This window comes from Hyperolius riggenbachi, chromosome 10 (assembly GCF_040937935.1).
Source record: "Hyperolius riggenbachi isolate aHypRig1 chromosome 10, aHypRig1.pri, whole genome shotgun sequence".
NCBI classification, from domain to species: domain Eukaryota; kingdom Metazoa; phylum Chordata; class Amphibia; order Anura; family Hyperoliidae; genus Hyperolius; species Hyperolius riggenbachi.
The window spans coordinates 69,235,813-69,350,681 of NC_090655.1; the positions used below are offsets into that span (position 1 = coordinate 69,235,813).

Consider the following 114,869-nt stretch of genomic DNA (forward strand, 5'->3'; position numbering starts at 1 on the left):
CCACAGGCACTCAGGGCAGGACGAGTGCCATTGCCAATTAGCAGGCATAAGTTTGTAGCGCTCGCTATACTACTCTGATAAGGCATGTAAACATTGATAAGGCGTGCTATCTCTGATAAGGCATGCTATTTGTCATAGCACTTAGCATGGTTTAGTGAATCAACACCATTGTATTTTTGCAATATGGCAAAAATGGGCAAAACCGCTAAAAAACTGTATTTTTTACCATGAAAAATGCAAAAATGTACAAACTTATGGCAAAATAATTGTTGATGGCATTTTCGCGCGAAAGTTGAATTTACCACTATTTTTGCAAAATGTAATGCACTGAGGTGCGGTGGACCTCTGGCTCTAACAAGAAGAAGGCCAAAGAGAGTGTAATAACCATCTATTGCTGTCCTGATAGAAAACTGAAGTTCTTCTTGTGGAGCCCCTACTCTTCTTTACAGAACGGTACTGCTGTGGAGTGTCTTGCAGTCTTCTTGAATTTTGAAGAACCATGAGATCCTGACGTCCTTGCTTTAAATGCCGATGCCAAACTGTCAGAATCCTGCTTTCCAGGGGTGTAACTATGAATCATAGAGCCCCCAGCAAAACTGTGATGGGGCCCCCAATGTTCATACTCTTTATCTTGCCTCCCCTTGGTGACCCTTACAAACCTGGTGCCCCTCGTTTAAGGATCGTAAAACAAGTCTGGCCAGCATATTCCTCACACCCATAACAAGTGTAGCTGTGCTTAAAAACTGGGTTCCATGGCTCCCCTAAGGTTAATTTTCTTTCAGTTACTGTATTGTAACATTTAATACAGATTTCATGGCATGTTTCTAGAGTAAGGTATAGTCCTATATTAGCGAAGTCTAATTTTAATATGGAGTCGCAAGCAACTAGAAAGCACACTTGCGAGGCATCAGCTGTTCCCCCCGTTAGTGCTGGATAACGAAGACTCTACAGTATGCATACACAGTATTCAATAAAAATGCTTAAACAGTAACTGCAGTGAAAATAATGTAATAAAAAAGTGCTTAATTTTTACAATTATTTATCTATAAATGATTTAGTCAGTGTTTGCCCATTGTAAAATCTTTCCTCTCCCTGATTTATATCCTGACATTTATCACATGGTGACATTTTTGCTGCTGGCAGGTGATGTCAGTGGAAGGAGATGCTGCTTGCTTTTTTGGCAGTTGGAAACAGCTGTAAACAGCTATTTCCCACAATGCAATGAGGTTCACAGACAGGAAACTGTCAGGGCCATGGTCTTGACATGACACTGTGGGAGGGGTTTCACCACAGTATTAGCCATACAGACCCCCTGATGATCCGTTTGAGAAAAATAAAAGATTTCTCATGGGAAAGGGGGTATCAGCTACTGATTGGGATTGCACACTATTTTGGTAGTGGGACAGAGCAACTGTCATCCACTAAGTGCTTTTAAAAATAAGAGAAAACCCTGAGAACGCCCCTATGAGAAGGTGGGTTAGTCCAAAATCTGTCGGTAATGTCAGATTTCTACTACTTATTGTAAGCGACAGCAATGTAGGAGAAAAATCATTTATGGCTCATTTTACTCTGGGAGAAATGTACTTCTTATTTGTATGTGTTTTAAATTTTAAGATTTTCATGACAGTTCCTCTTTAACCACTTGAGGACCTAGGGCTTTCTACCCCTTAAGGACCGGCCACTTTTTTTCCATTCAGACCACTGCAGCTTTCACGGTTTGTTGCTCGCTCATACAACCTACCACCTAAATGAATTTTGGCTCCTTTTCTTGTCACTAATAAAGCTTTCTTTTGGTGCTATTTGATTGCTCCTGCGATTTTTACTTTTTATTATATTCATCAAAAAAGACATGAATTTTGGCAAAAAAATGATTTTTTTAACTTTCTGTGCTGACATTTTTCAAATAAAGTAAAATTTCTGTATACATGCAGCGCGAAAAATGTGGACAAACATGTTTTTGATTAAAAAAACCCCATTCAGTGTATATTTATTGGTTTGGGTAAAAGTTATAGCGTTTACAAACTATGGTGCAAAAAGTGAATTTTCTCATTTTCAAGCATCTATGACTTTTCTGACCCCCTGTCATGTTTCATGAGGGGCTAGAATTCCAGGATAGTATAAATACCCCCCAAATTACCCCATTTTGGAAAGAAGACATCCCAAAGTATTCACTGAGAGGCATAGTGAGTTCATAGAAGATATTATTTTTTGTCACAAGTAAGCGGAAAATGACACTTTGTGAGAAAAAAAAAAAAAAAAAAAGTTTCCATTTCTTCTAACTTGCGACAAAAAAAAAAAAAAGAAATCTGCCACGGACTCACCATGCCCCTCTCTGAATACCTTGAAGGGTCTACTTTCCAAAATGGGGTCATTTGTGGGGTGTGTTTACTGTCCTGACATTTTGGGGGGTGCTAAATTGTAAGCACCCCTGTAAAGCCTAAAGGTGCTCATTGGACTTTGGACCCCTTAGCGCAGTTAGGCTGCAAAAAAGTGCCACACGTGGTATTGCCGTACTCAGGAGAAGTAGTATAATGTGTTTTGGGGTGTATTTTTACACATACCCATGCTGGGTGGGAGAAATATCTCTGTAAATGACAATTTGTTAATTTTTTTTACACACAATTGTCCATTTACAGAGATCTTTCTCCCACTCAGCATGGGTATGTGTAAAAATACACCACAAAACACATTATACTACTTCTCCTGAGTACGGCGATACCACATGTGTGGCACTTTTTTGCACCCTAACTGCGCTAAAGGGCCCAAAGTCCAATGAGTACCTTTAGGATTTCACAGGTCATTTTGAGAAATTTCGTTTCAAGACTACTCCTCACGGTTTAGGGCCCCTAAAATGCCAGGGCAGTATAGGAACCCCACAAATGACCCCATTTTAGAAAGAAGACACCCCAAGGTATTCCGTACGGAGTATGGTGAGTTCATAGAAGATTTTATTTTTTGTCAAAAGTTAGCGGAAAATGACACTTTGTGAAAAAACACAATTAAAATCAATTTCCGCTAACTTGTGACAAGAAAATAAAATCTTCTATGAACTCGCCATACTACTAACGGAATACCTTGGGGTGTCTTCTTTCTAAAATGGGGTCATTTGTGGGGTTCCTATACTGCCCTGGCATTTTAGGGGCCCTAAACCGTGAGGAGTAGTCTTGAAACGAAATTTCTCAAAATGACCTGTGAAATCCTAAAGGTACTCATTGGACTTTGGGCCCTTTAGCGCAGTTAGGGTGCAAAAAAGTGCCACACATGTGGTATCGCCATACTCGGGAGAAGTAGTACAATGTGTTTTGGGGTGTATTTTTACACATACCCATGCTGGGGGGGGAGAAATACCTCTGTAAATGGACAATTGTGTGTAAAAAAATCAAAAGATTGTCATTTACAGAAGTATTTCTCCCACCCAGCATGGGTATGTGTAAAAATACACCCCAAAACACATTATACTACTTCTCCCGAGTACGGCGATACCACATGTGTGGCACTTTTTTGCACCCTAACTGCACTAAGGGGCCCAAAGTCCAATGAGTACCTTTAGGATTTCACAGGTCATTTTTGTTTCAAGACTACTCCTCACGGTTTAGGGCCCCTAAAATGCCAGGGCAGTATAGGAACCCCACTAATGACCCCATTTTAGAAAGAAGACACCCCAAGGTATTCCGTTAGGAGTATGGTGAGTTCATAGAAGTTTTTATTTTTTTGTCACAAGTTAGCGGAAATTGATTTTAATTGTTTTTTTTCACAAAGTGTCATTTTCCGCTAACTTGTGACAAAAAATAAAATCTTCTATGAACTCACCATACTCCGTACGGAATACCTTTGGGTGTCTTCTTTCTAGAATGGGGTCATTTGTGGGGTTCCTATACTGCCCTGGCATTTTAGGGGCCCTAAACCGTGAGGAGTAGTCTTGAAACCAAATGTAGCAAAATGACCTGCGAAATCCTAAAGGTACTCATTGGACTTTGGGCCCCTTAGCGTACTTAGGGTGTAAAAAAAGTGCCACACATGTGGTACCGCCGTACTCAGGAGAAGTAGTATAATGCGTTTTGGGGTGTATTTTTACACATACCCATGCTAAGTGGGAGAAATATTTCTGTAGATGACAATTGTTTGATTTGTTTACACACAGTTGTCCATTTACATAGAAATTTCTCCCACCCAGCATGGGTATGTGTAAAAATACACCCCAAAACACATTATACTACTTTTCCTGAGTACGGCGGTACCACATGTGTGACACTTTTTTGCAGCCTAGGTGCGCTAAGGGGCCCAACGTCCTATTCACAGGTCATTTTGAGGCATTTGTTTTCTAGACTACTCCTCGCGGTTTAGGGCCCCTAAAATGCAAGGGCAGTATAGGAACCCCACAAGTGACCCCATTTTAGAAAGAAGACACCCCAAGGTATACCGTTAGGTGTATGGCGAGTTCATAGAAGATTTTATTTTTTGTCACAAGTTAGTGAAAAATGACACTTTGTGAAAAAAACCAATAAAAATCAATTTCCGCTAACTTTTGACAAAAAATAAAATCTTCTATGAACTCGTCATACACCTAACAGAATACCTTGGGGTGTCTTTTTTTCTAAAATGGGGTCACTTGTGGGGTTCCTATACCGCCCTGGCATTTTACAGGCCCAAAACCGTGAGTAGTCTGGAAACCAAATGTCTCAAAATGACTGTTCAGGGGTATAAGCATCTGCAAATTTTGATGACAGGTGGTCGATGAGGGGGCGAATTTTGTGGAACCGGTCATAAGCAGGGTGGCCTTTTAGATGACAGGTTGTATTGGGCCTGATCTGATGGATAGGAGTGCTAGGGGGGTGACAGGAGGTGATTGATGGGTGTCTCAGGGGGTGGTTAGAGGGGAAAATAGATGCAATCAATGCACTGGGGAGGTGATCGGAAGGGGGTCTGAGGGGGATCTGAGGGTTTGGCCGAGTGATCAGGAGCCCACACGGGGCAAATTGGGGCCTGATCTGATGGGTAGGTGTGCTAGGGGGTGACAGGAGGTGATTGATGGGTGTCTCAAGGTGTGATTAGAGGGGGGAATAGATGCAAGCAATGCACTGGCGAGGTGATCAGGGCTGGGGTCTGAGGGCATTCTGAGGGTGTGGGCGGGTGATTGAGTGCCCTAGGGGCAGATAGGGGTCTAATCTGATAGGTAGCAGTGACAGGGGGTGATTGATGGGTAATTAGTGGGTGTTTAGGGTAGAGAACAGATGTAAACACTGCACTTGGGAGGTGATCGGACGTCGGATCTGCGGGCGATCTATTGGTATGGGTGGGTGATCAGATTGCCCGCAAGGGGCAGGTTAGGGGCTGATTGATGGGTGGCAGTGACAGGGGGTGATTGATGGGTGGCAGTGACAGGGGGTGATTGATGGGTGATTGATAGGTGATTGACAGGTAATCAGTGGGTTATTACAGGGGAGAACAGATGTAAATATTGCACTGGCGAATTGATAAGGGGGGGTCTGAGGGCAATCTGAGCGTGTAGGCGGGCGATTGGGTGCCCGCAAGGGGCAGATTAGGGTCTGATCTGATGGGTAACAGTGACAGGTGGTGATAGGGGGTGATTGATGGGTGATTGATGGGTAATTAGTGGGTGTTTAGAGGAGAGAATAGATGGAAACACTGCGCTTGGGTGGTGATCTGATGTCGGATCTGCGGGCGATCTATTGGTGTGGGTGGGTGATCAGATTGCCCGCAAGGGGCAGGTTAGGGGCTGATTGATGGGTGGCAGTGACAGGGGGTGACAGGGGGTGATTGATGGGTGATAGGTGATTGGCAGGTGATTGACAGGTGATCAGTGGGTTATTACAGGGAAGAACAGATGTAATTAATGCACTGGTGAATTGATAATGGGGGGTCAGAGGGCAATCTGAGCGTGTGGGCGGGTGATTGGGTGCCTGCAAGGGGCAGATTAGGGTCTGATCTGATAGGTAAAAGTGACAGGTGGTGATAGGGGGTGATTGATGGGTGATTGAATTAGTGGGTGTTTAGAGGAGAGAATAGATGTAAACAATGGATTTGGGAGGTGATCTGATGTCGGATCTGCGGGCGATCTATTGGTGTGGGGGGGGGGGGGGTGATCAGATTGCCCGCAAGGGGCAGGTTAGGGGCTGATTGATGGGTGGCAGTGACAGGGGGTGATTGACGGGTGATTGACGGGTGATTGACAGGTGATTGACAGGTGATCAGGGGGGATAGATGCATACAGTACATGGGGGGGTCGGGGGGGGGGGGTCTGGGGAGAATCTGAGGGGTGGGGGGGGGGGGTGATCAGGAGGGAGCGGGGGGCAGGGGGTGGATAAAAAAAATAGCATTGACAGATAGTGACAGGGAGTGATTGATGGGTGATTAGGGGGATGATTGGGTGCAAACAGGGGTCTGGGGGGTGGGCAGGGGGGGGTCTGATGGGTGCTGTGGGCGATCTGGGGCAGGGGGGGGGAAATCAGTGTGCTTGGTGCAGATTAAGGTGGCTGCAGCCTGCCCTGGTGGTCCCTCCTCGGACATTGGGGCCACCAGGGCAGGAGGCAGCCTGTATAATACACTTTGTAAACATTACAAAGTGTATTATACACTTTGTATGCGGCGATCGTTGGGTTAACATCCCGCCGGCGCTTCTGTATGGCCGGCGGGATGTTGCGGCGGGTGAGCGGCGCCAGGCGGAGGCGGAGGATCGCGTCACGGATGACGCGATCGCTCCACCCATGCCCATACAAGGACCGCCGCATTTTGGCAATACGGCGGTCCTTGCGGCGTCCACTTCCCGGCCGCCAATTGTATATACGGCGGTCGGGAAGTGGTTAAGCGCTCCTTCCATTCAATTGGCCATAACTTTATCATTGCTTATCACACCTAAATGTTTTGTTTTTTGGCCACAAATGAGGCTTTTTGTGGGTGATACTTGTTTTCAGTAATTCATTTATTTTCTATGCTTTGTAAAGTGGAAAAAAATGAAAAAAAATTACACCATTTCTCCATTCTCTTCCCCTATAGTTTTAAAATAATGGTACTGTAGATAAAACCCACACATTTTATTTGCCCATCTGTCCTGGCTATCAGGGTATAAATTATGTTCCTAGTACAAGGTATGGCGACAATATATTATTTAGAAATAAAGGTGTATTTTTTCTGTATTGTGTTTTTCGTTATCTCACTGAACCCTATCTATAATTAGATGCCTTTATTTGCTAAAACAACAGTAATATACCCTCATAATATAACCTGAAGAGGATTGTGAAGGACCATATACAAAGTCTGAAATCATCTTTAACTGATGACCCCACAGGAGCATGGGAACAGCTACAGACCTTTTATAGGAAATTGCAGAGGATCTTAATTAAAAACAAGAAGAAAAAACTTCAGAGACTCAAAATAAAGAGTGGACACTTGGATACCGCAGCAGCAGAGAAAGAGCAACCTACAGGTGTCATTAACCTTTCCTCTTATCAGGCCACTGAAGCTGAAATGGCAGTACTGTCCAAGGGCCTGTCATTTTGCCCTGCAAAGCCCATAGACAAGATTGCACTCTGTGGTGATATGGAACAATTCTTCAGGAAGCTACGTCTCAAGGACCACTACTATGACAAGGAATCTTGCAACACTACTGATAATGAGCCAACACACACCAGATCCACAAAAAAACGCGGATGGACCCCTGCAGCTGGAAAAAATCCTACCCTGGACAAATACATCAACAAATTTAGACGCCAAATCTCTGACAGGGTTCTGAATAAAAGAAAAACACTGGCTCATAACATAACATTGCAAGAGCAACAAGCTATCACATCCCTTAAGGAGAATAAGGACATTATTATTAAGCCAGCGGATAAAGGGGGTGCCATAGTCCTCATCAACACCGGTGACTATATCCAGGAGGCACAAAGACAGTTGTCTAACACCATGCACTATGCCAAATTACAGGAGGACCCAACAAAAAGGTACAGGATGGCACTCAATAGGATGGTAAAGAAATTGCCCGTAAACACCAGGCTTCATGTACAGACTCTTATCCCGGAAAAGCCGAGAACCGCCTGCTTTTACATGCTTCCCAAAGTCCACAAAGAGGGGAACCCAGGCAGGCCCATAATCTCAGGGAATGGAACTCTCACAGAGAATATCTCAGGGTGGTTGGAAAACATTTTGAAGCCTCTAGTCTGTAAAAGACCCAGCTACATACAGGATACTACACACCTCCTGAACCAACTGGCAGCCATTGGCCCAGTGCCTGAAGGCACCATTCTTGCCACTATGGATGTAGAGTCTCTGTACACCAACATTCCCCACAATGATGGAATTGCGGCCTGTCGCAAATATCTTCAAGGTTTGGGCACACCTATAAACTCAATTGCTGGACTAATGAGATTCGTTCTCACACACAATTATTTCACTTTTGGGGAGGACCTCTATTTGCAGCAAATGGGAGTGGCAATGGGCTCACGGTTTGCACCGCAGTACGCAAATCTCTTCATGGCAAAGATTGAAGAAGAATACCTGAATACTTGTCGTATAAAACCCATGGCCTACTTCCGTTTTATCGACGACATCTTGATCATCTGGTCTGCAAGTGAGGAGGATCTTGTCCAATTTCACAGGAACTTCAATGCTTTCCATCCCACAATCAAACTGAAATTGAGCTACTCTCACAAGGAGATTAACTTTCTTGACACCACCATATACATCAGAGAGAACAGCTTACAAACGTCCATGTACCGCAAACCGACGGATCGTCCCACATACCTCAGGTATGACAGTTTCCACCCCAAACATATAAAGAATTCCATAATTTACAGCCAGGCAATAAGATGCAATCGGATCTGTTCTGACAAGGATGACAAAGACAAACACCTGGGTTACCTGAAGAAGAATTTCATAAAACAGGGATACAATCCTCTAATGGCTGAGACCCAAATCAGGAAAGCTAACAACATCCCTAGGACTCAGCTCCTGGAGTACAAGCAGAGCCAGGAAGAGAGCCGTGTCCCACTGGTAGTAACCTACAACCCACGCTTGGAAATCTTAAGAAAGATTGCAAAAGAACTTCATCCTGTTCTACACAAGGATCAGAGACTGAAAAAGATATTCCCTGAACCTCCCCTCCTTGCGTTCCGACAGCCACCCAATCTTAAGCAGATGATAGTGAGGAGTGCCTTAAATAGGCAAGAACAGAATGGAACATTCCCCTGCCGAGGGAAAACATGTGGGACCTGTGAATACATCCATTCCACTGACAGGATACTAATACCGGGTACACAACAGGAATACAAAGTACAAGGCACCTTTTCCTGCGACTCATCTAATGTGGTATACCTGATCATGTGTGCAAAATGCCCCAAAGGAATTTATGTGGGAGAAACAAGTCAACCACTGCGGGATCGCATGACACACCACAGATCCACTATTAACAGCAGGAAAAAGGATATTACAAATTATACTGATCTCCCAATACCAACACACTTTTGTTTACCTGGACACAGTTTAAGCGATTTTCGCGTCACTGTATTAATGGGTGGCTTCAAATCGGGAAACATGAGACTAACACAAGAAACTAAGTTTATACATTGGTTCAAAACTGTACAAGATGGTTTAAACAAGGACTCCAACTTCTTGTGCTGGTACGATGGGTTTTAAATGCCACAGTTCTTTTAATTTTAATTTTTCTATCTTTTCATTCATTTTTGTGCCATATGCTGTGTAAGATGGAATTCACTGTCACTATTCATTTTATTTGCTTTCAGGTGCTGGCTTTAAATGCCACAATTTTCTTAAGCTTAGAATTAATGGTGCATGTAACCAGGCCAGTTACTATTTGAATTCTGAATTTACGATGTCTCTTCATCACCAGAGTCTGCTTTATGTCATGTTGAGGATTCTATTGATCTTATCAATTTAGATAGGATGCCTGGGAAAGCCTCCTCAGTAACAGTTAAGGCATCTAATTACATTTATGTTTGCTAAAGAATGTTTCTCCTCTGTATGTCAGTGTATATAAGCTGTGCTTTTCAGTTCTGGTCAGGAACCAGTCCGACGAAGGCTTTTTATAAGTCGAAAGCTCACTGTTTATCCATCTCTAAGTTAGCCAATAAATGGTATCATCCTGATTCAAAACTTCTTGCATATACCCTCATGACATACATATTAAAAAAAGGTAACTATTTAAATATTTTCTTCTAAATGCTTTTAAAGTGTTTTAATTTGGTAATTATGGGGAAAGGGAGGAAATGGAAGGGGTTAATGCCTTTCTAATGTAATTTTTGTAGTGTATATAGTGTATTTTTAATTAATTTATTTTTTTACCACTAGATGTCCCCACACACTTTATTCTATGAGCTTTGAACAATAAACTATTTTATTCATTATGTTATTTTTGTTACAGTTCATCTTTAATATCCATTTTTATTTGCCGTTTTTATAATTGACATGTCTTAACCATTTACTGACATCCTAACATATTAAAACGTCATGCTTACCGCTATTAACAGCAACATGACGTTTTAATACGTCCCACGTTCCCGCCGATGCTACCGCCGTGTGTGCGCCGCTACCGCCACTCTTTCCGTCGGGCTTCCGTGCTGGGTGATTGGGGAAGAGGACAGAACGGTCCTCTACCCAATCGCAGTGCCTGGAGTGAATGGACGTCACCGCGAACAGCGGCTACGTCCATTCACAATAACAGGAAATGTAACAATTAAATAAAGTGAAGAAAAAAAAAATGAACATTTCCTATGAGTGTTCACTAGCGCCATCTTGTGGCCAAAAAGTATATTACACCTACAAAATACATTCATTTTCAAGTACATACAGATCTTAATAAAATTACACTTCCAACCCTCCACCCCCCCCCCCCCCCAAAAAAAAAACACTTGTAAAAAAAAAAATCAGCTAAAAATAAATAAATACATAGTTGTCTTAGGGACTCAGCTTTGTTAATTTATATTTTATGGGGGGAAATTAATTTTAATTTATTACATAGGGGCTTGTAATTATGGCCAGAATAAAAAAAACAACAACAGAAAAATAACACTTATATTTAAAAATAATATACTGTCGCCATACATTGTGATAGGGACATCATTTAAACTGTTTAATAATCGGAAGAACTTGGCAAATAAAACTTGTTTGTTTTATCCACAGGAGAATGTTTAATTTTAAAACTATAATGGTTGAAAACTGAGAAATAATGATTTTTTTTCTTTTTTTTTCTGTTTTTCTCATTAAAACGCATTTAGAATAAAAAAATTCTTAGCAAAATGTACTATCCACAGAAAGCCTAATTGGTGGCGAAAAAAACGAGGTATAGATCATTTACTTGTGATAAGTAGTAATAAAGTTATTAGGGAATAAAAGGGAGGAGCACTGACAACTGAAAATTGCTCTGGTCCGTTAGGATAAAAACCCTTGGGGGTGAACTGCTTAAAGTGTACCAGAGATGACATGTGACATGATGAAATAGACATGTGTATATACAGTGGCAAGCATACAGACACTTATGCTGTGCTCCTTTTCTTGTTTCTCTGCCTGAAAGACTTTATAATTAGCTATAGCGCTGACAGTTTTTTTTACCAGTCAGGACCCAGTCGGCTCACTGATAACAAATTACAGCTATAAAACACTTTCCTAAGCAGATGCCTGGGCTTTTTACTGTGAGGGGAAAAGATAAAAAGGACAATAGTTCATGTATTTTCACTCTGGGACTCTTGAGACACTGCAATTGAGCGGAGACTATGAAACATTAAATGAGCTTTGTAAATGTTTATACATAAAATAAATCCTTGATATATCTAAAAGAGTAGGACAGATCTAATTGTTTATCTCATTAGTTTATATTAAATCTCTGGTTCACTTTAAGTGCAAGGAAACAGGTTATGAAATGGTTAAAGCTGTGACAGGAGATTTGGATACAGAGAGGTAACTCCTGTCAGATTTGGATAACTTTCTAGTTAAAATCAATTTCAGCTCCACCCATGCATGGACTGCTTAAATAGAAATCACCCTATACTATTTCTTATCAGACTCAGTCCTCGGGCAAAGTGAGTAATGTCAGACTGGTATAAGCTTAGCTTTTCTGCTTCTCTTCCTAGTGCTTTCTGTTACTTCTTCTGCCTCTCCTCTAAATCTCCTCTCAGTTATGTCTCTCTTCCCTCCATTCTCTTCTGTCTCTCCTCTCTTCCTCTATCTTCACTCCCTTCTGTCTTTTCCCCTCACTTATGTCTCTTTTTTCTAGTCCGCACCTATTCAGTAGGAGACCTTGGGCAAGACACCCTCCTAGTGGCTGCAGCTCTGGCACTTTAAGTCCGCAAAGAGAAAAGCACAATATAAATGTTATTTGTCTTTTCTTTGTCCACTCTCTTATGTCTCTCCTCTCTTCCTCTATCTCCATTCTCTTCTCTCTCTTCTACCTTCACCTTCTTCTGTCTCTCCTCTGATCACTTTCATCTGTCTGTTTTGTCTGTTCACTCTCGCATTTCTTTTCACTCACTCCCGCCTTTCCTCTTTTCTTCTATCTTCTATTTGTTCTCTCTTCCTCTTTCTTCTCTGTTTACTGTTTATTATTTCTTCTTGTTCTCACGTTTCCTCTCTTTTTTCTCTAAGGCTGTTCAGAATTGCCAATTTTTGAATCTGACAGAATTCCAAATTCCACCTGGTAATTCTGATGAACATGCAATAAGAAAATTGTACATACTTTAGTACATAATGATATGGGCACATGTTACACTTTGGGGCAAACACACTCTACACATTAAGGATTGCAAATTTAAAGGGGGGGGGGGGGGGTGCTGAGTTCATGGTCAGGACCGCTTGGGGGAGGGGGGGGGGGAAGAGTTCCTGTGGCTGGAAGTCCTGTTGGAGAATTTCCTGAATCCGAAACTAGATAGTAGTAGGTTGAGGTAGCAATTGCCAGTATGGAAGGGAATGTGTGTGATCCTGTCGGCCCTGGATTGCAATCTGGTGTAGTGATGAAGGTCTATAGGGGGTTCTATATGGCCTTGATAACTGTGGCTTCTGCTTGTCACTCACGGAGGCGCCCACTTACCATACAATGCTAGGGGGGCATAAAATCAACTCAATGGTGGCGGAGTAGAAGCAGGTCAGAACGGTGCAAGACTTTGCAAACTTTTTCAGTTAGTGCAGGAAGAATAGCCATTCTAGATCTTTTTCTGTGTTCTGGAGATGTTCTCTCTTTTCCTTGGGTCACCAGAGATGGTAGTACCCAGGAGGTGAGCACTAGGGACTCTGGCAACCTCGGAACCCTCAATGAGAATCAGAGGGAGTTGGGGTGGGGTGGGGGGGGGGGGGGTGGCATTCCTGAAGTTGATGGTCAGTTCAACAGTTTTTGCTGAAGTGAGGACAAGCTTTTTATTGTCCGTACACCAGTTGCAGATCTCCTCAAATGCCGCAGACTTGGTGCTGTTTCTTGCAGGCCCCATTCTGCATTGATATGCATATCAATACTGGTAGAGACAAGAGAACACATGGACAGCGGGAGCCCGTTTTGGTGTAATAACGCCAGAAAATGGGCAAAAGGTGCTCGCCCGCACAACCTATCAGGAGCAAGGCAGTCACTACTTAAGGGACCAGGTAACAACACCCAGGCACTTTGGCGCCAGGTGTGTTGCTGACAGATTGCTGGTAAGCTCTTTTCCTTTTTATTCAATTTTACCCTCACATCTATTGCTTTTATGCGACGAAGTTTTGGATTTAAAACCCCATCCCTCCTTTATGGACAGACTATTTAAACTTTCTTTGATGTTTGTTGTTTGAAAATTATCAAGTTTATCTACCGGAGCAGCTTATCTCCCCTCCTTTTAAACTGCAGGCATATTCATTTCTTCATATACTCTTCCCTGCTACCCAAACCCACACTATCCCGGCCTTTCCTTTCCCACTTCCAAAGTCCACTTCCTCCCATTCCTTCCCCACATTCCTTATCCATCTATACGCACATTAAAACCCAAAAATAATCCCCCACAGCATGTCAACCACTTCAATACTCCCCCATAGCCTTCTGTAGCAAATAACGCATGTTTAAGAACAAACAGATTAACGATCATTTGAGCAGTTTTTTCTTACCACACACCAATACGTGCCTTTGTTTCTTTGTTTTTCCCCCCAATAGTGTACTCCTACTTCTACTACCTGAGGAAGCGGGCTCATACCCGCGAAACGCGTTGTATATCTATACCCTGGAGTGTACCAATAAATTTATTCTGTTTATATTACACAGTTTTTTGTGTCTGCTTGGAGGGGGCGGAGCCACCCTAGCCTCCTCAGCGAACTTTTAATTTTTTAATTACTGTTTTTATCCTGTTGGCGCCTCTGTTCAGCTTACATTGCACTTTACATCCACCCTTGGTGGAGGGGGATACCCTTTTTCTCATCTACAGAGAGCGACTTTTTAATCCTGAGTGGGGACAGGTCAAACTCCTCACCTGCTTTTACAGTGGTTACCTGGAGGTAACCCTGGTTTGTGAGTATAATTTTACTCTTTTATATTATACTAATTGCCAAAACTTACTACACCATATTGGGCTCTCGGTTCTCTCTCCTTTCGCATACATTCCTACTTGGCCTCCAAAAAGGTTTTGCGTCACAGCCAAGGGTGAGTACCTTACCAGTATAGGGTAGTAGAGATAAAATACACACAAAAGCAGGAAGCGCCTAAAAACAGAAAATACTGTAACTCACAGTAGAATTTTTACAAAAAAAGGTTCAACTTTTATTTAGTACTTTGGACTGCATAAATCAACCTTCACCAAACTTTCCAGATATCTTGCTAGAATTCTGCGGCAGAATGTCATTTTGCTAACTTTAAAAAAAAAAAAACTTTTTTCTTTGTAGTATTCAAAATCGATTTTCCCAAAAACTACAAGGTCTTTTTGGATTTTTTTCACTTGTTCCCACTATTCTCTTAAAGATACAGTGCGATGCGAAAGTTTGGGCAACCTTGTTAATTTTCATGATTTTGCTGTATAAATCGTCGGTTATTACGATGAACAATGTCAGTTAAATATATCATATAGGAGACACACACAGTGATATTTGAGAAGTGAAATGAAGTTTATTGGATTTACAGAAAGTGTGGAATAATTGTTTAAACAAAATTAGGTATGTGCATAAATTTGGGCACTACAAAAAAGAAATGAAATCAATATTTAGTAGTAGATCCTCCTTTTGTAGAAATTACAGCCTCTAAACACTTACTGTAGGTTCCAATGAGAGTCTGGATTCTGGTTGAAGGTATTTTGGACCATTCTGCTTTACAAAACATCTCTAGTTCGTTCAGGTTTGATGGCTTCCGAGCACAGACAGCTCTCTAACTCACGCTACAGATTTCCAATTATATTCAGGTCTAGGGAATGAGATGGCCATTCCAGAATGTTGTACTTGTTAATCTGCCTGAATGCCTTAGTGGATTTTGAGCAGTGTTTAGGGTCATTGTCTTGTTGAAAGATCCAGCCCTGGGGCAGCTTTAGCTTTGTCACTGATTCCTGGACATTGGTCTCCAGAATCTGCTGATGCTGAGTGGAATCCATGCATCCCTCAACTTTGACAAGATTCCCAGTCCCCTGCACTGGCCACACAGCCTCACAGCATAATGGAACCACCACCATATTTTACTGTAGGTAGCAGATGTTTTTCTTGGAATGCTGTGTTGTTTTTCCTCCATACATAACGCCCCTTGCTATGCCCAAATAACTTAATCTTAGTTTCATCAGTGAACAGCACCTTATTCCAAACTGAAGCTGGCTTGTCCAAATGTGCTTTAGCATAAAACGGCTCTGTTTGTGCTGTGGGTGGAGAAAATACTTTTTTTGCATCACTTTCGCGTACAGCATCTCCTTGTGTAAAGTGCACCGAATGGTTGAATGATGCACAGTGACTCCCTCTGCAGCAAGATGATGTTGTAGGTCTTTGGTGCTGGTCTGTGGGTTGACTGACTGTTCTCACCATTCCTTGCTTCTGTTTATTCGAGATTTTTCTTGGTCTGCTTTGAGCTTTAACTTGAACTGAGCCTGTGGTCTTCCATTTTCTCAATATGTTCCTAACTGTGGAAACGGACAGCTGAAATCTCTGAGACAGCTTTCTGTATCCTTCCCCTAAACCATGACGATGAACAATCTTTATCTTCAGGTCATTTGAGAGTTGTTTTGAGACCCCCATGTTGCTACTTTTCAGAGAAATTTAAAAGGAAGGAAACTTCCATTTAACCCCACTTAAATACTTTTTCTCATAATTGGATTTACCTGTGTATGTAGGTCAGGGGTCACTGAGCTTACCAAGCCAAGTTGAGTTCCAATAACTAGTTCTAAAGGTTTTGGAATCAATAAAATGACATGCCCAAATGTATGCACCTGCCTAATTTTATTAAAACAATTATTGCTTACTTTCTGTAAATCCAATAAACTTCATGTAACTTCTCAAATATCACTGTGTGTGTCTCCTATATGATATATTTAACTGACATTTTTTATCGAAACAACCAACGCTTTATACAGGAAAATAATAAAAATTAACAAGGTTGCCCAAACTTTCGCATCCCACTGTACATGGCAAATTTGGTGAAGATGGCATCTATGACAGTGTTGCTTGTGAATTTTCGCCAAAGTCATTTTCGCATCGAAAATCCCATTTTCGATTTCGCCGAATTTTCGCGAAAATAATGACTATTTTCGCTTCAAAGCTAATAATGACTATTTTCGCCTAAAGTCCGTTTTTTCGCGTTAAATATCTAAGCCCCCTTACAAGCTAGAATCACCAAATTTTAAGGATATATTAGGGAGATATGTGGGTACAAGAAGAAAATTTTTTTGCAAAAAGACCTTATAGTTTTTGAGAAAATCGATTTTAAAGTTTCAAAGGAAAAAAGTTTACATTTAAATGTAGTAAATGACAGTTACTGTAGCAAACCTAGCGGTAGTGTAAATTTAGTAATATCAAAAGAAAGGGCCAAGTGCAAAGGGCCAAGTGCAAGTGCCATGGGCCAAGTGCAAACGTGCAAAGGGCCAAGGGCCAGCGCAAAAGGGCCAAGTGCCAGCGCAAAGGGCCAAGTGCCAGCTGCCAGCGCAAAGGGCCAAGTGCCAAGTGCCAGCACAAAGGGCCAAGTGCAAGCGCAAAGGGCCAAGTGCCAAGAGCAAGCGCAAAGGGCCAAGTGCCAAGTGCAACCGCCAAGGGCCAAGTGCCAGCACAAAGGGCCAAGGGCCAAGTGCAAGCACAAAGGGCCAAGTGCCAAGTGCAAGCACAAAGGGCCAAGTGCCAAGTGCAAGCACAAAGGGCCAAGTACCAAGCACAAGCACAAAGGGCCAAGTGCAAGCGCCAAGGTCAAAGTGCAAAGGGCCAAGTGCAAAGGGCTAAGTGCAAAGGCCCGTGCAAAGGGCCATGCAAAGTGCAAAGGGCTATAACTATAAAGTGCAAGACCTTATAGTTTTTGAGAAAAACGATTTAAAGTTTCAAAGGAAAAAAGTTTACATTTAAATGCAGTAAATGACAGTTACTGTAGCAAACCTAGCGGTAGTGTAAATTTAGTAATATCAAAAGAAAGGGCCAAGTGCAAGTGCCATGGGCCAAGTGCCAAGTGCAATCTGCCAGCGCAAAGGGCCAAGTGCCAGCGCAAAGGGCCAAGTGCCAGCGCAAAGGGCCAAGTGCCAGCTGCAAAGGGCCATGCAAAGTGCAAAATGCCAAGTGCAAGAGCAAAGGGCCAAGTGCAAGCGCAAAGGGCCAAGCGCAAAGGGCCAAGTGCAAAGGGCCAAGTGCAAGCGCAAAGGGCTAAGTGCAAAGGGCTAAGTGCAAAGGGCCATGCAAAGTGCAAAGGGCCATGCAAAGTGCAAAGGGCCATGCAAAGTGCCAAGTGCACTTTGCATTTAACACTTTGCACTTGGCACTTGGCACTTTGCATTTAACACTTTGCACTTGGCACTTGGCACTTTGCATTTGACACTTTGCATTTGACACTTTGCACTTGGCACTTTGCATTTGACACTTTGCATTTGACATTTTGCACTTGGCACTTTGCATTTGACACTTTGCATTTGACACTTTGCACTTTGCATTTGACACTTTGCACTTGACACTTTGCATTTGACACTTTGCACTTTGCATTTGACACTTTGCACTTGGCACTTTGCATTTGACACTTGGCCCTTTGCACTTGGCCCTTTCATTTGATATTAGTAAATTTACACTACCGCTAGGTTTGCTACAGTAACTGTCATTTACTGCATTTAAATGTAAACTTTTTTACTTTGAAACTTTAAAATCGATTTTCTCAAAAACTATAAGGTCTTTTTGCAGAATTTTTTTTCCTCTTGTACCCACATATCTCCTTAATATACCCTGAAAATTTGGTGATTCTAGCTTGTAAGGGGGCTTAGATATTTAACGCAAAAAAAACAGACTTTAGGCGATTTTTCGCCTTCCGAAACGAAAATAGTCATTATTTTCGCGAAAATTCGGTGAAAAGAATATTTGCATTTTCGCTCATCACTGAGGGCTTTGCAATCAACCCTGGAAGTTGGCGGTATTAACTCTAATGTATTGGCGGAATTCTGTTGAATTTCACCCCGCATTCCGAATTCCACATTGAGAGTTGGAATACCGGTTTCTGATGCAGAAATTGGAAATCAGAATTCCATAGAATTCTGAAACTCATCCCTAATTTTCTTTACTGGCTCTCCTGTATTCACAATCTCTCTATTTCACTATCTCATTCCTCTTTCATTAAAGAGAATCTGTATTGTTAAAATCACACAAAAGTAAACATACCAGTGCGTTAGGAGACATCTCCTATTACCCTCTGTCACAATTTCGCCGCTTCTCGACGCATTAAAAGTGGTTAAAAACAGTTTTTAAAAGTTTGTTTATAAACAAACAAAATGGCCACCAAAACAGGAAGTAGGTTGATGTACAGTATGTCCACACATAGAAAATACATTCATACACAAGCAGGCTGTATACATCCTTCCTTTTGTATCTCAAGAGATCATTTGTGTGTTTCTTTCCCCCTGCAGCTATCTTCCACTGAAGTGTCAGGCTGTTTCTTCCTGCAGAGTGCAGACAGCTCTGCCTGTATGTAATTCCTCAGTATGTGAAAGCCCAGCCAGCTCAGAGGAGGATTTATCCAGCTTGTAAAAGATAAGAGAGAAGAGAGAAGCTGCCCTAATCTAAATAGTGCAGAGAGGGTTCTGGAGGGGGGAGATGCATCACAGAACCACAACACTGAAGAACTTGGCAGCCTTCCAGACACAGGCTGACAAGTCTGACAAGAGAGAGATAAGTTGATTTATTACAGAGATGGTGATAGTAGAACGTGCTGCAGTAAGCCAGAACACATTAGAATAGCTTTTGGAACTTGTAGGATGATAAAAAACAGGATGCAATTTTTATTACGGAGTCTCTTTAACTCTCATATCTGCTTTCTCTCCTTTCTTCCCGACCTTCCAGTTGTCCTCTCTGCTCTCTCTTCTGTTTCTACTCTCCCATCTTCGATCTCCTTCAGTTATTTCTGCGTTTCTCTTAATACTTTGCCTAAGGACTTGTACATGCTTGCAGCCTTGGTTACCTGAAAAGATTTTTAGTCATTGTTTTGAGTGCCTTTGCAAAGTGTTTATAATTGTGTCCCCTGATGCCTGCTAACTTCTCGCTAGCAATCAGTCATGCTTGAAGAATATTCCTAATCACAGCTGCTATACCCTCCACAGATGCTGGCAGTTTACTCCCGATTACCCCCCACCCCCACACCTCTATAGAACATTAGAACCCCAACTTTTCCCCCCAAATGTAAATGTTTCCACCTGTCTATCAGAGCTGGGACAAGGTCCACCAGCACCCAAGGCTGAGAAACAAAGTGCGTCCCTCTATCCCTCCCACCCCAGCCGTCACACACTGATTGCTATTAGACTAATAGGTGCCCCAGGGTCCCCAACACCTTAATCTCTAGTTATCTGGCTTGCAGTCACTGCCATGTATCTCTGCTTCCACACAATAGGGGAATGATAGCTGAGTGAGTTGTGCGCCCCCTCCTACACTGCACCCTGAGGCTGAAGCCTCTCTAGCCTCTGGCTCAGCCCGGCCCTGTCTATGCATTTATACTTAACCTGCTCACTATCACCCGCTGTGGTGCCCATCCATCTTCTGGTTCCTTTGTTAGCACCTCATGCGCTGCCCTAGTATAGCACATAGGGCACATGTGTGACAAGGAGCAGCAATGGAGGTGGCAGATGCGGCGTTACAAGGCTCTCCCTGCTGCCACTAAACACTGAGGCGGCGTTAAATACTATTCTCCCCCGAGTTGTCACAACTTGGAAGGAGATGTAATTCGGGTCTGGCAGCAGCTGCTATGATGACGCCCAGCTTCAGCGCCGAACCTGCTTTCCTATATTTAACCCACAGGAGCCTACAGGCACAGATGTCCTGGCACCTTAGACTTCACCCTCCATGACCCTACAAACCCCCACCGAACCGCACCACAAGTGTGCTGGCTGACCCAGCTGTCACTTTCTCCTTATTTTCTCTTCCGGTTACAAGTGCCCCTTAATATTGAGGAAACTTCTGGCTACCTAATACTAAGCATCTACAGGTGCACCCAAGTTTTAGGTAGCGAGAGGAACCTCAGTATTAAGCATCTAGAGGTACCCCCAAGTTTTAGGTAGAACATAGGAACCTAAGTATTGAGAAGCTAGAGGTGCCCCCAAATGAAGGGAGATCTCTTCAGTGGAATGCCGAGAGCAGGGTGAGTAACCTCTCATTTACACTCTGCTAGCGACTCTGCACAGGGAAGGAGGGAGGCACTCGGGAAGAGGATTGTGTCCCCTTTACATCATCAGGCGCCTGTAGGCACTATGGTAAATCCGGCCCTAGATATGGATGGAGTTTATTAAACTGAATCAGTTGGGCGGGTTTCTTGTATCTCTAAATACCACTGGAGTTATCTCTTTAAGATATTCAACCTCTCTGTTCCACCCCAGCTATAAAATGTTTCTCCAGTCTAATAGTAGTTAAATTCTGTAAAGTGTGTGTCTTTTCCCCCCTCTTAGATGATTGGCAAGCTGCTTCTTGTGCTTTCCTTAGCTGTCACTCTAGGAGGGTGTAAGTATTCTTTAATTTTTTATTTTAATTTATAAATGATTTATATATATATTTATTTCAATATGCCTCCCATTCCTAGTGTGTCCCTACCCACTCCCTTTAGATTGTAAGCCTCTGGCAGGTAGAGATGGCCTGAACTGTTTGCTGGCTAGGCTAGCAGCAGGGGCAAACCCAGAATTTTCAAGGGGGGGGGGATTCCTGAAAGGTCTGCTTCAGCCACGCACAATACAGTATAATAATATGGTAGGACATCATGCTGGGTACACATAAAGGAATTTCCCATCCGAAGGACAGGATCTGACAATTATTTCCTAAATGTCCGACCTGCTCCCGATCGACAACGGGATCGATCAGGAGCAGTTTGGATACAGATAATAATGAGGACAGCCGACATTGGTAATGAAGGGGAAAGTGAAGCATTCACACAGCAGGGCACAGGGCTGTGCTCATACCTGACTCTGTTACGTTCCCCAGAGCTGCTCCATGCTCTGTACATACACTGCTGCTACATCCAAAGTCAACTGTAGCAGGGAAAGAAAGGGAGCAGTGCTGTGAGCTGCAGGATATCTGCATATATTCTGGTGTCTCAACTTTTGCTTCTCCCCATGAGCAGTATTCTGCGAACATCGGCTGTTTGCATTTACAGCAAACAGCGCGCATTTGGCGTGTTCAACCCACCCCCTATACATCATCATTGAGCTAAAGTTTGACCCTTACCTCACAGTCAGCAGACACATGCCAGCCAATCAACTACTAGCACCCCTTCCTGGACCCACCATCCCCTATCAAAAAGCAGTTGCAGTGGCCATATTGGATTCATTCTCTGCTGGCTGCTGACTGTTAGTGAGAGCAGGGTCAGACTAGCTGCAGATAGGTAGGGAAAGCATTAGCTAGGCCTGTGTTCTTATTCCTCACTTGCTGTGAAAGCACCTCAAACAGCCCTTTTTAGGGCTAGCACATCTGTCTCCTGTGTTTTTTTTTGTGCGACACCCCACAGCCCACTGACTCCCAGAGATGTGTGCACACTACTGCTGTTGCTACATTAAGTTGCACGCACAGAACCACTCCAGTGCATTATTATTTCACTGTATTCTGATAGTACTATTTCATTTCTCTGTGTGTGACAATCCACAGCCCACTGACACCCAGAGCTGTGCACAATCGGATTTCTGCACTTTAGGGATTAAAACCCAACTTTTTGGTGGGACTTTTGGCATGGATCCCCCTCTGGCATGCCACAGTCCAAGTGTTAGACCCCAGGAAAAAAGTTTTTCATCACTTTGATGGCCAGAAACAGTCCTTGTAGGTTTTAAAATTCGCCTGCCCATTGAAGTCTATGGCGGTTCGCTGAGTTCGCGAACATTTGCAGAAGTTCCCATTCACCATTCATGAATGGAAAATGTGATGTTCACTACATCTCTACTGGCAGGGTTCTCCCTCCTATTATATCCCTTTCTGCAGACTTGACCTATGTGGTCTCTAAGGTGACAATACATCTGTCGACTTGGAGGCTGATCGACCATCCGACTCGATCATTACTACTTAAAAACGGATGAAAATCAGTGCTGCCAAGAGCAGGCCCAATCGACCAATGTATCAATTGGAGATTCTGGGAAATCTCATGCCGATGTGCTCGTTAGGGTGCGCAATGCTAGCTACATATGTCGTGTTCGACTGTCATGTAAACCAGTGTTTGTGGGTTTAAATTTCTTTTTTGCAGCTTCCAAGATGCGGTTGATGAGGTGAGTGGTTAGGGAGGGGACCTACGATTACGTCCGACCGAGGCTTCCCACCTGAGTGCTAGAGATGGCTCAAACCTCATATTTTGGGTCCGCGCACCGCGGACGCGCACTTCCGCAAGAGTCTGCAAACTGGTGAACTCGGCAAACTGCAATAGCTTAGCTAAGCTTATATTGGACCCCAGGCTGTGTTGTACTCCTGCTGTTTATTGCCTGAAGAAGTGGGGTTGTTCCTGCGAAATGTGTTGCAAATTGTTTCTAGGAGTATGTGAATAAATCTGTCATTTCCATAATCGACAGCATCGTGTATGTTTTGGGTTGGCTGGTCCACCACCGCCTCCCGAACATTTTAACAATTTTAGCGAATTTTATGCTTTTGGTGGAGAGGTGTTACACCCTCCTTTTCTCCTCCCCACAGAGAGCGACATGTTAGGCCTGAGTGGGGACAGGCCAAAACTCCTCACCTGACTCTACAGTGGTTGCCTTAGCGGTAACCCTGGTTTGTAAGTATAAATACTTACGTTTCATTTTTTTTTCTCCTCTTTTCCAATACATACTGCACTATATCGAGCTCTCGGTTTTCTGTTTTTTGCCCAAATTCAAAGCCGAAATGAGATTGCTGCTGAGGTAACACACCACGTTGCCGATCTCCAGTTGGTGCGGGGTCAGCCACTGATCCACCTGTTTGTTCATAGTGGCCAGGAGTGCTGATCCGGTGTGACTCTCAGATTTGAGGCTGCAGTATTGATTAGGTAGGTAGGTAGGTGCTGCAGTATAGATTAGGTAGGTAGGTAGGTGCTGCGGTATAGGTTAGGTAGGTAGGTAGGTGCTGCATTGTAGATTAGGTAGGTAGGTGCTGCAGTATAGATTAGGTAGGTAGGTAGGGGCTGCAGTATAGGTTATGTAGGTAGGTGCTGCAGTATAGATTAGGAAGGTAGGTAGGTAGGTGCTGCAGTATTGGTTAGGTAGGTGCTGCAGTATAGGTTAGGTAGGTAGGTGCTGCAGTATAGATTAGGTAGGTAGGTAGGTGCTGCAGTATAGGTTAGGTAGGTAGGTAGGTGCTGCAGTATAGGTTAGGTAGGTAGGTGCTGCAGTATAGGTTAGGTAGGTAGGTAGGTAGGTGCTGCAGTATAGATTAGGTAGGTAGGTGCCTGCAGTATAGGTTAGGTAGGTAGGTGCTGCAGTATAGATTAGGTAGGTGCTGCAGTATAGATTAGGTAGGTAGGTAGGTAGGTGCTGCAGTATAGGTTAGGTAGGTAGGTAGGTGCTGCAGTATAGATTAGGTAGGTAGGTGTTGCAATGTAGGTTAGGTAGGTAGGTGCTGCAGTATAGGTTAGGTAGGTAGGTGCTGCAGTATAGATTAGGTAGGTAGGTATGTGCTGCAGTATAGGTTAGGTAGGTAGGTGCTGAAGTATAGGTTAGGTAGGTAAGTGCTGCAGTATAGATTAGGTAGGTAGGTAGGTGCTGCAGTATAGGGTAGGTAGGTAGGTGCTGCAGTATAGGGTAGGTAGGTAGGTGCTGCAGTAAAGGGTACGTAGGTAGGTGCTGCAGTATAGATTAGGTAGGTAGGTGCTGCAGTATAGATTAGGTAGGTAGGTGCTGCAGTATAGATTTGGTAGGTAGGTAGGTGCTGGAGTATAGATTAGGTAAGTAGGTAGGTGCTGCAGTATAGATTAGGTAGGTAGGTGCTGCAGTATAGATTAGGTAGGTGCTGCAGTATAGATTAGGTAGGTAGGTGCTGTAGTATAGATTAGGTAGGTAGGTAGCCGGGTGCTGCAGCGTGGTGGGAGCAGGCATAGTAATAACTCACCTTTTTTCAGCAGAATAGCCGATCTCACACTGCTTCAATGTACTTCCTTTCCCGGCATCTGTCTCAGTAACAGCGCCCCCTGTGTTGACATGCGGAACATCATCACAGGGGGCACTGTTACTGAGTCAGATGCCGGGAAAGGAAGTACATTGAAGCAGCGTGGGATCGGCTGAACGAAGATGAGTTATTATTATACCCGCTCCTACCACCTCTGCGCCCAGCTCCTGCCGCAACAATCCAGCGCCCCGGGCGATTGCACGTATCGCACGCCCATAGAAACGGGGCTGGTGGTGGGGGTGGGGGGGTGGGGGTATGCAGTAGTAATCACAGTGTGTGTAATCACAAAGAGGCACACAATCGGTGTCAAATACACAGCAGCTGTTTGTGTGTGTGTATCCCTGGGCTGTGTACTTTATTAACGCACTCAGAGAGATATCCAATATAGTACTTTCAATCACAAATACAGTTGCAAGCTAAGCACTGCTTATGATAGACAGTTTGCTGGCTTGTAATAGATAGAAGACGATAGCAGAACTGCAAGGCCGAGCAATGACTGTGGCCTGCCCTGTATGCAGTGTCTGACACACACACACACACACACACACACACACACACACACACACACACACACACACACACACACACACACACACACACACACACACACACACACACACACACACACACACACACACACACACACACACACACACACACACACACACACACACACACACACACACACACACACACACACACACATTTTTGTTTTGGGGGGGTTTCAGCAATGAAGAAAAGCCTAGCTAACTGTCCCTGTCTCTCTGTGGGCTGTATGCAGTGTCACCCACAAAAGGGAGCTGTGGTATAGTATGTTCAATCACAGGTAGAGTGTGCTGTCACACAGGTACAGTGGAAAGGTATGCACTGGTATAACAGAGTGTGCTGCCAGTGGTGGGACTACAAATCCCAGCTGGCCTGGCTGGCAACTGTCTGTGCGTTCTATGTATGCAGTGTTACCCACAAAGACAGCTATGCTTTAGTAAGTTACATCACAACTACAGTGAAAAGATATGCAATGGTATGGTAATATGGTGTGGGACTACAAATCCCAGCTGGCCTGACTGGCGACTGTCTGTGGGCTTTATGTACACAGTGTCACCCATAAAGACAGCTATGCTTTAGTAAGTTAAATCACAAATATCAGTGAAAAGATATGCAATGGTAATACAGAGTGTGGGCCTGGCACAGTACAGCAACTAGGCCCAGCTGTGACAGGGCTGTATGTATGCAGTGTCTGTGGTCACACACACACACACAAAAAAAAAACAGATCAGAAGAATATTAGCTCTCAAAAGAGCTTTTTGTGGAGTGCTTTCAGCAACAAGATTGATCGAGGAGCAAGCTAACAACAGCCTAACTAACGCTTTCCCTAGCTCTCCAGCAAGCTCTCCCTCCTCTCACTATAGAAAGATCAGCAGACTGAGAACATGACGGACGCTGTGGTGTTTTTATAGGGGGGGGGGGGGGGGGGGGGGGCGGGGGTCCGTGGGTTAGTGCAGCCTAATTGGCTGCCATGTGTCTGCTGATTGTGATGTAGAGGGTCAAAGTTTAGCCCAATGACGAGGTATAGGAGGTGGGTTTGAACGTGCTATGTATTCGCTACCCGCCGCAGGTAGCTTATATCTGTGCGAACTACCCGCCGGGCGTATCGTACGGGCCATCTCTACTGAGTGCTGCCTAATTTATACAATGTACACACAGAGAACGCTGTGCACCTTCCTTCAGTATGTTTATTATTTCCGTTTCACAGCCAACAGCCAGCATGGATGACATTTGGAAAAAAGGAATTGCCAAACCTGGATCGATGAGGGTGCCGGGGTGAGCAGGGAAGAGGTGACCGGGGGATGTGTGGACACATCCCCCGGTCACCTCTTCCCTGCTCACCCCGGCACCCTCATCGATCCAGGTTTGGCAATTCCTTTTTTCCAAATGTCATCCATGCTGGCTGTTGGCTGTGAAACGGAAATAATAAACATACTGAAGGAAGGTGCACAGCGTTCTCTGTGTGTACTTTGCATTTGAATTTGTGCTCTGCACTACCCCAAAGCTTGCTGCACTTCCCAATGTTTGGACTGTGAGCTAACTGTTGGGTGCTGCTGAATGGGTGATGCTTAATGCAGGTATATTGGAGCTAGCTGTACCCCCCACGTAACCAGCTGTGTGCCAAGTGTCGTTTCTTCACTGGAGTGTACTAATTTATACAATTCCTGCTAGAGCCCCCCTGCCCATACATTTATACTTTATCTGTCTTGCTGCCCACTGACTGTCCGTGCTGTATTTCTGCACTGTACTTCCTCATTGGCGCCCCATGTGACTAACAGAGGCTGATTTCTTTTTGATAAAATCTGATCAGAGAGGGATTTGTTGCCTGCCCATATACTGCAGAGTGATTCCTGATGGAATCAGCCTAACGACCCCACCTCTGCCACTTCACTGCCCCCCCCCCCCCCCCGGAGTAATGTGTAAATTCTCACTGGCGCAACTTCTGGCATCCTTCACGCCTGGTGCTTGGTATAGGCACTCGGTAATTGGGATGACAGCGGAGGATGCCAGGAGTCACGTCAGTGGGACAGTTGAGGATTTATACAGCACAGTTACCAGGGGCAGGGGCAAAACAATACACCCTGGAAGGGGGGCGGCAGGGGGTCCAGAAACCACAGGGGGAGCCCGTGGGGAAGAAGTTTCTTTTCCCTGTCTTGAGAGACTGACAAAGGGGACGTAGAGTTAAAAAAACAAAAACTATCTGCTCTCTGCACAATTGTTCTAATGACTACATCTGCTCATCCACTGATTAGGAATCATACAAACTTTTGCAAAGATTTGTAGACAGTTCCTATTCAAAGTGTAGAAGGCTTTTGTATACAGCGTCCTGCCCCCAACCTCTCTACCCCTCCCCAAGTGTTCTGTACTGTAGTGATGCTGGAGGAGTCTGCAGAGCCAGTTCTGCTCCATCAGAGATGGAGAAAGTGAGTATAATAAGCTGCGGCTGTCAGCACACTTGTGTGTCGATTTCTGTATGTGTTTTCTGCACACCACGTGTGTCTGTATGTGTGAAAACATGCACGTTTTATCACAGAAGCGAATGTAATTGAGAAAATGTGTGCAGTGCTTCACTGCTGTCCGTTTTTATCTGCATGGGGTAAACACATCCAAGTGTGTACCCTCCAACTGAATAACATTGGTTCTCAGTTTACCTGTGCAGAAAGCAGGGAGAGGGGGCCCCATCCAAAGTTTTACAGGGGGGCCCAGTGATTTCTAGTTATGCCCCTGACCAGGGGGGACATTTTACACTTGGGGGGACAGCGGGGGATTGTCATGTGCATTGGTCATCGTGACATACCACCAAGCATCTGATCAAGCACTTTTGACTGAGCATGTTGGAATATATCGGTCGAATCATTGATCGGACCGACATGTTGCGGCACCAATTTGCATCCGGTTTGATAAAATTATTGAATCGGGAGGTCGATCGGCTCACAGCATCACTAAATGTTTGGCCACCTTTACTGTACAGAAATAAATTAAGGCAAAAACTTTTTTCCTCCATGCGTAGATCATGTTCCCTATTACTTTGCACAGCCTTCTGGCTGATGACACGTCTGTTGCTATGTGAAGGGGACAGAGAGAGCAGGGCCAGGCCGAGGCAGAGGCGAGAGAGGCTCCAGCCATGGGACGCTGTGTAAGAGGGACGCACAACTCAGCCTGCTATTATTCCCCTATTGTGTTTGAAGCAGAGATAAACAAGAAAAGATAGCTAGAGATTGAGGTCTTGTGGGCCCTGGGGCGCCTTTTAGTCTATTAGCAGTCAGTGTGTGACGGCTGGGGTGGGAGGGATGGAGGGGCGCAATTTGGTATCTCAGCCTTGGGAGCTGGAGGACCTTGTCCCGGCTCTGAGAGACACAATGAGGAGTGTGCGATGGAGCAGCTTCCAGTGGGCGAGGGAGCGATGAGAACACTTCTGTCATGCGGTGCTTGGCCATCGGCATCGTTAAAGATCTTTAGCGATCATCATATGGCCATTGTACACATGCTGGTCTGACATCCTATACTCTGCAATGGTGGCCATTATCATCCGCCACGCCCAAGTTCAGACCAGCATGTAAAGGTAGCTTTAGGTGTCTTTTCTCCAGACCAGTGGTGTAGCAATAGGGGTTGCAGAAGTAGCGACCGCATCGGGGCCCTTGGCCCAGAGGGGCCCCGTGGGGCTCTTTCTCAACCAAAGTATTAGCTGTTTATTGGTCATGTGGTGGTAATAATTACTTCTATAGATGCTTTGAATAGTAGTAATCATTAACAAACTGTTCCCCATCCCCTTCTTACACCTCTGACACTGTGGATGACCTTGGCAGGTTTTGGTGCGCCGTATCAATTGTTATATAACGAGTGGTTGGGGGGCCTCAATGTAAAGCTTGCACTGGGACCCACTGCTCCTTAGCTACGCCACTGCTCCAGACTAAATAAACCAACATTTATCTAACCTTTTCTGGTGGGGTGATATGTGTTTTTATTGGAGAAGATGGGCAAATCTGCAAGTTCATATATTTTTTGCATCAAGCTGAGATTGTTTATTCTATGTACAGCTTTGAAACTTTGCACTGAGATGTGCTATGGGGAGCTGGGATGTTTCTCCAACTGTCCTCCTTATGGATTCACCCCAGAGAGGCCCATCGGTCTGTTTCCATGGCCACCAGAGATGGTCAGGACCCGCTTTCTGCTTTTCACCAGAGAGAATCTTAATCGCTTTCAGGTAAGTTTTCTCCTAATTTGAATGCTTGGCTTAGAAGGAGGTATGTAACATGGTAAAGTTGGTTATTTTATATCTGGCTTTCCTTAGTCCTCAGGGCTCTCTGGTTTCCTTCCGCATTCCAAAAACATAGCTGGTTCCCCCAAAACTCTAAAAACTCTAGACTGGGATTAGAGGCATTTGGTTTCACAGTTAGTAATGGGCAGAGGTAGCTCCAGGGGGCTTTCCAGTGCTATACTGTAAGGTACTTGCCGTTATGTAGACATTAGATTTGATATAAACATCAGATCTATGATTGGGAAAGGTCGTCCTGAGGAAAGTCAGATGATCTGGACTCCTGGAATGGGTGGGGAGGAAGATACATGCAGTGGTGAGGCTCCATAGTTTCGCAATGTTGCTATGATGTTATTTAAAAAAGTTATATACCGTAACTGAAAATAAAAATGTGAGACTATTTTCTTTGCTACTAATAATCTATTAATAATTAGAGATGTGGCGAACGGTTCCCGAACCGTTCGCCGGCGAACATCTCTAAATTCATGGGCCTCTTACTACTTCCGGGTCGCAATGACCCGGAGTAGTACGCCTGCGCTGCCCGGCGGAGCGCGTCCTAGATCGCGCTCCCGTTGCCGGGCACTCTCTGCGCATGTGCGTGACGTCATGAGTGACGTCACGCTCATGCGCAGAGCGCCCGGCAACAGGAGCGCGATCTAGGACGCGCTCCGCCGGGCAGCGCAGGCGTACTACTCTGGGTCATTGCGACCCGGAAGTAGTAAGAGGCCCAGAGAGGTTCGCCAGGCGAACTGTTCGGCCCAACACTATTAATAATTCACACTACACATACAATTCATTATATCATTTTTTATTTGTTTTGCTTCAGTGTCATTTTAAGAGATAAGCAGAGACCACAAGGATCCATTTTTTTTACTGTATCAGTGAAGAATATCTATGAAATCCTGTGCAAATATGCATTCGCAGCATGACCATGTTAGGACTCCTGAATAGTGATGAGTGCCAAATGTTGCATATTTGGCAAATTTTTCATCATAATTTACAATTACAATTTCAGGGGAAAAAAATCATAATTATGTTACCATAATTAGGAACCATAATTTTGCAATTTCACATAATTTTGCGTAATTTCAATTTTAAAATGACATTTTGCTGAGTTTAAAAATAATTTTTCTCTTACATTTTTTAATTCAATTTTCTCAAAAACTACAAGGTGTTTTTGAAAAAAAAATGGTGTCCATTTAATATATTTTAATATTATATTTAAATATTTAATATATTCTATTGTTGACAATAGCAAAATTCACAAAACTACGAATAATTTACGTGAAATCAATTGATTTTCCAAATCCTAATTACATATGGCTGTAATTGCGAAATTGTAAGGGATAGCGGAGATGCCGCCTCAACAGAGGCTATCTCCACGTCTCAGCCGGCGGTTGCCGCCGCGCAGGTACATGAAGGAATTGTGCCTGGGACTGTGGTGAATGAGGGGGAGGCCGCCGCAGCGCTGAGCGGCATGGCGGCTGTCCCCGCGTCTCAGTCAGCGGCCTTCGCCGCATTGTTACATGATGGAACTTTGCCTGGTCCCTCAGTCGCACATAGACTGAGGTCAGACAGGATCTTTATGCAAGCAGAAGGGGAGTCAGCTGAACAGCAGGTCAGCTGACTTCAACACTGATCCTGATTGGCTGAGTGACTGGGGCGGTGCTAAGGAGCGCTCCCAGTATATATAGAACATGCCTGTCAGTTGTTCCTCGTCTGCTGTTGCATATTCTACGTGTTAGCACTCAGACCCATAGTCAGATCCGAAAGTCCTGGTGAGGGACTCTCAGTTTAGTAATCACCTGCTCCTCAGGTTGATAGCTGCAGTATAGTCTGAATCACCTGCTCCTCAGGTTGATAGCTGCAGTATAGTCTGAATCACCTGCTCCTCAGGTAGATAGCTGCAGTACAGTCTTAATCACCTGCTCCTCAGGTTGATAGCTGCAGTACAGTCTTAATCACCTGCTCCTCAGGTTGATAGCTGCAGTACAGTCTTAATCACCGGCTCCTCAGGTGACTAGCTATTACAGTACTGTCTGAATCTCTTGCCCCTCAGGGGATCACCTGCTGCAGTGCAGTCTGAATCACTTGCTCCTCGAGTGATCACTCTACATTGTCTTACTGTGCATCACCCGCTCCTCGGGTGAACCTATCACTACTCCTCTGTGTCTCCAGCCTGCTGGAGTACTGATTATGGTGTTCTTTAGCGATACCCCCTTTTACCAGCTCCTCTGGGATAGTGGGTATCTCTATCAATATTTACTGTTGCACCAAACACTATCTTACACCTGTGTGTCCTGTGTGTCTTGCTATACTTGTATTATTGGTGATTCTGCAGATCACCACATAATCAGGTATAACATCTGTATTATTGGCGATACTGCAAATCACCAATAATCAGAAAATCTGTTCTTGCTGACACCAATCGTTACAGAACAGCAGACCAAACAATATGGACGCACTACGTAGTCAAGTTGAAGTCCTGACCACTGCGGTAAATGATCTTACCGGAGTTATCGGTACCCATCAGACTCAGAATACCCAACTGTCTGGGACGGTTTAGGTACTTCAAACGACTATTGATGCAGTGCGATCCCCTCCAGTAACGGACTTTCGTATGCCCGTACCAGAGAAGTTTTTTGGACATAGATCTGACTTTCAGAATTTTAGAAATCGTGTGTTATCCTATTTTGAGTTAAGGCCTAATCTGTCAGGATCTGAGAACCAGAGGGTAACATTTATAAAGACGCTTTTGACAGGAGATTCACAAATATGGGCATATGGTCTGCATGCAGAGCATGAGGCCTTATCCTCAGTTCAGGAGTTCTTTAAGGCCATGGCCGTTATCTACGATGGCTATTACGGCTGAGAGGAAGCTAAAGACTCTCAGGCAAGGTCTTAATCCGGTGGAGAATTATGCCGCAGAGTTTAGGAGGTGGGCTGTGTCAGCTAGATGGGGAACGTATGCCTTATTAGATTGTTTCCTGTCAGGGTTGTCCGATGCAGTTTCTGATTTGATGCTAGGGCATCCTGAGCCTAAATCCCTGGACGAGGCAATTTTATTGGCCGGGCGGAATGATCGCCGCATTCGTTATCAAAAGCTAACCCGTGGGGAAAAACGCTTTAAAGTGGACCCAAAGTAAAAAATGTTTTAATTAAAAATATTTAGTTGCACCACTCTGACACATACAAAGATAAATAAACACTCCTTCAAACCTATGATCATTTCAGTGCATGCTTTTCACCCTTCTCTTTTCATAGCTAGGGTTATACTGGGGGCAGCCATTAGCAATTCCTCCATTGCCGGACACCATCTACTCCACCAGTTTGCCGGAAAAATCCCGGCAATTTGAAAGGAAGGGAGGGGTTCCTCCAATAAATGTAAAATATTTTATATTTGTCATCATGCAGCTGAAAAAAGGCTGCTATTTATTATTATAATTTAGAAAATAGATTTTATTTCTGAAATCTTGTATTTTTAATTTGGGTCCACTTTAAGATCTATTTCCTACGCCTCTTTTCCACCTCTGTCATCACAAGATGAGCCGATGCAAATCGGTCATTCTAGGTTAACCCAAGTGGAAAAGAATCGCAGAAGGTCAGAGAGACTATGTCTATATTGTGCTGAGGAGGGTCACATTGTCCAGAATTGTCCTAAAAAGTCGGGAAACGCTGCCGCCTAGGTGTAGTCAGAGGTAATACCTTAGGCGAGCCATCTGTACCTCTAAACAATAATCGCTTGCTCCTTCCCTGCTCCATTACCTGGGAGGGTCGGGCCACGCCCACAGAAGCATTTGTAGACTCAGGTTCTGCAGCCAATTTTATAGATTATGACTTTGTCAAAAAATTGGGGATTCCCTTACTCCCGTTAGACCGTCAGATTCTGATCACGGCAGTAGATGACTCTCCGTTACAATGTAGACAGCCTCTTTCCCAGACGCCCTTGTTATTGTGTGAAATAGGGGTTCTACATAAGGAGAAACTACAGTTCTTTGTCTTGAAAATGGCAACTTCTACCATAATCCTCGGTATGCCTTGGTTGCAACTTCACTCCCCTCAGATTGACTGGGCCTCAGGTCAGCTACAGAGCTGGTCAGCCCATTGTCATCATCATTGTTTTGAGAAAGTTGCTGTTTGTGCCACCAAGGTTCAGGTGAAAGGAGTGCCAGTGCAGTACGCAGAATTTTCTGACGTGTTTTGCCCCAAATCAGCAGATAAACTCCCGCCACACCGGAATTTTGACTGTCCCATAGAGCTGAGATCAGGTTGTATGCCCCCTAGAGGTCATCTTTATAATCTGTCGGGGCCAGAGAAGCTGGCAATGCAGGAATACATTAAGGAAAACTTGGCCAAGGGCTTTATCCGTCCTTCCTGGTCACCTGCTGGGGCTGGGTTCTTTTTTGTACAGAAAAAGGACGGTGGGCTTCGACCCTGTATTGACTATCGGGGGTTGAATAAGATCACAATGAAGAATCGTTATCCACTGCCGTTGATCGACGATTTGTTTGCCCAAGTTACCAATGCCAGTATTTTTTCTAGGTTGGACTTACGAGGGGCATACAACCTTGTAAGCATTAGGGATGGTGATGAATGGAAGACGGCATTCAACACGCCTGACGGGCACTACGAGTATCTGGTCATGCCCTTCGGGTTGTGTAATGCCCCTGCCGTCTTCCAAGAGTTAATCAACGAGGTTTTCAGAGAAGTTCTGGGAAAATTTGTGTTAGTGTATCTGGACGATATACTGATTTTCTCACCCAATCTGACAGAACATCGGAAGCACGTGAAGTTTGTGTTAAGAAAATTGAGGCAGAACTCCTTGTATGCAAAATTAGAGAAGTGCCTCTTCGAAGTCACTAAAGTCCCTTTTTTGGGATATATTATTTCCACTTCGGGTTTCTCCATGGACCCTGAAAAAGTTTCTGCTGTATTGGAGTGGCCTCAACCCGTAGGATTGACGGCACTCCTAAGGTTTCTGGGCTTCGCCAATTACTACAGGAAGTTTATCAAAGGATTTTCTTCTGTGGTGTCACCCCTTACCAACCTCACCAAAAAACGGGCTGACACTTACCATTGGTCAGCAGAGGCACAGTCTGCCTTTGCTACATTGAAAAGGTTATTTTGTTCTGCTCCCATTTTGAGACACGTAGATGTCACCTTCCCCTTCATCGTTGAGGTGGATGCATCTGAGATTGGGGTTGGGGATGTGCTGTCTCAGCGCTGTGGCCTTCAAGGTAAACTGCATCCCTGTGCCTTCTTTTCTCGTAGGTTCTCTCCAGCCGAGAGGAACTACGATATCGGCAATCGGGAGCTCTTGGCCATTAAGTTAGCCTTTGAGGAATGGCGTCACTGGCTTGAAGGGGCAGAACAACCCCTGAGACCATTTTGCCTCAAAGATTGGTGGTGGCCGCCACGGAAACCTGGCAGGATTGGGCGCTGACCTTAGGGCCCTACCAGCAGGATATCCCAGAAGGGAAGCCCGAGGGGGTACTGTTTGTGCTACTTCCCTTTCGCTTACAACTCCTACAGTTGTTTCACGCCCATAAGAATGCAGGGCATCCCGGGGCTGCTCGAAATCAGGATCTACTGGCCAGATGTGTATATTGGCCTTCTTTGGCACTTGATTGCAAGGAGTATGTGAGAGAGTGCTCTGTGTGTGCCAGAAATAAGCCCTCTCGTCAAGCACCAGTAGGTACGCTACAACCGTTGCCAGTGCCAAGTGAACCATGGACTCATTTGTCTATGGACTTTGTAGGATAACTCCCCAGGTCTGAGGGCAAGACGGTCATCTGGGTGGTAGTTGATAGGTTCAGTAAAATGGCTAATTTCGTCCCATTGAAAGGACTCCCCTCGGCTCAGGAATTGGCGGATCTCTTCATCCAGCACATTTTCCAGCTGCATGGCATTCCGGAGAATGTGCTGTCAGATAGGGGAGTCCAGTTTGTGTCTAAATTCTGGAGAGCCTTTTGCCAACAGATCGGTATGGACTTGTCATTTTCATCAGGCTACCACCCACAGACCAACAGACAGACCGAGAGAGTTACCAGTCCCTGGAGCAATTTCTCAGGTGTTATGTGGCAGATGCCCAGTCATACTGGGTGAAGTTCTTGCCTTTTGCGGAATTTGTGCATAATAACCTGAAGAGTTCTTCTTCAGGTTTTTTTTCCTTTTCAGGTAGTCTCGGAGATCTCCCAAATTCTCTCCTTTACCTGTGGCATCCTCCCCTTTCCCGGCTCTAGAGGATTGGCAAAGGGCATTGAAGGAAGTCTGGGTGCTGGTAAAAAGGAATCTGGGAAAAGCCTTTCAGATGCAGAAAAAACAGGCAGATAAAAGGCGGTCTGTTGAATGGAAGTTTTCTGCAGGAGACATGGTGTGGGTGTCTACTCAGCATCTGGTGCTAAAAGAACCATCACCCAAGTTGGGACCCAGATTTGTAGGCCCATACCCGGTGTCCAAAAGAATTAATGATGTGACATATATGATCGATCTCCCAGCCAGCATGAGAGGTGTGAGATCATTTCATGTTTCCTTGTTGAATGTGGATTGTGGATTGCTCTCCCCCCCCCCCCCCCTGTGATGATTGACGATCAACCTGAGTATGAGATCGAGAACATTTTGGATTCTCGATTAGTGCAGAATTCTGTACAGTACCTGGTCCATTGGAAGGGGTATGGTCTAGAGGAGAGAACTTGGGTTTCGGAGTACCGCATGCATGCCGAGGATCTGAAAAGAGAGTTTCATGAGCGATACCCTGAAAAGCCGTGTAAGAAGCATCCGGAGTCCACTCTTAAGGGGGGGGGGGAGGGGGTACTGTAAGGGATAGCGGAGATGCCGCCTCAACAGGGAGCGGCATGGCGGCTATCTCCACGTCTCAGCCGGCGGTTGCCGCCGCGTAGGTACATGAAGGAATTGTGCCTGGGACTGTGGTGAATGAGGGGGAGGCCGCCGCAGCGCTGAGCGGCATGGCGGCTGTCCCCGCGTCTCAGCCAGCGGCCTTCGCCGCATTGTTACATGATGAAACTTTGCCTGGTCCCGCAGTCGCACATAGACTGAGGTCAGACAGGATCTTTATGCAAGCAGAAGGGGAGTCAGCTGATCAGCAGGTCAGCTGACTCTAACACTGATCCTGATTGGCTGAGTGACTGGGGCGGTGCTAAGGAGCGCTCCCAGTATATATAGAACATGCCTGTCAGTTGTTCCTCGTCTGCTGTTGCATATGCTACGTGTTAGCACTCAGACCCATAGTCAGATCCGAAAGTGTGCTAGAACCAGCAGGAGCTGGGGATCCACACTTAGCCAGATTCTGTTGATAGCTTAAAGTACTAATTGAATTTTATTATTTGTTATGACCCTCTGCTAGCCTTGACTACTCTTCTGTCTTGTGATTCTGTGCCTTTGCCTATCTGATCCAGTTGCCGACTTAGCTTATCCCTCACTCTGATTCTGTCTTCTACCTTTGTACCGTATCTGTCCGTGTGTTGCCGAACCTGCTTGTCTGACTCTTCTGCCCTCACCAGGGAGCTTAGTCCTGGTGAGGGACTCTCAGTTTAGTAATCACCTGCTCCTCAGGTTGATAGCTGCAGTATAGTCTGAATCACCTGCTCCTCAGGTTGATAGCTGCAATATAGTCTGAATCACCTGCTCCTCAGGTAGATAGCTGCAGTACAGTCTTAATCACCTGCTCCTCAGGTAGATAGCAGATAGCTGCAGTACAGTCTTAATCACCTGCTCCTCAGGTGACTAGTTATTACAGTACTGTCTGAATCTCCTGCCCCTTAGGGGATCACCTGCTGCAGTACAGTCTGAATCACTCCCTCCTCGAGTGATCACTCTACATTGTCTTACTGTGCATCACACGCTCCTCGGGTCAACCTATCACTACTCCTCTGTGTCTCCAGCCTGCTGGAGTACTGATTACTGTGTTCTTTAGAGATACCTCCTTCTACCAGCTCCTCTGGGATAGTGGGTATCTCTATTAATATTTACTGTTGCACCAAACACTTATCTTACACCTAACACTTATCTTACACCTGAGTGTCCTGTGTGTCTTGCTATACTTGTATAACTGGTGATTCTGCAGATCACCACATAATCAGGTATAACATCTGTATTATTGGTGATACTGCAGATCACCAATAATCAGAAAATCTGTTCTTGCTGGCATCAATCGTTACAGAAATGTTGTGTTTAATTTTGCATAATCCTAATTAGCAGATTATGATCATCACTATTCCTAAAGTGAGTTTTATAAAATAACAAAGTTAGATACCTCATTAGCAGGGGCCTACCCAGAGGGGGGCAGCTTCGCAGGAGGGCCCAGAGCTGTGGGGGCACAATTACTAACCTTCCCTTCCTCCAATACAGCGGACTATACTTCAAATCAGGTGTTCTTGAGGCTACAGTTGTTATGGGTGTGAAGATTATGATGGCCACACCTGTTTTATGACCCTTTTATGGCACAGAAGGAGTGTGAACATTGGGGGGCCCCATTAGAGTTTCCCTGGGGCCCCCATGAATTTTAGTTATGCCTTGTGTGGCTAAGTCCGAATCCAATGCGGGTCTTCATTACGGGGGAGGGGCTTAATCCAGAAACATGGAGCCCCCCAGGACCAATGGCGCTCCAGGCAATGGTCTGTACTGCCTATGCCTAAAAACGCCACTGATTTTTAAGGCTACAATTGTTATGAGTGTGCAGATTAGGATGGCCACACCTGTTTTATGACCCTTTTATGGCACGGAAGGAGTGTGAACATTGGGGGGGGGGGGAGGGGTTGTATCAAAGTTTTCCTGGAGCCCCAATGACTTGTAGTTATGCCCCTGGTCATTAGTGGGAATCCTCTGTATGTTCCAGAGACTTCCCCTATTCTCCTTCCTCCTGTAGTCCAACGTTCCAGCACTGGGCCCCTTTGTAGTCTACACCTCTTTGACTCAGCGAGGACCCCTATACTCTGCATTACAGTAGCCTTGTGTGAAACATGACAGTGACCCTTTGATATGAACTGAAACTTCATATCGAAACTTGGTGAGTCAATTCCTCAAAACAAGCACGCAGCTCGTGACGTTAGAAGTCTCTGTGTCCATTTAGTCTCTGTGTCCATCCAGACAACAGCCTCTAAAGTTGTCTGTAGCAGTGACTGACTTCACATTATGACAGGCCTAATCTCCCCACCTGCCTATACAGTGGTTACCTCAGGGGTAACCCAGGTTTGTAAGTATATTACTTACGATTCATTATTTCCTCCATAATCCAGTACATACTACACTATATTGAGCTCTCGGTCTTCTGTTGTATATTCACATTATGACAGGTTCACTTGAAGAGCAGAATTGATGGATGCATTAGTTCCTTTTTAATTTTGATTTCATTTTTATCGCTCCTCCAGGTGGTCAGGGCCTCCAATGTTTCCACAGTCGGTACTACCAACTTTAATAGCAGCCGGAAGACCATCTTCATAATCCACGGCTTCCTGGAGACGGGTAACAAGGAATGGCTGGTGGATATGTGTAAGGTGTGTGTCATGTGTGTAGTCAGGGCTGGCTCTAGCTACAATGGGGCCTGGGGCGAAAGTAGCCTGGGACCCTCCTGACACTCACCCTCCTCCACCCAGTATAGTAGTCAGATGTGCCCCTGACGACCACCTCCCCCATTTAATAGCCAGATGTGATCCTTCTCCCTGCCCCCAGTATAGTGGCCAGATATACTCCTAACAACCCCCTCTTCCCAGTATTATTGTAGCCAGTTGTGCTACTTACACCCCCCCCCAGCATTACGGAGGCAGTGGGTGACAGGCAGCAGCACACTCACCACCGCTGCAGGTCCCATCTGTCTCCTCTTTAGTGCTGCTGCTCTGCACCCTCTTCTCACATTGGGCACTAGAGCCCAAATGGAGAAGGACCAACACTCCATTGGAGGAAGATGGACCTGCAGCACCTCCGGGTTGGAGGAGGAGAATATGCCTGTCCCAACTGCCTCTGTAAGGCTGGGGGAGGGAGGCCTTTGGGGTGGTGGTGGACACTTGTGGACGCCTATAGATGCTGGGGCCCCTTTGACCATATGGTGGTGCCAGCCCCGCATGTGTCTATGCCATGCTCTCACCCTCCAGAGTTCTCACCCTCTGTTCCTCTGTGTTTCAGGCTCTCCTGCATGTGTCCGATGTGAATTGTTTCTGCGTGGACTGGAAAGGAGGATCATTTGCCCCATACTCACAGGCTGCCAATAATGTCCGTGTAGTGGGGGCCGAAGTAGCCAAATTTGTAAAGTATCTGGTGGTACGTGCTGCAATTATTTTTCATTTTCACAAATATCAAATATTTTACATTTATTGGAGGAACCCCTCCCTTCCTTTCATTTTGCCGGGACAGAATCCGGCAAACGGGTGGAGAAGATAAAAAACAAAAACAAAACAAAGGCTGCTACTGATGATGTTACAGGAGAGGTGATCTCAGCTTGTGTGAGATTTCACATAGACGACGCCCCTGTGAGGGAGGGTAGCTGATGACAAACACACCCATGATCTAAAACCTCCTACTAAGCTCAGAAGTAATGGCTGCCATCTGTATAACCCTAGTTATGAAAAGAAAAGGGTGAAAAGCATGCATTGAAATGCTCATAGGCTTGAAGGAGTGTTTATTTATCTTTGTGTCAGAGTGGTGCAACTAAATATTTTTAATTGAAAAAATGTTTGGTTTGGGTCCGCCTTAAGTCGGTAGGTCCTCGTAGGTGCCAGGGGCATAGCAATAGGGGTTGCAGAGGTTGCGACCGCATCAGGGCCCTTGGGCCAGAGGGGCCCCAAAGGGCCCTCCCTCAACTACAGTATTAGCTCTGTATTGGTCCTGTGCTCATAATAATCACTTCTATAGATACTTTGAATAGTGGTAATTATTAACAAACTGCTCCCCATCCCCTTCTTGCACCTCTGACACTGTAGTTGCCATTGGCAGGTTTTGGTGCACCGTATCAATTGTTATGTATGGAGTGTTTGGGGGGCCCCATTGTAAAACTTGCATCGGGGCCCACAGCTCCTTAGCTACGCCACTGGTAGGTGCTTTTAGTGAGTGACAAAAATTCAGGGCTCTTCTGAACAGCCCTAGACCTCTCTAAATAGGCTTTAATGGAGTCTTCATATGAATAGATAAAGTCTGTGAATTTGGTTTTGGAAATGTAGTATAATCAGTGGAAGTTATCAAGCAAGCAGTGGTAAGTCTGTGTATTTGGATGTTGGTTAATGAGCAACTACAGCCAAAACTTTTGTTTGAGTCTTGCATAAACTTCTGGAGTCAGTCGATTGGTATATAGGTGCTCAGAATTTTATTTTTTTTTCTCTGAGGAAACAATTGACTACACACTTAATGACGTCTATCTGATTGGCCACAGTCTGGGAGCGCAAGTTGCTGGGGAGGCTGGAAAAAGACAAAGAGGAATAGGAAGAATCACAGGTAGGTGATGGTGAAACATCTCCACTAGACAGATAGATGTTTTCATTCATCGTGTTGACATTACCATTACTTTTATTCAGTGCCTAAATGGTGCACATGTAATTCAGGCCCCAGGAAATTTGGGCACAGGGCAAAGCTGAAAAAACTGCTTACCCTGCTCCTACAAAAGTCCCGGGGGTGTTAATTACTATTCCCCCGCCAGGACGCCATGGACTCTGGGGTAAGACGCTGTGTTTATGGCAATTCTGCCTTTGTCTTTTGACAGTGCCCAAATTACTGACTGAGAGTCGTTATAGCTGTAATCCACATTACGGCCTGTGGCGGCACCTCTTGCGCCGGTTTTTGCCTGACTCGACTAAATGGACATGCCTTATTTATACATAGACTGTATAATGCAGATTTTGTAATACTGGAAACATTTCCATGTTGTTTTGCAATAGTTGCCTTTCCACTTACGTTCTATTGGCATTTCCGATCGGAAAATGGAAATCGGAATTCTGCGGAAATCCGATTTACCGCAACTAAGTAATTATAACCCAATCACAGAACTCGAAAGCATTGGACCAATCGGAAAATGCTGAATTTTTCTGCAAAAAAATCAGATCACAGCATTAATTTCAGACCAATCACAAGTTTAATTTTCAGTTTTTCCAATTTCCATGTTTGTGATTTCCATTTTTCCAATTTTTAATTCTTTTTTGGGTTCTTTGATGTACAAAAAAATGACTAATAAAAAACTCCTCAAAAATCGGATCTGCTAAATTTAAAAGTTTAGCAGAGGCCTTTATTATCCTACTTCCTAGGCCTGCACAAAGTTTCAGGCAGATAAGGACTGCTGTCATTATTTTATTGCACACATTAGCAGAGAACAAACAAAAGCTTTAATCAGCAAAAGGGGTGAATATATTGGACACTATGCTATCTCCACACCTTCACCTGGATAAATAAGGGCAAGTAGATGGGGAGGGGGTAACATGGCAGCTCTTATAGCTATTAGAAACCAGGACAAACTGCAGAAAAAAAAATTGTCGCTTGGCTCCCTTTAACCAGTGGTGACTCCGGCTTCAGAATTTTTTTTTTTGGGGGGGGAGGGGGCTCAAAGGGACACAAGGGCTGGCAGGCGGGGCTCATGGGAGTGAATTTGCTGCACGCACAGCGAAATAATGGGCATGATTATGATGTTATGTGGGCGGGGCTAACTGTAATGTAGTTGCATAAAAAAATATGAAGTAAATGCACATAATGACAGACAGCATTTTCAAAGTAAATGCACATAATGGGAGACACCGTTTCCCCAGTAAATGCACGGAATGAGAGACAGCGTTTCACCAGTAAATGCATGTAATGAGAGACAGCCTTTCACCAGTAAATGCACGTGATGAGAGACAGCGTTTCATTAAACTCAGCAACAAGAAAAAGGACCACCTGACATCATTAATAGTTCAATAGAGCAAACAAAGGAAAAATCCAGGATGTGATTGAATGCAAAATGTATTTATTGATAGCCACTACAAATTTAAAATCAATTAAAAGCAATAAGACCAACCTGGACCAAATAATCCCTATAACTCAATAATGTATAGAGCCCGATACCAGCACTTAGCTTGGTAAAATATATGTGTCACAGTCTGAGCTTCCTGCGATAAATAAAGCACAGTATCTGGACAAAAAATATACCAAATACTTGTAATTGTATATAAGTATACTGTGTCGCAGAGAATAATTCAGACATGAAGGCACATATGGGGCAATCCCAGTATCAACAAAAAGGCCCCCCACACATAAACTGCCACTGATGAGGTGCTTGTGCGTATTAATATAATTATAAAGTGCTCAAAGTGCAACTTGACATAGGTTAACTACTAGATATAAGTGTTATAATGCATGTGACAACAATTATAGGAAAAAGGTTGAAAAAGGAGAGCTAAGCTCACGAATAAATGAGAACAGTGAAAAGGGATATATGGCAGAAGGAGGAGGCTATTAAATGGAGGCTCACCGATGTAAAGTAGTCGCAAGGGTCCAGGAAGGCTTGAAACGCGCGCTGCCCGCGCTCTCCTGGCAGTTTATGTGTGGGGGGCCTTTTTGTTGATACTGGGATTGCCCCATATGTGCCTTCATGTCTGAATTATTCTCTGTGACACAGTATACTTATATACAATTACAAGTATTTGGTATATTTTTTGTCCAGATACTGTGCTTTATTAATCGCAGGAAGCTCAGACTGTGACACATATATTTTACCAAGCTAAGTGCTGGTATCGGGCTCTATACATTATTGAGTTATAGGGATTATTTGGTCCAGGTTGGTCTTATTGCTTTTAATTGCTTTTAAATTTGTAGTGGCTATCAATAAAGACATTTTGCATTCAATCACATCCTGGATTTTTCCTTTGTTTGCTCTATTGAATTATTAATGATGTCAGGTGGTCCTTTTTCTTGTTGCTGAGTTTAATGAATTGTTAGAGGTCGTTGACCTTTCCCCTGATTTTTTATATTTATTTAATATGGCTACTAAGCTGTTAGATATGCTGCTTGTTTTTTCTTGAGTTGCAAACAGAGAGACAGCGTTTCATCAGTAAATGCATGTTATGAGAGACCGCGTTTCACCAGTTAATGCAGATAATGACAGAAAATGTTTCCCCAGTAAATGCATGTAATGAGAGACAGCCTTTCACCAGTAAATGCACGTAATGAGAGAGAGCGTTTCACCAGTAAATGCACAGCGTTTCCCCATTAAATGCATGTAATGAGAGACAGCATTTCACCAGTTAATGCACATAGTCCTCTATTCATAAAGCATTCCCACATGCAGTAATGCTCAAAACAGCTGACTTTACCAACCATTTAACAAAGTGTCAATTCATAAAAGCTGTTTCTGCATGAAAAGCTACAATTCCTGATCAGTGTGGGAAATTACCGCCTTTTGCGGTGATTATCCCAACACATGTCACTACATGTCAATTCATAAAGATTAGAGCAGGCGGTATTGTAACGGAGAATACCGTCTGTTTAGAAAAGGCGATAAGCCAGCGGATAACAGCTAAGTTAATGGGGACAGATCTCCCAGGCAGCAGCAGTTAAAGCAGTATGAAAAAGGCTTTCCGGAATACCCAGGCTGTGTTTTTTAACCTCTTGGGTACCTGTTTTCAGATAAATTTCACATCAGAAAGCCTGCATGTGTAACATTTCTTGAAGTTCTTCTAAGCTGCACAAATTAAATAGATTGTTTAGAAAGACTAATAGGCAGATTTAGAGAAGATTCAGGGCAAGGAGAGGCAGTGTCTCTGCATGGAGAAAATGTATCAATTTAGGCAGCACCGCCAGTTTAGTTCGGGACTTCCCCGACCTTTTATTGCAACTGTAAAAATGTTATGAATTAGCACACAAAAGTCTAAAATACTGATGCGGTATTTTTCCTCCAAATTTTTTTTACCGCAAAGTCTTTTATGAATAGAGTCCATAATGACAGACAGCGTTTCCCCAGTAAATGCATGTAATGAGAGACAGCCTTTCACCAGTAAATGCACGTAATGAGAGACAGCGTTTCACCAGTAAATGCACATAAGAGACAGCTTTTCATCAGTAAATGCACGTAATGACAGTCTTTCACCAGTAAATGCACATAATGAGAGACATCGTTTCCCCAGTAAATGCACGGAATAAGAGACAGCGTTTCACCAGTAAATGCACATAATTAGAGACAGCGGATCACCAGTAAATGCACATAAGAGACATCTTTTCACCAGTAAATGCATGTAATGAGAAACAGCGTTTCACCAGTTAATGCACATACAGACAGCCAATGTCCCCAGTATAGGTAGCCAGGCATATAGCTGTCCCCAGTATATGTAGTCAGGCTGGTGGTGGTGGGCTGGGGGCCCCAGGGCAGATCAGGCCTGGCTGGTGGTGGGCTGGAGGCCTCAGGCCTGGCTGATGGTGGTGGGCTGGGGGACCCAGGGCAGCTCAGAGCTGGTTGGTGGTGGTGGGCTGGGGGTCCCAGGGCAGCTCAGGCCTGGCTGGTGGTGGTGGGCTGGGCAGAAGGCCTCAGGTTCAGGCCTGGCTGGTGGTGGTGGGCTGGGGGCCCCAGGGCAGCTCAGGCCTGGCTGGTGGTGGTGGGCTGGGGGCCTCAGGGCAGCTCAGGCCTGGCCACTAGTGCCAGGCTGCCAGCATCACATCATGCTAAAAAAAAATAAAAAAATCACTCAAGTTGGCAGTTGGCTTGGCTGCCCAGTGCCACCCACCTTGAGACCTCCAGACTCCTCCTGCTGCAGCCCTCGGATGTTTGTGCGTGCGCCGTGCTGGCTGGGCTGGCTGGCAGTCACTCACTAGTGAGCACTGATGCAGTCTGGTGTGGTGGTGGTGTCCGGTGAGCAGTGCTGCCGCTGGCCTGGCTGCTTAACGGCCATCAGGGCGGCAAGTGGCAGCCTCTCTGAAGACAGATGTGCGGGTTGGCGCTGGGCCAGGCGAGGTGAGGGGAGGCAAGCGCGCTGCACACTGTGTGTGGTGCGTGTCACGAATTTAAAGGCAGCCAGGAACGTTCCTTGCGGGCTGCTCTGCGTGACTGAGTCTCTGGCGGGGCGGGGTTGCTTGGTGACTGATCTGAGTGACCGGCAGCCAGGCCAACCCTCCTCCAGTCGTTATCCTTCCTTTCCTCTGAACTTGCGGCGGCCCACGCGCGGGGGGGGGGACTTTGGGGGGGGGGCTGATTAGGTGACAGCTGGGGCTGAAGCCTGGGTAAGCCCCAGCGTTGTGCCGCCACTGCTTTAACCTCTGTGCTCCTGTAATGAGCTCACTATTCCTCCCAGAATTGTAACCCTCCCAAACATCACCACCACACCCTGCTCCTGCTGGCTATTACAAGAGGTTTGCACAGATCTTTCAAGAGCTTAGTAGGGACAGGGATACCAGGGATACAGGCCCTGTTGCATACATAATTGTGCTCTCTGGTTAGTAGGGACAGGGATACCAGGGATACAGGCCCTGTTGCATACATAATTGTGCTCTCTGGTTAGTAGGGACAGGGATACCAGGGATACCAGCCCGGTTGCATACATAATTGTGCTCTCTGGTTAGTAGGGACAGGGATACCAGGGATACAGGCCATGTTGCATACATAATTGTGCTCTCTGTGCTGTTCCGCTTCTACTTTTTGTTTTGTTCTCTTTATCTTTCACAGCTATCTATGTCTCTTTACACACTCTTCATAACTGTAGCTGCTGGTGAGTTGATGTTTACACAGTAAAGAACAGCTGATAATATGCAGTGTCAATGTGACACTGCTGGTCAGTCCCTGGGGATAAAGAGCATGAACCCAGGGAAATAAATACAAAATAAATATGAGATAACAGGTTTGTTGATGCAACCTTGTAAAAGATTAAAGCAAAATTGCTGGATTTAAAGGACAACTGTAGCGAGAGGTATGTGGAGGCTGCCATATTTATTTCCTATTAAACAATACCAGTTGCCTGGCGGCCCTGCTGATGTATTTGTCTGCAGTAGTGTTTGAATAACACCAGAAACAAGCATGCAGCTAATCTTGTCAGATCTGACAATAAAGTCAGAAACACCTGATCTGCTGCATGCTTATGGCTAAAAGTATTAGAAGCAGAGGATCAGCAGGACTGCCAGGCAACTGGCATTGCTTAAAAGGAAATACATATGGCAGCCTCCATATAACTCTTGCTTCAGTTGTCCTTTAGGTCTGAATTTCATGCACAGGTTTTTTTCTTTCAGCAGATGTATTTTATTGAAAATGTTGCAATTTAAACAACAAACAAACAAAGACAGAACATTTATATCGTGCTTTTCTCCTGGCGGACTCAAAGCGCCAGAGCTGCAGCCACAAGGATACGCTCTATAGGCAGTAGCAGTGTTAGGAAAACTTGCCCAAGATCTCCTACTGAATAGGTGGTGGCTTATTGAGCAGACAGAGCCGAGATTCGAACCCAGGTCGCCTGTGTCAGAGGCAGAGCCCTTAACCATTACGCTATCCAGCCACTGCTGGATTCAGTATTGTACAGCAGTGGAACAGTCCACAAACCTGGGCCAGATTTCTGGAAAGGCAACAAAGACCCCGGGCCTTGGGCAGCTTCAGCCCACGGAGGGCACCTGAAAATGAAAGAGAAGTTGCTACACATGAATAGAGGCTGAAAATGAAGAGCAACACATCAAGGGGGCTGTTAACCCCCTTGCCGGTCCAATTACCGCGGCAAGGGGGCAGCGCAGCACTTTAAATTTTTTTTTTAAATCATGTAGCGAGCCCAGGGCTCGCTACATGATAGCCGCTGAGCAGCGGTATCGCCCCACCCACTCCGATCGCCTCCGGCGATCAGAGTAAACAGGAAATCTTATTCAGAACGGGATTTCCGGCATGGCGACGGGGCGGGATGACGTCACCGACGTCATAGACGTCACAGGGAATCACGATCCACCCCTCAGCGCTGCCTGGCACTGATTGGCCAGGCTGCGCAAGGGGTCTGGAGGGGGGCGAGCGAGACATGCACGCAGCTAGCAAAGTGCTAGCAAAGTGCTAGCTGCGTGCAATAAAAAAAAATATTGTGCAAATCGGCCCAGCGGGGCCTGAGAAATCCTCCTGCGCAGGTTACCCCGAGCTGAGCTCGGGATAACCGGCAAGGAGGTTAATGAAAGAGAGGGGCTACTATTGTACTACATGGATGAAACACATGAAAGAGGGGGCTGCACGTGGAATGGGAGGGGCACTGTAGTGATAATCGTAATCAGCTAATTATGATTACGCCAAATTTTGCGTAAATGTTCACGATCACGCCCATATGTAATTACTAATGGTCAATCCACTGACACTGGGGGCACATTAGGAGGAAGGAAATGGAGACCGAGAGCCCAATATAGTGTAGTATATTATGTAAAAACAGAAGAAATTTAAATCGTAAGTATTATACTTACAAACCTGGGTTGCTCCAAGGCAACCACTGTATAGGCAGGTGGGGAGATTAGGCCTGACCCCACTCAGGACTAAGATGTCGCTCTCTGTAGACAGAAGAAAGGAGGGTGTGTCACCCTTCCACCAAGGGTGGTAAACTTGATGTGTAAAGATACAGAGGCGCCAATAGGATAAAATTAAGTAAAAGGTTTAAAAAGGTTTTGGTGGCGGTGGTGGACCGTCCACACACAAACAGACCAAAATGCTGTTGATTGAAGAAAAAGCAATTTATTCACATACTCCTACACAGTAATGCAACGCATTTCACGGGCAACATCCCGCTTCATCAGGCAATGAATAACCGAAGTATCTCACAGCTCTGAGTCCAATGATAGCTTGGCACCTCTGGGTGCCTCAACAGGTGCCTGAGCTGTGAGATACTCCGCCTCTGTAACTTTACACACATTGGGAGGAAGGGAGGGAGAAATGTAATGGTGGCCATCCATGCCACATCCCCGGGGCTGGTGCCTATCATTTTTCCCCCCTCTCTCCCCAGCGGCCGGGACCAAGGGGGGGGGGGGGGCAGCGCGGGATAGCGGGAGGGCCCCCCAAAATTGGGACCGTCCTGATGAAAATGGGACGGTTGGGGGCTATGCAGTTAAGTAACTGTCACAAGCCTATATGGAGAAACAGGCTTTGACCACATTATGCAGCAATACCAATACTGGACCAAGGAGTAAGGTGCAAAGAAGGTTTTATCATGACCAGATAGTGCATACGACAATGCAAATATGATGGAAACCACATGCACTGCATGCTAAATACAGACAATCCGGGAATGCAGTGACAAATATATACAATGCAAACCACATGCACAGCATGCTATATACAGACAAACCGGGAATGTAGTGACAAATATATACAATGCAAATATGATGCAAGCCACATGAATAGCACACTATGGGCTTGATTCACAAAGCCGTGACAAAGCGCGCGGGTAAGCGCATGTACAGGTTTGCGTGCATAAAAGTAAAGGTTTACATGCATTAACTTTCCCCGTTCACTGTTCACATGCTAACCGATATTTTAGCCCGTGGACGGGTAAGTTAATGTGCGCTACCATTATGCACGCAAACCTATACGTGCGCTAACCAGCGCGCTAAGCATATCACAGCCGGGATATAATTTATCACGGCTTTGTGAATAAAGCCTTATATACGGACAACAAGGAATGAGTATATACAACACCCTTATTATCTAGCAAAGTACATTGTAATATATACAGAGGATATGTAAAAACATAACATGCAAATATAAACAATCATACGTGGTACCAAATGATCAGGTGGAATATCAGATTCAACAGGAGAGGAAGGTCAGTAACAGGTAATCAGTGCAGGACAAAGGATAAGGCAAAATTAACAACAGGAAGGCAAATACAAGGTTCAGGACATGGGACAGGAATAGGAACAGGATGTTCAGAAGCTCAGGCCTGGAGGCACAAAGTTCTGGCACTGGCTGGAGCAGGAGGCATAGTCCATGTTAGTGATGGGTCGTTCGGGAACGAGCCGGCTCTAAGAGCCGGCTCTTTGAAGTGAATCAGAGGAGCCGATGCTCACTCTGAGAAGAGCTGATGCCTCAGCCGCCCCTTTTAGCTCTGCTTTGCTCCGTAATAAAGGGCGCTGAGGCATTCTGGGAGAAGTAGTCCTCCTCTTGCAGCTTGTAGGAGTGTTTGGGGCGGAGCAGAGCAGTAGCAAGACCAGTCAGAGAAGCAGTCTGGAGTTGTCATGGAGATGGGGCGGGGCTTTTAATCCGATTCTGAGTGGTGTCTAGTGATATTTAATGAAGAGCCGATTCAGAGCCGTAAGAGCCGGCTCTTTACTGGGAGCCGATTCAGAAGAGCCGATTCTCTGAAAAGAGCCGGAATTCCCATCACTAGTCCATGTGATAGCAGGATGCATGTGATGAATTACAGAAAATCAGGGATGCTCAATGGCCACAGAGCCCTCTGCTGGTGGCACAATGAAAGTCTTTGCAGTCCATGCAAAAATACTGTCACCAGCAGGCAGGAGAAGGTTGTGCATGGTTCCTCCTGACACTAAAGGTCCATGGCCACCATGTGATTTTTCCAATTCTTTCTTTGTGAAGAACCATAGTTTTCGTGATACCGGGTAACATTGTTTAACAAAAATTTGTTAAATGATGTTTGTTTGTGACCACCCTCAGCGATCTTTCACATTTTAAGACTGTGATGACAGATCACTAGACAAATTAACTTTCAGATTGGACCTGCCGCTTGCATAAATTACCACAATTGTTCAAGCGATCATTCGCACCTTAACGTTTGCTCGTAGTTTACGTGACCACTGAAAATAAATCAGGGAACGATTGTTCAGCAGCTGATTCCTCAGTGTGTCTTCAGGTGGGTACATAGCTTAAAACAAACCTGAGATTAATTAAAAGAAGACATTTATACATACCCGGGGCTTCCTCCAGCCCCCTTCAGGCTGATCAGTCCCTTGCGGTCCTCCTCCGCCACATGGATCCTCCACTACGTGTCCTGTTTGCAATGTTTACATTTGGTTCCTATCATTGCTAAACTAGTTAGCCTTAATTTTATTACCTGAGTCAGGCAAAAGCTCTCCATACAAATACCGATTTTTGTCACCCCAGAGGTGTCACTAGGACTGGTGTGACCCCTGCAGAAACTCATAGTTTCACCCCATCATACCCCATAACACTCCAAGTTCACCAGGTAGTAACATTGCTTACTATAGGGAGATGTTAAGATGATTATCATGTGGACCTGGTAGCCTCTGAACAAGGGCGTAGGGCCCGTGGTCGCAGCGGTCGCCTTGGCGACCGGGCCCGGCTCCAGAGGAGGCGGGGGAGGGGCCCAGGGGCCCATCTCCGTTTGGAGGGCCATGCGGCCCATGCGCGCTGGTAGGGGGGAGCCGCAGCCGCGGGGAGGGCAGCCCGACCTCTCCCTCCCTTCCTCTCCCCGGGGCCCCCCCCTCAGATGCAGAGTGAGCGGCTCACGGAAGCGCTGTAGGTAGAACTCACCTCCCTGCGTTCCACTCGCCGCTGATCTCCTCTCTGGCTGGCTCTGCATAGATGCTGTTACACACGCAGCTTCCGGCTAAACAGGAAGCTGCGTGTGTAACAGCATCTATGCAGAGCCAGCAAGAGAGGAGAAGATCAGCGGCGAGTGGAACCAGGGACGGAGGTGAGTTCTGCCTACAGCGCTTCCGTGAGCCGCTCACTCTGCATCTGAGGGGGGGGGGCCCGGGGAGAGGAAGGGAGGGAGAGGTCGGGCTGCCCTCCCCGCGGCTGCGCCCCCCCCCCCCTCCATTATGGGGACGGGGCACCTACCTACCTGCCCTATCCTGGGGGGCAGCTACCTAATCTATCCTGGGGGGCAGCTACCTAATCTAACCTAATCCTGGGGGGCAGCTACCTAATCTATCCTGGGGGGCAGCTACCTAATCTATCCTGGGGGGCACCTACCTAATCTAACCTATACTGGGGGCACCTACCTAATCTAACCTGGGGGGCAGCTATCTAATCTATCCTGGGGGGCAGCTACCTAATCTAACCTAATCCTGGGGGGCAGCTACCTAATCTATCCTGGGGGGCAGCTACCTAATCTATCCTGGGGGGCACCTACCTAATCTATCCTGGGGGGCAGCTACCTAATCTATCCTGGGGGGCAGCTACCTAATCTAACCTATACTGGGTGGCACCTACCTAATCTATCCTGGGGGCACCTACCTAATCTATCCTGGGGGCAGCTACCTAATCTATCCTGGGGAGCAGCTACCTAATCTATCCTGGGGGGCAGCTACCTAATCTAACCTAATCCTGGGGGGCAGCTACCTAATCTATCCTGGGGGGAAGCTACCTAATCTATCCTCGGGGGCAGCTACCTAATCTATCCTGGGGGGCAGCTACCTAATCTATCCTGGGGGGCAGCTACCCAATCTAACCTAATCCTGGGGGGCACCTACCTAATCTAACCTATACTGGGGGGCACCTACCTAATCTATCCTGGGGGCAGCTACCTAATCTATCCTGGGGGGCAGCTACCTAATCTATCCTGGGGGGCAGCTGCCTAATCTATCCTGGGGGGCAGCTACCTAATCTAACCTATACTGGGGGGCACCTACCTAATCTATCCTGGGGGCAGCTACCTAATCTATCCTGGGGGGCAGCTACCTAATCTAACCTATACTGGGGGGCACCTACCTAATCTAACCTATACTGGGGGGCACCCACCTAATCTAGTTTATACTGGGGGGCACCTACCTAACTAACCTATACTGGGGGCACCTACCTATCTAACTTACGCTGGGGGCAACTATTCTGGCTACCTATATTAGAGGCACCCACCTAGCTAACCTGTACTGGGGGCACCTATCTATCTAGCATCGGGGCCCAGAGGTTTGTAGCTACGCCACTGCCTCTGAACTCCGTTATCGGCTCAACACTGAGCAGCCAGAAGGGAGAAGAGCAGGAGGGAGAAGTACATCAGGTACTAGCCTGGTCTGTATTTACATAGCCCTCTCCACTCTCTTTTAGCCTGGAGCTTGGTGTCACCCCCCCCCCCCTATGGGTGACACCTGGTGCAATCCGCACCTACCGCACCCCCCTAGCGACGCCACTGGATCAAGTTCCAATTCCTGCCTCATATGTGTGTACAAGGCTTTATTGTTGCAAGGTATGGTTACTAAGTTACTGTGCTGCCCCAGGGGGGTAAATGGTACGGATCAGTTACACATAATGGGCTTGATTCACAAAGCGGTGCAAAGTGTTTGCACGCCTGTGAAAAGCCCTTTATCACGCCTAAACTCAGTTTAGGCGTGATAAAAAGAAACTCGCGCGATCTCCCGCGCGCAAAGTTTTGCGCGCACAATGTACCATGCTTCGTTCGCGCGAAGAGCAGCACAAATCGGTGATAACTCAGCTTTGCACGGCTTATCACGCCTAAAGTCTTTTAGGCGTGATAACTGAGTTATCACCGCTTTGTGAATCAGGGCCTATATATGCAATTGCATTTCACTTCGGTTTAGCCATTATTTGTTCCAATTCTTCAACTACTAAGTTTTAAATAGGATTGCTGTCTGTCGATTTCATCAAAGAATGCAAAAAAATAAAAACATAAAAATCAGAAAAACTGAATCTTGTAATTGGTCTAAAATTACTGCAGTAATGCAATGTTTGAAGAAAAATTCAGCATTCTCTGATTGGTCCAATGCTTCAAAGTTCTGTGACTGGGTTAGAATTACCAAGTTGCGGTAAATCGGACTTCCGCGGAATTCTGATTGGAAATGTCGATTTCCGATCAGATATGCAGAAATTTCAATTCCACAAAATACAAATGAGCATCCCTAAAACCCTGGTAATGTCTTTCAGGTTTGGATCCGGCTGGGCCGTACTTTTCCCGCACCCCGCCAGAGGTGTGCCTGGACCTGACAGATGCGCTGTTTGTTGATGCCATTCACACAGACGCCATATCCATTGGCCCTCTTGGTAGGTGTCACTTTATGAGGCTCATGCTTACTAGTACATTGGTGCCAAACGTGCCAACTGGCATTTGGGTTGGTTCTGGACCACATGAATGTGGTTGCAAAGATACAGATAATCTTTACTGTTTTTATTTTATGTCACCAAGGCCCATATGTACTTAACTTTTTCTCCTAGGAGATAATTTCTAATCTCCTTTTTTGAAGAAGTTTCCAGCACTCTATAATTTAAAAACTACTAAAATCTGAAAAGATACTGTTAAAATTAACTGGTTTGCATTCCACAGTTTTTACCCCTTGTTAAAGTGATCTGAAACTCTGACATAACATTCAATAAAAATGTATTTTCCTACTTTTTATTACTCATACAGTTATCATATTTGCTTTTGTGCACAAGTTTTATTGTCTCTCTACAAATTACAAGTTTCCAAAGTGCAGTTTATCTTGCCCTGAAAGCTGTCATTGCATTTTATTCCAGCTGCTTTTTATTATATATTAAAATCTAGTGAACTGTGTGTATGTCTGAAGCACAGAGAGCTTCTCAGAGAGTTTTTTCAGTTGTTTACACACAACGTAACAGCATTGGAATGTGAATAAAGATACTGTTATCTCTAATGTGGATGCGGATTTGAAGCTGAATAGCCTTTGCATAGCAGGACAAGGTGCTGTGTTTAACTGTTTTAATGATGTTCTGCGACAATTTTTTTCTGGGATAGTAGCTTTAAAGCTGTAAAGAATCTTTTAGGGCAAAGTAGAAATGTTGACTTTCAGACCACTTTAAGGTTTCTGACCTTTTTGACACTTTAGCTGTGTCGTTTTGATACAGCTGTAACTTTTTAAGTATTCTATCTTAGTGATATATATCTTGTTCTTTTTAGTACAATCTAGGCTTTCTTTAGGTAATATTTTTCTCTGAAATCTATTTTATTTTATTTTATAGTCATTTTATGGGGAAAAATTAGACGTAAATGTTACAAATTCCCATTTTTTCATTTTTCACCCTTCCTAATTTTCACATGACATTATAAAACACATAAAAATGAATTATTTTGCCCTTCTTTATTAAAACAATACCCCATATGCTAAATTTTACTTCTAGCTGCTCATGTGGCAGACCGTTATCCCCAGGCTGCGTGTCTGTGGCGATCGAATGCGATTGCTAGGGTGACAGTTCAGAGGCCATACTGCTGTATAGATGCATCGCTAGGCAACTGCAGAGCGATACATCTGTAGTGCATTAGGGCTTGAAACTTTTACCCTAGTGATCGCATCTGATTGTTACTGGCGGCAGTCATTAAAAGTTTATAAGCAGGTATAGGTATTGAACTGGTAAAAAAGGGTTAATAGACTAGGCTGGGGTTAAAAATTAAAAAAACAAAAACAAACAATTTTTATTTTATTGGGACTTTTACAACTTTTCCCCCCTAACTTTATTGAATGATTATTATTAGCTAGCAACAATCATTCACAAGACTGTGCATGGTCACTCGTAGGAGCATGCACGTGCAGTAGCGCACGATCACGTGCACGCGTGGGAACGCACACGTGCACTCGCAGCAACAGGTGGCTGTTTTTTATGCAGGACATAGATTGTACATCCTGGACCATACAGCAGCACTAATTAGGACGTAGAATCTGTGTCCCCGAACAGCAACAGGTTAGTATTTTCTTGCTTGCAGGTGGTTTAACCACTTGAGGTTCACAGGCTTACACCCTCCTAGTGACCAGCCTATTTTTTAAAATTCAGCCCCTTGCAGCTTTAACAGTTCGCTGCAGGGCCATACAAGGTGGCACACAAATGAATCTGCTCTCTTTTTTTTTGCCACCAAGAGAGCTTTCTTTTGGGTGGCATCTGATTGCTGCTGCAACCTTTCTGTCTTTTCCTTTCTGTCTTTTTTTAATTAATTTTATTTTTTATTTATTTTAATAAAATTGTTTATTTTACTTTAAGTTTTTATTCCCAGCATCCCTCCAGACACCCGGATAGACAATCAGTATGATCGCCTCTCATAGACATTAGCCTATGAGAGGCGATCATCTTGTGAGCCACACATGGGGACAGCTCAGTGACAGAGCTGTCCCCGTACAGCGCTGCAGGAGATCACAGGGCTGTACATATAAATAACGTCTGTTTTCTTTCTCTAACAGTCTGCTAGCCGCGATCCTGGCTAGCATGCTGATCACGGATCTTCGCTCCGTGTCTTGGTAGGGAACGATCACGCATGTGTGTGAGCATTCTCTGCTAATCTCCACCCCCTGGACTTGACGCAAATCAGCGTTAGGCAGTCCTGGGGAAGCTTCTCTGCGGCCACTGATTGGCGTTAGGTGGTTGCAGAGTGGTTAAAAGGCATTTTATTGACAATTTGTGAAAATATCATCTAGGGGAAAACTAAGGAGAAAACCTTGAAGTGGATCCGAGATAAACTTTTACTCTTTTACTCATTGCATAATTGTGTCTCTTGCATATAGATTATAGGGCATTCTCAAGCCAAATATTTTTTTTTATTACCCTGATTCCCTATAAACAAAACAAGCCTCGCCCACAGCTCCTTCAGCTCCTAGTCATTCTGAGTCCCATGTAGAGATGGCACGAAAGGTTCGCCGGTGAACCGATTTACGCGAACATCGCTGGTTCGCGTTCACAGTGAACCGCAAATTATATGCGAGTTCGACCAGCCCCCTATACTACATCTTTAGTCTAAACTTTGACCCTTTACATCACAGTCAGCAGACACATGGTAGCCGATCAGGCTGCACTCCCTCCTGGAGCCCCCCCCCCCCCCCCCCCCCACTTATTGTTAATAAGCACCCCCAAAACAGCTCTTTTGAGAGCGAATGTTCTTTTGATGTGTTTTTTTTTTTGTGAGGCCCACTGACGCGGCATATACAGCTCTGTCAGTCGCGGGCAGCTGGCCCTTACTAATTGCTATACTGTGCAAGGCCCAGCACATTCAGTGACTACATTTTCACGGTACCTGTGTGTGAGACAGCTGCACATTGTATTGATACCAGTCACTGCATACCTGTTCAGTGCACCTGCGTGACAGCACGCAGTGTTATATTACATACCAGTCATTACATACCTGTTCACGGTAGCTGTGTGTGTGACAGCTGCACATTTGTAATACCAGTCACTGCATACCTGTTCACTGCACCTGTGTGACCGCATTCAGTGTTACCATGTCTCCCCTAAAGTAAGACATCCCGAGAATAAGCCCTAGCAGTAGCAGGAATTCCTAGCATGCTTGAAATATAAGACATTCCCCGAATGTAAGCCCTAGAATGACACCGGCAAGTCCAAGTCCCGCTCCATACAAAGCCTGGATACAGGAGAGCAGCAGTATAATGTGAGTTCTACAGTCCTATATATCTTGGCAGGCAATTTGTGTTTTTGTTGGAGCCAGCCCTCCTGATCTGTCTTGATAAGCATCCGCAGCACTTTACCTCTTCCCAGGACACACCAATTATCCTATCATAGCTCTGGGAAGCATGACAGAGTTTTCTGCCTGCAAGAAATAGACTCTTAAGGCTGCCATACACTGGTCGATGCCACCAGATCGACCAGCAGATAGATCCTTCTGTGATCAAATCTGATCAAAGAGGGATCTATTGGCTGCCTACACGGCAAACAGATTTTGAATCGATTCCACTATGAAACCGATTCACAATCTGTGGAGTCTCTGCTGCCTCTTCTCTGCGCTCGGCTCCAGCTTCACTTTACTTCCTGCCGGGGAAGTTTAAACAGTAGAGGGTGCTCTACTGTTTAATTAAACTTCACCCTACAGGAAGTAAGTGAAGCCAGCCGGAGCCCTGGGGCCGAGCGCGGAGAAGAGAGAGCGGGGACAGGCATCGGCAGAACAAATAATGTATTATCGCTGGCGTCGGTCGTTGGACTTTTAAATGACACTCCCGACCCACTGGCGATCGAGCAAAATCTTCCGCGCGGACAAATTGATGGGAACGATCGATTTTGGATGGAAATTGATTGTTCGGTCAGCGTTTGCGCAACGATTTCATAGCAGATTTGATCACAGTGATCGAATCTGCTGTATATCGGCGGGAAATAGTATAAGTGTATGGACCCCTTAACCCACATGAGCAGCAGAATCAGTTTCTTATAAGTGAGAGCCAATGTCTGCAAACTACAAGCTCTGTGCATGCTGCTTGTGTTTCAGCATGGCGTGCTATATACACATTTTTTGTTTCCCAGTGTTTCCCCCCAAAATAAGACATCCCCTGAAAATAAGCCCTAGCACATCTTTTGGAGCAAAAATATATATACGACAGTGTCTTATTTTCAGGGAAACACGGTATATTATATACCAGTCACTGCATACCTGTTCAGTGCACCTGCGTGACAGCACGCAGTGTTATATACCAGTCACTGCATAACTGTTCACTGCACCCGTGTGTGTGACAGCTGCACATTTGTAATACCAGTCACTGCATACCTGTTCAGTGCACCTGCGTGACAGCACGCAGTGTTATATACCTGTTGCTGCATACCTGCTCACTGCACCTGTGTGTGTGACAGCTGCACATTTGTAATACCAGTCACTGCATACCTGTTCAGTGCACCTGCGTGACAGCACGCAGTGTTATATACCAGTCGAGGCATAACTGTTCACTGCACCTGTGTGTGTGACAGCTGCACATTTGTAATACCAGTCACTGCATACCTGTTTACTGCACCTGTATGACCGCACACTGTTTTATATACCAGTCCGTGCATACCTGTTAACTGCACCTGTATGGCAGCTGCACATTGTATTGTAATACCAGTCACTGCACACATTTCACTGCACCTGTGTGACTGCACATTATAATAGTCAAGTCAGTGTATACCTTTCACTTCATCCCCCCTGATATGAACAAAACAGGCAGAGGCAGACCCAGAGGCAGGCCACCCGGCAAGTCTGTTCGAGGTTGTGCTGATGTGATTTTGTGCGGCCCTGGACCAAAGTACAGTGCTCAGAATAAGGCATGTGCCATCAACTCCCAAGATTGTCAGGGCGTAGTTGACTATTTAACACAGAACACCTCATCTTCCGCAGCCACCAGTGCTACTACAAGCACCACATCCGCTACATTTGACACTTCGCAGGAGTTATTTGGTGGGGATTTAACTGATTCACAGCCATTATTGTTACAACAAGATGAAGGCACTAAGCAAGTTACACCACCTCATATGTCTGAGTTAGGCGGCGCTATGGACGTAAGGTTTGAGGAGGAGGATGATGAAGTACCTGCTGTTGGTGCAGTTTTGGAGGTGTCTGACACAAGTGAAGATGGGGAGGAGGATGATGATGATGATGATGATGATGATGATGATATGGATGTCATGTGGGTTCCCAATAGAGGAGATGAACAGGGGGACAGTTCAGAGGGGGAGTCAGAGAGGAGTAGGAGGAGACAAGTTGCTGAAATAAGCAGGGGGAGCTCATTGTCAGAAACAGCTGGTGGCAGTGTCCGGCGCCATGTATAGCCACCCATGGACAGCCAGCCAACACCATAGTGCCATCACCCCAGGGCTCAGCGGTGTGGACATTTTTTGTGTGTCTGCCTCAGATGAGAGCAATGCCATCTGTGCTCTCAGCCACCAAAAATTGAGCCGTGGAAAGGCCAACACCCACGTAGGGACAACTGCCTTACCTTCGTGAAGAAAAAGCACATGAAGAAAAAGCACAACTGCAATGGGAAGACAACCTGAGGAAAAGCAGCACACAAAAGCAAAGCCACCCTCCTTCTCCTCTTCCACCTTCAGGTGCATTATCTTCAGCCGCTTTCTCCCTTGGACTTTCACAGTCACCCTCCTCCACTCTGCCTCTCATTTTGAGCGATTCCTGCTCCTCTGCACACAGCAGGAGCCAGGTGTCCGTGAGGGAAATCTTTGAGCGGAAGACAATATCTGCCAGTCACCCCCTTGCTCAGCGTCTGACAGCTGGCTTGGAGGAACTGTTAGCTCGCCAGCTGTTACCATACCAGCTGGTGGACTCTGAGGCCTTCCGAAAATTTGTGGCGATTGGGACACCACAGTGGAAGATACCAGGCCGCAATTATTTCTCAAAAAAGGCGATACCCAAACTGTACCCTAAAGTTGAAAGGGAAGTAGTGTTATCTCTGGCACACAGCGTTGGGTCAAGGGTCCATCTGACCACGGATGCCTGGTCTGCAAAGCACGGTCAGGGCAGGAACATTACTTACACAACCTATTGGGTCAACCTGGTGACTGCTGGCAAGTAGGGAGTACGTTGTTGTGCAGCGGACCTAGTTGTGACACCTCCATGGCTTGCAGGCAGGCCTGCTGCCACCTCCTCTCCATCTCCTCCTGCTACATCCTCTTCGCTGTCGTTCTCCTCCTCCTTGGCTGAGTGGCAGTGCTACTTTACTGGTGCTGCAATCTCCTCTCCAGCTACACAGCCCCAGCTCCCCATGGCCTATGCTGCATGCCAGGTACGACGGTGTCACGCCATCTTAGATATGTCTTGCCTCCAACGCCTCGACTGGCAGGTAGCAGACTACCTGGCCTTAACTGCGGATGTAGACAACAGCGATGAACCCCTGAACTACTGGGTGTGCAGGCTTGACCTGTGGCCAGAGCTGTCACAATTTCCCATCCAACTTCTTTCTTGCCCTGCCTCAAGCATCCTGTCAGAAAGAACCTTCAGCACAGCTGGAGGCATTGTCACTGAGAAGAGAAGTCGCTTAGGTCAAAAAAGTGTTCAGTACTTCACCTATCAAAATGAATGAGGCATGGATCCTGGAGGGCTACTGCCTGCCCGAAGACTAAGTCAGTCCCCGCACACAGCATCTCTGCCTGCACGCCATGTGACTGCATGCTCCAAGACTAAGTCGGTCCCCAGTGGCGGCTCCAGGATTTTTTTTTAGGGGGTGCTATGCAGGTGCTGGACCAATTTCCGGGGTAGCTGACGACCTGCACGCCGCGGAAAAAAATGGGTGTGGCTACAACATGGAGAATGGGCGTGGTCATGACCAGATGAGGGCGGGGCTAACTAATTTAAAGTGAACCCAGGGTGAGAGTGATATGGAGGCTGCCATATTTATTTCCTTTTAAACAATTCTAGTTGCCTGGCAGCCCTGCTGATCTATTTGGCTGCAGTAGTGAACTGAATTACACCAGAAACAAGCATGCAGCTAATCTTGTCAGTTCTGACAATATTGTCAGAAACCCCTGACCTGCTGCATGCTTGTTCAGGGTCTATGGTTGAAAGAATTAGAGGCAGAGGACAAACACAGCAGCCAGGTAGCTGGTATTGCTTAAAAGGAGATCAATATGGCAGCCTCAATATTATTCTCACCTCGGGTTCCCTTTAAAAGTGCAACGTAAAGACAGAGGGCCCAAGTTTTGGTGACCTTTTCCCCAGAAAATTCACATAATTGTGCAGGTTTTCTCAAGAAAATACACGTAATGTGAGCAGATTTGAACAAAAAACACGTTCAATAACCCCAATATGCACAATCGTTATCAGATATGACCCCAATATGCACAATCCTTATCAGATATGACCCCAATACGCACAATCCTTATCAGATATGACCCCAATATGCACAATCCTTATCAGATATGACCCCAATATGCACAATCCTTATCAGATATGACCCCAATATGCACAATCGTTATCAGATATGACCCCAATATGCACAACCGTTATCAGATATGACCCCAATATGCACAACCGTTATCAGATATGACCCCAATATGCACAACCGTTATTAGATATGACCCCAATATGCACAACCGTTATCAGATATGACCCCAATATGCACAACTGTTATCAGATATGACCCCAATATGCACAACCGTTATTAGATATGACCCCAATATGCACAACCGTTATCAGATATGACCCCAATATGCACAATCCTCAGCAGATCTGACCCCAATATGCACAATCCACAGCAGATCTGACCCCAATATGCACAATCCTCAGCAGATCTGACCTCAATATGCACAATGCTCAGCAGATCTGACCCCAATATGCACAATCCTCAGCAGATCTGACCACAATATGCACAATGCTCAGCAGTTCTGACCACAATCAGCAGCACCACCTGAAAAAGCCCATTTACTCACCTACAGTCAGAAGACCCCCTGTCCCGACCTCCTTGTGGCGCGCAGCTCCCACGATCCTCTTCCTTCACGTGACTTCCTGCCTGCAGCCTGCATTACCCGGCGAACAGGGCTACGGGAAAATGGCCGCCCGAAGCCCTGCACTGCAGACTCCATCTTACCGTAGCCCTGTTCTGCTGCTTCGGGCTGCCGCTTTGAACTGACTCGGCGTCTCTTAGACGCCTGAAGTCAGTTCACGCCAGGGGGTGCTTTGGGGGTGCTTGGACAAATTTAGGGGCTGCTTGAGCACCCCCAAGCACCCCCCCTGGCGCCGCCACTGCCAGTCCCCACACAGCATCTCTGCCTGCAGGCCGCTTGACTGCCTTCTCTGCCACCACCAACAGGGTCCAGGACTCCAGGCGGATTCCTGAATTTTTAAGGCCTGCCAATAACAATTTTTCTGGTGTACGTACATGCCTGCCTAAATGACCGCCGGCTTTATGAATGTGTCGGGGGGGGGGCTCACCCAAGATAATACGGCCGTTGCTTCATTGCGGACAGACCAAATTTGATCAGCTGGACAGTCACTGTTTTCTATCATTGAGCTACCTCCAGTGGTGCTCAGCAGAGCTCGAATATTCGAGTAGCTCGAATATTCGAGCTCTTTCTCAGCTATTCGAGCTCGGTATTCGAGCTCCGAATAGCTAGAGCTATTCGAATGGGGTATTCGAGTACACTCGAATAGCCCATTCACTATTCAAGCTATTCGAGCAAACGGCGCTATTCGAGCTCGGTACCGAGCTCGAATAGCGTCATAGCCCAGATTGATGTCCTTAGAGCCAATCAGAGGGCTCCCAGGCCCTCTGACGGCAGCCAATCACAGAGGGGGACCCTGGCCAGCCCCTACCCTATAAATAGCGGCCGCCATGTTAGGTTTCTCCGTGCTTGCCTGAGACTTGTACAGAGAGAGAGTTGCTCCTTTGTGCTTTGGCTTAGCAAGAGCTCTATTGTGTTCATTTACCTAGCGTTTTTGCTCACATACACCTCCTATATACACCTATATTGTTGTTAGTTAGATAGACATTGTATTTTAGTTAGTAGCTTTTGTGTTACATAGACAGAGACACAGCTGCTGCAGGCTTACACAGCTTTAGGCCTCAGGGCCTGCCTGTGTGGGCAGCTGTTCTCTCCTGTCCTCTGTTAGTATATTTCTCTCATCTATACCAGTATTTCTGCTGCTGTCCTTTACTACTGATTGATTCTGTATTTAGTATTGTAGTTAGGCTAGGACACTCACTGTCACTGTTCATAGGCTAAGGCTAAGGCTACTAGCTCCTGCGTGTGTGTACTCACTGTCTTGTACACACACACTCTATTTCCTTCTGATTAGTGATTGATTATTGTAATTAGTTAGTTACTTACTGTTACTACTTGTTACTCTTACTGTACTAGGAGTCTAGGACACTCAGTCACTGTTCATAGGCTACTAGCTCCTGCGTGTGTGCACTCACTGTCTGTGTACACACTACACACACTCTATTTCCTTCTGATTACTGATTGATTATTGTAATTAGTTAGTTACTTACTGTTACTACTTGTTACTCTTACTGTACTAGGAGTCTAGGACACTCAGTCACTGTTCATAGGCTACTAGCTCCTGCGTGTGTGCACTCACTGTCTGTGTACACACTACACACACTCTATTTCCTTCTGATTAGTGATTGATTATTGTAATTAGTTAGTTACTTACTGTTACTACTTGTTACTCTTACTGTACTAGGAGTCTAGGACACTCAGTCACTGTTCATAGGCTACTAGCTCCTGCGTGTGTGCACTCACTGTCTGTGTACACACTACACACACTCTATTTCCTTCTGATTACTGATTGATTATTGTAATTAGTTAGTTACTTACTGTTACTACTTGTTACTCTTACTGTACTAGGAGTCTAGGACACTCAGTCACTGTTCATAGGCTACTAGCTCCTGCGTGTGTGCACTCACTGTCTGTGTACACACTACACACACTCTATTTCCTTCTGATTAGTGATTGATTATTGTAATTAGTTAGTTACTTACTGTTACTACTTGTTACTCATACTGTACTAGGAGTCTAGGACACTCAGTCACTGTTCATAGGCTACTAGCTCCTGCGTGTGTGCACTCACTGTCTGTGTACACACCACACACACGCTATTTCCTTCTGATTACTGATTGATTATTGTAATTAGTTAGTTACTTACTGTTACTACTTGTTACTCTTACTGTACTAGGAGTCTAGGACACTCAGTCACTGTTCATAGGCTACTAGCTCCTGCGTGTGTGCACTCACTGTCTGTGTACACACTACACACACTCTATTTCCTTCTGATTAGTGATTGATTATTGTAATTAGTTAGTTACTTACTGTTACTACTTGTTACTCTTACTGTACTAGGAGTCTAGGACACTCAATCACTGTTCATAGGCTACTAGCTCCTGCGTGTGTGCACTCACTGTCTGTGTACACAGTCACTACACACACTCTATTTCCTTCTGATTACTGATTGATTATTGTAATTAGTTAGTTGTACTTACTGTTACTACTTGTTACTCTTACTGTACTAGGAGTCTAGGACACTCAGTCACTGTTCATAGGCTACTAGCTCCTGCGTGTGTGCACTCACTGTCTGAGTACACACTACACACACTCTATTTCCTTCTGATTACTGATTGATTATTGTAATTAGTTAGTTGTACTTACTGTTACTACTTGTTACTCTTACTGTACTAGGAGTCTAGGACACTCAGTCACTGTTCATAGGCTACTAGCTCCTGCGTGTGTGCACTCACTGTCTGTGTACACACAACACACACTCTATTTCCTTCTGATTACTGATTGATTATTGTAACTGCTAGTTGTACTTCCTGACTGTTACTACTTACTTACTGTACTAGGGACACTCACTCAGTCACCTCACCCACCAACCCACTCCATTAAAGTACCCCACTTTTCACCCGCCCTTTTAAAAAACTTTTGTCTATACGCCCAAAACATCGAAGATGTCTGGAAGTGGCAGCCAGCGCGGTTTGGGCAAGGGGAAGGGCAGCAAGGGAATCAGGAGGAGAGGGAGCAGCATTGTGGCAGGCCGCGGCCGCGCCACCATGCACAGTTCCGCAGCAGCAGCAGCAGCGTCAGTGGCTAACATTCCTCCCATAGCCACTGGCCGTGGACGCCTTGGGCGCCGCCCAGCAGGAGCATCTGCAACTCACGCTGCAGAGACACAGCAGCAGCAGCGTGTAGCACCTGCTCCGATTTTCCTCCAGCCGGGTCGGAAACGTCCCATTGAGGAAAAGGATGCAGACACTGTGGTGCAACTCATGACGGAGGATGAGCAGCCCGCCATCAGCTCTGCATCCGAGGCCTCCACCCTCACCACCACCACCACCACCACCACCCCTGTTCGCAGCAGCCGCCCAGCAGGGCCTGGGGGGGAGGAGGAGGCCAGTTCACCGTCACAAGTTGGCGACTTGTCACTCAGCAGTATTTTTACCCCAGGCACCATCAGGGTATTGTCTGCTGTTGTTGGCGATTTTGAGGAGGAGATGCTGATGGGCACTTTGGGGGATGAGGGATTGGACAGCAAGACTGTGGCGACAGTCAAGCAGCCCATCCATGCATCAGGAGAGGAGTTTGGGGGGTCATCATCCCAGCAGGACATGTTTCAGGAGGGGGAGGATGATGATGACATGGTGACAGACAGAGACTGGGTGCCACCACCTCCAGGGGATGTCGTCCTCAGCAGCTCTGAGGAGGAGGAGGAGGATGCGCTTGTGGGCCTTGCAAGGAGGCGCATCATTGCAAGCATTGGCAGCAGTAGGCAGGTCCCACAGCCTGCTGGTGTCTCAGGCTCAGCAGCAGCAGCATCTGCCAGTACCACCACCAGCCGCACCCAAGCCCCCCCCCCCAACCACCACAGGGAGACAGGCAGCAGCGGTTCCATGCCGTAGGGGGTCGTTTTTGTCACCAATCTGGCGTTTTTTCACAATGCCCACAGTGTACAGCAAGTACGCCACTTGCAACCACTGTCAGCGGAAGTTGAGCAGAGGTGCAGACCCCTTAAAGTTCAGCACCAGCTCGCTCATCAACCACCTTGCTGCGAAACATTTCCACCAGCATGAGGAGTTCCAGAGGCTGAAGGCATCTGGTGCTGGCAGTGGCACCACACCCATCACTGCACAGCCTTCAGCAGCAGCAGCAACAGCAGCCACCCGCCCTCCTGCTCCTCCAGCAGCACCAGCAGGAGTGCGGAAACGCACTGCTCCTCCCCCCTCTGCAACTCCAGCCGCCGACACTGAGGCCTGTTCTGGCAGCCAGTCCTCAGTGGCCTCCTCCGCTGTGTCTGCTGATTCCCGTGCCAGCAAAAGGCCACGCCAGAGCCTTTTGAGCGAGTCCTTCCAGGGGGTGGTTAGGGCTCTGCCTCCCAGCAGCCGTCGCGTGCGGCAGCTGAACGGCTTGCTGGCACGGGCCATGTGCTCCCAACTCCTGCCGTACACACTCGTGCAGGAGGGGAGCTACATTCGTGCGCTGCTTGCTTGCGCAGCCCCAGACTGGCAGCTCCCCAGCAGACACTTCTTTGCCCGCAAGGCCATTCCTGCACTGCACCGCTTTGTGATGGCCAATGTGGAGCGAGGGCTGGAGCACGCGGTTGGTGAAAGGGTCCATGTCACCATGGACTCCTGGAGCAGCCGCTTCGGGACAGGCCACTACCTGTCCTTCACTGTCCACTGGGTCAGCTTGGTGGAAGGGGGTGAGGATGGGAGAGCAGCAGCGGGCACAGCAGCAGCAGCAACACAGTGGGTGGTGCCACCCCGCAGGGTCAGGGGAACTGCAGCAGGTTCCTCCGATCCTCTGCCATCCTCCGGCACACCTGGCCAAACCCCCCGCCTCAGCAGCAGCGTGAAGGCCCGCCACTGCCAAGCGCTGCTGCACTTGGTCAGCCTTGGGAAGACCAAGCTGACGGCAACCCATGTGTTGGCCAAACTCCAGGAGCAGGAGAGGATTTGGCTGACCCCCAGAGGCCTCAGAGTCGGAGAGGTGGTGGCCGACAATGGGGCCAATCTGGTTGCCGCAATAGACAGGGGAAACCTGACCCACATCCCCTGTCTTGCCCACGTGCTGAACCTGGTGGTGCAGAAGTTCCTGCGCACCTACCAGGGGATGGGCGAACTGCTGGAAACGGCAAGGAACGTTGTGCGTCACTTCCGGCGCTCGGCTGCAGCCTGTGCGAGCCTGGAAGACGTGCAAAAGGAGCTGGATCTGCCACGCCATCGGCTGATCATTGACGTTCCGACTCGCTGGAACTCCACCCTGGCGATGTTGGAGCGTCTGGTTGAACAGAAGCACGCTGTCAACCAGTACCTTGCCCTGGCCACTGTTTCCGCCGCTCAGAGAAGGGACAAGACCAGCAACATCCCGTCCATCGTCCCCGATGATGACTGGAGGCACATGCAGCAGGTGTGCTTAGTGCTGGCTCCCTTTCTGCAGGCCACCAACATGGTGAGCAGGGACCATGCTATGGTCTGCGAGTGGGTGCCCCTGGTTTGTCTGCTGAACAGGGCCCTCGATGCTTTGCTGGAACAGGGAGCGGCAGCCTTGGACCAGCAGGAGCGGCAAGCAGCTGCACAGTCCACCTCTGAGGGGGAGGAGGAGGAGGACTTGGTGGAGGTCCCTGACCTTGCTGCTGATGAGGGGGAGCAGCACAGTGCAGCTGAGTTGTTGCGGGGGTGGAGAGAGGATGAGGCTGACGAGGCAGAGGAGGAGGATGAGGACAGCAGCACTGCCGTCGATGTGCCAGCAGACGTGGCCCGCCTCTTCCCAATGGCAGCGCACATGCTGACGTGCCTGCGCAGGGACCCCAGGGTGATCCAGATGAAGCAGAGGGAGGACATCTGGATCAGCATGATGTTGGACCCACGCCTCAAGGGGAAGTTGAGCCAGTTCCTGCCGCCTGCAGGAGGAGACCCAGCGCAACAAATAAGGAGCTTGCAGCAGGCCCTTGTTGAGCACTTGGAGGAAGCCTTCCCCCAGCCTTCCACCCCCACTGTCCAGCAGCCAGCACAGAGGCAGCAGCAGGTGCCTGCATCCAGCAGCAGCAAGCGCCCCACAGACCTGCTGTCTCTCAGCCACGAGCTCTACAGGACTGTAGAGGCTCCGGCAGCAGTGACTAGAGAGGAGGTGCATGCAGCAGCATCCTCCTCCGGTCACAGCCAGCGCCTGACCCGCATGGTGGCTGACTACATGGGGTCCTACAGCGGGCTTGACAGCGATGCCCCTGTTGATCCCATGGAGTATTGGGTCAAGCGCCTGGAGATCTGGAGCGAGCTGGCGCAGTACGCCCTGGAAGTGCTGTCCTGCCCCCCTTCCAGCGTGCTGTCCGAGCGCTGCTTCAGTGCAGCTGGTGGCGTGGTCACCGAGAAACGCTCACGTCTGTCTCACAAGTCTGTGGACAGACTGACGTTTCTCAAGATGAACCAGGCGTGGGTGGAAGGCGAGTTCCTGGCCCCTGTTGTCGGCGAGAGGGGGACATGAACTGGCTAAGAACCATCGTTAATGTGCCTTACCACCCTTTACCACCTCCTGGCTCCTGCTCACTAAGCCAGCCTGGTTCACTTTGACTATTACGTCGCCTGCAGCCACACATTTTACACCTACAGTGGGCTGCTGTGTGCTGCTGCTGCTGTCTGTCTGTGTTTCCCACTGCCAGGGTACACAGATTTACCTTCTGCTGCCACTCTGCCACCAGCTATTACGTCAAACAATAGCTATATATCTGTGTAATTTCTTTTACAAACAAAACCAAAAAACCATTAAAAAAAAAAAGGTTTAATTTTTCTGAGGTGCCCGGGTTGAAATCTGTGTTGTCCCAGTTGTGTATTGGACACAATGTGGGCTGCACGACCACTGTCTGGGACCTCCTGTTGTGTTTATTTACGGCCTGGTATCACCGCTAGGTACCAGGGCTATTATGTCACGCTGCCTACCTGCTGCCACACTCACACTACTCCTCCATTCCTCCTGCTGCTGCTGTCTGTCTGTGTCTCCCACTGCTAGGGTACACAGAATTACCTTCTGCTGCCACACTGCCACCAGCTATTATGTCAAACAATAGCTGCTCACAATACTCCTCCATTCCTCCTGCTGCTGCTGCTGTCTGTCTGTGTTTCCCACTGCCAGGGTACACAGATTTACCTTCTGCTGCCACTCTGCCACCAGCTATTACGTCAAACAATAGCTATATATCTGTGTAATTTCTTTTACAAACAAAACCAAAAAACCATTAAAAAAAAAAAGGTTTAATTTTTCTGAGGTGCCCGGGTTGAAAACTGTGTTGTCCCAGTTGTGTATTGGACACAATGTGGGCTGCACGACCGCTGTCTGGGACCTCCTGTTGTGTTTATTTACGGCCTGGTATCACCGCTAGGTACCAGGGCTATTATGTCACGCTGCCTACCTGCTGCCACACTCACACTACTCCTCCATTCCTCCTGCTGCTGCTGTCTGTGTTTCCCACTGCTAGGGTACACAGAATTACCTTCTGCTGCCACACTGCCACCAGCTATTACGTCAAACAATAGCTGCTCACAATACTCCTCCATTCCTCCTGCTGCTGCTGCTGTCTATCTGTGTTTCCCACTGCCAGGGTACACAGATTTACCTTCTGCTGCCACTCTGCCACCAGCTATTACGTCAAACAATAGCTATATATCTGTGTAATTTCTTTTACAAACAAAACCAAAAAACCATTAAAAAAAAAAAGGTTTAATTTTTCTGAGGTGCCCGGGTTGAAAACTGTGTTGTCCCAGTTGTGTATTGGACACAATGTGGGCTGCACGACCGCTGTCTGGGACCTCCTGTTGTGTTTATTTACGGCCTGGTATCACCGCTAGGTACCAGGGATATTATGTCACGCTGCCTACCTGCTGCCACACTCACACTACTCCTCCATTCCTCCTGCTGCTGCTGTCTGTCTGTGTTTCCCACTGCTAGGGTACACAGAATTACCTTCTGCTGCCACACTGCCACCAGCTATTACGTCAAACAATAGCTGCTCACAATACTCCTCCATTCCTCCTGCTGCTGCTGCTGTCTGTCTGTGTTTCCGACTGCCAGGGTACACAGATTTACCTTCTGCTGCCACTCTGCCACCAGCTATTACGTCAAACAATAGCTATATATCTGTGTAATTTCTTTTACAAACAAAACCAAAAAACCATTAAAAAAAAAAAGGTTTAATTTTTCTGAGGTGCCCGGGTTGAAAACTGTGTTGTCCCAGTTGTGTATTGGACACAATGTGGGCTGCACGACCGCTGTCTGGGACCTCCTGTTGTGTTTATTTACGGCCTGGTATCACCGCTAGGTACCAGGGCTATTATGTCACGCTGCCTACCTGCTGCCACACTCACACTACTCCTCCATTTCTCCTGCTGCTGCTGTCTGTCTGTGTTTCCCACTGCCAGGGTACACAGAATTACCTTCTGCTGCCACACTGCCACCAGCTATTACGTCAAACAATAGCTGCTCACATAATTACTCCTCCATTCCTCCTCCTGCTGCTGCTGCTGTCTGTCTGTGTTTCCCACCGCCAGGGTACACAGGTTTACCTTCTGCTGCCACTCTGCCACCAGCTATTACGTCAAAAAATAGCTATATATCTGTGTAATTGGTTGTAAAACCAAAACTACAAAACCATTACAAAAAAAGGTTTAATTTTTCTGAGGTGCCCGGGTTGAAAACTGTGTTGTCCCAGTTGTGTATTGGACACAATGTGGGCTGCACGACCGCTGTCTGGGACCTCCTGTTGTGTTTATTTACAGCCCTGGTATCACCGCTAGGTACCAGGGCTATTATGTCACGCTGCCTGCCTCATTGACTGCATGCTGCCACACACTCATCCTCCTCCTCCTGCTGCTGAATTTACCTCCTGCTGTCTTTGTGTTTCCACTGCCAGGGAGCACATACAATGGCGCTTCCAACATGCGTGCGCCACCAGCTATTTGTTGTTACGCTCAAAAATAGCTGCATTTCTTTAAAAAAAAAAAAAATGAAAAGAGAAATAAGTGAAGAAGAAGACGATATAGAAGAAGATGAAGAAGAAGAAGATGAAGAAGAAGATGAAGAAGAAGAAGAAGAAGAAGAAGATGAAGAAGATGAAGAAGATGAAGATGAAGAAGATGAAGAAGAAGATGAAGAAGATGAAGAAGAAGAAGATGAAGAAGATGAAGATGAAGAAGATGAAGAAGATGAAGAAGAAGATGAAGAAGATGAAGATGAAGAAGAAGAAGAGGAAGAAGAAGAAGAAGAAGAAGAAGAAGAAGAAGAAGAAGAAGAAGAAGAAGACAATATAGAAGAAGAAGAAGAAGATATAGAAGATAAAGAAGAAGAAGAAGAAGTATATACAGTACTGAACAAAATTCTGGACACAACTTCTCTTTTCACCTTTTTTTTTTAAAGGAACATCCCCACATAATCACTTGCTGTTGTTACTTGGAAAAAAATATGTTTCTTGCATCATTCACCCTCAAAACAAGTGTTGGGAAGCTATTTAAGGCCAATTCGAATAGTCAGCTCGAATAATGAGCTCGAATACCGACTCGAATAGTGAGCTCGAAGTCCGAGGTCGAATCGAATAGTAAAATTTATTCGACTCGAATATTCGACTGACCTCGAATAATTTACTATTCGAATTCGACCAAACTCGAATTTTAAAAAGGGGTATTTGAGCACCACTGGCTACCTCAGCCCGGCGACCATATGGGCTTGGAAACCGCTATCGCCTGCACTCTCGCCACGGCGCACACCAGTCTAGCACGGCTGTCACTACACAAACAGCTGTTTGCGGTGCGTTACATAGTGAGTTTGGTCTGTCAGTGTGAAGCAGTACACTAATTACACTAACTGATTGATGTATACACATGCATGATGTTTTAAAGCACTTTAAGCCTCCAATTTAGCATTCAATGTGATTTATGCCCTTAAAACGCTGCTGTGCATCAAATCCTGATTTTTCCCTGAGACTTTTGGCGTGTTTCCCACTCCGCCATGCCTCCCTCCAGGTGTTAGACACCTTGAAACATCTTTTCCATCACTTTTGTGGCCAGCATAAATGTTTCTAATTTTCAAAGTTCGCCACCCCATTGAAGTCTATTGCAGTTTGCGAAGTTCGCGTGAAACTGAACTTTTGCGGAAGTTCGCGCTCGAGGTTCGCAAACCTAATCGGAGGTTCGAGCCATCTCTAGTCCCATGTAGCAAGTGCACATGGGAGCTCAGTTTGGGGAGGAGAAGGCTTTTCCCAGAGGAGGAGGTGTTACCAGCCAGAGATTTCAGAGGCAAGGGGGCGGAGAGGGAAGGAGAGAGGAGTGGAGTTTTCACATGCTGAGGACTGGAGATGCAGAGCAGCTTGCCTGTGTGTAATGATGACAAGCAGAAAATGGCTGCTCTCATTGTATTACAGGAAGAAATAATTATATACTGTTAAAGCTGTTTGCAGCTAGATTTGCTGTGTAAACTATCTTAACTTTAGATAAGATATATAGACAAGTTACTTGCTATAGTTGATTTTTCATCTCGGATCCACTTTAATTGCATATGGGCCAAAGTATCGGGGAAGTTTGGTTACCAGTTGAAAGTGTGTGCAAGGCAGCTTGTAGTAGCAGCTTAGGGAATGGGAAGCAGCACATGGTAGAGAAGAGGCTGCACATGGAAGTAGGGTTGATGCTGTACATGGTGTTGCTGAACCTGTAAGAGGCGGGTGTCTGGGCATAGGCGTAGGAAGCTGTTGTGCGTAGAAGGGGAAAAAGGGGCCAAGCACATGTCCAGACCTTATAAATACAGTAGCTGTGATTTCTGTGACAGTATCACCAACTTGTAGCAGGTCTCTGTACTCCAGTCACTTTGTATCGCCTTCAGGTCTTGGTGGTTTTGGCGTAAATCATCCGGATGGTAATGCTGACTTCTTCCCAAACGGTGGTAAACAGCAGCCAGGCTGTGGGATGATGACTCTGACTTATGGTGATCTTGACCAACTCGCTGAAGATGCCATGGATGGTAATGCTGTAGTGTCTGAGATCTTTGCCTTATAAATACTTTTTGTAATGACCTAATAGACTTCTGATGGATCCAACTTTCGTTTCAGGAATGGATATGCTCTGTAACCATCAGAGAAGCTGGGCATATTTCACCGCCTCCATTCTGAACCCTGATGGCTTTATTGCTTACCCTGCATCTTCATATGAAGCCTTCCAAGAGGTCAGTCTCTGTACAAGTTGTCTCCTTTTATTCCATGCCTTGTGCTGGCAAAGCTAGCAAAAATACTGTCTGAAAGGGTTATGAAACTTAAAATTTAATTTTTGCTCTAAAACATTAAGCACGGCAAAAAATGAGCAGAGAATACAAAAAGACTAATGGTCTTTTGTCATTCAAAGGCAAATTTACTCTTCACTGTAAGTGGGATTATACTCAAAATCAGTGGCGTTCCTACTGTAGGGTGCAGGGGGGCATGGCGCACCGGGTGACGGACAGCTAGGGAGGTGTCGCCACGACCCCCCACAGCAGCAGAGCAGGAGGGGGAAGCAACGCTAGAAGGAGGGGCAGTGGGGGCAGCGGTGGGGAGGGGGGACATATCCCCCTCTCCCTCACCTGGGACCCCTCCTTCTGCCTCTCTCCCCCTCCATAGATTACGGGCGGCGAGTTCAGGCTCGGCGGTGGGGAGGCATGTGGAGAATTACTCACCACTTCTGCGTTCCAAGCGCCGGCAGCATCATGTCGTCAGATCTCCGCCTTCAATGCCGCCCACTGTGCTTCCTGATTAGCGGAAGCACAGTGGGCGGCATTGAAGGCGGAGATTGTGACGACATGACGCTGCCGGCGCTTGGAACGCGGAAGTGGTGAGTAATTCTCTGCATGCCTCCCCGCCGCCGAGCCTGAACTCGCCGCCGGTGTAGTGTCAGAATGGGCAGCCCCGCAGATTGGGCAGCCCCGCATGCGCAGTAGGAGCCTGTGTCCCATTAAATTACACAGCCACGTAAAACGTCCTAAATATCTCCGCTTTTGCACCACGTACACTCCCAAAATTTGCAGGGGAGGGAGGGGACCCCCAGATCTAGCTCTGTGCCGAATTGCAGCCCCCAAGCCCCGCTGGTTCCCGAGACTGATTGCAGCAAACCTATCTCGGAACTAGCGGGGCTTGGGGGCTGCAATTCGACACAGAGCTAGATCTGGGGTCCCCTCCCTCCCCTGAAAATTTTGGGAGTGTAGGAGGTGCGGAAGCGGAGATATTTCAGGTAAATAATGTCTAACTTCCCACTGAGCATGCGTCATACTCTGTGAGGAAGGCTGCTTCCGGGCTGCCCATTCTGACATTACACCGGTAATCTATGGAGGGGGAGAGAGGCAGAAGGAGGGGTCCCAGGTGAGGGAGGGGGGGGATATGTCCCCCCTCCCCACCGCTGCCCCCACTGCCCCTCCTTCTAGCGCTGCTTCCCCCCCTCCTGCTCCTGGGGCATCCATACTGGGGGCCCCTGTACTAGCTATACTGGGGGCAACTAAACTAGCTATACTGGGGGCAACTATACTAGCTATACTGGGGGCGACTAAACTAGCTATACTGGGGGCGACTAAACTAGCTATACTGGGGGCAACTATGCTAGCTGTACTGGGGGCAACTATACTAGCTATACTGGGGGCAACTATACTAGCTATACTGGGGGTAACTATACTAGCTATGCTGGGGGCAACTATACTAGCTATGCTGGGGGCAACTATATTAGCTATGCTGGGGGCAACTATATTAGCTATGCTGGGGGCAACTATACTAGCTATGCTGAGGGCAACTATACTAGCTATGCTGGGGGCAACTATACTAGCTATGCTGGGGGCAACTATACTAGCTATACGGGGGGCAACTAAACTAGCTATACGGGGGGCAACTAAACTAGCTATACTGGGGGCAACTATACTATCTATACTGGGGGCAACTATACTATCTATACTGGGGGCAACTATACTATCTATACTGGGGGCAACTATACTATCTATACTGGGGGCAACTATTATACTGGGGGCAACTATACTATCTATACTGGGGGCAACTATACTATCTATACTGGGGCAAGTATACTAGCTATACTGGGGGCAACTATACTAGCTAGACTGGGGCAAGTATACTAGCTATACTGGGGGCAACTATTCTAGCTATACTAAGGGCAACTATTCTAGCTATACTGGGGGCAACTATTCTAACTATACTGGGGGCAACTATACTAGCTATACTGGGGGCAACTAAACTAGCTATACTGGGGGCAACTATACTAGCTATACTGGGGGCAACTATACTAACTTCATTGGGGGCAACTAGTTTCACTGGGGGCAGCTATACTGGGGGAAACTGTACTAGCTATACTGGGGCAACTATACTAGCTAATACTTTAAATTACAGTTAGCTCCGCCCTCATCCGGTCATGACCACGCCCATTTTTTAAAGGGGGGGGGTGTCTTAATACCCAGCACCGGGTGCCAAATGCCCTAGGTACGCCACTGCTCAAAATTGGTGATGCTCGGATACCCCCAATCACGAATTTGAATAAATCCGGCCACGGCAGTCCCAAAATCCTGATAAGCCATGATTGTTAACCCGGATTTGAAACTGCTAATGAATTAGACTCAGATTTTATCCGTGATTGCCTGTAAAATCCGTGATCACGGATTAGACTTTAGCATTAATAGCAAAGCCCCCATACATGCTACAATCACCAAATTTGCATAGATTATAAAGGTGATCAGTGGCTACAACTATTTTTTTTCAAAAAGACTTAATAGTTTTTGAGAAAATCGATTTTAAAATTTCAAATGAAAAAAGTATTCGTGATTAAAAACCGGCAAAACCCACTGACTTTAGCGGTTAATAGCAGAGCCCCCTTACTTGCTAGCAACACCAAATTTGCATATATTATGTTAAGTAGAACAGTGGGAACGAGGAGAATTTTTTTTTTCAAAAAGACCTATTTCCATGCTCTGAATGCAAAAATCGATTCAGAGTCGATCGAATGACATGTGAACAGTAGCCGATTCCTGTGCGATTGGCCGATATCTTGCAGCTGATCAATTCAACATGGAATCAGACACTTTTAATTAGTTGGGAATTTTGGAACACACTCGATTCTCTCTCAATTCTATAAAATGATCGATTCGAAATAGTCGATCGTACAGCCAAATTGCTAGATGTATGGCTACCTTAATGGGCAACTGAAGTGAGAGAGATATGGATGCTGCCATATTTATTTCATTTTAAGCAATATGCGTTGCCTGGCTATCCTGCTGATCCTCTACCTCTAATACCTCTAGCCATAGCCCCTGAACAAGCATGCAGATAAAGTGTTTCGGACATTATTGTCAGATCTGACAAGTTTGGCTGTATGCTTGTTTCTAGTGTGATTCAGGCACTATTGTAGCCAAACAGACAGCCAGGCAACTGGTATTGTTTAAAAGGAGATAAATATGGCAGCCACCATATCACTCACTTCAGTTCCCCTTTTAAGTGTAGCTGAACACAATCTGATAACTTCAGTAGGGCAATGGCAATCTTATCAACTCAAAGTGTAAGGGCCCAAAAATATATAATACAATTACATCAGTTTAGAAAGAAGAAGCAGCAGAAAAGTGGCTTACCTTTCCTTAAAGGAGTTATCAGGTTAAATGAAGAAAATAAGCGCTACTTACCTGGGGCTTCCTCCAGCCCCAAGCTCCCAGCATGTCCCTCGCCGCAGCTCTGCACGCAGCCATTCGCTGCAGCTCCGTCTCGGTCCCCGGCGATGACGTCAGGCCAACCTCCAGGTCGGCCTGTACTGCGCCTGCGCTGTCAATCACCTGCGCAGTCCGCTCCACGTGGCGGTGATTGACAGTGCCGCTCGCGCAGGCGCAGACATTCCCTGAAAAGGATTTATACAATGATGTTGCCCAGCCTCCCTGCTTGCTGCACACTTTTTTTGGCAGTTGAACAGAGCAACTGCCATTCACTAGGTGCTTTTGAAGATGTACAAAATCACAAGAATCCCCCATGATGAGATGGGCTGGGTCAAAACCTGTCAGTTCTGTCAGATTTCTATTACCTACTGTGACAGCAACATAGGAGAAAAGTAATTTATGGCTCATTGTACTCTGGAAGAAATGTACTTATTTGTCTGTGTATATGTTACGGCCAGAACGCGAAGTGTGGCCACTTCGCGTTCTGGCCAGCCACTTTGGGTTCTGGCCGGCCAATGTGCAGCGGAGCGGCCAGTGTCAGAAATGTAATTACTACACTAAGCTACAATGTATTTTACGGCCGTCTCGCTGCGGCCAAATGTATAACAACTTGCTTAATTTCATTAAATATAGCCGGCGGCAATGTAGTAGATGAAGCCGCCGGCTTTCGCACTGCCTCCTCCTCCTCTCCTCCTCCCCCGCGTGTCCCGAGAGTCGTTCGTCGCGACGAACGACTCTCGGGGACACGCGTGTCCCCGCCGGCTGCTCCGTATCGTATAGGAGACAGGGAGAGGCGGGGGGGGGCGAGAGGAGGAGGAGGAGGAGGCAGTGCGAAAGCCGGCGGCTTCATCTATTACATTGCCGCTGGCTATATTTAATGAAATTAAGCAAGTTGTTATACATTTGGCCGCAGCGAGACGGCCGTAAAATACATTGTAGCTTAGTGTAGTAATTGCATTTCTGACATTGGCCGCTCTGCTGCGGCCACTTCGCACATTGGCCGGCCAGAACCCGAAGTGGCTGGCCAGAACGCGAAGTGACCACACTTCGGGTTCTGACCGTAACATATACATGTATTTCAAATTTTACAATTTTCGCGATAGTGGTCCTTTAAATAGAGATAAATTAGAACTGTAAACTGAAGCGGATTATGGATGTTAGAGTTGACCAGAATTGCCTTTTTTCCTTTCAGGGTTCCGGAATTCCGTGTGTAAACAGAAGCTGTAATGTCATGGGTTATTATATGCAATATGAAAATGACACTGATGTTGCCACCAGCCAGACTTATTACCTGAACACTGGAGATTCTTCCGACTTCTATCGTAGGTTGAGTCCGGAAATCACAAATTGGGGGAAAGTGTGTCAGATAGGAAGACTACTACAGCCTGAAAATGTTAGCATTAGGCCCCTCCCACACTTGTGCATTGCATGCAACGTAAGTGGCCATAGCAATGCACGGCTCTTGTGTTATGCTCTGATGCGGTGCAAATCCCATTAAAGGCACACTATCAAACCAAGGGCTTGATTCACAAAACGGTGCTAACCTACTTAGCATGTCTAAAGTCTTTAGACGTGCTAACCAGGGTGCTAAGTAGGTTAGCACCGAATTATCTGATTCAGAAATTCGGTGCTAACCTACTTAGCACCCTGGTTAGCACGTCTAAAGACTTTAGACATGCTAAGTAGGTTAGCACCGCTTTGTGAATCAAACCCCAAGTGTTCTAAAATGACAATGTACAAATAATGTCTAAGTAGCTGTGTAAACATTTTCCTACTTTCCATGTTAAATATCGGAGGCAAAAGCTGTAATTCACTGTGTTTAGATTTTAGCTACATTTGGAATGTTTCATTTGCATAGGTGAATCTCCGCAGTTTTACATATTATAGTGTAATATTGAAGCAGAGTTACTGTATATGAAATGCCTCTGGTGTCAGGTTTCACACACACAATGACAAATGTTCATGTTGCACACAAGATACATTTCCTGTTTTCTGCAGACAGCTCTCAGAGACCGGCAGCTACTGTGAGAGCTTTCTCTCACTCGCAGGGTTAACAGATGTAGTGTGAGGGAATTTCCCCCAGGCCGTGGCGGTTTTCAAGCCCATATGGTCGCCGGGCTGTGGTAGCTCAATGATAGAACAACAGTGACTGTCCAGCTGATCAAAATTGGTCTGTCCACAATCAATCAACGACCTTATCTTGGGTGTGATCCCCCCGAGACACTCATATAGCCGGCGGTCATTGCTTCATTGTGATAAGCAAGCCCCTTCACAGCGGCAAGGTAACGATCACGAAGGGGAATTGACACATGTACATGCATTTTGTGTTGTTGTTGCAGCTGCAGTGCAGCCAGAAAAATTAGGCAGGCATGTACACGCACCAGAAAAATTATTATGGCCTTAAAAATTCAGGAATCCGCCTGGAGTCCTGGACCCTGTTGGTGGTGGCGGAGAAGGCAGTCAAGCAGCCTGCAGGCAGAGATGCTGTGTGGGGAGCGACACAGTCTGGGGGCAGGCGGTCACACGGCATGCAGGCAGAGATGCTGTGTGTGGGGACTGACTTAGTCTTCGGGTGGGCAGTAGCCCTCCGGGTTCCATGCCTCATTCATTTTGATAAAGGTGAGGTACTGAACACTTTTGTGACTTAGGCGACTTCTCTTCTCAGTGACAATGCCTCCAGCTGCGCTGAAGGTCCTTTCTGACAGGACGCTTGAGGCAGGGCAAGACAGAAGTTGGATGGTAAATTGTGACAGCTCTGGCCACAGGTCAAGCCTGCGCACCCAGTAGTCTATTGCTGCTCATACTGCTAATGGTTCTTTTTCTACCATTGTTAAAAAAAGCGTACAGCCGGGGAGTCAGGGTTCGATTCCGGTCCGGAGTTGGAGCCTGAGAAACGGCTACCACCACACATCCAAGGAAGGCAGCAGGCATGGCATGCAAGTCCCGAGGTAGTGACCAAAAAATAACAATACAGGAGGACTTTTGAGGCCCTGCTGTATATGAGACGAATCAATTTTAAATCCTTTCATAGTAATCTGTTATGGAGGGCAAGTCTGCCATCCATTCAAATGAAAGGTATGCACTGACTGCCAGGTATTATACAATGTGCAGTCACAGATGCAGCGAAAGGTATTGCAGTGACTGGTATTACAATACAATGTGCAGCTGTCACACAGGTGCAGTTAACAGGTATGCTCGGAGTGGTATATTACACAACGTGCGGTCACACAGGTACTGTGAACAATTATGCAATTACTGTATTACAAATGTGCACCTGTCACACACAGACAGGTACCGGACAGGCACAGTGACACTGCGTGCGCTCACGTAGGTGGCGGGTGGGTGCACTGAAGTGAACAACAATTAGGTATATGCAGTGATGGGAATTACAATGTGCACCTGTCACACACAGACAGGTAGCGGACAAGCACAGTGACACTGCGTACGCTCACGTGGGTAGGTGGGTGCACCAGTGCAGTTTCTAGGCTAAAATGCACCCAGGGCGAGGGTGTAAAAATGCGCCCCCCCCGAGCAAGGTATGGGTGCCCGCAGTAGAGGTTAGCCAGGTCTAGTTGCACTTAGTATAGGTCCCCCAGTATAGGTAGCCAAGAATAGGTACCCCAGTATAGGTAGCCAGGCATAGGTGAGTCAGTATAGTTTCCTCCGCTATAGGTTAGCCAGGTAGGTGCCTGCAGTATAGGTAGCCAGTATAGTTGCCCCCAGTATAGGTTAGATAGGCAGGCGCCCCCGGTATAAGTTAGATAGGTAGGTGCCCCAGTAAAGGTTAGCTAGGTGGGTGCCTCTAATATAGGTAGCCAGAATAGTTGCCCCCAGCATAGGTTAGATAGGTAGGTGCCCCCAGTATAGGTTATTTAAGTAGGTGCTTGCAATATAGGTAGCCAGTATAGTTGCCACCTGTATAGGCTAGCTAGGTAGGTGCCCCCAATACAGGTTAGATAAGTGCCACCAGTATAGGTTAGATAGGTAGCTGCCCCCCAGTATAGGTTAGATTAGGAAGCTGCCCCCCAGTGTAGGTTAGATTAGGTAGGTGCCCCCCAGTATAGGTTAGATAGGTAGCTGCCCCCCAGTATAGGTTAGATTAGGAAGCTGCCCCCCAGTGTAGGTTAGATTAGCTAGGTTCCCCCCAGTATAGGTTAGATAGGTAGCTGCCCCCCAGTATAGGTTAGATTAGGTAGGTGCCCCCCAGTGTAGGTTAGATTAGGTAGGTGCCCCCCAGTATAGGTTAGATAGGAAGCTGCCCCCAGTATAGGTTAGATAGGTAGCTGCCCCCAGTATAGGTTAGATAGGTAGCTGCCCCCCAGCGTAGGTTAGATTAGGTAGCTGCCCCCCAGTATAGGTTAGATAGGTAGCTGCCCCCCAGTGTAGGTTAGATAGGTAGCTGCCCCCCAGTGTAGATTAGATTAGGTAGGTGCCCCCCAGTATAGGTTAGATAGGTAGCTGCCCCCCAGCGTAGGGTAGATTAGGTAGCTGCCCCCCAGTATAGGTTAGATAGGTAGCTGCCCCCCAGTGTAGGTTAGATAGGTAGCTGCCCCCCAGTGTAGGTTAGATAGGTAGCTGCCCCCCAGTGTAGGTTAGATTAGGTAGGTGCCCCCCAGTGTATGTTAGATTAGGTAGATGCCCCCCAGTGTAGGTTAGATTAGGTAGGTGCCCCCCCAGTATAGGTTAGATTAGGTAGGTGCCCCCCAGTGTAGGTTAGATTAGGTAGGTGCCCCCCAGTATAGGTTAGATTAGGTAGCTGCCCCCCAGCGTAGGTTAGATTAGGTAGCTGCCCCCCAGCGTAGGTTAGATTAGGTAGTTGCCCCCCAGTATAGGTTAGATAGGTAGCTGCCCCCCAGTGTAGGTTAGATAGGTAGCTGCCCCCCAGTGTAGGTTAGATAGGTAGCTGCCCCCCAGTGTAGGTTAGATTAGGTAGGTGCCCCCCAGTGTAGGTTAGATTAGGTAGGTGCCCCCAGTATAGGTTAGATTAGGTAGGTGCCCCCAGTATAGGTTAGATTAGGTAGGTGTCCCCCAGTGTAGGTTAGATTAGGTAGGTGCCCCCCAGTGTAGTTTAGATAGGTAGCTGCCCCCAGTGTATGTTAGATTAGGTAGGTGCCCCCCAGTATAGGTTAGATAGGTAGCTGCCCCCCAGTGTAGGTTAGATTAGGTAGCTGCCCCCCAGCGTAGGTTAGATTAGGTAGGTGCCCCCAGGATAGGTTAGATAGGTAGCTGTCCCCTATAATTGAGGGGGGAGCCAGAGCCTCTCCTGGGTGCCCTCCGTGCTGCCCCCTCAGATGCAGAGCGAGCAGCCAGGAAGCGCTGTACACAACTCACCTGCCTGGCTCCAAGCGCTGCTCTCTCGCCGCCGGTCTCCTCTCTCTGCATAGATGCGGATACACACGCTACTTCCTGTTTAGCCGGAAGCAGCGTGTGTATCAGCATGTATACAGAGAGGAAAAGACCGGCGGCGAGAGAGCAGCGCTTGGAGCCAGGCAGGTGAGTTGTAAACAGCGCTTCCTGGCTGCTCGCTCTGCATCTGAGGGGGGTGCATGGAGGGCGGCCCGGGAGAGGGAGGGAGAGGTCGGGCTGCCCTCCCCGCGGCTCTGGCTCCCCCCTCCATTATAGCACCCCCTCCCAACAGCGCCCCGGGCGGCGGCACGCCCCGCACGGCCCTAGGAACGGGCCTGGGGTGCACTGTGAAAAACAGGTAGTTATATGCAGTGATGGGGGTTACAAATCTGAACCTGGCACAGTAGTAATTACCACCAAGGGGCCAAAGGCCAGCTGCGACTGTTTGACAGGGCTGTATATAATGCAAGTGGGCCACAAAAAAAATAAAAAAAAATATATAGATCACAAGAACAAGATTAGCTCTTAACCACTTCAGCCCTCAGTCGTTTTCACTTTATGCATCTGAGCAATGTTCACCTCCCATTCATTAGCCTATAACTTTATCACTACTTGTCACAATGAACTGATCTATATCTTGTTTTTTCCGCCACCAATTAGGCTTTCTTTAGATGGTACATTTTGCTAAGAGCCACTTTATTGTAAATGCATTTTAACACGAAGAATAAGAAAAAAAACTGAAAAAATTAATTTGTCAGTTTTCGTCCATTATAGTTTTAAAATAATACATGCCTCCATAAATATTTAAAAAGTTTAGACCCTTAGGCAAATATTTACATGTTTTTTTTTTATTGTAATGTTTGTTTGTTTTTTATTAAACATTTTATTTGGGTATTTTTGGGAGGGTGGGATGTAAATAGTAATTTTTTGATGTAAATATGTGTTGATTTTTTTTTTACATTTAGTTGTAGTTTTACTTTTTGGCCACAAGATGGAAGCCATGAGTTTGTTTACATGACGTCACTCTAAGCGCAACATGTACGCTTAGAGGGACGTAGGAGGACACAAGAGTCAGAAAAAGCGAAGCTTCCGAGAGAAGCAGTCACTTTTTCTGTGGGGGAGAGAAATCAATCATCGGGCACCATGGCCCGATTGATTGATTCCTGGACTGACGATCCGCGGCCGGGAACGCGCGTGGACAGGGGAGCACACATGGCCTCCTGGACGTAGCTTCTACGTCCATGAGGCTTAAATGGTTAAAAGAGCTGTTGAGGGGTGCTTTTTTAGCAATAGGAATCAGCAAGGAGCAAGCTAACAAGCCTACAAGAGCCTAACTAAGTTTTCCCTATGAGAGTCTGCAGCAGCATCCCTTCTCCAATTACTGCAGGCACACGAGTGAGTCCAATGCCTGACACTGCCTGGCTTTTATAAGGGGGGGGGGGAGTGGCTCCAGGAGGGAGTGTAGCCTGATTGGCTACAATGTGCCTGCTGTCTGTGATGTATAGGGTCAAAGTTGAACCTAATGATGCACTATGGGGGCGAATCGAACTTCCAGAAAAGTTTGTGGTTCTCCGCCAACGCGAACCATGGAAGTCCGCCGGGAACCATTCGGGCCATCTCTAATCTTGGAGTAGTTTGTAAAAATTAGATCAATACCGAAATAGGATCTACGATGGACGAATAGTAGGTGTACCTCTAGCACACCCATTATGATGCCTCCAGGAGTCCACACCACATTGAAGTCTCCACTTCAGTAGATAGTTTCATCAGAGAGTTGTAGCTAGGAATGGTCATTCAATGCAATGCAAATAATTTTGAGTTGATGCAGGGTTAGGTATGCAAGTTTATACAGCTTGAAAATGGACCAACTGAATTTTTACCTCAGCAGGATTTGATTGGTTCATGTTCCAGCATACAAAATTTTCATCAACCTGAAATTATTTGCATCACATTGATCATTACTAGTTGTAGCAGCCAATTAGTACAGGCTGAGAAGGCAAGTATGGGGTTCCGGGGGTGGGAATAGGAATTAAAGTGCACCAGAGATCTTGAAAGGTAAAGAATTGATACTTACCTGGGGCTTCCTTCCACCCCATGAACATGTCTGAGTCCCACACTGTCCTCCCTCAGTCTGCCGTTCAACCGCGATCAACTAAACTAAAAACTTACAACAAAAAAGTGTGCATAACAAAAGCGTACAACAAAAGTGTGCATAAATACTTTGACGCACAATCATAAAGGATCAAGAACATAGAGCTATCTTGCAGATGCCAGGAACCATATTAAAGGTGGACTGTGAGGCAGCGCAAGGAAGCAGCCGCCTCTTCTCAGCGTGAGGCGGCTGCTTCCGTAAACAGCATGTCGGAGCGCAGGGAAGCAGCTGCCTATGCCCAGTGTGAGGCGGCTGTTAGCGCGCATGGCCCCCTTACTGATACACCGCAGAGCGGTGTTAGTGTGGCTGGGACACGTAGCCCCTCTAGGTTTAGAATGACGTGCGCGCGCGCACTGAGGCAGGGCAGCAGGGCCGGGCCGAGGCATAGGCTGGAGAGGCTCCAGCCTCAGGGCGCAGTGTAGGAGGGGGCGCAGAATTCATTCAGCTGTCATTCCTAATTGTGTTTGAAGCAGAAAGAAATAAGAAAAGGGGATACATGGCAGTGACTGCAAGCCAGATAACTAGATATTAAGGTGTTGGGGAGGTTGTGGGCCCTGTGGCGCCTCTTAGTCTAATAGCAATCAGTGTGTGATGGCTGGGGTGGCAGGGATGGAGGGGCGCACTTTGGTGTCTCAGCCTTGGGTGCTGGAGGACCTTGTCCCGGCTCTGCAGGGCAGATATGACAGTCAGAAGTGAGTCAGCTGACCAGGCTGGTCAGCTGACTCTGGCTCCACTCCTCATTGGTCCAGCACTTAGGGAGGTACTGGAGAGTGGCCTGTGTATATATACTGCCGGCTGCTCAGTTGCTGGTTGTCTGGCGTTGCGAACACATACGTGGGAGCACTCAGACCTGTAGTCAGATCCTTAAGTGTGCCGGGACCAGCTGGAGCTGTAATCCTACACTTAGCTAGATTCTGTTGATAGCTAAAGTACTAGTTTGATTGTGATTATCTGTTATGACCTTTTTGCCTGCCTGACTATCCTTCTGAACTCTGATCTTGTACTCTGTCATTCTGATACTCTGTTGCCGAACCCCGGCTCGTCCTTAGACTCTGCTTCTGCCTCCTGACTTTGTACCTCGATATATCTGATACCCTGTTGCCGAACCCTGCCTGTACCTTAGACTCCGCCTCTGTCTTCTGAATCAGTACTTTATCTGTCCGTGTGTTTACGACCTGGCTTGTCCGACCTCAAGAACCGACCTTACTATTAGAGGCGGTTCCCTGTCCTGTTAGTGACACTTCCTCCAGAGTGTCACTCTCAGATATCCTTCCTACTCTCAGCCTGACTCCTCCCGCTTTGGAGAGTTCAGGACTTCGGAAGGAATCCGTGCAGTACTCCTTACTGCTCTGAGGCCTAGTCCTCTAAGTGTTACTGTTACACCAAACACTTCACTCTACTCGGGTGTACAGAGGTTAGCTGGTATATCGGATTATCGGTGATACTGCAGATCACTTATAATCTGGTATATATCTGTATTCCCAGTGATACTGCAGATCACCGGTAATCAGATCCTCTCTGTGCTCCACCGTTCGTTACATGGACAGTTCAGAGTTGGAAGGAACAACATAGTAATCTCCAGGTTACTCAAACGTTCATAATTAAATATAATATAAACTGAGTCAGCGCAATATTACCTACTGAACTTAACAAAAAAACTGAAACCATAATATGGCCAAAATCTGCCAGACAGCATGTAGAAGAGGGCATGTCGCCTCTCCATGCTCCAGTCCTGGACCAATGTGGGTAGGCAAAATAGGTTCTAGTGCCTATTTCAGCATTTATGGAACAGCCTAAGGGATGGTAAATGCTAGACTGTAGTGATAGTCATGTCTAGGAGAACTCATGTAGAAACATATGATCAGTTTGGTCTGGTGATAGATATGTATGTCTCTGATTTGCTAGTCATGATCATGTGCTAAAGCAGGATGTGATCACAGCAAATCAGAGCTTTGCAAATCCATTAGTTGATCAAACAAATCTCATGCTTCTCCACCAGGGGTATAACAATAGACTCTGCAAGGGTTGCAGCCGCAGGGGGGCTCAGAAGCCGCAGGGGGGCCCTGTGGGGAAGAAGTTTTTTCCCTCTCCTGAGAGAGTGACAACTAAAGGTGTAAAGAGAAAAAGCTTTCCGTTCTCTGCACAATTTTTAATGACACAAAGTTTTAATGACTGCAACTGCTCAGCCACAGATAACAAAACATACAACGTTTTGTAGACAAAAATTTGTAGACCGTCTGTATTCAGTGTTCATCAGGGTCTTGTGCGCATAGTGATGCTCGGATACCCCCAATCACGGATTCAATTAAATCCAGCCACAGCAGTCCCAAAATCCGGAAAAGCCGTGATTGTGATCTGGATTTGAAACTGTCTTACGAATTCATCTCTGATTTTATCCGTTATTGCCTGTAAAATCTGTGACCACGGCATCTTGACAATACAAATAACATTTATATTGCTCTTTTCTCCTATTGGACTCAAAGCACCAGAGCTGCAGCCACTAGGACGCAGTTCTATAGGCAGTTGCAGTAGTATGGAGTCTTGATCTTTAAGAATGGCGCTCAACACTTGCCAGTACTTAACAGCATGAATGTAAACAGATTGCAAGAGAAAAGTCACTCTCTCCAGAAAAGTCCAAGCACCAGTGTCCCCAGGCAGTAACTAAATTTGCAGCTGTCACACTCCTCTGCTTTATATCAAAGCTGACATGCAGTTGCAATATTGGCAGGTATCGCTCTCACCGGATAGTTGGGCTGATTATTTACAGTCAGCATCAATCGCCTTGATATAACCGTGTAATCCCTCACGATCAGCCTCTTCCTCCTGTTAGTGTCTCAGAGACAGGGAACAGCAAATAGCGTAATACTGTATGGAGACTCGAAATCATTAGCCCTCCACCAGTAATAATAGCACCACTCCGTGCCAGAACTTTAACAGAAGCACCACCACTCTGTGTATCCAAGGGTAATAAAATTCAAGGCTCACCAGATGCCGTGGCCGACCATGACAGTCCAGCAAATCTCGTTTTTCATCAAACTTCCTAAGCGCAACCAACAACCTTCTCCCTTTATAAACTCAGACAAAGAGTATCATAGCATAACTCCGTTTAATTAAAAAGTAATAAAAGATAGTAGTGCACTCCCATTTAGAACTTAAACCATGCGCATGTAAATAAAAAGCAGTATCCGGACGTCCTCACCACCGCCGTGCTAGCGTCTCTCCACTCACCACGAGGCCACGCCCTACCGGTTTCGTCATATGACTCATCAGGGTATAGGTGATAAGAGGAGCGCATCTACCATATTGTCTAGTATGGAGTCTTGCCCAAGGTCTCCTCACTGAATAGGTGCTGACTTATTGAGCAGGAGGAGCCGAGATTCAAACTCAGTTCTCCTGTGTCAGAGGCAGAGCCATTACACTCTCCAGCCACCTGTATAGAGTATATGATGGAGTGATATGAGGGGTCCAGCTGGTCAGAGATAATTCAGTGCTGTCTTGTGTTATAGGCTGGAGATTTCGGATAACGGTCACAGTGACTGGCTCATGGCTTTTGAGGGGATCTTTTGAGGTGTCTCTCTGCAAGAACAACAACTGTTCTCAGAGTCATGAAATTCACAGGTACGTGATCATCCTATCGTGTCTGTTCTCCAATACTGTAAGATTTAGCTTTATTAAGTCACCCTTATTTTTACCTGCAGGGGGTTCATTTACTCTGGCAAGTCATACACAGCATTCATTGATGATGAGGATAATGTTCCTGTAGAGAAAGTGAAGTTTTCCTGGACCAAAGACCGGTTGGATTTTATTCATCATACCCTGGGCGCCTCAGTTATAACTGTGGAGTCTGGGACTTCTGGAAAAATGTATGTATATGCTGGACACAGTTCTCCCCATTGTAAGGCCCAGGATCCACTGAGGATTGCAAAACGCTCTAAAAAACACTAGCGTTTGAGAGAGCGATTTTGCCACTTGAAGTCAATAGGAATCGATAACATAAAAATCAGCGAGATACCTACCTAAGGAGAGGGAAGACTCTGGGTCTTATAGAGCCTTCCCGATCCTCTCTCAGTCCTCATTCCAGTGCTGACTCCCCAGGAGAAGTATTTGACCAACTTGGTCAAATACTGCTCTCTCTCTGTTACTGAAGGAAGCTTCAGAAGTCTTTGGGAGCACTCAGGCTGCTCCACACTGCGCACGTACGAGCGCCCTCTCTCACGCACTCGCGCATGCGTACCATGGAGCCGCCTGTCTTCTGAAGGACTTGGTGGCAGAAATCAAACGGAGGAGTCAACGCTTAAGGGGACCGGGAGAGGAGAGGGAAGGCTCTATAGGACCCGGAGCCTCCCCTCTCCTTAGGTAATTGGCTGATTTTTTTCTTATAGATTCCCATTGACTTTAAAAGCGGTCCGCTTTCAAGGAAAACGATTTTGGGCCCTGCTTCTACTTTTGACAAATCCCAATCGCTCCCGTGGGAATGTGAAGAAATCCAAAGGTCCGCACACTCAGTCTGCAATTCCGGTAATTTATTCATATTGTGATAAACCAGACGTACATTCAAATGACCAACGAAGGTTTCGGGTCCAACGGCCCCCTTTGTCAAGGTATCCAATAGAGTGATTGTAATCATTCTGTTGGATACCTTGACAAAGGCGACCCGCCGTGGCCCCGAAACATTCGTTGGTCAATTGAATGTATGTCTGGTTTATCACGATATTTATAAATTACTTGAATTGCAGGCTGAGTGTGCAATTCAATTTCTTCACATTGAACTTGGTTGGTGCAGCACCTGGACAACTATAAGGTGTGCGACTCTTTCTTGAAACCTGTGGGATTGTGGGCATTCACTTTCAGCAGCAAAGCGCTTTTAAAATTGTCGGTAATTCCTAGAAAGCATAAATTGCTGCTGATGACCAGGCCTAAACAAAAGCTTTCATGGGAGTCCAGATTGGTATCTTTTGTAACATATCAGCTCCGCAGAGTATAATGCCAGACTTCTGGTTGACTCACGTAATCGAGTGAGTTAAAAGACAGCAGAACAGGGGCGTAACTAGAAATCACTGGGCCCTCCTGCGAAACTTTGGATGGTGCCCCCTCCCACCAAACCCCTCCCCCATGCAGATAAAATAGACAGCAGTGAAGCACTGCATGCATTTTCTCTATTAATTACATTAGCTTCTGTGATAAAACGTGCATGTTTACACACATACAGACACACATGGTGTGCAGAAAACGCATACAGAAAACCGACAGACGAGTGTGCTCCCAGCCTCAGCTTATTACACTCACTCTGTCCATCTCTAATGGAGCAGAACTGGCTCTGCAGACTCCTCCAACATCACTACAATACAGAGCACTTTGGGAGGGGTAGCGAGGTTGGGGCTGGGTGTTGTACACAAGAGCCTGCTGCACACTGAATAGGGACTGTCTACAAATCTTTGTCTGCAAAACCTTGCATGATTCCTTTTCAGTGGCTGAGCAGATGGAATCATTATGCAGAGAGTTTTTTCTTCATTCCCCTAGTTGTCTCTCAGGATGGGCCCCGCGGCTGCATCCCATGCAGGGTCTATTGTTACGCACCTGCAGCAGAAGAAACACATTCAGCTTGATTCACAAATGAGCGCTGCTTCAGCAACTAGCAGCGGCTGTGCACGCTACTCTCGCTCCTTGCCGTGTAGCATGCATTACATAGAAATGTGCAACGCTTTAAATACCGGCGGCTGCTTTGAAGTATCGCGATTCTGATACTTCACCACTGCGGCCGCTATGTTAATTAACATATTGGATAAAAATTACCGCATATCGGTAAGCAGATTTTCCATGGAAGTTCCCGCAGTTTCCTCGAAAATTCGGTTACCGTCCTAGTATTTCTGCATTCCGATGCGGAGATGCAGATTTCCGATTGGAAATGCGGAACTTGCATTTCCACGGTATGCGAATGAGAATCCCTACTGCCAATAAACATGACAAACTAAAGATCTACACCTCAAAATCTTTTAGGCCCCGTTCACACTGCACGCATTCCCATCCGCGTTTTGGGAACGCGTGCAGGAGGCCAACACGCACGGCATCAGACAGTGCATAGACTGCACTGTCTGATGTTCACACTGCATGCGTTCCGGACCTGTGCGGTCTGGGAACGCATGCTGCACGCATTTTTTCCCAAAGCGTGCGGCTGTCCCATTCACTTTCAGTGAATGGGATCAACCACGCAACCAGGGCGTAGCAATGGGTATAGCAACCATAGCGTTGCTATGGGGCCCGCAGCAGCCCTACGTCACACGGGGCCCACAGCTGAGAGGACTGCAGCTGAGAGGACTTTTTACCTATCTGCCTACCCTGCCACCCAGCTGCCCACCTGGCTACCTATCCGCCTACCTTCCCATCCGTCTACCTATCTGCCCACCTGACTACCTATCTGCCTACCCTCCCAACCCGTCTACCTATCTACCTATCAAACTTATTGCTTGACCCACTGAGTTGTGCTCCCATTTTTGCCTGAGGAAGCGGGTTCACGCCCACGAAACGCGTTGCATTTGTGGAGTTGAATAAATTACTTGACAATTCTATTTTAATGAGACTCAAGTGAGTTTTCTTTTTTTGTAAGAGGGAGGTGAGTCCACCTTAACATCCCCCTCTCCTTTTAAGTGGTTTTTAAAACGGTTTACTCTACTCTGGCGCCTCTGTATACCGAGTTTTTGCTGATCTTCTAGTTCACCCTGGGTGGAGGGGTGCATCTAGAGATGAGCGTAATGACTTAATTACGATTTCACGAAATTTCGCGTAATTAGTGTAATTACGATTATGGCCGTAAGTACATAAGCGTAATGAAGAAGGATTTCGTGAAATTCCGCGTAAGCGTAATTTTCGCGTAATTTTCGCATTACAGTGGGTATCGCGAAATTACGTTTGCCTTGCATGCAACCGTTTGTAAGCGTAGTTACATAACGTAATTTCGCGATAGTTCATATTACTGTAAGGGTTAATTTTCACGTCGTTTTCACGTTACGGAATGCTATTTCGCATATAAAATTCGCCATGTAGTGATATTTCGCATCAAAATTCGCCATGCAGACGAAAATGCCTTTGGCGAAAATTCGTGAGCATCCCTGCTAACAAGTAATTACGAAATTCGCGAAATTACGAAGAAATGCGAAATTACGTTATGGTTTAACGTGAAATTACTTTATGGTTTAACGTGAAATTACGTTATGAACGAAACGCGAAATTACGCGTTGAAAATTACTCTTACGGTATTTTCAATTACGATTTTAATGGCAATTACGCTACCATAATTTCGCATCGTAATAGCAAATTTCACATGCGTAATTATAGTAACGCGAAATTTCGAAAATTTCGGCTCAACACTAGGTGCATCCCCATCTACTATCTACAGAGAGCGACTTCTTAACCTGAGTGGGGTCAGGTCTTAATGCTCCCCACCTGCATTTAAAGTGGTTGCCTATGGGTAACCGGTGTTTGTGAGTATATATATATATATACATAAAATTGTATTGAACTCTTCATTTTACCTGACAATACTGCACCATATTGGGCTCTCGATTCTCTTCTTGTTTTTAAGCATATGCAGTGATGGGTATTACAATGTGCACCTGTCACACACAGACAGGTACCAGACAGGCACAGTGACACTGCGTGCGCTCACGTAGGTAGGTGGGTGCACTGTGAACAACAGGTAGTTATATGCAGTGATGGGTATTATAATGTGCACATGTCACACACACAGGTAGTCACTGAATGTGCTGGGCCTGGCAGTGGCACACACAGTAGGAATTACCAAGGCTGTCTATGCAACACAAGTGTCAGTGGGACACACACACACACACAAAAAATAGATCACAAGAACAAGATTAGCTCTCAAAAGAGCTGTTGAGGGGTGCTTTTTTTAGCAATAACAATCAGCCAGGAGCAAGTTAACAAGCCTACAAGAGCCTAACTAAGCTTTCCCTATGAGAGTCTGCAGCAGCTGTCCCTTCTCTAATTATTGCAGGCACACGAGTGAGTCCAATGCCTGACGCTGCCTGCCTTTTATAAGGGGAGGGGGGGGGGAGGTTGGGGCTCGAGGAGGAAGTGTAGCCTAATTGGCTACAATGTGCCTGCTGACTGTGATGTAGAGGGTCAAAGTTGACCCTAATGATGCACTATGGGGGCGAATCGAACTTCCGGAAAAGTTTGCATTTGCTCACGAACACGAACCACCGAAGTTCGCCGGGAACCGTTCAGGCCATCTCTAGAGACGAAGCACTCGCATGTATTTTACCATATATATATATATCATGAGAATATTAGAGAAAACACTTACCTTGCTCTCTGTTTCATCCAAAGCCAGACTGATTGCTCTGTCGGGATTTTATAAGGGCTGATAAGAAGCAGGCTGAACAGTGAAAGATGAAACAGAGAGCAGGGTAGGTGTTTTCTCTAATGTTCCCACTGATATATATGGTAAAATACATGCGGGTGCTTCGTCTCTGGTTTACTTTAATGTAAATATATATTTTGTTAACAAGAAAATGAAAGCTGCATTATAATCTTTTCCTTCCAGATACAAGTTCTGTGGCTCTGGTGTGATAAGTGACGGAAGCACTCAATTCCTGGATGCCTGCCCTTCTCAGCATTCTATGCCCTAGTAATGAGCCTAATAAAAATGCTCTGATGAGATGATAAAAGCTTGTTTTTTTGGTCTCTGATTTCTGTAGCTACATAGGAAAAACACACTGTGGGCCGATTCACACAGGCTTCTGGTGGCGTCTCGGTTAAATGCTTTTCTACAAGAGTGCAGAAAAGCATTTAGCATCTTTCAACGGCTTTTCTAGCACCGATTCACATTTTTCAACCCCGCAGGGGGACACGGAGACGCGGTGGCAAGCGACCCTGGAAACAGCATGATGCTTCCAGAGTTGGCTGAAACGATGTGTGGAATAGGGCTGAAAATGCAGCGTTTGTGCAAGCGCCAGTAATGAAACTTAAATGATAAGCATCACGGCCAGCAGTAAACATAGTGCAACTGTCCGTTTGAACCAGCCCTAAGGGCCAGTTTCCACTAAGCGGCGTGCGTCCGGATCACTTAGCGCACGTCCAGGGCCGCCTACAGCACATGATTGACATGAGAGCAGGGAGGGGCCTTGTTAATTCGAGGGCCCTGTGGACACAGAATCACACAAACTGGGCCCCAGCTGTTGCAGTAATGTACTGTACGTTTCCCTCATCCATCCCTGCTGCAGCTGCATTGCTTTGAATCTCTCCCTACTCACGCTGTTTGCTGGGGGGGGCAGGATGCTGTGACTGTGTGGCTGGTCTCATCACACTGCTCTCTCCAGACTCTCTCCCAGGGCCGGATTATCGACCAGGCAACAAAAGCAGTCGCTTGGGGCCCCATCCAGAGTGAAAGGGGCCCCATCAGCACATAAACCAGCCCTCGCCATCCTGTCAGCGGTGGCTGGATGGTATAATGGTTAAAGGGACTCTGAGCAGTGCAGTAACTATGGAAAGATGCATATCATTTTAAAGCTCTCTTTCTCCTCTTTCCAATGATATATAAACGGCCACCCTATGCCTTTTAGTTTTCGCTATTTACGCGATCGAAATCGCGGCCACAGGACTTGGATCGCAATAGGTGAATGTGAGTCATCTGGTGCTGTTATTCTCCCCCGCTGCGGATGCCTTCTCTGCTGGACTATCGTATTCACTGGGATGGAGGCTGCATGGTGGCTGTCTAGTTTGGGAGGAAATCGGTTGTTCGGTGGTGGGGGTGGTTATGTAATTCTGTCTGGGGAATGGCTTCCGGTTTGGCGATGTCCAGAGCTTTCCGCTATTGCCAGGCTGGAGATGCAGGGGGAAAGTGCTGCTGCTGTGATATCTGGCGCCCTCTTCACAGGGGTGCCCCAGCCCCTGAGTGCAAATGTCCCAGCCATTCATCTCTCACTCTGCATTTTGCCACTGCTATTCCCTGCATTGTGCACCCACAGGGGAAAGCGGGCTGTTGCCCATAGCAACCAGGAGCTCGGCTGCCCCAGTGTGTGCGGCATGTTGCTGTGCAGCTGCATCTTCTGATTCTATTACGACATGATGGGGGGGCCCAAATCAGACACTTTGCTTAGGGCCCCATTTAGCCTTAATCCGGCTCTGCTCTCTCCTCCTTGTCCCGCCTTCTTGAGCTGGTGGTGGATTCTAGTTCCAATTTCCTTGCTGTCCAGCTCAGCTCCACCCCCCATGTCTCCTCCTCACTTCCTCACACTGCGCAGGGGCTGATGGGTGGTGGAGAAATGGAGAGAGATCAGCTAACAGCCAGGAGAAGCATGTGGGACTGTGACATAGAGATGGGAAGTTCGGATCTTTTCAATGATCCGGATGATTAGAATCGGATCATTGAAAAGATCCGGATCTTTGATCCGAATCTCGGATCATTTTACTAGAGAAGCATTCGGGGGTGAAATGAATAGCAGGACAGGTCTTTCCCTGCTGTGGACAGGAGAAGGGGAAGGGGGTGGACACGCAGAGAAGGGGAGAAGATGGACAGAGGGCAGGGAGTGGACAGAGAAGGGAGGAGGGACGAGCAGAGAGCAGAAATGTTTGTTTGCACACAATACCCACATGCTGCAATCATTATGCTTTACATGTATTTCACCTATATGCTCATCTGTGTACTTTGCATGCAAACGTCGCACAGTGAATGAAAGCATTCCCCAAAGCATTCCCAGAAGTGAAGTGCAGCTGTTTAGTGCGGAGTGCAGGAGGATCATATTGTGCTGCAATCACAGTGCCTGCAAAGTTACTGAGCTGTGCTAAGCTGAGCCAAAAGCTTCCAATGTGTTCACTGTGCACAACTACAGAACAGACAGCCTATAATCAGCAGCACGTTATAGCCAGTATGTGTGCTCTACACATATCTGGCAGTGGCACCCATGTCCCCTCTCTCTCATCTACCTGTCTCCCTGCAAGGCTGCCTCCCATCCAACAGAGCGATCCATCTCAGCTCTGCTTCCAGGACCCCGCTGCCCGCTGAGAGGGGGCGTGTCGCTCCTGGCCCCGCCCCTTTTGCAATCCGAATCACTCATTTTGATGATTCGGATGATTCGACTCACAAAATAGATTCGGATCAAAGATCCGAATCGTTCATGATCCGGACAACACTACTGTGACACAGACAGCAAGACCCAGACAGCACAGAGCACTGCACAGCCAGGCTCTTGAAAAAAGTATGTATTGATGGGTGGGTGGGATTTTTTTTGAAGGTTTATTATTTTGTTTAAGATACATCTTAATGGGGCTTATTTTAAAGTGCATCTTAGATTATGTTTATTTTTAGTTACCTGGATCTCCCTCCATCCCCATGAGCACTGTGGCCTCACTCCTTGTCCTTCTTGCACTATGCATCCCAGTAATCCGTCCAGCCACGCTCCTCTGCGCATACGCGAGTCAACCGCGAGTGCACCCCTTGCTGCGCTCCCAAAGACAGGAGCATTCTGTGTCTGCGCAGTAGTACCACAAGCATGCGCAGAAGCCTACGACTGGCACAGTGACTGAACGGATTACCAGAGTCAAAGCGTCAGAACAAAGGGGGTGAAGAAGATGGTAAGGGAGGCCACATTCCTCATGGGGCTGGAGGAATCCCCAGGTCAGTATAAATGAGGCCCAGTGTACCATCTCAGGTACACTTTAAAAGATACCAGAGCCATAAGCGTCTCCCTCCTTTGTCGCCTAAATGCCCCCCTGCAGCCTCTTCTGTGCAACTGGGTCAGTGAGTAAGTTGCAGTAGTGCGCAAACACTGGCCCGGCTGCGCAAGTCCTATATCGCGCAACCACGGCCAGGAGCAATGCACAACGTACCCGTGACACGCACATTTGCAACTTGCCTACCTGGAAGGGGGTGCAAGGGGGCAATTAGGTAACACAAAGGAAGGGGCTGGAATAGAAGGGACATGAGAACAATACATGCCTGCTCCCCCTGTGTTTCCAATTCCTTTTGGTTCTGGTATCCTTTCAGGGGTTATTAAAGTAAAAAAATGCAGTTTAATTTATCTGGGGCTTCTTGCAGCCCCCTATAGTCATTGTCCTGTCCTCACTACCACGTGTACCCCTGGGGCGTGTATGGAGCTTAGCAGGCAGATAAACACCCTCCTACTACTCAATAAATTGAGACCAGGTAATGATCTGTAGCTTTAATGAGCTGAAGTAAGTTGGTGTGAAACTGTAAACAAATAACAGAAAGGATGCAATAAGTACATGAACTGAAAATATACATATCACATATCAGCATACAATAGTGTAGTGCATACAGGAACATGGCTGCATGGTTAGCTGACTAGGCCTCACTATACAGTTGAACTACTAACTAGCTGCCTACACAGAAATAACACATAATACATGGCTACAGCTAGTACTAGTCATGCAGATTCATAGAAAACAGTAAGAAAGAATTCCTTACCGGTTATGCAGCCTTTAGTAGAAGCATGGACAGGATTCCTCAGAGCATGTGAAAATGGCAGCTTCTAGCAAGACTACTTCCCTCTTGTCTGATACATGAGGTCACAGAGGAGGAGGAGTAACAGGAAGGCTGAACTAAACTGAGAACAATGTAATAGAGTGGTCAGTAGGTGGCGCTGTCCTACCTCATTCTAACACAGGATAAATCCTGTATGGATTAGCACCCATTTTAATGAAAGATGTCTGCAAGACATGACACTCCCCGTCTGGTATCAACAGATACCACTATCATTCAGTAGAGGATAATAGCAGGATGAGTTCACACACTGGTCTGAGAAACAATTTGGTCTCCTGCTGTCTGCAGACCTTTACTTCTACTTTGCGGACATTTCCGTCCTCACTTGGAAACGTCTTGGTGACAAGCCCTAGAGGCCACTCATTTCTCTGCAATTGGCAGTCTTTTAGAAGAACAACATCTCCAGGTTTCAGGTTGGGCCTGACTGTCTGCCACTTGTTCCGTGGTTGCAAAGTAGAGATATACTGTTTCTTCCATCTGTCCCAAAATGTGTCAGCAAGGCACTGCACTTGTTTCCATTGGCACTTGTACATGTCTTTAGTGCTGAACTCACCAGGAGGAGGACTCACTTTCCCAGTCTTTTGGGTAAGGAGGGCTGCAGGAGTGAGAAGGAATGGTTCTTCTGGATCACTAAGAACTGGGGTCAGAGGTCTAGAATTGATGATAGCTGTGACTTCAGCCATGAAGGTTACCAGGCTCTCGTGAGTGAGTCTTGCAGTTCCTACTTGTAGAAAGATGGAATCCAAGATCCTTCGGGCTATGCCGATCATCCTTTCCCAAGCTCCACCCATGTGAGAGGAGTGAGGTGGGTTGAAAGTCCAAGTGCAGTCCTGATCACTCAGGTATCTTTCCACAATCTTGGCATCAATATTGGAAGAGATCTGTAGTTCTTTAGCAGCTCCAATGAAATTGGTGCCTCTGTCAGATCGAATATGCTTCACAGGACCTCTGATTGCAATAAAACGTCTAAGGGCGTTGATAAAGCTTGAAGTATCCATAGATTCGATGACTTCAATGTGAACAGCTCTGATGGTCATACAGGTGAATATGACTGCCCAGCGTTTACTGTTTGCTTGACCTCCTCTAGTTTGACGTGCTGTGACGGACCAAGGCCCAAATACATCAAGTCCAATGTTGGTGAAAGGAGGATCCATACTGAGTCTATCAGCAGGCAGATTAGCCATCTTCTGTGTTTGAAGCATACCACGAAGTTTACGGCATGTGATGCAACTGAAGATGATGCTACTCACACATCTCTTTGCCCCGACTATCCACAATCCAGCAGTATGTAAAGCTCCTTCTGTAAAGAGTCTTCCTTGGTGCTTGACTTGAATGTGGTAGTGTTGTACAATTAATGTTGTAACATGATGATGACTAGGAATTATTAGAGGATTTCTTTCATCAGGCTCCAAACTTGCATGCTTAAGACGACCTCCTACTCTCAGTAGACCGTCCTTGTCAAGGAAAGGGTCAAGTTTCTTTAATGAGCTGTCTTTAGGGATAGACTTGCTGTTAGTGATATAGTAAATCTCTTTGGCATAGATTTCATGCTGTACGGTGCGAATGATGACGTTCTTGGAGTGCTGGAGTTCTGCTATGGTGTAAACCTCTTGACAGTGATGCCAACCTTTGCACTTCCTAGCATCATTAGAATTGGGTTCTTGAAAAGATCGGGCTATGTGAGCTAGACAGGTAATGGCTCTAACAAGTGATTTCCAGGTAGAGAATCTCTTGAAGCGATGAGATCCAAAGGAATTGAAGAGTGTCACTGTGTGAAGTGCAGACACTTGTGGACGGATTTCAGTGTCTGAGTCTTCATCCACTAGTTCAAACATGTTGTTCTGGTGAACTGCTGGAGTGGAATTACACAAGAATGCAGGACCTGTGAACCAAGTTGTATTCTTGAGATGACTTGCTGCAACAGCAATGTCAATCTCGGATGTGATTAGCTCAGCCATTTCAACAGCTAGGACTGCTGCGCAAAGTTCAAGTCTGGGTATCGTGTGCTCAGGCTGTGGTGCAAGTTTTGCTTTGCCCATGACAAAGCCAATGTGGCATTGTCCTTTAGTGTCTATGGTTTTAAGATAGGCAACAGCAGATATGGCTTTAACCGAAGCATCAGAAAATACACAAAGTGTATGATCTTGGACATCTGTAGATGGCACAGGAGCATATGTGCGTGCAACTTTAAGGCTAGACAGAGCTGTTAGAGAGTTACTCCATTCTACCCACAGATTCTTCTTGTCAGGGGGCAATGGAACATCCCAGTCAGTAGTTTCACGGGTTAAATCTCTGAGCAAGGCCTTACCCTGGATAGTGACAGGAGCCGCGAATCCCAAAGGGTCATAGAGGCTGTTGATTGCAGATAGGACACCTCTGCGAGTGAAAGGTTTCTCTTCCTTGCTAACTTGAAAGGTGAAGGTGTCAGATTTTAAGTCCCAGAGAAGTCCAAGGCTACGTTGGACTGGTAAAGCTTCTGACCCCAGATCCAAGTCCCTTAGGCCATTAGAATGATCTTCAGAAGGGAAGGCTTCCATAACTTCTTTGCTGTTTGAAGCAATCTTGTGAAGTCCCAAGTTGGAGCAGGCAAGCATGTCTTGGGCTCTTTTGAGGAGACTGATTGCAGAGTCATTGGAAGGTAATGATTTCAAACAGTCATCTACATAGAAGTCTCTTTCTACAAACTGTCTTGTGTCCGACCCATATTCTCTCTCTCCTTCTTGAGCAGAATGTCTGAGTCCATAGATAGAAACTGCAGGTGAGGGGCTGTTCCTAAAGATGTGTACTCTCATGCGGTACTCTATGATGTCCTCTGAAGGGTCATTGTCTTTAAACCAGAGGAATCTGAGGAAGTTTCTATCCTCCTCCTTAACAAGGAAGCAATGAAACATCTGTTGGATGTCGGCAATCAGAGCGACAGTGTCCTTGCGGAAACGGAGGAGTACCCCCAGTAGCTTGTTGTTCAGGTCAGGGCCTGTCAGGAGCACATCGTTTAGGGAGATGCCTTCAAATTTGGCGCTAGAGTCAAACACTACTCTGATCTGACCCGGCTTCTTTGGATGGTATACTCCGAAAATTGGCAGGTACCAGCATTCTTCTGGACCTTTAAGGGGTGGGGCAATCTCTGCATGATTGTTCTCAAATATTTTCTGCATGAAAGAAAAGAAGTGTTCTCTCATTTCTGGCTTTCTTTGGAAGTTACGTCTGAGAGAAGAGAAACGTTTAAGCACTTGTACTTTGTTGTTAGGTAGGCGTCTTCTCTGAGTTCTGAAAGGAAGGGGTGCAACCCAACTGTTAGTGCTGTCCTTTACAAAGTCTCGTTCCATTATTTCCAAGAACTTCTTGTCTTCAATAGATAGTGCCACCCGATTATCATCTTTTGACCTCTGGAAGACTGTGCACCCTAAGTGGTCTTGGTCACTATCACAGGCATCATTGTCACTAGAGACATCTGTGAAGGGACAAGGTAGATGGGAGGCACACGGTAGCTCCTTTATGAGAAAGTTGTTGACACATGGTTGGAAAAGTGAGGGGCGTCCACTTGCAAGTGTACTTGTGAACATACTATGAACTGAATCTGGCTTGTGCACACGCCCTAGGCAGACCTCTCCTATTATGACCCATCCTAGGTCTAGCTTCTGAGCATAAGGAGCATCGTGGGAACCATCTATTTGTTTTCTCACTTTATGGATTCGTAGGATATCCCTCCCAAGTAGCAAGATTATCTTAGCCTGTGGATCAAGTTCTGGGATCAGGTGGGCTATACGCTTCAAGTGTGCATGATGTAATGCGACATCTGGAGTAGGAATTTCAGATCTATGATCAGGAATCTGATTGCACTCTATTAGAGTTGGTAAGGGCAAGCAGATGCTTCCATCTATAGCTTCGATCTGGAAGCCGGATGCTCTTCTCCCCGCCGTCTCCACAATTCCTGCACAAGTCCTTAGTGAGTATGGAGAGCTGGGGCCTTTAACGTTGAATATATCAAAGAAGGTTGAGTGGGCTAGAGACCCATTGCTTTGATCATCTAGAATGGCATACATTTTGACTGCTTTGTCCCTTTGTTTTGCTGGGTAGACTCGGACTAGACACATTTTGGAGCAGGATCTTCCACCTGTGGTTCCTTTGCAGACCTCTGTACACTGAGGAGTAACCTCTAATGTAGCTGTAGGAGTGTCACCCTCCTCCCCGCCATGCTCGGTGCTGCTGTGAGTATGTTGTAAAGTCCACGGAGCTGGTCCAGGATGTAATGCCGTGTTGTGATCTGTGCTATCACATTCTTTACAATTTTCACTAAACTTGCAGTTTTTGGCAAAGTGAGTGGTGGATGAGCAGCACTTATAGCAGATGCTATTTTCTCTAAGGAAGGATTTACGTTCCTCAATGGGTTTCTCTCTAAAGCCTCTACATTTCAGCAGAGAATGTGGCCTTCGGTGTATAGGACACTGCTTACCAGGGTCTCTAACTTTATTTGCTGCATGAGGGGAGGCAGCAAACCTGTGGGGAGCGTCTGAGGGAGACAGCTCAGTCTTGTGAACTTCCACTAAAGCTTTGTGTGAAGGCAGACCTGGAACAGAAGTACATGTTAGTGTAAAATCAAAACTAGGATCATTTCTCATCTTAGCCTGATCACGTATAAAGTCTACAAACACAGAAAATGGAGGAAATGAAACATGGTGTTTTTTCTTATAGTTAGAACCACATTTAACCCACTCATTTTGTAAGCCAGGGGTTAACTTCTGTACTATGAGGTTAACACCTCTGGCAGTGTCAAAGTATGCAAGTCCTGACAGATCACCTTCAGATTTGGCTACCTGAAGTTCCATTAACAAGTCACTAAGTTCCCTGAGTTTCTGCAAGCCTTTGGAAGCTATTTTAGGGAAATCTTCTATCCTCTTAAACAAAGAATTTTCTATAGCCTCCACTGAACCGTAACATTCATCAAGTCTGTCCCAAACCATTTTTAGTCCAGCTGCTGGGTTTCTTATGTTAATGGACCTGATTCTTTTTACATGCTCAGCAGATGCAGTCCCTAGCCACTTAGCTAAGAGGTCCATCTCCTCGCTAGGGGACAGTTCAACATCTTTAATAGTGTTCTTAAAGGAAGACCGCCAGGCCCTATAACTCTCAGGGTGATCATCAAACTTCACAAGTCCCTTGGCAACCAGCTCACGCCGTGTGAGGAACTTAACAATGTCCATGCTGGTTTGAGCAGGAGCAGGGAAAGTTGGTGGTGTGTTGCCATAGTGAGAAAGTGGTGTGTAATCATACCTGTCAGTAGTCTCTCGTTTTGGTCGAAATGTCTCATACCTATTTGGCGTGTAAGGAGAAGTTCCTGGTACGTTATGTGCTGGCTGAAGTTCCTGACGTGGCGACAGGTGCTCTGAAATCAGTTCATTTTCTATATTGACTTCTGGCTTGCTGGCTGGAGACTTATTCTGGACTTCTGTGTGTGCTGTGAAGTGAGTTTGATGAGATCTGCCGATGAGGTCTCGTTGAACATCTTCCACTGACAGGAAAGAGTCGATCATTCTGGAATGTCGATGGACATAATCTGAAGTGCGCTGCAGGGGATCCTGATGGGCGAGATCAAGGCTGGGTGGCCTGCTGTGCCTTTCGTCATCTGGATGGACGAGTGCTTCTAAGGCTTCTGCTTTGGCAATAGCTGCAGCAGCTTCTTTCTGTGCTGAGAGCTTCTCTAGTGCTGCTTGTTGTTTTGCTCTCTCAGCTTCAAACGCAGCTTGTTGTCTTGTCTTCTCAGCTTGATATGCAGCTTCTTGTGTCGCCTTCTCAGCTTCATATGCCGCTTCTTGTGTCGCCTTCTCAGCTTCAAGCTTTGCTTGTTGCAGCTTTAGTTGCATCTCTTCCTCTGTGAAGGCAGCACGTGCTTTTGCAGCTTCAGCTTCTGCGCGAGCAATGGCGGCCGCATTGCTGACTGACGAGGATCTTGTAGAGCGACTGACTTTAGACCTTGTCTTGTAAGAAGAAGTTTGGCTGTCTGACATGACGCTGCTGTTAAGGATCTTGGCTGTGTAGAGACTGCTGCGTACTGATATGCAGGTAGCTGCGTGGTAGTATAACTGTCTCTGTAGTCAGTATCTTATTTTCCACTCACTGGGTGGGAAGCTAACCGGTCCAGTTCCACTCGCGGGTAGCAGCCGTTTCACTGTCCTGTCCTCACTACCACGTGTACCCCTGGGGCGTGTATGGAGCTTAGCAGGCAGATAAACACCCTCCTACTACTCAATAAATTGAGACCAGGTAATGATCTGTAGCTTTAATGAGCTGAAGTAAGTTGGTGTGAAACTGTAAACAAATAACAGAAAGGATGCAATAAGTACATGAACTGAAAATATACATATCACATATCAGCATACAATAGTGTAGTGCATACAGGAACATGGCTGCATGGTTAGCTGACTAGGCCTCACTATACAGTTGAACTACTAACTAGCTGCCTACACAGAAATAACACATAATACATGGCTACAGCTAGTACTAGTCATGCAGATTCATAGAAAACAGTAAGAAAGAATTCCTTACCGGCTATGCAGCCTTTAGTAGAAGCATGGACAGGATTCCTCAGAGCATGTGAAAATGGCAGCTTCTAGCAAGACTACTTCCCTCTTGTCTGATACATGAGGTCACAGAGGAGGAGGAGTAACAGGAAGGCTGAACTAAACTGAGAACAATGTAATAGAGTGGTCAGTAGGTGGCGCTGTCCTACCTCATTCTAACACAGGATAAATCCTGTATGGATTAGCACCCATTTTAATGAAAGATGTCTGCAAGACATGACAGTCATCCTGTGCACGCCAGGGGAGGACTGGGACATTTTGGCCTGGGGGGAAAACATAAACTAGAGGCCCGTTTCACGGCATCCCCAGCCCAAATTCATATCTTTCTTGCGTGCAAAACTATTAATGGTAGCACGAAGACAATACATCAAGCACTAGGCTAGCTAGTATAAGTGCCCTCATCTCACCGATTGCCTCCGATCCAGCCGCTTATACATTACGCAGCCTCTATCCAGCGATCGCCGCAGCCTTTCCACACAGCTCCGGTCTTCTTTATGGGGAGGACCGTCATGAAGTCACAGACGTCATGCGCAGTCCTGTTCCTGCCCATAGAAAAGAACAGAACTGTGAGGAAGGCTGCGTGATCGCTGGAATCAGGCTGGGTAATTTATAAAGAGCTGGATCGGGGGGGTGTAAATCGGGGGTTTTGGACACTTATACCAGCTAGCCTAGAACTAGCTAACACCTTATGCAGCCATATAACCTAATAGTTTCATATGCGGGGGAGACGGACTCCTGAGGCCAGCAAAACCTCTTGAGCGGTATATATTATATAATAAATATAGATACACACACACACACACACACACACACACACACACACACACACACACACACACACACACACACACACACACACACACACACACACACACACACACACACACACACACACACACACACACACACACACACACACACACACACACACACACACACACACACACACACACACACACACACACACACACACACACACACACACACACACACACACACACACACACACACACACACACACACACACACACACACACACACACACACACACACTATATATCCATATATACACACTATATATATTAGACACATTGTCCCTGCATATCAAATGCAGCCATGATATGATACCTCCACAGATCAAATGCAGCTCTGACCCCCACATATCAATGCACCAATGACCCCCACATATAAATGCACCAATGACCCCCACAGATCAAATGCAGCCAGGATACCCACATATCAATGCACCAATGACCCCCACAGATCGAATGCAGCCATGATACCCACATATCAATGCACCAATGACCCCCACATATCAATGCACCAATGACCCCCACATATCAATGCACCAATGACCCCCACATATCAATGCACCAATGACCCCCACATAGCAATGCACCAATGACCCCCACATATCAATGCACCAATGATCCCCACAGATCAAATGCAGCTATGATACCCACATATCAATGCACCAATGACCCCCACATATCAATGCACCAATGACCCCCACATATCAATGCACCAATGACCCCCACATATCAATGCACCAATGACCCCCACATATCAATGCACCAATGATCCCCACATATCAATGCACCAATGATCCCCACAGATCAAATGCAGCCATGATACCCACATATCAATGCACCAATGACCCCCACATATCAAATGCAGCCATGATACCCACATATCAATGACCCTCCACAGATCACATACTCACCCACTTGATTTGTATCTGTCTTCTCTTGTGTCTCATCAGCTTCTTCTCTCCTTCTCCTGGGGCTCCATGCTCTCTTGTCGTCTTCTCTCTCGCTGTGTCACTTGCTCGCTTGTTCTCTTCACTCACACATAGTTGCGGCTAAGATCAGTCCGCCAGCTGCAGATAAGATGAATCCGCCGGCTGTGGATAAGATCAATCCGCCGGCTGCATCAGCACAGTGGAGTGGGACTACTTTTTCCCACGAAAATGGGGAAGCCAGACTATCTTGGCCCGCAGATGTAGCAAAATGCTGCAGAACCCCTGAATATTTCCCATGGAACCCTAGGGTTCCACGGAACCTCAGTTGAGAATGGCTGGCTTAGGAGGTTAAAGAGAAACTCCGACCAAGAATTGAACTTTATCCCAATCAGTAGCTGATATCCCCTTTTACATGAGAAATCTATTGCTTTTCACAAACGGATCATCAGGGGGCGCTGTATGACTGATATTGTGGTGAAACCCCTCCCACAAAGAAATTCTGATTACGTACTCTTGGCAGTTTCCTGTCTGTGAACCTTGCTGAATTGTGGGAAATAGCTGTTTACAGCTCTTTCCAACTGTCAAAAGAGCAAGCAGCAGCTACATCACCTGCCAGCAGTAAAAATGTCACCATGTAACAACTGTCAGAATGTAAATCAGGGAGAGGAAAGATTTTACAATGGGCAAACACTGACTAAATCATTTATACCTAATTATTGTAAAAATGAAGCAATTTTTTTTATTACATTATTTTCACTGGAGTAGTTCCTCTTTAAATACCATTATCTTACTATAGCTAAGCCTACTCTCACACAGAACCCTCTCCCTGACTTCTAATGCCAACCCCCCCCCCCCCCCCCCCCAAACTACCTACCTGATGCCTAACCCTAAGACAAAATTCCTAACTAATGCCTAACCACCCCCCCCCCTCCCGTGCACCCCCGCAAACTACCTGCCTGAGGTCTAACCACATCCTCATCCTCCCCCCCAACACACAGGCTACCTGCTAGGCCTGAACGATTTTAGGAAAAGATTGAATCGCACGATTTATGTCAGAAATTGCGATTTCGATTCGATTCACAATTTTCTTTAAATCAAGATTGAGCGCTAAATTCACAATGTACGGTAACATTTACAAACATGCATCAACAGAAAATGACATACTATCACATAGCTAGTATGAGGTCATTTTCTGTCATGTTTGTAAATGTGACTGCAGTGCATTGTGAATTTATCAAAACACTTTTCTTGCCACATCAGTGCTATGCAGATAATTCCATGGAGGAGGGGGGTGTCAGTGTATTGGCATTGCATAGACAGAAGCAGCCTGTGGGGTGTTTAGTGAAACACACGTCATAGCCAGCCCCCTGCACTCTCACGATTTCACAGGGCCCCGGCTGACTCACCTAGTCTGACAATGCAGTCACGGCGGGTGGCCTCTGCTGGAGACGCACTGGCCTCCCGTTCTGGAAGTGGCTCTCCCTCTGCTCTGTCACCGTGAGGCCTTCCACGGACCGCGCCAGGCTCTCGCAGCCCTGCCGGCGCCACTGCAACACCCTGAGAGCAGACATGCTCTGCCTGAACCGTTGCGGAACACGTCACTGACGTGAGCCGCGCGACGCAGGAGACAGACGAGAGCTTCCACTCGCTACTTTGCACGGAGCGGTGAGCTGTGCACAGCAGAAGGAGGACTGCGCTGCCCAGGGGAATATCTTAAAAAAATCGCCGCCTTGACGGTCTCAAGATCGTCATTTCCAATATCGCGATTTCGATCGCAAAACGATAAATCGTTCAGGCCTACTACCTGCCGCCTAAACACCTCCACACTAACTTCCTTCCTGATGCTTAAAGTGAAAAAAAATTCTGTTTTACTCCCCTGGGGCTTCTACCAGCCCCCTGCAGCAGTCCTGTGCCCTCGCAGCCACTCACTAATCCTCTGGTCCCCCGCTGCCAGCTAGTTTAATTTTTGCCGACAGGCCCGTCAGGACTGGCCACGCGTAGCTTTTTCCACATTCCCGACTGCAATTAGCGCCATTGCGGGCCGCAACACGTACAAAAATACACGTTGCCGCATATCTATGCGTTCGTAATGCGGCAACACGTATTTTTGTACACGTTGTGGCCCGCAATAGCGCTAATTACAGTCGGCAATGCGGAAAAAGCTACGCGTGGCCAGTCCTGACGGGCCTGTCGGCAAAAAGGAAACTAGCTGGCAGCGGGGGACCAGAGGATTAGTGAGTGACTACGAGGGCACAGGACTGCTGCAGGGGGCTGGAAGAAGCCCCAGGTGAGTAAAACAGAATTTTTTTTCTGGCTTAAGTGTCCTTTTAACAGCCAACCCCCCCCCCCCCTCCCCGCAAAACACAAACTACTTACCCGATGCCTAACCCCCTTTCCCCACACAAACTACCTGTCTGACGCCTGCCTCCCCCTCCCCTGCCTGCCGCCGCCAACCGCAAGAAAAAAAAAGTAAGTTCTCAGGCTCCGCTATAGCCGCCTATAGAAATATCAGCATTGAGCCGTAATTTGGGTAGTGGGGGCTGCGCTCAAATTACGGCTCAATGCTGATATTGCTATAGCGGCTATGGCGGCACTCAAGCATGAAGCATCAGGCACTAGCAGGCGCCCAAATCGCCTGATTTGTTACCTCAGGCCAGAGTCGGAACTTGTCATTGACATAAATAAACTGATCAGATCATCAGAGCCAGGGCAGACAATTGAAATCAAAATGCCAAAAAAAAACAAAAAAACACCAAAATCTTTAAAAACCTCCTCTGGCAACTTCAGACCTCCACAGGCACAGGCAACTTACTTGGTGACGTCTCAATCTGACAGGCCTATACCACAGGTGTCACAGGTCGGTGACAGGCAGCAGGTCGCCAATGGCAATGCCTCAGGCAGGCTCAGCAGCAGAAGTAGCTTCAGGTCCATGTGGGGGGCGGAGTCACGTCCTCCTGAGTGACAGCACTGAGCAGCAATGAATGGCTCCAGGTCAGGACTCCAGGCGGGGGGCGGAGTCACGTCCAGAGCATCAGCGTGAACCATACACGCTGCGGCTGCAGGCACCAGGGCTCCCATTGGCCAATGGCCACCCACGTGACGTCACACGCACACCACGTGATTTAGAAGAGGTAGCCAGTCGGGCCGGCCCGGCGCAGCCTGCGCACGTGCGTCATCATTCATTTTCAGCCTCTGAGCCGCCGGGCCGACCCGAACACCCAGTAACTTGTGTGTCTGTGTGTCACTGTGACAGGGGGCGGGCAGGCGGGGCCGGCATGGAAGCGAGCGGCCGCGGCCGTCGTATACACAATTTTAAAGGCTGCGCAGTGTGCACACAATTCTGGGTCTCGGCTGCGGACGGTGCAGTTACCTGACCGGCCCTAATCAATTAGGATGAGGCGGCCTGGGGGGAAAAAATCCCCCGTCCCCCCGGGCCAGTCCGCCGCTGGTGCACGCCCTCCAGTCAGCAGTGGTAACCCCCTCAAAGCTGGCTGGTCATCACAGGAACATTCTACTTATGAGCAGAAACGATTTCCCCATACTGCGCATGCACAGAATGCTGCTGTGTATGGGGATGCGATGAGGTGCGTGCCTGGAAGCTTTAATGGGGGTCACCCCGAAAGGACAGTGCGGGCACAGGGTGACTGCAGGGGGCTGCAAGAAGCCCCAGGTAAGTTAAAAGGAAGTCTGAAGTAAAACAATTGTAATGCTTAATTGTAATGAAGCAGTGTCCATATTGTCCAAAATGCAATCTATGGACACAGACTGTGTCCTCCATTCTCTGCCCCTCACAAATCCGTTCAGCTACAACTTGGTCCAGACTAGGGGGTCAGGGTGTTTGAACTAGTAAAAGTCTGCCCCCATGCGCAGTTCAGGCATATGAGCAATATATTCAGAATGATGTGTCTGCGCTCCCAGTGGCTTTTTGAGCGGCGTGCTGCACTCATACATAGCTCCCAACTGTCCCTTTTTCGGAGGGACAGTCCCTTTTTGGGAGCCCTGTCCCTCTGTCCCTCTTTCACCCTCATTTGTCCCTCTTTCAGGACTTTGTCCCTCTTTCTATGTAAATATATACATTTCTCTACTAAAAATGTGTTTGATTGACTCTAAACTTTATTCCCAACCTTTAAATTGATATATTACTCATTTTAAAATGTTACTGTGAAGGAAAATGAACCAGGATAGAAAGGACAAGTGTGGTTTGAATTATAAAACAACATATGTTTCTTATGAAATCTTTATGGTATGCGTGACTAGAGGCGTGGTGAGGGTGTGGCTAGGGGTGTGTCCCTTTTTCTCATCTCAAAAAGTTGGGAGGTATGTCATAGCAGCTGCCAGAAGTACATGAGAACTGAACTGTGCATGCAGGGCAAAGACTTCTTCCTTGGGTCAGGGCCTAGGGGAGAGACGGAGCACACAGATACATGACACATGACACAAGCCCACAAATCAATTGCAAACATTACCGTGATCTGTTTTCCTCAATCAGCTCCTGCATCTCCCCCATCTGTGCCAGCACACTCCATGTGGCATAGACGGCTGCAGCAAGCGGCCGTTCTATAGTCACTGTGGTGACAACTTCCGTTTTTCATTAGTTCCTGTTGTGCTGCTAAAATGTCTGGTTCAGTTCCGGCTGCAGGAGCATTCAGGAAAAATAGCTCCTGCTGGATTTTTCCGGACCGCAAAAACTGTACGGATCCGGACGGACGGGTGTGAATGGATACATTGGATAACAATGTATCCATTCATAGCCTGTCCGTTTGTACAGTATACGGTCCGGGTCCGGTCCAGAAAAAAACGCAAGTGTGAACTGGGTCTTATGGTCACAACTTGGACACTGCTTAATTAAAGGATATCTGAGGTGAAAGTGCAGATTTAATTACCTGGGGCTTCTTCCAGCCCCTAGAAGTCTATCAGTTCCAGAGCTGCAGTTTGGCCACCCTCCACGGTGTTGCTGTCCTGCCTGAAACATCGCTTACCCTAGCGCAGAACGCTCCCAGCAGCAGGAGCGTGAAAGCGAGAGGTGCAGATACCAGTAACCCTGCTTGGGTCAGCGATGTTACGGACAGGAGATCGGCACCGTGGAGTGTGGCCAAACTGCAGTGCTGGGATTGATAGACTGCTAGGGCCTGGAAGAAGCCTCATGTAAGGAAAGCTGAACTTTTTTTTCATCTCGTATATCCTTTAATGGATACCAGAGCCGAACGATATATATTAAAATCGGGGGAAGCACGCATGTATTAGGAGCAGACCTCATGCCCACCGCTTCCCCAGTTCTCCTCCTATATACAGTAAATCTTCCACTGCAGCTCAGTCCAGGTCGCCGGACTCGAGCGGTAGTGCGCAGGCAGCCAGGAGTGATCTGCACGTGTGCTGCACATGACAACACACTTGTGTCATCTAGAGCCAATTTAAGGTGAAACCAATCAACTTGTCTGTATGTTATGGGGATGTGGGAGGAAACAAGAGTGCCTGGATGAAACCCATGTAGACACAAGGAAAACATACAAACACCGTGCAGATAGATGCCCTGGCTGGAATTCAAACCAGGGACCCAGCACTGCAAGGCGACAGCACTAACCACAACGTCAACATGCTGCCCAATATGGCAGCCTCCTTGCTACATATCTTATGTATGGGTGACTTTGTGTCATCTATACTATCTAACGGGGGCTGTGGTCTACCTATACTATCTTAAGGAGGCCTCCTGGTTATCTATACTAAGGGATGACTCCTGGTTACCTATACTATGTAAAGGAGTACTCCAGCTATCTACGCTATCTAAAGGAGGATTTCAGGTTACCTATACTATCTAATGCTGGGAATACACGGTCAGTTTCTTTCTTATCAATCGAGCCGCTGATGGCTCGATTGATAATTTCCAACAGATCCGATGACCCCCCCCTCGATCCCCGCGGGTGGACAATAGCGGGGAGTCGAGTGAAAGATAACGAAGCACCCGTGCAGGGATCGATTCAGGGGACGAGTGGGGATGCGCCGGGATCGAGCCAGCGGCTCGATCCGGCGTATAATCTATTCCGTGTATGCCCAGCAATAGGGAGGATTCCAGGTTACCTATACTATCTAAAAGAGGACTCCAGGTTACCTATACTATCTAACAGCAGGGACTCCGGCTATCTATACTATCTAAAGGAGGACTCAGGCTACCTATATTATCTAAGGGAGGACTCCAGATTACCTATACTATGTAAGGGAGGATTCCAGGTTACATATACTATCTAAAGGAGGACTCCAGCTATCCAGCTACCTATACTATCTAACAGGGACTCCTGGCTACCTATACTATTTATGGGAGGACTCTAGGTTATCTATCAAACTTAAGAATATTTTGTTTTAATTTACCGTATTTTTCAGAATATAAGACGCACTTTTTCTCCCCCAAAAGTGGGGAGAAAAAGTCAGTGCGTCTTATATTCCAAATGTTAAAGAGAATCTGTATTGTTAAAATCGCACAAAAGTAAACATACCAGTGCGTTAGGGGACATCTCCTATTACCCTCTGACACAATTTCGCCGCTCCTCGCCGCATTAAAAGTGGTTAAAAACAGTTTTAAAAAGTTTGTTTATAAACAAACAAAATGGCCACCAAAACAGGAAGAAGGTTGATGTACAGTATGTCCACACATAGAAAATACATCCATACACAAGTAGGCTGTATACAGCCTTCCTTTTGAATCTCAAGAGATCATTTGTGTGTTTCTTTCCCCCTGTTCTCATGCACTGAAGTTTCAGGCTGCTCATTTCTTCCTGCAAACAGCTTTGCCCTTGTCTGTAATTCTTCAGTATGTGAAAGCCCAGCCAGCTCAGAGGACGATTTATCCAGCTTGTAAAAGAGAAGAGAGAAGCTGCCCTAATCTAAATAATACACAGGCAGTGTGCATAGAGGGGCCTGGAAGGGGGAGTTCATAGCAGAACCACAACACTGAAGAACTTGGCAGCCTTCCAGACACTGGCCGACAAGTCTGACAGGGGAAAGATACATTGATTTATTACAGAGACAGTGATAGTATAAAGTGCTGCAGTAAGCCAGAACACATTAGAATAGCTTTTGGAACTTGTAGGGTGATAAAAAATAGGATGCAATTTTTGTTACGGAGTCTCTTTAACAATTTAGTACTGGTATATTGGCCTCAACCAGGCAGTATGTGCGGCCATTTGTCCCCCTCTTATGTGCAGCCCTGGAGTTATATGAGCCACCAGTCAGATGCGGGTCAGTGCAGAGCGGCAGGTATGGCAGCATACTGTGGCCGCGATCGGTATGGATGTCGGGGAGGCGGCCAGAGATCAGCGTGCTTGGCTGTAAGTAAGAGGCATGCTATTCATGCAGAGCGCAGTGGAAGGCGTTATCACCGATCCGGGATTCAGCAGACGAGTCCTCCATCTGCTTCTCTATCTTCAATACCGGCTCGCGCTGATCCCCGTCCTGTTACTTCCTGGTCTGACGCTCTCTCACTGTGTGATCCTGACGCACGTGAGCCACCGAGGTCACACAGTGAGAGAGCGTCAGACCAGGAAGTAACAGGACGGGGATCAGCGCGAGCCGGTATTGAAGATAGAGAAGCAGATGGAGGACTCGTCGGCTGGATCCCGGATCGGTAATAACGCCTTCCGCTGCGCTCTGCATGAATAGCATGCCTCTTACTTACAGCCAAGCAGGCTGACCTCTGGCCGCCTCCCCGACATCCATACCGATCGCGGCCACAGTATGCTGCCATACCTGCCGCTCTGCACTGACCCGCATCTGACTGGTGGCTCATATAACTCTAGGGCTGCGCATAAGAGGGGGACAAATGGCCGCACATACTGCCTGGCTGAGACTCACTGGCTGCCTAGAGGGGGACAAATGGCTGCACATACTACCTGGCTGAGACCCACTGGCTGCCTAGAGGGGGACAAATGGCCGCACATACTGCCTGGCTGAGACCCACTGGCTGCCTAGAGGGAGACAAATGGCCGCACATACTACCTGGCTGAGACCCACTGGCTGCCTAGAGGGGGACAAATGGCTGCACATACTACCTGGCTGAGACCCACTGGCTGCCTAGAGGGTTACAAATGGCTGCACATACTACCTGGCTGAGACCCACTGGCTGCCTAGAGGGGAACAAATGGCCGCACATACTGCCTGGCTGAGACCCACTGGCTGCCTAAAGGGGTCTCTTTGGCTACCAACTGGGGGTCATAAAAACCGGAAAAGCATAATTAATGTGGTTAATGGAGCTGCTGGGGGTGGCAGGGGGTTAGTGTAACTTGTGAGGTAGCAGGAGTTAGTGTAGCTTAGATAGAGATCTTGGGAAGGGGGCAATGTCCACAAGACGCTCCTGGAACTTGGACGCACCTAGGTAAAGTGTATTTTTTATTTTCCTCTGATTTTTATCCTCTAAACCTAGGTGCGTCTTATATTCCGGAGCGTCTTATATTCCGAAAAATACGGTACTTTTAAGGGACACTTGTAGAGTGGCACTGGATGTGGCTCAGTTTTGCTGCACTGTAAAGCTTGATGCCCCCGTGCTGAGGAGAAGAGAAGACAGCACCAAGTAAGTATAAAATTGATGGTTCTTTTTCTGTTGCCTTTTATATGGGATTTTTAGACTCTTTTGTGATGTAAATTTACTAACGCTGGGTTCAAACTGCACCTATCAAAAACTGATTCTGTAAAAACTGATCTGATTCAGTTTGAAATTGATCTGTTTGTAACATTGGAGCATCAGTTTTTCATCCATGAGTTCCGTTTCATTCCACGTCGCCTCCCGCTCGGTATACCCATCATGGAGCCAGCCGATCTGGAATTATCATGCAGGGCTTAAACTTGCTTTTCTGCGTCAGAACAGAATTAACAAATCTGTTAAACGGATTGATGTAAACAATTTTTTTTCTTTGCATAGAATCCGTTTGCATCAGTTTTGTTTCGATAAACTCAACATTTTTTTTGTGACGGTGTGAACCCAGTCTAGAGAATTTTTTCCCCAATTACATAGTGCTTATGCATTTTTTCTTTGAAGACTGTGGTTGTTTGACTATTTTGTGGTGATTTTATAGCATTCAAAAGTTTCAGTACATTTTCAGTAATGGCAACTGTGCATATTTTATGTTTTGTAAAAGAAAGGAGTACAATTTGTTGGTGATTGAACATTGGCTCTGTATTGCATTTGTGATATTGTATGGTATGATCAAATGCCCAGTTTGTTTGTCCAGTATGGGGCCCAAAAATTTCTGAAGGCGGCCCTGCGCACGGCTAGAGATGAGCCGAAATTTTCGAAATTTCGAACTGCTTTTATTACGAATGCGAAATTTAACATTACGACCCAAATTCGTAATTTCGTAATTAATTTTCAAATCGTAATCGAAATTTCACTCCCGTAATGACGAATTTCATGTCTCCAACCGAAATTTTACTTTTTCAGGTTTGTAAGGGTTTCTATCCCTCTAGATGCCTAAAATGAATAGCACAGCCAGCCCTCGCCCTCCTCCTCCTCCTCCTCCTCCCTCTCTCTCTCTCTCTCTCTCTCTCTCTCTCTCCAGAGATCTGTAGTATTTCAAAACCATACTCACATTCATGACATGTCCAGGGATCAAACCCAGGCCAACCACATGGAAGACAGCTATGCTCACCACCATACCACCAAACACACACTAAATAGACTGCTAACCTAAATCTTACTTGTAGACAGTCATATGAGACACATGCTGGGTGCAGGGCTTTGTGATTGGACCATGGACCATGCGATAGAGTGAGGTGCAAAAATGAAATCATGCCTAGCAGAGGATGGTTTCACAATGCTAAATGCTAGGCTGGGCTGTGGGTGCAATTGGTTAGTGTGTCTGGCTGGTAACAGCAGGTTACAGGTTCGATTCCATCCAGGCATGGTTTTTCCTTTTGCGTTCAACAGTTGTCCAAACAGAGCCAACAGAGCCCCAGATAGCCATGTAGAGTTAGGTCACAGCTAGCCTGGCTGTGGTGCAATTGGTTAGTGTGTCTGGCTGGTAACAGCAAGGTTACAGGTTCGATTCCATCCAGGTGTCTTTTCCTTTTGAGTTCAACAAGTTGTCAAACACCGAGCACAAAGTTTTGCATGCGTAAAGTTTTACGCACGCAAAATACCCCATGGGGTTCAATGGCGCAGCGCGCACGCAAAAGGAAAAGACATGCCTGGAAGGAATCAAACCTGTAACCTTGCTGTTACCAGCCAGACACACTAACCAATTGCACCACAGCCAGGCTAGCTGTGACCTAACTCTACTTGGCTATCTGGGCTCTGTTGGCTCTGTTTGGACAACTGTTGAACGCAAAAGGA

At 46.6% G+C, this 114,869-nt stretch overlaps 2 protein-coding genes across 4 annotated transcripts in view; both read left to right on the forward strand.

Annotated features, from left to right (window-relative positions):
- The first annotated feature begins 21,052 nt into the window (after window positions 1–21,052).
- LOC137536619 (pancreatic lipase-related protein 2-like) lies at window positions 21,053–92,402 on the forward strand. The gene is made up of 12 exons (XM_068258873.1): window positions 21,053–21,099; window positions 29,289–29,455; window positions 38,893–39,018; window positions 39,644–39,778; window positions 40,837–40,945; window positions 53,262–53,378; window positions 72,390–72,527; window positions 72,616–72,728; window positions 77,413–77,542; window positions 87,225–87,336; window positions 87,417–87,581; window positions 92,279–92,402. The coding sequence occupies exons 2-12, from the start codon at window positions 29,309–29,311 to the stop codon at window positions 92,361–92,363; spliced, it is 1,377 nt and encodes a 458-aa protein (XP_068114974.1). The 5' UTR covers window positions 21,053–21,099; window positions 29,289–29,308; the 3' UTR covers window positions 92,364–92,402.
- Window positions 92,403–112,079: 19,677 nt separating this feature from the next.
- LOC137534115 (pancreatic lipase-related protein 2-like) overlaps window positions 112,080–114,869 on the forward strand; it is a 107,725-nt gene continuing 104,935 nt past the window's right edge. The window contains exon 1 of one of the 3 annotated variants that reach the window (XM_068255485.1): window positions 112,080–112,169. In XM_068255485.1, coding sequence (XP_068111586.1) covers window positions 112,139–112,169 — 31 coding nt within the window. In that variant the 5' untranslated portion in view covers window positions 112,080–112,138. The remainder of the gene's footprint in view (window positions 112,170–114,869) is intronic. The other 2 variants (XM_068255482.1, XM_068255481.1) reach the window with 2 other exon arrangements.

What these genes read in the sequence shown, in the direction of transcription:
- LOC137536619 (XM_068258873.1), top strand. Translation starts at nt 29,309, where the DNA reads ATGTGCTATGGGGAGCTGGGATGTTTCTCCAACTGTCCTCCTTATGGA. An exon ending in AGATTCTTCCGACTTCTATC is followed by an intron (nt 77,543 to 87,224) that starts GTAGGTTGAGTC and finishes CTTGTGTTATAG; the next exon opens with GCTGGAGATTTCGGATAACG. An exon ending in CAGAGTCATGAAATTCACAG is followed by an intron (nt 87,337 to 87,416) that starts GTACGTGATCAT and finishes TTTTACCTGCAG; the next exon opens with GGGGTTCATTTACTCTGGCA.